A 144179-nucleotide genomic window follows, 5' to 3' on the forward strand; every position below is an offset into this window, starting at 1 on the left:
GGAAAATCCAAGCTAAATCTTACCCGATGATGGAGGGGACAAAAAGCTTTGGAACGCTCAACTTTTTAGTGAAAAACCCAAACTTGTAGTAAAGTATATGATTTATTAAAAAAACTTGAAATAAGTCGAGTAGATAGAGAAGCAATTATGCATCCACCCCGAGCCCTCCGTTCAAGCAATCAAGCAATCAATACATGATTACATGGGAGCTGATCTTTTGCAGTTGCTTGACCAAACCTTTGGAACATTCTTTCCAATTCCATACGACATGCACCCACTTCTGCAACGTTCAAATCTGTGCTGAAAAAGCACCTCTTTGGCCTCTGTTAATTAGCTTAAAATGTATTTTGTCCTTTATTCCGCTATTTGTTTTGACCATGTTAGCTACCTTTATATTACGATAGTTTAATACTTTGATATTATGATACGTTAAGATAGCCATTTTCGTAGTTATAAGATTTGTATATTCTCTTTGTTGATTTCTTTTTTTTTGGTGATTATATTTCACAAATTGTCATTCATGCTTGTACAGCGTTTTATAATAATAATAGTTTGTTCGTATGTACCCGAGCATCGGATTCAGGCTTACCCACACACATTGTATGCCCATTCTCCACTTCCTGGGGAGCATTCCAGCCAGGCGTCATTTTTACAAGCGCACACTCTTGCTAATCTAACAACATTAGCTTTCGCATCCTACATGGTACCCTTTAGCACCTGGGTGGAGAGTGGCAAATGTAGATTAATGTCTTGCAAAAGGACATAGTGCCGCGGCGGGACTTGAGCCGCGAACCTTGTGATCCACAGTCCGGTGACATATCCACTCGACCACGACACCTCTTTATACATATGTATTATTATTATTATCATATGTGAATATAATTGAACAGGGGTTTGGGAGAGAAATATACCTAAATTGAATTTTATAAACAGGTGTATAAATACCTACAAATTATTTAAGCCTTAAATTACTGTAGACGATAGCAACACATTTCAGGAAGAAAAACAAAATGAATTCGTGATCTAGCAACTTACCATCTTTAGAAATTGGGATAGATCCGGCAAAATTGAAGATAAAAAGCAAAATTTCTCTGGATCTCAGGTAGCCTACCTATACCTCTCTTATGGTTGACTTGCTTTCAAAAAGTGACAAGGGTGCAGTGATGTCAAAGAGTATTATACGGACATATAAAGCACGTGACCATATGCTGGTAATGTTGTTGTTGTTGTTGTTACTTTAGTTTTAAGACCAGTTTTATAGTCCGTAGTGAATATTTGCGCCAAAGAAAGAAATCAAGGCTATAGTATTTGCCAAGACGTTTCCTTATTATTTCTTCTTTCATTATTTTGCTATTTTAGTTTTAGTTAATAGCATAATCGTGATATCCGTTCTAATAATACAATTTGCCCCAGGACCAGTACCAGTGACAAGGAGAAAGTTGATAAAGACCAAAAGTTTGTGGGAAGTGCAAAAATAGTTCGCCCCGTAATCATGATACTTAGAACATCTTTCTAGGATTTTTAGAAACACGTTTGACGTACTTTGTAATGTTGAAGGCGTTACCTCGATGAATAAGATCTAAAATAATTACCTGCATTTTTTAAGTTCAAATTTGCTTTGACAGATCATTGAGAAGAGGAGAAGGGATTTTAGGAAGAGAGAGAGAAAGGGAGGTGGCAGAGGAAAGACGAAGAGTAAATTGGTGGGATATAGATGCACACAAAAAGACAGTAATCAATTAAATACCCTGTGATCAATATCATAATAATAATAATAATACATAACATTTATTAGGCGCTTAATACTGATGTTTCTAAGCGCACAGTGTTCTGATTAAGAGAAGACTATAACCCATAGAATTAAATTAGAAGAAAAAGCAAAAATACAAAAGTAACATAGATAAGGTAAGAAAAACAGTGGCAATCAACTAAATAAAGACAAATATGGTGCGCACCTCCATTGACCGACGCACAACTGCAATTTACAATTTGAAAAGATAGACTGCCAGAGACAGATCACTGTTGCGCATTGCGACATATTGTTACGCCACCTTTGAAGGAAGCAGAGCCTAGCTAGCGCTTTCACTTGTTTTCAAGATTTTCCTTCGGGTTTTTGAAAATAATGCTTCAAAACAAATCGACCTTTATGCATGGTCTGTTTATTTATTTTCATTGCCAACCCTCGAAAACGAATTTATTATGCATTTCACAGAGGAAAGTTTGCATAGAAGAACTATATATATATATATATATATATATACAAATTAGTTATTGGGCTTATTTTGCTTTCTAATTGATCCGTACAATATGGCACAGCTTTAGGGGCGTAAAAGAGCCCCTACCGGGGTTTCCGGGGCAGAGCCCCAGGATGCTCTCGAGTTTATTTGATATTAAGAGAGGTTATTTCTTAAATGAAGTGAAAGGTCTCTTGAAAATAAAATAGCCCTTTCATTTCATTTTAGAAATAAACTCTAATCCATCCCTTGGTATTAAAATTACATTGCTCCTACCTAGTGCTTTTTCCACACTCTCCCTTAGCTATAAAGGGGGCTTTATTTATTTGATCATCAACAGAAGCAAAATGCTAGGCCACGAACTTTTCGAAAAAACAGATTAAGATCCCATGCGACGCTCCGAAATGTGAAGAAGAATGAGACAAATAAAGTTGAGATTCGACCTTTATGTCTAGACGTTGCTTAATGCATTTTGTATTGGTATTATATTCCATCTGAGAGTGATTATAGACGTTAGTTATATGGATAACAATGATAAAGCTGTCCGGGTCTTTGAATATAATGCTTCAAAACAAATCGAACAAGCTGTTTATTTCTTTATCCATGGTCTGTTTCTACTGTTTATCTATTTTCCTTGCCAACCCTCGAAAACGAATTCATTATGCATTTCACAGAGGAAAGTTTGCATATTGATGAAACATATGGGCGCAGGCCAAGATTTATACCGACTCAAGTGTGAATTTGGCGCATCTTCCCTCATCTTCTTCAACCAGGAAATGGACTTCATTGTAGCCTTAGGACAGGATGGTGACATAAAATTGATAAAAGAACATCACAATCAGATTATCCGACCCCGAAAACCACATGAATTTATCAACTTTCATCATACTGGTCTTTTTCCTTTTGGAACTACGCTTGACCTTTAACTCAAAGATGACAGCCATTTTAGATTTGACCAATATGACTAGTATGGCAGCCCCAAGGAGACCTCAAATCGATGAAAGAACATCACGATCAGCTTCTCTGACCCCGAAAACCCAATAAATATATGAACTTTTATCATACTATTTGGTGATGTTCATTATTTATATTTCCGTGTACTACATTTTTATCCTGTTCAGGACCATGATGTAAAACCGATGTTGTATCAATACAATGTATATATGATTGTTGTTATCCTAAATAAATATATTTCAATTAATTTTTTTTTTAGCCCGTTTCCTTTCGTAACTACACTTGGCCTGTAACTCAGATGGCGGCTATTTTGGATTTGACCAATAATACCAGTATGACCCGAGGAGATCTCAAATCGATGAAAGAACATCTTAATCAGATTCTCTGATCCAGAAAACCCCATAAATATATAAACTTTTATCAGACCAGCCCATTTCCTTTCGTAACTACACTTGACCTGTAACTATCAGATGGCGGCCATTTTGGATTTGACCAATATAACCAGTATGGTAGCCCCAAGGAGACCTCAAATCGATGAAAGAACATCATAATCAGATTCTCTGACCCCCAAAACCCCATAAATATATAAACTATTATCATACAAGCGCTTTTCCTTTTGGAACTACGCTTGACCATTAACTCAGATGGCGGCCATTTTGGATTTGCCCAATATGGCATACCCAGAGGGCACCCTTCTTGGCGTCCGGCAGAAATCGTAAAAGTATGGTAATTTTATAATCTACCTCTGGGCCAAATGTGATGCTTTTACAAGAATCTGCACCAAAAAAACCCTTTTTAGCCCTAACAGCTCTCATCAGTGGCGGTTCCAGGATTTTTCAAGGGGGTGGGGTCGAAGGCAACGGGTGAGCGAAGCACACTGCAATCGCCTGTAAACGCTAGCCCTACTGGATTTGGTCAAGAGGCAGACCACAGACACAGAGCATTTTTACTTCTTATTTTACTTCTTAATGGATCCGTACAACATGGCAGAGTTGGGGGGCCTGGCAGAGTCCTCGCTGGGGGTTCCGGAGCAAAGGCCCAGGATGCTCTCGAGTTTGGCAATTCAGAGCATCTAGATCGCCGTCGTGAGCGATAAAACTTATAATCCACCCCTTTAAATTAAATTGCAGTGCCCCTATTATGTGCTCTTTTTAAAGAATACAAAAAAGCCCTCATATTAGGCATTCCATTTCATTCAGAAGTAGATTACGACCTTAATACTGGGAACAACATAATTATGGGATGATGCCCACATAATTGAGTTTGAAACGCACTTCTGGTCAACAATGGTAGATGAATCTGTCTCCATAAAAAAGATTAATCTTTCACTGAATAGGGATAGTTACATTTCTTCGCTCCAGTGATCTCGAGGCAGCAGGCAGCAACAATTTGTGTAAACAATAAAAGGTCCACTTCAACCATTTGAACACAACACAAGGTTCCGAGCATTTACAGATATTAAACACATTTATTGGTATTTTTTTTTTGCAATTTGCTTTTGAATATGAGAGCAGAAATCAGCGCAGCAAGCGTGAAAATATGACTTCAATATTTGTTTCTTTCTTTACACGTTCCAATATACTGTTTAAGAATCATACTTTGCAGTTAGGTGTGATGGTCTGAGTATGGGAGACACTCGTCAGATTCCATGTGCAAAAGGCCACAATTCGCTGACACCAGACTTGGTGGATAAAAATCATTAACGTGTTCACAGGTATAAGATATGCACACAGCGTACCCGCATGCTAATCGAGAAATACCCCCCTCGACTCTCGGAGATCTCCGGTGAGGGCAAAGGGAGAAAATGAATTTACCAATGATCTATAAAATGTGCAATATTTATTTGATCATTAACAGAAACACAATTCTAGGCCACGAACTTTTCGAAGCGTGACCAGATTCAAAGTATGCTTAAATGGGGGCATTGGTGTATGTAGAAAAACAGGATTAAGATCCCACGCAACGCTTCGAAATGTAAAATAAGAATAAGAAAAATAAAGTTGAGATTCGACCTTTACGTCTAGACGGTGCTTAATGCATTTCGTATAGGTATTTACTTCCATCTCAGAGTGATTATAGACGTTATTTTTAAGGATAATACAGTTTAAGCTTAATGCTTCAAAACAAATCGACCAAGCTGTTTATTTCTTTACTCATGGTCTGTTTCTACTGTTTATCTATTTGCATTGCCAACCCTCGAAAACGAATTCAGTTGCATTTCACAGAGGAAAGTTTGCATAGGAGAACTATATAAATATATCTCTCTCTCTATCTCTCTCGCTCTCTCTCTCTCTCTCTCTCTCTCTCGTTTATACGAATTATTTATTGGGCTTATTTTGCTTTCTAATGGATCCGTACAATATGGCACAGCTTGAGGGGTCTGGCAGAGCCCCTGCCGGGGGTTCCGCGGCGGAGCCCCAGGATGCTCTCGGGTTTATTTGACTTACAAGAGAAAGTGTCTCTAAGAGAGAAAGAGAGGTTATTTCTTAAATGAAAATAACGAAAGGACTCTTGAATTCAAATAGCCCTTTCATATCATTTTATAAATAAACTCTTATACACCCCTTGATATTTAAATTGCACTGCTCCTACTGTGTGCTTTTTTCACACTCTCCCTGATCTATAAAAGGTGTTTTCTTTATTTGATCATCAACAGGAATACAATTCTAGGCCACGAACTTTTCGAAGCGTGACCAGATGCAAAGTATGCTTAATGGGGGCATTGGTGTAGAAAAACAGGATTAAGATCACACGCAACGCTTCGAAATGTAAAAAAAGAATGAGAAAAAAAATGATGATTCGACCTTTATGTCTAAACGTTGCTTAATGCATTTCGTATAGGTATTATCTTTCATCTAATGCAGAGTGATTATAAACGTCATTATATGGATAATAAAGATAAAGCTGTCCGGGTCTTTGAATTATAATAATGCTTCAAAACCAACCGGTCAAGCTATTTATTTCTTAATTTAGGATCTGTTTCTACTGTTTATTCTATTTTCATTGTCAACCCTCGAAAACGAATTTATCATGTATTTCACGGAGGATGCTTAAAACTATCTAATACCTGGGGGAAATTATTGTTGAGCAATTAAGATAAACTCCAGTACTGGTAAAAAAAAAAAAATAATTCTCACAGAATCAAACGAAACTTACACCGAATGTTCAAGATTACAAATAAATGACATGTGCCAAGCAATTTTGGAAGAAAATGTATACTGGCTGAGTAATGAGCATAGAAAGACAAGGAAACCAAGGTAGTACTAGCCCCGACACCATGTGTGTTGTCCCATATATAGCTTTCTATGTGAGTGCTTGTTACTTTACGAAGACTCGGTCAAATTTATTATGATTTTGATGACTCCAGAACCTTGCAGTGCACACCAATACTTACATGCTACATGATCAACTGTTTCTGATCCTTTCCATACCTTTTCTTTCACAATGCAATCGCATTACCAGTACTAAAGTTTATCTTTAAGTAAGGCAGCCAAAATTTAGGATTTTCGCTTAATATTGTAAGAGAACTCTTTTTGTTTCTTCTTTTTTGGTCCAATTTTAGAGGGATTTTTTTAGCGGCGACTCAGCCAGCCGGTGAATAAGCGAAAGGGGAGGGGGGGGGGGGGGGGGGGGGGGGGGGGGGGGGGGGGGGGGGGGGGTAGGGGTAAGAGCACTATTTTTTTTCACAATTCGTGAGATTAAAAAAAAACAAACTTTGTTTTGTTGTTGTGGTCAGGGGGTGGGGAGGCCGCCCCCCCCCCCCCCCCCGTGGATCCGCGCCTAGACTTACACCACGAGGAATATACTCCTCGTGATCCGAATCCCCCTCTATGAGAAATTTGATGATTTTATCACGTAAGGGGGACTCGGACTACGAGGAATATATAAACAGTTTTATAGTGTTTAGAGTCATATTATTTGATCATATTGAAGTTAATACCTAGAGGTGTTAAACGAATTTTGCTGTAATAGTTTATCACTCACATCAAAAGAATCTGACTAAAAACACTATAAAACTGTTTATATATTCCTCGTGGTGCGAGTCCCCCTTGCGTGTTAAGATCATCAAATATCCCATAAGATGGGACTTACTCCACGAGGAATATACTCCTGGTTGATTGATTGATTAATTGATTTTTATTCACTATGCTTCCAACATACAACAATATACAAGAATAACAGATCAAAATTAAGTCAGCTTGAACAGGATAGCCCACGAAAGCTCGAGAGCTATTTTCAGTGGGGTCCCCGACAGTCATGTACACAATTAATGAGTTAAAGTAGTAATATTTACAGACAGATATGAAGCAAAAACTTATTAAAGATGCTATGTCCCTTTTGCAGCCAACAACAAAATCTGTAGAACTTTGCAGGAATTATGAATATGTTATGTATGTCCTACATGTGAAATTTATACGTTAGCAGTGTCCTAATATTCAAATTATGCAAGGAAACCCGTTTACTTGCTAGACTTTACTTAGTCCAGAATCTGCACGGTCCTTTATAATTTCCCTACACACTCAATTCAAGCCGTCGAAGATGGCGTTATCAACAAACTCATAATATGCTCACCAGTTTTTCGCCGGGCTTCCTAATTTAATGATCACGCCATCATCGGCTGGTAGCAAGTAAGTAGGGAGAGGTAGCGTTGGTGTGGTGGAGATAAAAAATAAATAGGCCAGATTCTGGACTAGACTTCACTGTCAGACACTATTGAGTGACTGACTTGCATTTTTCATCTTTGGTAATAACATACACAAAATGAGCTGTAAAGGATACATGAGCATTTGTCTGCATCAATAACCCACTTCTTGTAATGGCCAAAATTAAACTAATTGAATCTTTTCGCAGCATAAAACGTACGACCATTCGGTACAATGGTCTGAAAAATCAAACTATTACTATCGATTCGACAACTAATAGTTGTTAATTTCCCACTTAAAGACATTTTCAAACCCCCTTTTTTGTAGGGAAGTTCTTAATTAGTATTGTCTTTCAAATGCCGTTGGAATTTAACCTTTTCATTTTTGGCCTGCAAATGGGACATATTACCTTTAAAGATGATAACATCATGACTGTTTTTATTTCTAGGTTTGCCCTAGCAAGTAGACACGCCATAGCCATGCCGTAGAGCGGTTCTATGGCGAACATACGTCGGGTGTACGGTAGCCTTGCGTTTTATATACTCCAGGGGTAAAGCGGTAGCATCAGTTTGGCCGCACAATCGCCGTATTGTCCCCCTTCGGCCGTCTTGCGGCTACCTTGCGTCTGTCTTAGTATTTTTCAACGAGCTACGGCCGCCGCCTAAGGCGACCGTGCGTCATCACTTCAAAGGCCGTACGGCAGTCGCATATTTTTCTGTCTCAACAATTAAAAATACGCCGTGCGGCTACCCTCACATAATATGTGACCACTACCGTATGTGACCGTGGGAATGATGTGGCGGTCCTATAATTGCTATTGACCGTAGCTATTTCAGACCGCACGGTCGCCGCGGCAAACAGTGAAGGACGAACGCACGCACACATGTTCACGTAGCCCTATGTACATTACGCAGAGCGTACGAGTGAACGGGCGAGTTTATGTTCATGTGACCTATGACACGTTGACGTCATTCGACTCAAGTGGCTATTTACGAACTCGCTTATTGAAGACAAAATATGTATTTATTTCTCTCTCTCTCTCTCTCTCTCTCCTCTCATCTTCTCTCCTTTCCTCTTATATCCACTCTTTCTCCCTATCTCTTCCTTCTCCTCTCATCCTCTCATCCTCTATGTCTCTCTCTCTCTCTCTCTCTCTTTCTCTCCCCCTCTCCCTCCACTCATCTCCCCTTTATCTCTCTCTCTCTCACACACTCTCTCTCTCTCTCTCTCCCTCGCTCCCTTTCTCATCTTACCCCCTCTCTCCTCTTACCCCCTCTCTCTCCTTCTCTCTCTCCTCTCTCCCTTCCTCTTGCAGACTATGGTAACTTTGATTGGTTACTGTTAAATATACTATGTCCTTTTTGCATCCAACATCAAATTATGTAGAACTTTGCAGCAATTATGAATATGTCATGTTTGTCCTATCTGTGAAATATAAACGTTGGCAGTGTCCTAATATTTAAAGTATGCAAGGAAACCCGTTTACTTGCTAGGCTTCACTGTCAGACGCTATTGATTGACTGACTGTCTTTTTTTCTTTTTTTGTAATAGCATACATAAAATGAGCTGTGAATGGTACATGAGCATTTGTCAATAACCTACTTCTTGTAATGGCAAAAATTAAACTGATAGAATCTTTGCGCAGCATAAAACGTACTACCATTTGGTACTATGGTCTGAAAATCTGACTATTACTTACTATGGCTCTGATCTATATAGCTCTTAAGTCGATCTGACAACTAATAGCCATTATTTTCCAACTATACAGACATTTTCAACCCCCCCCCTATTTTTTGTTAGTGAAGTTCTCAATAAATATTTTCTTCCCAAATGCTGTTTTTTAATTTGACGAATTGTTTTTCTTAATCTCTCCATCAAGCTTGGTGCACCCGGTAACCAGGGCAACAAGCCTATAGCCTACATCCAAGGTGGTATCCATGCCCGGGAGTGGGTCAGCCAAGCTACCATGATGGGACTCGTCAAACAGGTAATTTACAGATTAAAACCTACAATACGAAACTATATTATCCTATTTTAACATTTAATGTGAGGCGCGATGGCTCAGTGGTAGAGCAGTGGTCTCGTAACTGGGACAGGTCCCGGGTTCGAAACTAAGTCCATGGGCTAGTGCCCTCTGGTAAGGCATTAATCCTCGTTACCAGGTCCCTCGGAGAGGACTTCGAGCCGTCGGTCCCCTGGTTGCTTACAAACAACCATACACATGCATTCTTAGCAATCAGGTAAATCAAACCAACCAACCAAAAATATATATATATATATATATATTAAAATAGATTGTGGGATCCTAACCAATCTGCATATAGATCCCATCATAGTACTGAAAGCGCACTTATCAAAGTAAAAAATGATATTCTGTCTGCTATGGATAAAGGTCGAGTGGTTTTATTGTTGTCATTATATCTGTCAGCAGCCTTCGATACTATTGACCGTCATATTTTAATATGTCGGTTATCAACAAGGCTAGGAATTGAGGGTGCAGCTCTGAGATGGTTTAGGTCATATTGTGAAGACTGGTCCACGTGTGTTGAAATTAGAGGGAAACAGTCACTAGTTGCTTCTAACAAAGTAGGTCTCCCTCAAGGATCCGTATTTGGACCCATAGGATAAACAATATATACTTTGTCTGTCCCAGACATCGCTAGACATTATAAGGTTTCATATCACACTTATGCTGATGATACACAGTTGTATGTTACATTTGACCCTAAGCAACCTAATGGCTTAGATACTGCATTGAAAACTCTTTCAGATTGTGTCACAGATATAAGTATGTGGATGGGAAGGAGTAAGCTTAAACTAAATGAGGAAAAGACAGAGTTTTTGGTAATCGGCTCCAAACACAACTTGGGAAACGTTAATGATGTTAATCTTACATTTGGAAACACCCAGATTGCATCATCTACATCGGTCAAGAACCTTGATGTAATTGTTGATTACAACATGTCCATGTCTAACCAAATAGACCAGCTTTGTAAATCTGTACGATTTCAGTTGAAGAGTATATCACAGATTAGGAAGTATGTATCTGAAGATGCATGTCATCATGTGATCCGCAGCCATGTATTTTAGTGACTGTCCTGAGTTGTATCGACCTGTGCGTACAAACCTTCGCTCCAATGCAGACCCATTTCGATTGACTTTCCACGTGGCTCGTAGTAAGGCAGGAGATCGCACATTCACTGTTGCAGCAGCTAAGGAGTGGAATAAACTTCCCTCCAGTATAAAAGCTGCTCCATCAGTGGATGTTTTTAAGAAACTCCTTAAAACCTTCTTATTTCCTACTTGATTCGCTATTATTTTTTGTTTTATCAATGTTATGTTAAGATGTGTGGTTATATTGTTATATTGCATATTATTGTACGCGCTGTAATATAGTGTACTATGAATAGCGTAGCTAAATGCCTAATAATAATAATAATAATAATAATAATAATAACAATAATAATAATATGAATTATTGATGACCGAGATTCAAAATGTTTTTTTTTCTATTTGCCCCCCCCCCCCCCCCACCCCACAAGGTCTTCAACATGACGCCAATGGTCATATGAGCATAAAATGTCAATGATGTGAAAAATAAAAAGGCGACTTCTCTTGGTCTCTTGCATTAAGTCATATAATATAACGTTTATTTTAAATCTTAAACAATTGGATTTAAAAGAGGACCTAGAAAAATGAATTTAATTCAACTTACTTGCCGTTGACATAATAATTACGTTACATAGTAAAAAACATAATAATGATTTTTTACAACATTTTTCGATGTCTTATTACAGTGTATTTAATACAAGAGCTGATAAGCTGTAAACTATTGAAATAACACCAATCATTTTCTTTTTCTTTTTGTCTTTTTAGTTTGACTTTCCTTGCTCATTGATCTCTCACAGCTTATCGATGGGTACAACACAAATGATAAAGTAAAAGCAATGTTGGATACCTTTGACTGGTATATTGTACCTGTATTAAACCCCGACGGATACTCATACACATGGACAAACGTAAGTCTAATAATCTTATTCATTTTTTTTTAAATCCATAATCGTAATCCTTATCATGAAATTTCTATTCCGACAATCTTCTTGTTCTTCTCTCTTATTTCACCTTTCTTCTTCTTCTTTTTTTTTTCTTCTTCTTCTTCTTCTTCTTCTCTTTTATTTCTTTATTTGTCCTGCTTATATAAAACCTATATTTTTTTAAGGGTTTTCAGTTTATTTTTTTACCTGTTGACTTTATAGTCTATTTCTCCTATTTTCGATGTCTATTCCTCGTATTCTAACTTGATTCAATTATAACCCTCGTATTGTAAGTCTATATTATCAGTTTGTGCATCTTATTCTGATTTTACTGATTATTTAGTCTCGCTGATGTCTCATAGGCCTATGATTTTAATATTTTTCACCGTTCTTAACATGTGACTTATTTCTGTTTAAAGTCATTTCTAGTCCCTGAATATCCCAGCAATTAAATTTCGCCCTCATAATGATATTATCGTCCCGTTCGTTTTACCTAATGACAAGTTCAATTGAAGCACTAATAAACTTTTGCAGACATATAATGCAGAATATGACCATTAATGCATTTATGTGAAGTATTTGCATTGAACTCGAGATCCAAATTAGCTCTTTGCCTACATCCATAACATTTGGCGGACATACGTGTATGTAATTTCATTCATATCGCTACAGGGTCTTTGCCCTTAAAATCAGATACGGCACCTTATAAGCAGAAATATTCGTCTCTCTTTTTCTCTTTTTTCTCTCTCTCTCTATTTCTCTCTCTTTCTTCCACTCCCTCCCTCTCTCTCTCTCTCTCTCTCTCTCTCTTGTTTCTAATTTTCTTTGTTCATACTCTTTCTCTCTCTTTCTATCTCTCATTATTTCTCTCTCTCTCTCTCCCTCTCTTTCTCTAACTCTCTCGATCACTCTTTCGAATTTTCAATTTCTCTCCTCCTCTCCGCCTCTTTCTTCTTCTTTTATTCAACTCTCCTCATACTTTATATCACCTTTTTCTCTCCCATCCTCTCTCTATTTCTTCTTAAACGTTTTTCTTTTTCTTTTTACTTTCACTGTTCAAAACTGCAGGACCGTATGTGGCGTAAAAACAGACGCACGGCTGACGGAAACGTTTGCACAGGAATCGACCTCAACAGAAATTATGCCTATGAATGGGGAGGTAAGTTCAAGAGATGTTTCATGGGAAATGTTGCGAACGAGGCGTTTTTCGATTGCACTATTACCTGTGCTAATCGAGCCTCTGAGTGTAACTACTGCGTACACATGCACTTATTTCATAGCAAAGTTTGCACTATTTATTTAGCATTCAATTTCTGAACGATATCACTCTGATCAAAAGCGCATCGGTGACGGCACCCGTCTTTGACGCATTCCTACGTCAGCGATCAAGCCTCGTGTGCAATGAGCCTTTTATTGCATGATGCCCATGAAGGATATTCTGGCATATGAAAACATATGACAGGCCGAGGCGCAGCCCCAGGCCACCGACGCAACCCCTTGACGCAGGGGTGAAATTTAATACAGCTACCGAAGGTTTTGGGGCTTGTCTCGAGAAAAAAAGTACCCCACCAATCATTTATTTGTTTATGAATTTCAAATCATACTTGCAAAAGTGGCGTTTCTACCTCGGCTGCCATTAAGTCAAATAAAATGTCATTAGTATGCATTTAATCATGTTTAATTTATTTGATTGAATTGGATATAGGCCTAGATGAGTCAAACTGAATCAAACTGAATTGTATTAAGGAATTCAAATGGTTAATTTTGGGAATTCAGTTCAACTGAGTTAAAACTGAACTGAATTGAATGAAGTGAGTTTGAAATCTTGTTGTCTATCCCTCAGGTGATGAAGCTAGCCCAGTGAGCTGCAGTGAGACCTACCGGGGTCCTAGACCACTCTCGGAGCCCGAGCACCGGGGTGTAACCAGCTTTCTTCTTGAAAACAACAAACCAATGGTGTTCATCTCTTCTTGGATGTTCACAGCTACGGACAGTACTGGCTCTACCCATGTGGCTACACGGGCTCGAAAACTGTCCCCCTGCCCGATAGACGCGATCTGGTAGATAACAATTTAATTCTTCCTTTGATTTCTTAGTATTTTGTGTTTTGTATTTGTCACCAAAACTTTTCAAAGTTACTTAGAATTTGATGAAAATATTTATATTTATATATACAGTGCGTCCCAGAAAAAACGAAACCGAAAATTATTGATGTTTTATCATAACTTAATCACATTTATAATTATTGATAAATGACACATATTTGGAAAGCTTAGATCCGCCTCTATATTTTGATATAACTCATATAATACATATTTCACGCATGAGTGATTAAAATAAATTTGAAGAGAGGAAACCAAAACGTAATTTGGCGGACGGTATCTGAATTTCAAGGAGAAAATCACATTTTTAAAAGGTTGAGTGTCTGCCCTTTCATATAACACCTCAATCAGGACAAAATTAGCAAGGAATGACAAAGTTCTGTTTATTTAAAGTAGTGCTTGCATATCCATAATTTTATCAAACGAATTCGTTTTCACTGGGTGCCTACCGTAGCAACAAACAGAGTTGACAAACGACTTAACTCCATTTCGTTGACAATCAGCCGTAGACAAAATTCACATATTCACATAATATGACTATATACAGTTGAAAAAATAATTATATTTGCTTCTGCACTAACTATCTATCACATTTCTTTCCTATATTTTCGCTTTCTTCCATTATGTTTGTTTTTGTTCCCATGCATACTCATTATGTCTGTGTGTCTGTCTCTCTTTCTCTGTGTGTGTATGTCTGTCTGTCTCTCCCTCCCCCTCCCCTCTCTCTTTCTCTCTCTGCCTTTTGACCGCATCGTATTTCAAGTTCGAACAGCGGACTACCTACATGTAATTATATATCTACAAGCGATAGTTGCCACTCTTTAGCCCAAATTTTAATTTCTTCATATTCCTCGCAGCAACTTTATGTGTTTTGCACTCAGCACTTACATTTATTGTAGATGTATTTTTCTCTTCACTGACATGTACCGTAATTAGAGTTTTCGGGTCATAGAATGCATAAGGATAAGTAAGAACGTTAAGCAGTGGTTGAGGAAACCACGAAATCCAATATGGCGTCCAAAATGGCCATAAGTCACTTATTATCCATCCGAAAGACATAATTGGGTGCAGGGGCGTACGCAGGGGGGGGGGGTGTTTTGGGGGTTCAAACCCCCCCTTTGGTATTTTTATGTATGTAAACCCCCTAAAAATACTAAACCCCCCCCCCCTTTGTTTTTTTTTTTTTTTTTTTTTTTTTTTTTTTATTATTAAAAAAAAAAAAAAAAAAAAAAAAAAATTATAGCCACGGCTAACCTAAATAAGGTGACCTTACCCCCCCTCAACGAAGAAAAATGTCAAATTTTGAAATTTTTAGACCAAAAAGAAAGAAAAAAGTGTCCGCTAACCCCCCCCCCCCCCCCCCCCCCCCCCCCCCCCCACTGAGCGACTTTTCGGCCGGCTGAGTCGTTGCGATTTTTTTTGGCCTCTCAAAAAAAAAAAAAAGTGTCCGCCTACCCCCCCCCCCCCCCCCCCCCCCCCCCCCCCCCCCCCCCCCACTGAGCGACTTTTCGGCCGGCGCGATTTTCAAATTTTCGGGAGTAAAATATTTTAGAACCCCCCCCTTGAAAAAATCCTGCGTACGCCCCTGATTGGGTGTCTATGCTATCGTTTTCGGGGTCATAGAATGCATTAGGATAAGTTAGAACGTTAAGCAGTGGTTCAGGAAACCATCCAATATGGCGTCCAAAGGGCCACAAAACCACTAAGAGTTCTCAATAGAGTGCACACTTTATCAACAGGAAATGAACTCTCTCACCCTTATTGTGTCAACAACCCAACCCCCAGATAAAAGTTAAATTCAACTATTGACATTGTCAGCACTAAAGGAGGGGGGGGGGGGACAAAGACAAAGTAACAACTTAATAATAATATCTAGACACACATTCATAATACCCTCCCACCATACGACTAAAATTTTTCAAATCCTTGTGTGTTCATGTCATCTTATAGCGAATACACATGCAGATCTTCACGTACCTTCATTTTGATGAGGAATGTACTTGAGTAAGAATAAATCAAGTGACTCGTTCTATTGTGGCATACATCAAGTTCGCAAGTCCACACACACTGTTACATGGTAGTTCGTAACATCTGCAGGTACAGCGAGGTGTGCTACAAGCAGTACAGCAGTTGCAATGAATCAACTTAAGAAGAATACTAGGTACATCCTCCGTATTCAACATCACTGGAACCAGGTGATTGTCCTCTAATTTCTAGCCCCAGTCTGTGACGTCCATGTCTTTTAGTTCACTCCCCATCCATGCTATGACTTGGTAGTATGTTCTGAGGGAGTGGAAATTGGTGGAGGCTGGCGTAGGAGGGAGTCGCATTAGCAATTTTCTTGACGAACAAGTTGTATCGTAATGATGCAAGTGAGTCATTACAGCAGCAACCAAACATGACAGACATTGCTTTGATACCAAGTTCCTATATTAGTTCCTTTGGCTGACTTGGGAAAAGAAAAGTACTAGCACTTGATTCTTAAGTGGGGCTGCATTTCACAAGCTTCTGGAAGACTGCTCTCTTTCTGATTCTAAATTTCCTGGAAGTCGAATCGCAACCAGTGTAGGCATGTCGAAAAAATTAGTTGTGAGTATAGATCTTTACCCAGGTCCACTTTCAACTGCTTAATGTTAGGGACTTTGATATTTGCACGAAGACAATGTAGATTGCTACGGTCGACGTCCTTTGATGCACTGCCTTGAATGGACGTCACACATATCAGTCCACGCAAATCTAAAAGTCCCTAATATACACCTTCGGAGCCTTGGCTACATTGTCAGACCGGAAGTATAGTTCCCTGCTATCTACATCAGCGTAATGCAAGAGTAACACCAATATGTCAGTGCCTTCTGCCCTTCTCACATCAGAGTAGTAGACTGACGACGAGAATAATTCACTGCAGCTTTAGCAATATGTACATCTGCATCCCCGGATACATTGATGACGGTGCAATAACTCTTCCTCAGTTCCTCACAAATGAGACTTTTGAGGCCCTGCTTATTGCAGTCTGTTGATAAAAAACTTAAACCTTCTTGCCTGAGAATACTGTGTCTGCATTGAATCTGACAACAGGATGGGTATTCTGCCCACATCGCTGTGGTGTGTATTATCATTAATTGACGGCTCTCCACCATAACCCGTCAAAAACTAAATTTGCAGAACCAAATAGTGTTTTTTTTTTTTGGGGGGGGGGGGGAGTGTGAAATCAGCATATGATCGTTTTATTCTGCCATAGCTGTCTCCTGTCTTCCATGGTATCCGATGCACTAAGGAACCACCACCAAGGACATACTGTTCTGTGTTCTTATACGGCTTCACTCGACACTGATCAGTTAAAACATGAGCTAGCTGAGGCTTCTCAGCCTCCCGAAAGACATTCCTAGCCTCGATAAGTGCAGGTAGGAATGGACTGAGCTCAAAGCTCATCACCTCTGCTATTTCAACTTCCCTTGTTTTTTTTTGTAAATACCTGGAACCGTTGAAACAGCAAAGCAAAGCAGCATTTATGGTTTGTTCAGGTACAGCTTTTACTTTCGAAATCTCTCCCAGAGTCGTAGTTTTGTCTTTCCTTTTGAACGAGACTATGAAAACAGCATATTGGAAGGCCGCTGAGCTATAAGCATTGATGTACCCCAGAATAGCCCACTGAAAGGAATTGACTTGCAATTAGGTTACTTCCAGACCTTCATGAATTTGCTGGAAGCAATCGGTACCTTGATGAAAGGAACTGGACTTCGCAAATTCCTTAGAACAGATTGCAGGGGAACTATACTTCCACTCTTACAATGTAGCTAAGGCTCCGAAGGTGTAGAACTGTAAGCATTTAAAAGTGGACCTGGGTACGGGATCTGTGCTCACAACTACTTTTAATGGATGCTTACACCGATTGCGATTCGACTTTCCGGATATTCGGAATAGGAAAGAAAGCAGTCTTCCAGAAGCTTGAGAAACGCAACCTCACTTTGGAATCCTGTGCTATTACTTTCCTTCTACAAAGTCAGTCAAAGGAACTAATAGAGGAACATGGTATCAAAGCAATGTCCGTCATGTTTGGTGGCCGCTGCAACTCCCTCCTACGCCAGCCTCCACCAAATTCACTCCCTCAGAACATACTACCAAGCCCGGATTGGGGGGGGGGGGGGGAGGGGGGATTGGGTTAGATTTGGTTTGACCGGGGGTGTGCCGCTCAAGTCTCGAAACCCCTGCCTAATTTTAGGGGTGCTTTTTCTCGAAGTAAAGCCCATTTTTCACAATGCAAACACCGACAATTTTTGAAATTTTGAAAACACAGGGATATTTTTGTTTAAAATGGGACCAATATTTAGGGATTTTGGGTGAAAAAGTGACCAATTACAGCGGCACACGCCCGTATGTCTTAATTTGTGAGTACTCCCCCCCCCCCCCCCCCCCCCGGGCTACCAAGTCATGGCATGGATGGATAGTGAGAAGACATGGACGTCACAGACTGAGGCTGGAAATTGAGGACAATCATCAGGTTCCACTGATGTCAAATGCGGAGGCTGCATCTAGCAATCTCCTTAAGTTGATTCATTGCGACTCCTGTAGTGCTTGTAGCACACCTCGCTATACATGCAGAAGTTACGGACTACATGTAACAGCTGCGCACCTTGCCAACTTGATGTATGCCACAATCCATATAACGAGTCAGTTGATAGTGAAGCAGAAGATGATTTTTCCTTACTCAGAACATTTCTCATCAAAATGAAGGAACGTGAAGATCTGCATGTGTATTCGCTATATTAAGATGACATGAACAACACGAAGTTTAAACTTGTTTAATTGTATGGTAGGTATTATGAATGTGTGTCTAGATATTGTTACTTTGTCACCCCCCTCCCTCCCTCAGTGTTGACAATGACCTGTCAATAGTTGCATCGACCCTTTTTCTGGGGGGGGGGGGGGGGGTAGGGGGGGGGTCGGTGACACCATAAGGGTGAGAGAGAAACATTATAAGTTAATTTCCTGTTCATAAAGTGCGCTCTCTATTGAGAAACCTTGGTGGTTTTGTGGCCATTTGGACGCCATATTGGATTTTGTGGTTTCCTGAACCACTGCTTAACGTTCTAACTTATCCTCATGGATTATATGACCCCGAAAACCATAGCATAGACACCCCAATTATGTCTTTCGGATGGATAATAGCTATGTTTATGTTACGGCGGCCATTTTGGACGCCATCTTGGATTTTGGGGTTTCCTAGAACGTCACAAACGATTCTTACTTGTCTCAATGGATCCCCTGACCCCCGAAACCATGGGATAGACCCCAAAATTATGTCTCTGGGATGAATAATAAGTGATATATGGCCATTTTTAGGTATCGGCGGCCAACTTGGACGCCATCTTGAAAATAACAGCTTTCTGAAGCTTCGATTTTGATGCACTTTTAGTATGTTATTCCTGAGGTCGAATACTACAAGAAACCGTTGAAAAACCTTTTGTTGCAATTTTTGGGGGTTGGGGTGTTTTTTACCGTATATTGACCTGACTAATGGCCGGCCCCTCTTCAATAACGGCCCCCAAGCCTTCTGGAATGACCCCCAACATGTCCTGATTACCATTCTGCCACGCTTTGGAGGGTTCGGCCTGCCGCGGCCTTTTCAAAGGTGTCTTTACACAACGGCTTAACATGAACAAGCATGCTTATTATTTGTTTTAATTAGCTGAATTCAGACTCAGTTTTGCACAGCCTAATAATTATAAGACGGTTGGCATTTTACACGCGTGCATACCCCCCCCCCCACCCCCACCCCCCAGTTTCTTCCTTATGCGTCGATATACTGTCACCTAATATATTAGCCAGCGTTACATCGTATTGTTTATACGACAATAAGTAGTGAACACTAATTGTTCTCCGGTATGCGTGACGGAATTATTCAATTCCGTCACGTCGAAAGTGCTTCATGTAAATATGAAAAGAGGGGATGCGAAATAAGGGTGCGGTGTGTAGTGGAAGTCATTAGGGACTTTTAGATTCTGCACGACGAGAACGCGGACTGCCCTTTTAAGGCAATGTGACGTCACTGCCAGTGCCTTAAAGGGACGTCACATTGCCTTAAAAGGGCAGTTCACGTTCTCGTCGTGCAGAATATAAAAGTCCCTATTGTAACTTTCCAAGGATCGGACACTAGCTATGGAGTTTTTTTTAAAGAGTGAACTTAAAAATGATAATTGGTAGGAGACGTTGTTGCATCAAAATATAAGTTGCGGTGGCCATTGGGTCTTTTTAGAGTTTAGTGCTGATTCAGTTTTATCTCTGTTTTCTTAACCCGGGCATAATAAGGGTAAGGGTATAAAACACTGATTAATTATGATTTCACATGATTAATGTTAAGAGGTATAAAAACATGATGTGTGTGTATTTTTTAGACATAATTTGTTAGAAGTTGTTTTCATACTTTAACAAATGAAAGTGTTGATAATTTACGTGAAATAAATGCCGTATCTACATGATAATAGCTCGGCAGGCTATATCCAAAGATATTGTATATTTTGTTATTTTGTCAGAGTGACATATGGATGTGATGGTTGCTATGGGTGATACTATGTGGTAAACGATCTTTGGATGAACGTGCCATTTCCTTGTAACTTTTTCCCTTTCTAACCCGGCTTCTCTCATCTTTTTCGTTCTGTTTTCCTTTTCTCTCTCTCCCTCTTTCTTTTCTCTCTCTCTCTCTTTTCTCCCTCTTTCTTTTCTCTACTTTCGTTTTCCATTTTCTTTTCTTTTCTCTGCTCCTTTCTTTTCTCTTCTCTCTTTTTTCTCTTCTTTTCTTCCTCTTTTTTTGCGCCGCCAATAGGGGGGGGGGGGGGGTCTAGGGAAATTCCATTTTTAGATTTGTGCGAAAGCAGAGTGGGTGAGCAAAAGTTGGATAGTTTGATTTCCTTTAAATGCTATTTTATCATACAAATTCACTACCTTATAATAGACAATAAAACAAATGCATATTAGACCTCACTGCTTCTCGATAATTATTAATACTATAATGGTATTCAGGCACACAAATATGAAGATATTTTCATTTGAAGTTCAAGTTCATTTTATTCAAAACCACACAAAACATGATATAATATTTTACATAAAAAGAGACTGTAATAATACATTAATCAACATATTTTAACTTGATTACATCATAAAATGAATGGTTTTGGCATCCCGATGCCGAATAATTAATGAAATTTTGTTTATTCATTTTTTGAAACGCTACAAATCTACGAGGTCATTTCTTCCTATACCACACAAAACCACACAAAACCTTCAAAACTTCACAAAACATGATATAATCTTTTACATAAAAAGAGACTGTAATAATACATTAATCAACATATTTTAACTTGATTACATCATAAAATGAATGGTTTTGGCATCCCGATGCCGAATAATTAATGACATTTTGTTTATTCATTTTTTTGAAACGCTACAAATCTACGGGGTCATTTCTTCCTATACTCCTATGATGATGAGCAGGCGGTGGAGTGGCGGATGATTAATATAGGCGGTATTCGATTCTCGATTCTCATCTTTTTCAACCGAGGCGCAAATTAACGATCTTTCTGGACGAATATGGTCCATTATTTTAACAAGGTAACAGAAAGGTAAGATTTCTTACCAAACCATTCCAAACTTTCTCCTAATGCTATTTATTGTTTATATCGGCGAGGGGGTGGGGGAATTTAACAATCGTGAAGCAACACATTCGACTGAATTTGAAATCAACAGAGCTTTATAATATGTTCGCATCCTGTATTCTTTTTGTTTTTATATATTTTTCGTCCCTCTCTTCTGCGTTTTTGCGCCACTCAGCCCCCCCCCCCCACAAGATAGTCACTGAATATTGCTAGCAGCAAACAAATTGAGCAGTATGGTAACTACATTCAAAAGCAGAAGGAGGCAAAAGCCCGGAAGAATATGCTTATGTCGTCGTTATGTTGTGAACATAAACATACGGACAAGTTACTGTAAAGGGGAAAAGATGATTGAAGGATAAGTTCATTGAATAGATACAATATAGATACAAGATATTTTTGCTTATTCTTTGCCAAATATTTACATAGTAATTTGATTTCCACTGTCGTTACAATAATATTCAAGAAAATACATAATTACAAGAATTTTGTTTCTTATTTCATCTATTTCTATAAACGTGATTATCACGTTTATAGAAATAGATGAAATAAGAAACAAAAAAACATGCACAAGGGCATGAAGCGACCATAGTGATCATTTGTACGCTGTACTTCAAATCACGGTTTTAAGAATTAAGCATTGGTTATTGGTATTTCAAATCATAATAGTTTCAGAATTAATTTCCGACGCAGATGTTAAACGTTTAACTTGTGAGTTGAGTTTATGAAATGAGTCGGGAACAAATTAATATCTGAATCGTGAAAGGCGGGTAGAGGTGGGGCAAAGTCTGATACCAGAACGATTCTATACAATAAAATGTTTATAATGTACTAATGTGCAAAGCCTTTTACATTTAGAGGTGTATACGATGACGTCCATTCTGACGAAAAATACGTGTACTAGAATATTAATCAGACTAAGTGTATATAGCATACACCTTATATACAAAGCGACCGACAAAACTGGCCAGATGAATATACGATCGTACAAAGTAAGTTACAAATCCATGTTTATACAAATAGGGTTTCTTTCTCAAGAAGTTAACTACTCTCATATGTCACCAGCAATTATGCATTTTGTGTTCAGGACGCATTTGTTCGTGCCAATAAATTTCGCTAAGCTATCGACCTGTGTTGCATACATTGTATACGTCCATCATTACATGATTGAGTATGTGGGTGAGTACACGTGCGTGTGTATGTGTATGTGTTTGCGTGTCTCTCATTGAAATGAGCGGGCGACAACTGTGATCGATTATGCTGCGGGTAAGATCAATAACGATGTGATTCAGTGTTTTGTGTACTTTTTATATCTGATCTTCAGCGTCTTTCTTCCCCCTGGGCAGAACTTTTTGGTCAGATTTGGACTCGAATAATGCTCCTCCATGAATTTTAGAGCCGGTGAACAATCCTCGGATAGCTTCACGGAACCCGGGATGCCGAACCGTGTAGACAATCGGATTCAAACAGGAGTTGTAAAACGCAAGCAGCGTGAGAATACGATTTGTGTTGCTGAAGGCAAAACTTCGGCTTATGAACCCGAAATTGAAAAGAAAGTAAGCAATGGTGTTCGGCCCCCAGCATATGATGAAAATCAAGACAACCACGAATAGCATCTTTATGACTCGATTCTTCGCAGTCAGCAGGTTGTGTGATGGGTTGGATCGGTTTTTCTGTACATTGCCTTCCATGAACTTTGTTGATTTTCGGTGGAGAATGACAGCGGTAACAGCCTGAGCAAGAATCATTACAATAGCAGGGATGATGAAGTACGTGAGGAAAACCTTGATGCCCAGGAATTGTCCGACTGCTGGCGAGAACGACAAAGCGCAGGCATGAATTACGCCATCTACGGTACAGGTCAAGATCAAGTTTAGAGTTAAGAGTATCACCCATAACCAGACAACAACAACGGCTATAGATGTTTTGCCTCTAGTAAAGTAGCGATTGAAGTAGATAGGGTACATGACGGCTATGAGACGCTCTACAGAGATTAAAGCTAGTGTGTAGATCGACACTCCGACCGCCCACCACATGAAAAAGCCGTCGTAAATGAGTCGGCAATAAATCTCCCCAAGGAACGAAGATGGTACACTGACTGCCACCGGCAAGGGTAGGATGAAAATAGAGGTCAAGAAATCTGCCATCGCTAGAGCTGCGATGAGGGTGTCTGTGGAACGGTTCATGGCCCTGCGTTGCCAAATTACCAGCATGACGAGCATTTGGCCCACGACACCAAGTACAGAAGACGTTATCTGTAGAAATTGCCACCACGCCCACTTTATGGGGCGCCACCTCCATTGAATCGAACCCTTTGTTGCATCATTCAGGCTCTCTGTGAAGGATTCGTCATAACCAGATACATTGTTGAATTCAGTTTCCATCTCTAAAGAGTCTCCCCACTCGATTGTATTTGACATGTTGCCATCGGAGCTCTTACCAGGATGAGAGGTAGACTTGAAAGGAGATGTTTCGGATAGGTTAGTCGTGTCAGTGAAGTCTTCCTGTAACAAAGATGAATACCATGTGGACGTCTCAGATGTTGTTTGTTCTGTCCTGCCCCCCTCTAGCCTGGTGCTTAAGCTCACCAACAGGGCAGTTACTCCAATCAGTATACGCATCATATCTACAAAATAAAAAACATTGTGGTCACATGAAACGTTTAGATTTTCACATCGATTTTGTGGAAAGCGACATGCACGCTTACTTTACTTTTAATAATATACTTCTTGGAAGAAAAACATATTGAGGCAGGGAATTCATTCGAAAGGACTGGTCTGTTGGAATAAATAATGACTTATCCACAGCTAGTGAGTTTGTGTATGTTGACCAAGAGCAGGTGGTTGCCGTATGATGCCTGGATTACATTTGCTCCGGGCGCCGTACGATAATTAGTCTACGATTGTTCGTAGACATCGTAGGAGGCTACGGGCTACGATGTTTGTGTTTACATTACCTACGAGCATCGTGCCATTTATTGTATTGGCCCTCAGGGGCAGGCCGGGGCAAATCCGTACAGAGGCTGCTCGTAGATTGTACTGAAATCGTGCAATTTGCATGCAGTAGCCGTGCAGTCTCCGCAGCCTCCGCACGGAAATCATACGAAGCCCGTGCAGCTTCCGTGCAAATGTTGCGCGGAGAAGGCGCGCTGACCGTACAGCAACCTTTCGATAGCTGTGCAATTGCCATGCGAATGCCACATAAGTCTACAATCTCCGTACGATTTTCTTTGCCCCCATGTTCACCGAAAAATCGTACGTTTGCTGCACAATCAGTGCAAGTCCTCCTGACGATGCCCGTGCGGGGATTGTGCAATGCCACCTACGACATGTATACGGGCTACGGGCTTTTTTTTCAAATTTGTTTAGCTTCTCGCGAAACAAAATCGTAAAGGCTGCGGAGCCCGTGAATCCGTACGAAAATCTCACGGCCGCCTCCTGCCACCGCACAGAGGCCGCACGGAAAAGGGGATACGAGCAGGATACTGGCTCCGTAGACTAATCGCAGGCCAAATGTAATCCAGGCATAACCCGTAGTCATTAATGCATAGGTCATATTTGCTCTACGGCTAGGATACGGCGGCCGTACGCCCCCGAAATCGAGAGATACTTGCAGCGACCGAAGGGAATCTGCGGTGGCCTCAGGGTCACCCTAGGGCGAATGCCTTTTCCCTTTTTCACTTCTAGGTTCGCCGTAGCAATTACACACGCAGTAGCCATCCGTAGAGAGGTTAATAAAATAATAATATAATATTTAATTTGTATATAGCGCTTAATACAAATGTCTCTAAGCGCTTTACAAATATACTATTACCCCGGTCATTGGATTCAGTGCTTGCCCGCACACATTATGTGCACAATCTCCACTCCCTGGGGAGCATTCCAGCCGGGCGTTACTTGACGCTCATAAGCTGTTTGATCAACATCGGCCGCATCCTACCGGGTACCCATTTGACACCTTGGTGGAGAGTAGCAAGTGCAGGATAATATCTTGCCAAAGGATATTAGTGCCGTGTCGGGATTCGAACCCTCGACCTTCGCATCTCCAGTCAAGCGCCTTAAACCACTCGACCACGAGACGACACTCCCACTCCCACGGCGACCCTACGTCGGGCGTACGGTGGCCTTGCGTTTGCAATGCGGCTGTCCTAGGGTCTTATGAGTTAAAATTGACTTTTGCAGAACCCAAGCAAAATTGTGGCTGCCGTGGGAATTAAGGCGACCGTGAATCATCATTTTAAAGGCCGCACGGCAAATTCAAAATACGCCCTGCGGCTACCCTAACACACGTGACCGCTAGCTTATGTTACCGTGCTAATGCTGCGGCGGCCCTATAATTGATATTGGCGGTAGATAGTCCATAACGCAAGGCCGCTGCGGCAAATGTGACCTAGGCATTACCTATCCGCGCTTATGAAGGAAATCAGACGCCAATGATTCAACGCGATGTTTGCGTTTTTCTTTTTTTAGACGTCCCCCCTTTTTTCCCCTTCTTTTTTCCGAACTAATTTTCGCAAGGCGGGTCAATGATTATAGTCAGTGGCATTGATACAGGTTGGGGCGCATGCCTCCAGTTGAATTTTAAAGAGGGACAGCGAGGAGAGAGAGGAAGGAATTTTTTTACAAAGAACGTGAAATAATATGAGACAAATTGCTCAAAAATAGTCTTCAAAGAATAAACCATAGGCTTTAGAGGCCAATTTCGCATTTGTTTATTATAGTTCATTTGATGAAACGTTTAATGAGTTTAGCAAAAGCCCCATTTCTGATTGAGACTGCCAGTCAAAATATAACTTCAGTTATTCAAGTTTTGTTTCGGACAAGAGATTTAGCACTTCAATTATAATTCATTCCGTCTAGCGTGTGCTAAGATTCATTCAAATTCGTGGCCAATTGCCTCAAACTGATCTCCCGCCTTCGCACTCACGAATCGACATTCAACTTCGAAAGATATTCATTCAGTTAAGATGGATGTTGTTTATTTTGTTCCCTACCTCTTTTCGATTTTAACTCCCTCAAAAATAAATGAATTTGATTAAATTATTCCGTTCCATTGTCGATATTGGACGCATTTAAGAAGGTCTAAACGGGGACCATGTCAATATATTACTTGTTTCCAAAAGTATTCACTACTCAATGCTTCGTTAGAGCAGACGCCTTAAAAAATGCCCCCCCCCCCCCCCATACAAACAAACAAAACGTTTTTGTTGATGGAATGTACTCATGGTGAAACGACAGTGGAGGATGGAATCATGATCATCATTAGTTTACAGGATGCATGGCACATTTTTACAACCTCGTTTACTGATTTATTATCTAAATGTAGTCAATCCATTGTTAGTTGGATAATCATTTCTAAGTCACTCAATAAAATAAAAGGGTATTTTTTCTCCTTATAAACTTATTTAAATATAAATGCAAAATGCTTTATTCATCAGCATAAGGCATACATTTAGATTGCTCTTTGCGACCGATCCCAAAATCGTGAAATGTACGGTCGGCTTCATAAAATTATTAAACAAAATGAAGACAAAAATGTATTTAGGCATTAAAAACTAAGAAATATCAGCCCGAAGAGGGAGTAAAAAGATAACTAAATTAGATTTCCGACCGACCGACCCATGTTTTGCCACCTACAGGGCAATACATCTTTTGTGTGTTCAGTTAGGCCTAAGTGTTATGCATGATCCCCATCCACACGAAATCCACTTGCTCAAGACCTCTATCTGAATTCCTATATTAATATTCATTTAGTTTTAAAATCTAAGCCAACTTGAACAAAATCCATGCAATAGTCAATACATATATTAAAGGTAAAGGCCAGTTTAGGAAACGCCTCCACTTCAAAGAATGACACGGAAGCTCTTATTACCAATCATGTGAGAATATGTTTTGAATAATACGTGACGATACAAATTTTGCCGGGAAATCGCCTACTAATTGATATATTTCATAAATTGTTATATCTATCTGGATGGGATAGATACATGGTAGTCCCATATACATCTTTCTGTGTACAGTGGTTGAATCTTTATCAAGACTGGGCCAAATTTCATATCAATTTGATGATTCTAGGACCTTGCGGTACACACCAATTATGCTACAAGATCAACCTTTTTTGATCGATTCCACAACGTTTTTTTACAATGCAATCGCGAGACCAGAACTGGTATATACCTTTAAACACTTATTTTCAAACGAAACTTTGATTTATATTTAAGGGAGGTACTAACAAATGTTGACCTATTTTAATGAAAGAAAATATAAATTCGTTCCTCCAAATGGAAATTTGAAATTAGAAACGGCAAATGATAAATTAATTTTGTCGTGATTAATTGAATGAGTGCTCGACGAAAAGCGCGAATAAACCATGAATTCGAATAAACACAATTTTAAATTGGTTCCTCCAAAATGAAATTGGCAATTAGGGACGTCACATGATAACTTAATCGACGAAAAGTGCCCACAAATCATGAATTTTAATGAGAAATTTTAATAGCAGGGCTTAAATGCGCTACATAGAACGCACGTACAAGGAGTTGGATTGTGGAAGTTGCGAAATTGGCAACACCAACCAGTATTGTGTGATTTAGTAACGCCGCAAATCTTAAATAAATCTGTTGTAAGAGTTGTATCGAAATTTGATTATTAGACAAAAATGCTTTAGGATGATCCATTCCGTGAACTTAGTGTAGTGTACAGCAGAGAGGAATATCAAAATATGGGGACAGAGACAGAGTCCGTTTCATTTAAAATTATTTTCCACGTTAAAAGGATTGGTCAATTACCTCACTCATCCATGCAACTGGTGTGCCGCGAGAGAATAATATATTTTGGAATAACGTCAACTTCAGGTATGAAAAACCTCAAGATGTCATAATATATCATTGTTGATATTTTGATGAGGAAATAACATTTCAGAGATAATAATAATAATAATAATAATAATAATAATAATAATAATAATACATAAGATTTATAAGGCGCCAAATCCACTTGACAGTCAAATGCTCAAGGCGCAGCTTGTGCAATAGATGAAATACATACATGATACATTAATACAAAGTGCAATAGGAAAGGTACATACATGAAAGGTTATGGTAATCAATTATAAGCTAAATTAAACATATATTTCTTAAGATTGCTTTTTAACACTTCAGCAGAACTGCTATTTTTAATCCATTGAGGGAGAGTATTCCATAACGAAGGCCCAGCATGAGCGAAGGTTCGCTCCCCCCACTTTGTTTTAACCCTAGGAGTAACAAGTAAGCCAGAGTTTTGAGAACGTAGCTGTCTAGAAGGAAAGTAATGCTTAATCAAGCCGATGTTGTACTGCGGAGCAGAGCCATGCATACAGCGAAATAATAGCAAACTAATCTTGAAAACAACACGATTTTCTACGGGCAACCAATGGAGTGATTTGAGGACTGGTGTGATGTGCCTGTACTTGTTGGACAGGGTCACGACACGAGCAGCAGCATTCTGTAATCTTTGTAATTTTGCGAGTAGGTTGTCAGGTGAACTAAACAAAAGGCCATTACCAAAATCTAAGCGAGAAGAAATTAAAGTCAAGTGTCTTTCTCTTGTTCACTTGGCTCGAGTTCTTCCAGGGAGTACTTTCAGGCAATGAGACCCATACCATGATATGACGATATTCCAAAAACGTCACTGCCCGTATATCGTTGTGATTCGACCTACATCGCCCCCGAATACAACTTTATTTCAGTTTATGTTGTTATATCGACAAACAAAATCATATCTTGTTTGCTTCACTTTTCGCGAAATTGATAAATCAGGAGGATTTCTGGCAATCGTATATAGTGTAAATTACTTATTAAATAAAAATGTTACCATTATCAATTCGTCTTTTTTTCCTCACACGCTTCGCTATATATATATATTTGGGATCCGAATAATATAACCTTTTTTAGCCAAGAAGCCCGCACGTGAAGACGTGCCCGTAGGTAATTATGTATGTGGGATGGAAAAACAAATCCTCTTTAATGAAACTGAGATTGGGGTGACGCAAACTTTTTTAAAACCTGAAAGGGTGCCGTTACTAAAAAGAAAGAAATAAAGCTTGACAAATTATGATCCAGTATACTAAAGACGGCTGCCCCCTCCTACTCCAAATGACTGAGCCCATCCTACCAAATTGATTAGAATCCTCGGTAATGCAAGATGTCAACAATCAGAAATACACTTGTCATTCAAGTGTAGCTCTTGTTAATTTAAGTAATGATAATTGGTTAAGTTATGTTGGTAATATTTTGTTTTCTTGGTAATTTGAGTAATGTTAATTCCATTAGTAATATTGATTTTTGTTTGAAGTAATTTTGATTTGTGTACATGTACAGTGCTTTGAAACTTTTGTCACAAGCGCTATATAAATTTGTCATATTATTATTATTATTAAACTATTTTCAACACTTTTCAATTTATTTCCGTCAGATTAAATTTTAGTTCGTTTCATCTAAAGATCCTTTTTCAGAATGTCATGATCGACTTCGTAATTTGTTCAATCAATTTTTATGAAAAATTAATTCGATTTTAGGGAATAGTAGATTGTTTTTCTGTTGTTAAGCATGTCCAATGCCTCAATATAAATTATAATAATTATACAAATTAGAATAAGTTATTTCATTGATATTTTATTTCACTGTTCTGACTGATGACGATAATTCATGAATTGTGATGAGAGATAAGAAATGAAACTTAAGCAATCCAATAATGTGGGACAAAACAAAATTGAGTTTGACAAAACTGGATGCGGAAAAGAGCCTTTAGTTGGTTTGTTTGTTTTATCTGCTTTTTGAGGAAAACTCTGAGTAAGCACCAAAAGAAAGACGGCTTTATTCTTCGACGATCTTGTTAATGAGTATTACTCTCTTACTAAATAGCAATATTGCATCGAATTCTTTTTAACCAGGGACCCCCCCCCCCCTCCCAGTTACGAGAAAACTGCTTTACCACTGAGCAATCGCACCTCTAATTTTTAAAATTGGAACAAATTATGAAAATGAATGAAAAGAACGAATTTGACCAGGACATTTACCAGTGTTAAAATGAACGTAAAATTTGTCGAACTCTATAAACGCTACAAGGTTTAATATATCGCAATTGTAATTGAAAAGTTTGTTTGATTAAAAATCATGCATATAAAATAGCAGGCAAAGATTGAGTCCAATTAAAATGAAATGAAACATAACAAATACATTAAAATACAAAACGTTTTGATACGAAATTGTTAAGATAACATAAAGCAATATGCAAGATCATATTCAAAGTAGGAAAAACATAGCACATACAAAAAGAAGAATGGAATAGAAACAGACAATGAAATGAAAAGAACATATGAGATCGATCTTGATATAGAAAATGAGGGAGGAAAGACATGCTTGGTAATCATTACAACCTAGAATAACAACATTATTTCAACCAATGATGAGCGATATAAATTGGAACACAATAATGATCGTGTAAGATAGTTAATACAATCATTAACATATCAATAAGTATTGCAATTTATGAGTTCCATATTGATCTAGTGTTTGATTTAAATACATGTAATATCAAAACGTATATCATAACTTACTTAAGACGGTGAGAAAGCTTCGTTTCAGGAACAAATGTTTATTGTGAGCACCTTGCTTGCTTACTTCACTGCGAAAACGAAAGAGTGTCAAGCAACTGTCTTTAGCCGACTGCCAGAAGCGAGTGTGAGTTTTGCGAGTATGCAGACACTTTATAGTAACTGCTCCGATATCTTTATTGTATATCATGCCTCAGCCCCCCCCCCCTACCACCTCTATTCGTTGAAATCTTCTCACGTATTTATTTTTCTAAACCACCCTCTCACTACCCCACCGTTTCTCTGTCCAACATCCAATATTCATTACATTACCCGTTCTTAAGAAGAAAAAAATTACGACCCCTATTTCTCTTTTAAAGATTATAACTTTATCAAAGTATTTTCCGCTCAACCTATACATTCCCTAATTGCGAGACTAATTATCGGGGGATATAGTAAATTATATACTGATCATGAAAGGTTATGTTATAGACAGCCATAATTCGAATGTCATTTTATTTTTGCTTGAGATTCTGGTATTGTTTGGTAATGGATCGATAATGCTTCCTCTTTTTATTGTCACTTAGTTTTCGAAAAGAAAACGTATTCAAAATGAATGCAGAAATACTGTCGTTCACGCGTCCCTCACATGCAAGGTGTTCGTTAAAAAAATTAAATTTACAGCTGTTATACTGTATAAATTAAAATAGTATCGCCATCGTTATCATCATCATCACCATGATGATGACATCATTTGTATTACCACCACTATAATATAGCTTTTCTTGTTATTATTATAATCATTATTATTTGTATCATCGTTTATGATTGCTTTTATTGTTTTTATCTATTTCGTTATCATTATTATCATGATTATTATTATTTGTTATCATTATCATCGTTATTATTATCATTATCATTATTATCCTACTTGTTACTGTTGTTGTTGTAGTTTTCATTATTCCATCATCATCATCATTATAACTATCAATTTGATTCTTAATTGCAGCGTACTCGAAAATCGTGGGACAATAGTGACACAGATAGGGATAATGATGATGATGGTGATGATGACGTCTGGTGAAAGCGTCGGTATCCGGCTTTGTTGGCCGCTAATGGCGCTTGCTTGTATCAAATCTTGCCCACTTCAATCAATATCCGTGATATGATAGCAACTATTATTCCTGCCAAACCCTTTCAAACACGAGGATACCGTCCACTTCCTGAAATCCGTGTCTGCATGTGTGGTTTTCAGAGAGAAAGAGAGGGAAAATCAATAAATTTCCTATTAGCAGGGGGCGGGCATCACTAATGAAGCGAAAATTTAATGATTTTGTGGAAAGACGATTGCTGGACAATAACTGAATTATAAGACTCGGCCAAATCGAAATTACCTTATATTATTTTTAGTTTTCCTTTCGAATATCTACATTTTCCGTTCAAAATAGTGAATCTAGCTTCCTGTGCTCAGGTAACTATTGATTCAATTTTGTTATAATCCCAAAGAAGCTAGAAAGCTGATATCTTCTGATGTTATTTTATATAATTGTTTTTTGTTCAGATTGCTATTGATTTTCTTTAACTTCATAAGGCAGTCGTTTAGCAGGAATATGATAAAAGAAAATATTAAATTCAAGGATAGTTCACGGTATTTTATTCAAAAAATGAAGATAAAAAGTGCGTTGACGTCGACAAATAAGTGATTCAATGTTTGTAAAGAAAACAATTTGTTTATGTATTGATGTCTCTGGTTTGTATTCAATCTCTCTCACTCGCTTCTTTCTCTTTCTATTTTCTCTCTCTTTTCTATCACACTCTCTCTTTCTCTCTTTCGCTCACACATAAAACATAAACCGACAAGGAAAAGTAAGCCAAGTGACAATTATAGTGATACTACTTCTACAACAACCACTACTAGTAATTGTAATGATAATTGATGGTACTAGTTATAGTACTTTATATATGCAAAATGGCATTTCATCGTTACTTTGGTAAAGCCATCGTTACAAGTATCATTAATAATAATAATAATAATAATAACAAATAATAAATATACTTTCAGTCAACTCCAAATGTTATTATTTTATTAAACCGAAACGGAAATTCTTGTTTCCCAATTGATCGTGAGCCCGGCAGCCATTGAGCAGCGCCAGATCGACGTTGCTCTATTCCTTATTGTTGAACGCCAAACAAGGTAGCAGTAACTCCCATCTTTTAACGGTATTTTGGCATGACGCGGCCGAGGTTCGAACCCACGACCTCCCGGTTGTGAGGCGGACGCTCTACTGACTGAGCCAACACTCCGGTGGGACAGGTGGGACTTTAACACTACCCTGAAACTATTTATTAGTTGTGAACATTCGTGGAAATCCGAGTTCATAATCATCGCCTTGGAGTCGAGCTGATGTCGGTCAGGGCCCCATTTCACAAAACTTGTCATCAGTGACAAATGAAAGTTGTTGTTATAAGCTACTGAAATCCTTGCCTCTGATTGGTTATCAGCAGATTTGTCACTGATTACTGTCAATTGTCATTGAAATTTTTTTTTGTGAAAAGGGTCCCTGGTGTCGGTCACAGCCGAACCGAACCGACCGACTCTTGGCCATCGAAGGCCATGTAATATTTCGATCAGTCATGTGTCGGGTTGCTGTTAGTGTCCCACGGATAATTACCCCAGTGTTGTAACCATTCTTACACCACGTGCACATTTGATTTTCACATGCATCGGTCACACAGCCAAACTGACTTCAAACAGACACACATGACATGGGACTGGTCCACAGAAGTTTCTAGTCGATTGTAATACCTATGTTATCAATATCGTTGTTCACCGTCAATTTGGACTTTCCAAGATAAACATGACCTTTTTCTGTGTTGCTGCAAAGGTGAAATTGCACTTCAAAATGGTGTATTTCATTATTTTGTTAAAGCCCCAGTGTCCTACTTGTAGCTACTTGCTCCCTCCATATAGAAAACTTCCCCAATCGGTGCATGTTGGTCCCCCATGATCCTCTTTTTCTTATATTAGTTGAGAGCTGAGTTAATGAGATAGCCACCTGTCAATGAACTCGCTGTGTGGTCTAATCCCTTCTGGCCCAGTAGTATTGACGGTCTTTAAAACATCATATGATAGTTTACAAAGCTTTCAAAGTTGAAAAAGCAGTTTACCTATTTGTGTTTGTGTAGTGCGGATACATCACGCGATTGCCGGTCTGAGCCTAATTTTAATCTCGAACAATATGACACAGACAGGAAGTTTTGGCATGTGACAGATATGATGTCAAGAGTAGGTTTTCATTTTCACAATGGTGTATTTCGTTATGTAGTCGAAATGTCATACGATAGTTGTAACATCTTTCAAATGTTGGCATTGAGTATAGGTAGAAGGCGGAACAAAAGAACGTCAGGTTCAGAGCCATGACCTCAATGTGACACAAAACGAGACATGCATACAAAATCGGCATGTGACATATTATGCGAAAGTAAAAGACAGGTTTCAGGCTTTAAAATGGTGTATTTCAGTTTATAGTTAGAATGTCATACGATAGCTTTAAAATCCTTTAAGGTTGAAAACGCAATTTGGCCATTATTGTATGTAACTATTATGCGGGTATATAGCCTTCCGATATGCCTGCTAGAGCCCTAATTACCTTCTCTAACAGTACGACAGAGACGTTAAGTCTCGATATGTGGAATAATATCTGAGAGTAAAGGACATGTTTCCAGCTTTAACATTGAATATATCTTTATATTGGGTTTAAACGTCAAATGATAATTTAAAGGCCTTTTAAATTGAAAACGGAGTTGCACATTTGTTTGTGTATTGTGCGGCTAAACCATGTAAACGCCGGTTTGTACCCAAACTTTAGTGTAAAACAATAAGACACAGACAAGACATTTGGCATCAGACATATATTAGTGTAAAGAGGAGGTTTTCATCTTCAAAATGATGTAGATAATTAGTTAGTAAACATGTCATACGACAGTTTACAAAACCTTCAAAGTTGAAAAAAGCAGTTTACCCATTTGTGTTTGTTCAGTGTAGAAAAACCCCGTAATTGCCGTTTAGAAACCTAATTCTTATCTTGAAAAATAAGGCACAGACACAAAGTTTTGGCATGTGACATGTATGAGTGTAAAGAACAGGTTTCCAGCTTGAAAATTGTGTAGGTCATTATGTAGTCAAAATGTTATACGATAGTTGTGAAACCCTTCAAATTCGAAAACGCATTTTAGCCATGGCTGTAGGTAGAGGGCGGAACAAAAGGACGTCCGGTTAGAGCCATAACTGCAATGTGTCACAAAACCAGCCATACATAATAATAATAATAATAATATGGATATTTATATAGCGCCGGTATCCGCTAGGCTCTGACGCCCATGGCGCTGTACAAACATGTATTACTATCACAAAAATATAACATTCTTAACTAAAATAAAGTAAACTAAAACAACACAAATTATTACGCTACATTGACATGATTAAATAGCACTGTTTAGAAAGAGATGGGTTTTTAGAGCAACTTTGAAGGCATGAAGGGTAGTTAAATTACGAATACTAAGTGGCAGCTTATTCCAAAGGGACGGACCAGAATGAGAAAAAGCTCTATCCCCCCAGGAACTGCGCGTCTTAGGGACAACTAATAAGGAGGATTGAGATGAACGAAGACATCTTGTAGGCTTATACTTAACAATCAACTTGATATTGTAGGAAGGAGCAGAGTCATACAATGAATGGAAAACTAACAACAACAACTTAAAAATGATTCGGTCACATACCGGGAGCCAGTGAAGAGTTTTGAGAATGGGGGTGATGTGGGTTCTACGAGAAGAAAGTGTGACAATACGTGCAGCAAAATTGGCATGTGACATAATATGTGAGAGTAAAAGACAGGTTTCAATCTTCAAAATGGTGTATTTCATTATTTTGTTAGAACATGATATGATAGTTTACAAAGCCTTCAAAGTTTAAAAAACAGTTTGAATATTTATGTTTGATCAGTGAAGATAAACCCCGTAATCGCCGTTTGGAGCCCCAATTTTTATCCTGAACAGGAAGACACAGACAAGAAGTTTCGGCATGTGACATAATTATAATTATGAGTTAACAGAGCAGTTTTTAACTTCAGCCTTAACTTAAATCTGTAACAAAAACATCCCTACCTGAAAATATCTACATGTGACATAATAATGAAAGTATTACAAAAAGGACAACATTCAGGCTTTAAAATGGAGTATTTGATACTTTTAATAGGGAAAATGGCATACTAGAGCTTTAAAAGCATTCAAGGTTGAAAACGCATTTTGGCCATTTCTTTATGTTATATGATTGTATAGCCTTCAGATATGCCTGCTAGAACCCCAATTACCTTTTGTAACAATACAACAGTGACATAACATCTCGGTATGTGAAATAATAATAATACTTTATGTCTCTGTCTTATTGTTACAGAAGGCAATTAAGGCTCTGGCAGGCATATCGGAATGCTATGCATGCATAATACATACACTAATGGCCAACATGCGTTTTCAACCTTGAAGGAATTTCAAGATATCGAATGGCATTTTAATTAAACAATGATTATACTTCATTTTAAAGCTGGGATATTGTCCCTAACTCTTATAAGTTATGTTACATGCCGAATTGTTATGTATGGTTCGTTTTGTTTCATATGAAAGATAAGGCTCTAACCGGTAATTACTTGTATTGTATTGTATTATTTATTCGGCACTTTCAAGAAATATAACAATTTAACAATATAAACATGGTAAATACAAAATTGGAATGACAAAAAATGTGCAAATACACATTTTTGTAGCAATATTCTGAGTGCAAAAGATGGCGGCCAGGGAAGAAGAGAGCAAACTTAATTACTGTAACCGTGAAGGTCCCTCCGCCCAACCAACTGATGCACTCAGAAGACTGGTAAAAATATAGCATAAGGACAAATAAGAGAGTAACAAATCAAGGATGAACAATAAGAATATAAAGAAAGGCGAGGCACGAGCATATGTAACACCAACATAGAAATTATATATAACATATTACAAATTTACAATTTCAATAACATATTACAAATTTACAATTTCAATAACATAATAGCATTGACTCTCCATAGAAATATAATGTAACTAGCATGTTCAATATTTATGCTGGATTTTTCTTTACCTGATTAAATGCTATCAAAGTATTACATGTATATTAAGTAACTTTAAAATAAAATGAAACTATTATCCGGACTTATGACACATATCTGATTGATCACAAATTATATAAATGAAATTGAAATTGAGATTATTGAATTGGAAATTAGGTCCAATTGAGTGCAGAAGACTGTTAAAAAACACAGCATACTGACAAATAAAGAGAGTAACAAATCAAGGATAAACAATAACATAAACAAAGAAATGAGAGGAAAGAGCAAATGTAAGCCAATATAAAAAAAATAAGTTCACATTATATATTGCATTACAAGGTTCACAAGTTTAATGATATACCCGGTAATAATACCATGGTTTTAATTTACCTAATTAAATGTTATCAAAATATTGCATTAAACAAATTTGAAATAAGATGGAATCATGTTTCGGACTTATATCGCGTATTAAATTGTACACATAATTTATAAATAAAACTTAAATTGAAATTATTGAATTGAGAATGCCTGTATCGGATTTATACACTGATGTCGAGGGATGAGAGGTGAGTTTTGAGGCTTTGTTTCCAATTGACGAAGTTTACTAAGATAAGGTCATTACGTAGACTAATAGGCAAACTGTCCCATAGAATCGGGAAAAGAAATAGTGCCGTATTGATTAGTCGCTGAGTGCGAGCACGAAGATGTTTAAAACGAAGATCCTCCAGACGCCTTGCAACCACGTGTATGCTAGCTTAAACATCTTCGCAAGGTTTATCCGCGCAATACCAAGATAAATGTGCAACTGCGTTTCTTTTGTAAAGGCCTATATATCATAATATGGCATTTTAACTAAATATAAAGAAATTCTCAATGCTAAAGCTGAAAACATGTCCTTTACTCATATATATTATTTCAGATCCCGAGAATTTATGTCTCTGTCTTATTGTTACATAAGGTAATTAGGGCTCTAGCAGGTATATCGGAAGGCCATATACCCGCATAATACATACAATAATGACCAAAATGCGTGTTCAACTTTGAAGGCTTTTAAGGCTATCGTATGACATTTTGATTGATAATGATATACACCATTTTAGAGCCTAAAACCTATATTTTACTCTCACATGTTATGTCACAATCCAAATTATTATTGTGTGTATTTTATTTTTTCACATTGAAGTTAGGGCTCTTCCCGGAAGGTATTTTTTTTCCAGCTCTCTACCTATACAACAATGTCCAAAATGCGTTTTCGAATTTAAGGTCTTTCACAACTATCGTATGATATTTTAACTAATAACGGTCTACATCATTTTCAAGATGGAATTGATGTTAGGCCAATATTGGGCTGGCAGACATTTCAACATAATTTCCCAACACCCGGTCAATATTGGGCTGGCGGACATTTTAACTTTGGATCAATGTCGAAACTTCATGTTGATCAGATGTCTCGAGGTACATTGGCCCAACGTTGCCGCAGCGTCCGCGAATTCGCTCGTATTTACACAAGTCGTATGCAAGCTATGTACGGTAAAAACGGACATTAAGCAGAAAACATTGGTACATGAAAATTACGATTGCATCAATGTTTCTCTATGGATTTTTTTCATTTATGTACCAATATAAAGAAGATAGACCAAATAATCCATCTTTACAAAACATCAAGATATTTTTTTAACGTTAACATGCTCTAAAAAGAGCATTTAAAACAGTCTAAAAAACATAGCAACTTAACGATATGCAGCATTAAAAAAATATATGAAAACGCTACTGCATCAAAAAGTAATTTGGTTCATTGTGATGATAAATATACAAACTTTCAAACCATCACTGTTTCCTTTATTTCACTTCTTTATACCAGTCAGGAACACGGTAAATACAACACCATGTTCATTCCAACATATTCAACAGCGGTGACACAGACGATATGCGTGGGTCATCAGAGTATGACGTCATGTGCCAACCGGGGGATACTTCGTTAAATCTAGCTTTGCGTCGATTATCGATGTTCTGTGTCCGTGCGCTGTACATGAACACGCACGGAGGACAGACGGTGATTAGGGATATCCACGTATTAGACTCTGGTGCGTAACCCCCGGACGTAGAGGTGTTGTATTGCCCCATATACTCATTATTGTGTATCATACTTATGCGCTACTTAATAATAGAAGTCTACAGAGCTGCAGAGTACAAGTTGGATGCGGATACGTACTCAAGTACAATCAAGTACACTATAGAATACCACCTCTAGAATGAATAGGGGACAGTGGGAAGGGTTTAAGTGTCTTTATGTGCCATTTTTGGCCAGGCTTTGATATCATTTTAACAAAGAAGATACATTTTCTTTCTCAAATGTATATTTGTGAAAATACAAACTTTCGGGGGGGGGGGGGAGCGATTGGCATTGGTATTGTCATTGAAAAATGAAAATATGATTGTTCCCATCCCTGCTTTTAAATGTCATGGCTGTATTGCAGGCGGTTGGTTGTAAAAGTTCTGAAATGTATTTTTATTTAAATTGTAAACCATGGACTAATCAATGAGAGAGCCTTCACATCAATTTATTTTGGTAATCCCCAGGCATTCTTTGATAGTAATATTTTATTTGATGTTTCTTTTGTCAATTTATGTAACTCCAGTTCATGTGTATTTTTAAAAATAAAATAATTACAAAATTATTTCCCTTATTCTCTTTTCTGTTTGTTTTTGTTTTAGAGTGACCCGCAAAATATATATCTGATCATTTTATTTTCTGTTTTTGTTTGTATAGTAATGACTATCGAATAACATTTTTAATGTGTGGTGGGTTGAAAGGGCGCAAATAAAATTAATACTATTTTAATTTTCACCTTCAACATCATTATCACAATCATCAAAGTCATCATCGCCATCACGATCATTATCATCATCACCACTATTAACATCACCATCACCACTATTAACATCACCATCATAATCACTGTCATGATCATCGCCATCACCATTGCCATCATCATAATCACCATCAGCATTATCACCATAGCCATCATGATCATCCCCATCACCATCATCATAATCACCGTCAGCATTATCACCATAGCCATCATGATCATCCCCATCACCATCATCATAATCACCGTCAGCATTATCACAATAGCCATCACCATCATTGCCATCACCATCATTGCCATCACCATCATCATTATCACCATAGCCATCGTGATCATTGCCATCACCATTGCCATCATCATAATCACCAAAGCCATCATGATTATCACCATCAGTATGATCACCATAGCCATCACAATCATCATAATCATCATCCTAATCACTGTCAGCATTATTACCATAGCCATCACCATCATCATCATAATCACCGTCAGCATCATCACCATTGCCATCATCATAATCACCGTCAGTATTATCACCATAGCCATCACCATCATCATAATCACCGTCATCACCATAGCCATCATGATCATTGCCATCGTCATTATTATCACCATAGCCGGTTAAACACAAAATATATTATTAAGACTACTACTAATGATAAATAATTATAAATGAAATTGGACTAGGAATAATATTTCCATTTTATAATATTCATATTTTATTTATAAACTGACTTTGACATGTATGTTGAGAACTTGAGACCAGTGAAAAAAAATACACGGGCTCAGGACGAAATAGCCCCCGAAATGCCCAAAAGAGCCCCCGAAGATCAGAAAAGAGCCCCCATAAATTTGCATAGAGTTCAATGCAAAACAAATTTTAGAGTGTTATTTTTACGCAGGCAAGCTTGAAAAGTAGCCCCCGAAAAATAAATACTAATTTTTACCCTGCTTGAGACCATTACTTGCATAACATGTGTCACTGAGAATAAAAGTATTATCCGAGTAAAACATCTTTAAATTGTATAACGGTGACAGTTCAATCAGTTTTTTATTACAATAAATGCTTTGTTCATGTAAAGCTCTGGAATCCCACCTTTGAAGTATCACTATCAGAGATACAAAAATGTAATCACTTGAAATGGATTTTTCTTTTACTGAAAGAATAAGCTGAACAAAATCCTTCTCGTCCTTCTCCCAAACTCCGCTTTCAAGATTGTTTGTTCCTACATGTATGTGAAGTCTAGCAAACGCTGATTCAGGAATGCAATGGAGACTGATGTGTGAAGTCTGTGTCTTAGATAATTTGTTGTCAATGTTCCGCAAGTTCGATGGTTGAGTGCATCCGTCAGAAAAACAACAACATCTACATCTAAGGTGGTACTGGACATGACCAATTGTTATACACGTCCAGACTTCCGTGGCATCGCAAACTGTCAACAAACATCACAACTGAGGGTGCAGAGTTCAAAAATAAAAATAAAAAGGTGCTCATAAAAATACAGTGGGTTGCAGACATCATCTAATTTTTAGATGAAGTAGAGCCACATTGACGCTCTAGCCCGCCTGTGTACAGCTGCACTGAGTGGTCATTCTGCATGTAGCTCCAAACTTTGGTATGGAAAGACTTGGCTGATGTTGACTTTGATGATGATGGCTGCCGGCTGGTAGTTGATTCCATTACGAGGATAGAAGCTGTTCTTGTATTCTTCGGTCCTGGCAAATGACAAATGATAAGAAGGAATATAAAATTGCTTAGTTCAAGTATGGGGATTTTAAAAGATCTGATCAAAGTAGCTAGCAATTTATGGTAGACAAAACCTGCTTGCATTAAAAAATTGTTTTTCATGAAAACAAATTACAGGTGTCAAATTCATGAAGTTTTCCCTTCATTTTTCCACATGTGCACAAGTTGTAAAATGTAAGTGTTTAACTTTGGCTTTTTGTTTCACTGAATTCTGCTTTGTTCATAATCATAATACAACTCGCACAAGGGAAATGCTGCTTATTTCTATGGCTGGTTGTAAAGTTTGAGTTGATCAGAACCAAAACAAAAGGCACAACCAAACTAGTTTGAGAATCCCTAAATTAATTAATATAATTATCTGAGTCTGACCAGACGCCAGAGTCACTGTTTAACTCTCACAGTTGACTGTTAAATTCGTGTAAAAATAAAATGGATTAAGCATAAATATTATCAAGAGAGCTTGCTAATTTAATGGAATAGTACACGTAAGTCGAGGGCCCCAGATCAGATATGGCTTTGTTTTATGCCGGATCGGTACAGAAAAGGCTATGTATGGGACCGGTATGCGGTCACGGTGATGACTACGAAAGTGCGGCCATGTTGGCGAAACGTGCACTTTTCGCGCCATATCGGCAAAAATGAGTGATTTTAGCGTAGCCGTCACACAACTTCCGGTTGAAAATCGAAAAATGTGTAACTTTCATGGCCATAAAAGCTGATAAAATACATCGTGCATCAATCGAACTCTGCGCTTTTTCACTTCTGCCAACATTTTTCTTGTGAAAAATCAAAAAATTGGGGAAAAACATTGCTTATACCAGTCAGGAACACGCTAAATGCAAGGTAATGTCAGAATACCTCCTACGAAAGAAGGAAAATATGGACACATTTCAATGAATATTTACGATCACTTAGATGCGGTAAAATTAGGAAAATTTCGTATCAAAATACGTAGAAAAGTATGGAGATACACTTACCCCTACTTGCTACGCAGCACAGTAAAAGCCATAGCAGCTGTGATAAAGTTTGTTGACCTGTGCAAAAGTCTCGCGAAATCTCGCAAATCGCGGGACACGAAATACGACGGTTTATCGCACTTCCGGGTGCTGTGTAAATTTGGGCATTCTGCCTAATTATCGCGGGCGTTGCGGACTGACTGTTGGCCCGATGTCGCATTGCCCGCTGGGAGGTTTCAGACAAGAATGTTATTTTTGAGTCAATCGTGGTAATACCTCTTAGCATTTGCTCCGCCTGGTTCAATGCCTTTCTCGCTTGTTCAAACTTCTTCCTGTTTCAGGGGTCTTATATTTCCTGTGTTTTTTCACAAAAGACGTGTTTGTTCCATTGCCAAACCAGGCCTTGTCACATGTTTGCTTGATAATTGTTTTACTTGGAATACACTTTTACAAATTAACATTGATGACCGGCGTGACCATGGAACATAATGTGTCATGGTCACTCCCTTTAACAATTTCACACCACTTGACTAATGATATACGTCCTCTCAAATCCCAGAATAGGGGCTTTAAGATTCGCATGAAGACAATGGGGATTGCTACTATCGACGTCCTTATAATGCACTGCCTTGAAAGAACGTCACACGTATCAGTCCACGCAAATCTAAAAGTCCCTATTGTAACCCTTTGTAGGACCAGACTTTTCTTTTGTATGGCTTGTCACGAAACACAACAATATGGAGCTGTAATAGCACTTGGTTGTGTTCTGGTATGCTCCTACATAGGCAGCGGATGTGGCCGTAGAGGGCAGGTCTGTAATTGCTACATCTAACACATTTACTCTTCCAGAATTGGATCGTTTACGATGTGTTGCATGCCTAAGTTATCAGAAAGTAATTGAGCTCGAAGACCAGTACTGATAGTGTATGGGCTTCCCAACAAGTCTCGGAGATGGACATTAAATTCACCAACAAGCATCAGAGACTATGCACAGTATTCAGCCATTTTTCGAAAGGTACCTATCTTAAAATGATTAAATATGGGGCACAGTCATGTTGCAATCTAAATAATATATGGCGTCATTATTAGCACCAGTGCTCTGTTGATACCACGAACATGTAGTTTATGTAACTTAAAGCCCCACTGTACTTCTTGTAGCTACTTGCTACTATATAAAACAATTCATAATCGGTGACCGTTGATCCCCCATGATCATCTTTTTTATGTTAATTGAGAGCTAAGTTGATGAGATAGCCGTCTGTCAGTGACCACGCTGTGTGGTATAATCCCTCCTGGCTAAACTAGTACAGATGGGCTTTAATTGGGATGTCTGCTTGGATCATGATGTACAGCGATTCCGTCAGAGCACTGAGTGGCAAATCCTTGATAATAGACATTAATTCAGTGTCGGCGATCGAACCCATGACCTTTGAATTTGAGGTCAAAGGCTTAAACCTCTCGTTTACGACACCTCGTACTACTATTTCTACTACTACTACTACTACTACTACTACTACTACTACTTCTAATTGTACTACTACTGCTACTACTTCTACTACTACTGCAACTAATGAAAAATACATTGGTAATCACTGGTACTGGTATGCAGTGCACTGCACATCAATGCAACACTCTTTACAAAAAGAATAGTGCACAGCCGGACAATTAGAGAACTATACTTTGCAACTTATCCCTTTTACCTTCCCTCTTGCACAATCCATGACTGCAATATATTATCGAATCGGGTATTATTTTAAAGAGAAATAAAGAATATGTTTAATCATTTTAAATATAGCAATTAATATGCCATGTTAAGAGAGAGGTATAATCGATCAAACTCGAGTTTCTAAAGTTTTTAGAAGGGGAGGGTGTATGTTTATTTCACATACTGCTATAGGTCCATGTTGTGCCAATATAGGTTATAGATATGCGGTGGATCTCCTTGCTGAGTACATACTAAATAGCACGGCAACTTTGTGGACAGATTATGTATTCCACATATCGTGCGAATGAGTGTAGCGAATCACCAATGCATGGCATCGATTCAATAGATCTCAATCTGAACAATACGCGTCTGTCGTATTGGGGAACTTATGGGGAAAAGTGCACAAACCTTTTTACATTTATTTTTCATATTAAGCTTCCTCTTTTCAGTTCAGTGCCTCTGATTTTACAACGCACATTTATTGCGGTGTGTTGCGGTGTGTTATGATACCGTGCTTCGCTTTGGGGTGGTAGACTGTTATGCTCTCGGTGCCGTTTTGGAGAACCGTGCATGCTGTGGAATGCAAACTGTATCACATATCACATCGGGAAGCATATAGGGAACTATGCACAAAAAGGCTGCATGATGAAGTCTGACAGCTGAACGCAGATTTTTGCAGAAACAAGGAAATTCCAAAACTCGGGGCACTTATCGCCTCGGAAATAAACTTGATCCTTGATCATCAAGGGGAATGCTTTTTAGCTACACGTATGCAGTGCATGCTTTCGGTTTGGACAATGTTTTACTAGTCTGGACTAGATCGTCTACTAGGGCCGAGTGTGCATCCAACCCTTCCGTAATTCGCCATAGGCAATAGCTGTGACATTCAATGGAATCAAATTGACTTGTTTGCCGAACGGGCTTCATTAACGATTGAGTCCAAACAACGAACAAATCTTACAAATTGATCATATAGTGGTGGAATGGAATAAAAGCGTGTAATTGAACACTTTCGAGAACTACTCTGTCATTCAAAATGTGTCAATGATGAAACATCAGACGAGCAACAGGTGAAACTAGGGTCACACACTGTTCTTATTAACTGGCTAGAAGAAAGGAGGTGAGTAGTCCAGTCCAGTATTATTATAGATATATCTCTAATTTAAGTGTTTATTATAGCCCTTAAAATTCTATATAAAATATGAATATATAAAAAATTGTGAACTTTGGTGGTAGATAACAAACTATTAACAATGTAATATAGCTTCACACAATAACAATACTCGTATTATAGATAACGATGTGTAAACATGTGCATTCATCTCAGTCCCTTACAAAATATGTTTAAGAACAACTTCCCTGATATAATTTAAAGCTTATCTGCCATAGTTTACAGGAGGGATTAGAGCGCCCTGCAAGGTCACTGGACAGGTGGTTATCTCATCAACTCAGCTCTCAGTTAACATAAGAAAAAGAGGATCATGGGGGACCAATGGTCACCGATTATGCATTGTTTGTTATATAGAGGGCGCAAGTAGCTACAAGTAGTGCAGTGGGCCTTTAAGCTCAAATATCCGTCTCTGTCTAATGTTGGTTGTCTTGGCACCGGTTTCTCACGAAGGTCTCGGCTAATCGGGTTGAATTATTGGCTGAACTGGGGTATCTCTCCTATACCTTGGGTATCTGGGCTTGAAGAGTGTGTCACTGGTAGAGGGGCTACCTGACCTGGTATGAGGGCTGTATAAAAACAATGCCAACCGAAGTACAACACAATGCTCCTATTACAATAAAACAATTTTATGGATAAATTCAATCGTTTTTACCATTTCCCTTTTTACTGTCTCACCTTTCAAAATATCATATTTGGTAAAGGGCTGTGTAGTTTCTAGTATGAATTGTAAAGAAAGAAGTACGTCGCAAATCGTGCCTAAGTGCGCATTCCATCACCACACCTGCATTACATTTGTATGCATTATATATTCACGTATCAACAAAGTCAGGACGGATGCATACGCACACTCATTCTTCCCAAAGACAGTTAATGACTATAACAGTCTTTCTCCCTCAATTGTAGCCCAACTTTCCTTAAATACTTTGAAATCTGCGCTTAAAACTAACCTAAAACCAGCACATTAAGTTGGTGGCCGTACACAACGACACACCTCTAGTTTAAACACCTTTACGGCGTCTCTTGGATGAATCATACCAAGTGCCAAGTATTACGAGAGGTTCCTGTTGGTCTTGCACAATAATGCACACAACAATATATCGAAAACTCAATGGAATCCATGGTTATATAATTATGTGAGTTACTTTCTGAACATTTTATACATGGAATTATCGATAAGGAAGTAAGTCTTAAACTAATCTATTGACCCTAGCAAAGTAAACCGTCCTTCGTTTATCAAAATCATAGGTTTAGTGAATGGATGTGGTTCAAGTAAGGGAATGCGGATGTGCAGGATACAATTCAAGTACAGGATGCGGATGTGCAGGATACGGTTCAAAATTAGGCACGTCTGTTGAGGTCTTAAAGTGTAACATGGTCTTAAAGTGTAACACGACTCCCTAGCTCCTGAAAAAATAGTCCCTGTGTTGAACATGCGTACGTGGAGCTCGCAGACGCACTTTGTACTTTGAAACCTAGCTAGCTAGCACATCAAACAGCTGCATTACTATCTTGGCCAGTGTATTAGAAACTCTTTTTAGGCCTACGTTTGTCAAGAGACGAGGACCCTTTTCTCTTTCTATATAATTCCTTTTTGTTTATAATGACTTGTTTTCGTTTTTCACACTCAGGCAAATTTACAGGACCTATTATCTTAGGATCTGTGTTTTTCCTACTTTTTCCTTGCTTGTCAGCACCTCGCATCCTTACTGAAGTCATTCCCTGGGCCCTGCTTATTATTCCTACTTTTATCTATAATCTTTTTTTGACGCAAACCAATTCTCTTCCATCCCCTTCGTCTTCTTATCAATTTTATACCTTATATAGCAAAGATTTCGTTATATCACTGCTTTGCACAGCACTTGAAACACCGTCCTTTGCCATTTGCATTTTGTTTCATTCTTTCTACCTAATATTCTTCTCTTAATCGGTTTGCTGTACGTTTGCATTATCAGGTACTCCCAAATGTATGCATTTTGCTTGAACATCTACTTAATTGTCAGCGCTCACAAGGCATTAACATTTGTTTATCTTGGAGCACTGGCCAGTTCTGTTTAAAATATATTCATATTTCTTTATGTATGTTTTAGTGTATACTGATGTTTTTTTGTATTCAGAACTGGAAATGAATAAAAGAAATAAAATAAAAAGAATAGTTTCCCTTCTTCTGTGGTCTTCCTTTCATTCATATTATTTCTTTTCCTTTCATTTCATTTTTTCTTTAATAAAACATTTCATGTTTCTTTTTTTTCGTAGTTCGTTTTTCCCATATTCTTTATTTCTTCCATTAATTTTTTTTTAATAATTATGTGTCTTCGTTTTTATATAACTCTTTTTACTTTCTTTCTATTCTTCCTTTTCTTTTCTATCTCATTTTCCCTCCTATATTGGCAACGTTTTGTGTATGGGATAAACAAAAAATACCTACTCATGGAACTATGTGCTCTGATCGGTCTTTATTCCCCTCTTTTTTAAGATGTTGAATTATTGCTGCCAACTAGCTAGTTAGCCCAATTTAAGCCTCGGTCACAAATGCCATTACGAACGATTTTCAGACAATGGAAATTCGAGAAGACAATGGAAAAACAGGGAGATTCGTACGAAATTATCGTTCGTACGAACCATTTGTGACCGTAGCATAAGCGAGAGCGAGCATTACACATACAATCATGTACAGCTAGCTAGCTACAGCTGTGCGTACGCGCCGCGCGCACGCAGCGACTATTTTTTCAGGAGCTAGGGAGTCGTGTCAAACTTTAAGACCATGTTACACTTTAAGACCTCAACACACGTCAACCAATAATTAACTCAGAACACGAAACAATCGATTCAAAACAATAGCACCACGCATGTGAATTATTGGATACTTACTCCCCGGGCATCCACCCCCGGAAAACCACCCCCAGTTAACCACCCCCAGTTAACCACCCCCAGTCAACTATCCCTAAGGACAAGTACCTCCTAGGAAAACTACCCACTAGGGAAACCACCCCTAGGACAATTCCCCAGGCAACTACCCCCGCACAAGTACCCCCTACGACAATCATACCCCCAGTAAGCTATCCTTAGGTAGTTGTCTGGGGGTAGTTTTTCGGGGGTAGTTGTCCCGGGGGTAGTCGTCCCGGGGGTAGTCGTCCTAGATGGTAGTTGCCCTAGGGGTATAGTAGTCCTGGGGGTAGTTATCCGGGGGTGGATGTCCAGGGGGTAGGTGTCCGTATACGGTATCCTTAAGACGGTATCCTTAAAACACTAAAACAAATTGGGAGTATAACCTTGGTATTTTTGTGACATTGATAATACTAACAATACCAGTAGTATTAAGAAAACACCTTTTCTTGTAATAAACGACGTTCTCATATACCATATTTCTCTCCTTCTCTCTTCCTCTCTCTATATCAGTTTAATCATCAGTTTCCGATTGATTTAACAATAAATTTACAGTATAACATCGGCCGCAAAGCGACAAATTAGACTTGACAAAATATATATTTTTACACCAATCCTGTTAAATAACATCAAACAAGCAACTGAACATAGACACTTAAAAACTTTTGGTAAAATGAAAAATTTTCTCACAAAATGATTTGCTTTAAGATTTGCTTTTGCTATACATCCATCCATTTCACAATAAGTTGTAACACTGACATAACTTTTTCAAACAGTGGTAGCTAACTTTTGCATTTGGATGAATAGATTTGTTTTCTTACAATAGCTGAGTATTTTTTTCTGAATAGCTCAGCCGAACATACACTACGTGCATGTTCTATAATATTAACATGATTTATTCACATAATTGCGACTTAATAAATATTTTCCTATATGCATTACAGTTGAACTAGGTTAATGATGTATGTTTAGTTTGCAAACGAGTTTTCGTTTTTGCCACGTCTATTATTGCTGTGTTATATCTTTCTAAATGTACTATGGAATTTTAGTTTGACTGTTCTGTATAAACGTTATGTTCATGTTTATTCAGGGCCTCATGGAAAACCACTACTTATTTGTGAATGGGCTACCCTGACACAAGATTAGAAATAAATAAATAAATAAATATAATACAATGAAATCGTTGTATTGACCTCCAATTAAGCCAGGTCACGACAATTCATACAATAAACGTAATGTCATCTGGAATCATACATGAGTTTGTTAAGAAAAACTCATGGGAACTTCCTTTTGAAGTATTCATTTTAATTAAACAAATAACAAACAAAAACACCACCAATATCAACAACAACAAGAAAAGGGACTCGCTCTGTGAGCCCCTGGAACGACACTCAACGAGAATGTGAATGACCGCCCTCCATAAGGGACTTTACACAATCCCATTCATATATTTTTAATCAAAACCAGTTCCCATATCTTTACTTATCACATGCACCATCAATCATCATTATCTATGAATGTAGCGAGAAGCAGTGAAATGGAGAGGCGTACAGAGATATAAAAACGAAGGGGAAAATATCAGCAAACTAGATGCTGTTTATAATTATCTGCAAACATTCCATTTTAATGGAAGTGTTGTTCCTTTTCCCCGTTTGATAGTGCCTATTATTGCAATACAGGCGTGTGCGACTTAGCAGGAAAAAGGAAGATGTGGTTTAACATGAAATATCATTTGTGTGTCCACCCAAATAATACGTGTCAGTGCTCAATATGAATTTGATGTATCTAAACAAAATATGGTGTAATCTTACAGTCAATTTCTTACAACATCTTTCGGAATTTTAGTTGTCTACTTTGCATACTCTTGAAAGCGAGATGGAGATTTTACTCAATGATTGAGTGAAACATAGCATAGGCTAAACAAATAAGGTATATTTAACAATTCTTTCAGCTTAATATTATTTTCTTTGCTAACACATTCATACCTTAAAAATAGTGGAGATCGGTTCACCATAAAACAGCAATAATAAATGAGCAAAAACCTAATTCATTATGTTCATAAGTTATACTGAAATACAGTTTTCTTTTCGGGTTCGCGCAAATTAATAATGACCTGAAAACACGACGCAGTTTATCATTAGTTTGGTTATTTCTAACTATACACACTTCAAAATTCCAATTACAAGTATTAAGAAAAAAAAGGGCATTTCATTCTAGTGTGCCAGAAAACCTTTTGGAGTTCGTTATCTTTGCTTCACATATTGGTCAGGAGTAAACCTCTTTCAAGAACTACTTTCCATTACACTATCATGACCTTAATTTGGTATATTGTTGTGAATATACATGTATCTAAACTGAAACCACAATATGTCCTTAAAAAATAAATGTCCACTATAGGAGGCATTTGTTCATCATTAACTTGTCTTTCATTACACACCATTTAAAACGATCTCTTCTAATCGGATATGTGACATGGGATAAAAGGGTCTATCCCAACTTTCTTTGTCATAAATACATAAACTTCATATTAGCGTTTACTCCCTATAAGGAAATAATTCTCACCTTCTTTAAAACTCAATAGTAAAGTAAAGAGTGACTTGTTTTCTGTATAATTGTACCCTAGTCTTTAATATTTCTTCAGCAACAGATGACTCAGCATTCTTTAATCAAAATATCCTTGTACTATGTTTGAGCTGATCGATGCACTTAATTTGAGTCGGGCAAAATGCTTGTATTCCTTTGGTGTAAAATCCCTTTTGAATGGTAACGTCTGATTCATGCAATGCTTCATCGTTTAAGGTGTTTCAATGCATGCAAGCTTTTACGGGAGCTTGTTTCATATGACAATTTTCCCTAATTTTGTTAACAGCCTACTAACTTCTTGTCTCACGATACCTGCTATATATGTGCTCACGTGTCCACTCCACCATTTCGCATGCACATGGCGCGTAAGGTGCATACATTTATCTCGAAGAGAAATTTAAAACTTAGAAACTCACTAACATCAAAGACTTTAATAGTAATTGCAAGAAGAAGAAAAACAAGATGTTGATAAATGCCAAATATAGTGAAAGTTAGCTATCTAAAAAATAATAGCATTCCAAGTAAACTTTGCCATTTCAAATTACTAAATAACAAGGCTCACCTAAAACTAGGGATGCAAGATAAGCCACGGGTGATTGTTTGTTTTTTCCCCACCCCCCCCCCCACACACACACCACTTTTACATTGTTGAGGGTTTCGTAAATCCCAATAATGGGCTTCAATTCACATAGTATTTACTTAAGTTCCCTGCTTTCATAAACGCCCAGCCTTTTGTTTGTTTTGAGAAAGAGGGACCTAGAGATATAAAAAAAAAAAAAAAGGGGGGGGGGTGGGTGAGATACAGATCAAAACAAATAGCACAACATCATAATTGAGCTCGCTTTGCGGCTTGTATTCATGTAATAATATGGCAATCTCCACATTGGTATATAAGAACGGATATCTAAGGAAAGAAAGAGATAAAGAAAACGAGAACGAGAGAGCAAAAGTGGGAGAGAAGGAGAGAGAGAGAGAGAGAGAGAGAGAGAGAAAGAGGGAAGGGAAGTGTGCGGGTAAAAGATAGACGAAAAAAAAAATGTGCTAAATCATTATCATTTAGTCCTTTATGCGCCTCGTCTGGCGCAAACCTTTTGTGGGAAAAAAAGGGAAATAAAGAGACAAAGAGATAAAGAAAAAATAAAAGAGAGAGAGAGACACACACACCTCCTGCACTAAATCGTTATCAGTGTGTCCCCTGTGGAATTTTACTAGTACCCATTTGTCTACCTGTTATAAATGGAATAACATTCCGACACGGGGTGCATCAAACTGTACAATTCATTATTCTCCTATAAATAGAATCAAAACACGATCATATTTACCGTGGACCTTGAATCATGTAGTCTTAATCATAGGACGAATGAGATAATAATATGACATTCACACCAGAGGAAGTTAATACGATGTTTCGCTAAACCAGGAAGCTGTACAGTATGTCATTAAAACAAAGTAAACTCGAAAACGAACGGATATTGCGAACAAACTATGAGATGTATGAATATTGTTAGCGAACAGAAAGTACAATATGCTTTTAATATGAGGCACTGATGACATTAATCTATATATACTGTCCACAAAGAAACATTAGCAATTCAAAATCTTTTTGTTTCAGTGTGACACAGTGAACATGTTTCAAAACGTTAGTATCATACGCGAACATTGACCTAACCTGACCTGACCTGAACATGACACGAATGAAACATAAACTGTAAAGCTGAATGGGAGGGGGGGGGTATTGTTAAGTGAATCTTTTAATAATGAGGTTATTGCCCTCTTGAATGTACATGTATCTGTAATTAGTTATGATCAGTGATTTTAGCATTTTGCAGGAATGCAACTTTTTTTTAGAGAGAGATAAATAAGCAGACAAAACGGTAATTAATTCACTAAACCATGGCTTGGATTAATCTTGTCAGCTAAAAGCTTGTTTCAAAGCCAAGAAGTATAAAAGAACTACAGGAACAAACAAATATACCATAACAAACAAGCGTAAAATATAAATATTGTTGAAAGTAACAAAGTACCGGTCATATTTCAGGAGTACAAACAAAGAGTAGACAATAATAAAACAAGATCCTAACAAAGAGAGAAATGCAATAATAAAATGCATAAATGAATGTCGAAAATTAATATATGTCAGTTTTTCCTTTATTGTCCAATGTATTTAAAAAAATCATATTGTCAAGAATGATTAATAACCTGATTGCGGTAAACTGACTTATTGTCCTGTTTCTGTAGATATTCTGTTGTAAGGACGATTCGTTATGATATGCATTAAAGAGCTCTAAATATCATTATGCCTTTTCGATCTCAAGTGTGAGAAGTAGTACTATAGTCTCTTTTCGATCCCTTACCTTTGCTTATTGAACCCATATCGATCATTAATACTTTTTACTATATTATTTCTATTATTTGTTTTACAAAGTATTAAAGGCATTTGTTGATGGCCTTGTACTTCACCTTTTGAAATGCGCAAACGTCACAATGACGTCATCTCAATATGATTTCCATTGAGCCTGAGCTCCAAAGTGCTAACGTCATATTCGCTCGTCGTCGCGTCTTCTGGTTCCTAAAATGACAGAGCTAGCACTTAAAGACCGTTAATACTACTGGGCCAGAAGGGATTAGACCACACAGCGAGGTCAATGACATATGGCTATTTCATTAACTCAGCTCTCAACTAACATAAGAAAAAGAGGATCATGGGGAACCAACAGGCACCGATTGGGGAAGTTTTCTATATAGAGGGAGCAAGTAGCTACAAGTAGGACAGTGGGGCTTTAAGGTTCACCTCGAAATCACTGAAGCAACGGGCTGGAGCAGGCTAGCTCGGTGTGTTTAGTGTGGTGTGAATATCAAACAATGTATGACGTCACGTCTATATCGTGAAAGCTTTGAAATATCGCCCCTTACTCGTGTTGCTTTTGTTTGAGAAGATTTTCGTGGTACCGATATCTCTTGGCAAGTCATTAATCTACATTTGCCAAAATCCACCCTGGTGAAATAAATTGGTACCCGGTCGGAAAAAATCCTTGATTGCTTGAACGTCTCTTTATTGTAGCTCAGCTAAAGTCGGGGCAATATTACGAATTAACAGGGCCCTCGGGGAGAACAGTATTATTACCGACGATGCTACTCTATTACTACTACTATTAATTCCTTTCTATCTCTTTGAAATATCTCTTTCTGTGTACTCAGACTCCTTTGTATTTGCACATTGCTTAAATTCAAAAAAGGGTTTGCTTTATGCTTCCTGGTGTGTATTCAAACGGTGTGAATACCATACGCATGTTTTCGGTTTTGTTTATATAGCGCTAGAACGAGACCACAAAGGTCAAGGTTTTATATATCTGATTTGGCTTTTTTTTTTTTACCACTAAATACGTACATGGTTCTCCAAAGGGAAATCCCCATCTTTTGGTTATCCTAGATTTGTGAAATTGAATAGAATCTTTGTCTGGGGTTTCGAGTTTGACAAAAAAAGAGGCATATGTATTGTAAAGACATTTATTAGGGTAAATTATTTTAACATGGATTGAATAGAACTTTGTATGATAAAGGAGGGTATGTGTGTGTGCGGTGTTTGGATAAGCGTGGGCGTTTGTGTACATTTTCGTATCTAGTCTAAACAATATTCATTGAGTTATTATTCCATGATTCTAATGCCTGAACGAATCCCGTACCGCGCGTCAAATCTGCCAAGTAAATAACACGTACTCAACGCTAAATCGGAGACAATACTTTCATATACAATGGGTATATTTGCGAGCATCGGGCTCTGTGTATGATTCGTGAAAGGGAGGGCAAATAAAGATGACAGAACTATTTGTAAACAAAAGAATTTGGACCAATGTTTGTTCAAACATGTATAACTAGTAGCGGAGCGTGGATCGAGCAATTGGAGGGGGAGGGGGTGTGCTTGTACGTGTCATGATTGTGGGCGGGTCAAAGATGATAACAAAGTGGGTAGTATCATATTTACTACAGGTTTGCTTCCTGCCCCATCCTCACCCCGCCCCTCCTCAAAGCGCTACTAGTCTGGGTGCCTCGATATGAGGAGGGAGGGGCACATGCCTAGATAAGCTACTTTACTGCATCTAGCCATGGTCCCATTTTTCATTAATGACTCATCATATTGTTGACTTTCCGGAAACTAAATAACAAAGTTGTATCTACCCTTCGTTACAAATATGCTACGTTTATGTTTTTGCTGCTGATTTTGTTGTTCTGACTTTCTTGTTATCGTTCTCCTTGTTAGTTTGAACATATTTGTGGCTTACACCTAGTAAATAAGATCGATTGATCGATCTGTAATTGAAAAACAAGTCAGAACAGATCTTGGAACCAGCGGTATTTGAACCTGTCATCTACTGCTTGCCAGGCAGCGACTCTACCACCAGGCCATCACTGGTCCATGGCACAGTCACGATGAACTAGAGGCAAATACCCAAGCTCTCCTGATTCATTCTGACTTATTAATATTCATTAGTCCGCCATAGGACAATAACTTTTTTTTTATAAATGTAATGCTTCCTGGGAGAAATTTCAATAGTTTGAACGTATATGTTCAAACTATTGAAATTTCTCCCAGGAAGCATTACCATTATATAAAAAAAAGTTATCCTTGTTGTTGTTCATGTTGTTCTTATTCTTGTCAATATGGTTATTATTAGTAGTAGTAATATTTTAATTGTTATTATTGTTACTATATTAATCATTATCAATTGTTGATGTCGTTGTTGTTGGTTTAAGTTGCCCTTGACTATGAATCATTGTAATTGGTGTTATTATTGTTACTAATTGTTGTTGTCGTTGTTGTTGGTTTAGGTTACCCTTGACTATGAATCATTGTAATTGGTATTATTATTGTTACTAATTGTTGTTGTCGTTGTTGTTGGTTTAGGTTGCCCTTGACTCTGAATCATTGTAATTGGTATTATTATTGTTACTAATTGTTGTTGTCGTTGGTGTTGGTTTAGGTTGCCCTTGACTCTGAATCATTGTAATTGGTATTATTATTGTTACTAATTGTTGTTGTCGTTGGTGTTGGTTTAGGTTGCCCTTGACTATGTTTATTGTTATGAGAGAACCCACATGAGACTTGAATACAACAATGATCCATTTGGACTTAATTCAGAATTCGTTTAATTTCATTTCTTACACAGGTCGTCCGAATCATCATGGCCGGGCCTGATAGCCTTCGAAATCTGTCTAACCTTGACATCATTAGGCTTACCAAGGACATTGACAGAGACGAGTACTACCGACTCGGTGGGGTTTTAGGATTCGGCGAAGACATCCTGGACCATCTTTGGGATCCGGCGCAGAAGGGCAGTGCCTTGAAGGTGGTGCTCCTATGGAGGGATGGTCTTGAACCGGAAGTCGACCAAAGAGCCATCCTGGGGGAAAAGCTGTCTCAAGCAGGGCTGGACGATAAGTGGGAATATCTATTGAGTGGTAAGATCTACCTTCGACCCGTTGACTACTGAATCCATGTATTACCATAGGCTTAATACAGGAGCCATCTGGTTCCGGGAGGCGTTGGGTTTAAGATTTCGGTTGATTTCATCGCCTCTGTGTACAGTCGCTAGTTTGCAACACGTGCAATTTTGCACAACAACAATAGCCAACAACTGCCGACATAATTGCTTTGTGCAACCGAATTACTTCGCAAATTCAGCAATCTTCCTTGATTATCTCCATGACAACCATTTAGACACTGACACACATGAATCTTGCACTGGAAACAGTTAGATAATATTACAGATTTTGGTATAATTATGTAACTATAAATACATTTAATGGAATTTATATAAATTTAAATTTTAATAATATTTGTGTCTATTCAGATCATCGTAATCAAGATTTAAGAAGTATATGTTTTTATATAAAATACCATTCTTTCGAAATGGGGTCGTAGTCAGGTCTTAAGCAGTGGAATGAAAACGTCCACAATGGCATATTAGTGAAGTAATTGCGACATAGATTAGTCAACAAATAGCTCCACAAAAAAGTATACGTCAATGATACATTAACATTTAATTTGTCATCAAGCATGAGCTAGCTTTATAACAATGTAAGAATAATATGTAAATATATATTTATCAGGCCCATCATGCTTTACAACCCCACCTTCTCTCTCTCTCTCTCTCTCTCTCTCTTTCTTTCTCTATCTCTCTCTCTCTCTTTCTCTCTCTCTTTCTCTTGCCCTTTGTTTATCTGTCTCATCCCTTTTCCCTTTCACCATGCGTCTCTTCCTTCCCTTAATTAATCATTTTGTTTTTCTATATTTCGTTTGTCTATTCCAACGTCTCTTTCTCAACTGTTTAATTCCTTTTCTTTCACCCTCTCTCTTTCTCTCTCTTTGTCTCTCGCTGTCTCTCTTTCTCTCTCTTTGTCTCTCACTGTCTCTTTTTCTCTCTATCTTTCTTTGTGTCTCTCTTTCTGTCTCTATTTCTTTTTCTCTCTGCCTCTCTTTCTACCTCTCTTTATTTATGTCTATCTTTCTCTCTCTCTGTTCTATCCTCTCTCTTTTTCCTCCCTCTCTCTCCCTCCCTCTCTCTCTCTCTCTCTCTCTCTCTCTCTCTATGTCTTACTATCAGTCATTCCCCTCCACTCCGTACATGGCATATATCCACTTGTTAACGTCAGTCCGAGCATTCTAGAGTTGCGTTATCTTTTTACGTTCAGGTCTACCTGCGTCACCTGTTGCCAGCAAGTCAGCTAACTCCACACGTCTAAAAGGGTCCAGTGCCCCTGTGCTACCAATGAAACAATCCAAACAGGGAAACAACGGGCTCCACCCATCCGCAGTTACTGAAAGAAGTGATATGATTGCGGATTCGAGACCGGACGAACACAATGGAAAAGACGATGCCCTCCCCATTCTTCTAGGTATCACCGACGACAGTGATGATTCGGATGGTGAGAACTACATCAATGTGTCAAACGAAACTCTTCGAAAAGGATCAGCTAGTATTGCTTCGGTTTGTTCAAAGCCTAGATTGCCGTTCCATAGCTCTGAAGAAATCAATATCCCAGAGGAACGCCAAAGTTGCTTAATGGAATCCCAACCCGTCGTACCACCTTCCAAAGTTAGCGCTGATAGCACTACATGGGTTAATGATGACCAGTTCCAGAGCCAGCATGACAGTGGGGACAAGGAAGCAGTCAAGCAGTCAGAAACAGAGCAAGACCATGATCTTCAAAAGTCTTCTACGTTTAACGAGAACTTGTCGATAGCTAACTCGAAATCAGATCCCGCAGAGACCTTGAGACCTGTTCACGCAAAACCGAAAATACCTGTCAAACCTTCTCGTGGAGCCATAGACCCAATGGTGTTACGTCAGCCAGTTGTGAATGAAAAGCCTAATCAACCCGATGACCCGCAGAACAATTCGGAAGCTCTACAAAATACCCCCATCAAGGATGACAAAGCCCAACCATCTTCATCGCAGCCCAACACCACGCTGCTAAATGATGAAGACGTCTCAATGAATGTCCCAAGCACAGACAATACTGACGGACATAAGGAAGCAGATATTGCTCCTTTGGTGAGTTCAGATACTATGAAATTACAGGGCAAACTGTCAACATCAGTCAAGGACTCTTATCTACTCCAAACTCCAGTAACTCAAGCAAGTACCATTCAAGACGACCCAAGATCCGAGGTAGGGAACGGACACCAAGAGCCCTCTTACGCATCAACAACAGCTCAATTGAATTCCCAGGGACCTCCTGTCGCTCCATATCAAACAAGATCACCAGTAGGTCCTAGTATATCCTCTTCTCCGCAGGTTCCGTCTATAAAGCATGTTCCTGTCACGCACTCGTCATCGGTAACGGCAAACAGACTGACGCAGCTACCAGGAACTCTGCCTAAATCATTGTCGCAAAAGGGGGCGCACGACGCTCAGTCTGAACCTGACAGACATTTTCAACGGGCTGAGACACTCCTAAACAAGCCAATGGAAACCACTCTAGATCCCAGTATGAACAAACAGAGTAAGATATATGTCTTATATTATAATTTCCATTTATCCGGACTCTTTAAAAAAGATGAATACAATTGATCCGCATTAAATCGAAGTCCCACAATCACTCACAAATTCTCAAAATCCTATCTCATAAATACAGTGTAGACATCAAGATGCGACCAATTTGTATCAATCGTAGCTGTCAATACGAAGGGGGAAAGGTTTTGGTTTTTGTATTCCAGGAAAGAAAGCAGAAATATGGGGTATTTAAAACCGTTTAGCAGAAATTGAAACGATAATACAAATATATCTTTGGGGAATAAGTTTGGTGCTCGTGTGAAGTGAGGGAATACTTCATTTTATTTTTTGCAAGAATGCACGCCAATTCATGTTAAATTTGTTTTTCAAATTAAGATTGAAAATCCTAACCTTTAAAAGACACACTCCCTCAACATTACTGTACCTCTTACTTTTCTTTTATATTTCAAAAATCCTTTCCAACAGTTGCGACATAACATTTGTAGAACAAGTAATTGTTGTTTTGTTATTAACATTTGTCATTTTCTAATACTTTGATTCATAAAATGCTACATTTTATTTGAATATTTTCTATGGATTACCGTTTCAATTCTCACAAACACATTCCAATAATGAAGAATGTTCGAACTAAAGTATGGATGACAAACTTATTAAATTTAAGTTATTGTTATTCTCCAGAAGGCTCGTCGTTCCTAATACAGCAAGGTCTGAATGAAGACGTTCTTCGAGCATTAGCAGGGGATATAACGACTGGCGACCAGCTCAGGAAACTTGGGCTTGAACTTGGCTTCAAGGAAGCTGATATCAACGGATTTGAAGCCATGAACCATCGGACAACCGCCCAATCCATGGAAGGTACTTTTGACATGCTGCTGAAATGGAAGTCAACGGTTTCCGGGGAGGACCAGTCATTGCTGTTGAAGCACGCCCTCAGGCGTTCTAATCTCGTGAAAATGGCAGATTCACATCTAAAGACCACTAAGAGACGAAGAGGTGAGACTACATTCATCATTTAATCGTGCCGTCTTTCAAAATGGCTTTCTTTTGGTCTGCGCCCCCTTTTCTTCTTCAAATTTGTTTCCTGCTAGCTCTCTCCCTCTATCTCTCTTTCTTTCTCTCTCGCTCTTTTATTTAATTGTTGCTAATGTTGTGAACAAGTATTAAACCTATCAGAAAGTCATTTTTATTTGTATTGAAGATTAGTATTAAACTATTAAGAATAACCTACCTTTAAAAAATGACTGGTTAAGTATACTTGATAGGGAAATAAGACAGAGCAGCATATAATATTGTATTGGTAACATTCAACCGTCTATCTCCCCTATATAATTGTTTTTCCCCCTCCCTCGACTCTTTCTTACTTTCTTGATTTCTCTCTTTCTCCTTTGTAATCTTTATTCCTTTTCCCCTCTTTTCCATGCACCAATCCAGATATCAGGAGCGTTAAAATAGCAAAGAATTTCACAGTTTCAGACTGCCGCGAAAAACTTGAATTCCACTACAGGCTGAAAACCACCGATATCCTCAAGAAACTTGAATTTTCGAATTCAGACAACGATCTTCCGGTCATAGTTGTTCATCGCATCGTTAAGCGTGGAAAGAACATGTACGTGGAGAAGATCCCTCTATTAGAAGGGTCTGTCAATGAGATTTTGAGGACGAGAAAAAATGGTGCTTTGCCGACCAGGATCGTAATATTTGGCCGTGCTGGAATAGGCAAGAGCACGTTGGTGGCTCAGATGGCACAAGAATGGGTTGAACGGGTTCCAGGTTCCCCGCTCCAGGATGTCTCTCTTCTGTTTGTTCTCAAGATGAAGTTCCTCGACAATCATGGTTCTTTGGGACAGGCCATCGTCAACCAACTCCTAAATGATGTCCGAGGATTGACCGCTCAAGGAATCGACCAACTCATTGAAGACAACCAATCCGAGTGTATGGTTGTGCTTGATGGGGTGGAGGAGTTCAGAGGGGAGATATCTTCGATGAAGTGTGGTCATGTCATGCGTGTTGTCCAAAACATCCAGCTAATGAAGTGCCGTGTCATTGTAACGAGTCATCCTCGACTGGAAGACTACTTCAACAAAGAGGACTTGCCAAACGACTTCCTCAAGATGGAGCTTCAAGGGCTTTCCAAGGTACAGTCGACATCGTTCATACGTTCTTTCTTCAGAGATAATGTGTTGCACACGGCCAATGAGCTGATGGTGTTCCTAGAAATGAACGATGTAATCAACGACCTTTTGGCCACGCCTCTTTTCTGCCTCCTTGCGTGTCATCTCTGGGAATGTAATCTTCTGCAGCTCGTGACGACCGAGTCGGATTTCTTTGACAGTGTACATCGCTTCTTCCTCAAACATGGAGAAGAAAAGGCATCCACGTCATCAGGGGATACCGACCTTGAAATGATTGTCCAAGGAATAGGAGAGGTCGCCTTCAACGGTCTCCTTGAAAGCTCCAACAAACGTGCCTTTGGACAAAATGACTTCAAGAAGATTTCGGCAACCCTTCAAAAGGCAATTTCGCTCGGCATCATCTGCAAGACAAGCTATAAGAAGCTCGACGACACCGGCTTTGAATTCTATCATCACAATGCCCAGGAGCACTGCGTGGCAAAGTATTTGTCGAAAGAAGTGAAGTCGAAGATAGCCAAAGGAAAACATTCTCGTCTGGACAAAGCATTGAAGCAGATGGCAAAGAAAGACCTTGCAGATTTCGGCCGGGTGCTCCGGTTTACAGCTGGCCTTGGCAGCCCTTCAACCGGCTTACAAATGATAGAGACAATTCATTCTGATAATAAGGTGCCGCTGGGTGACAAGACTAGGATGATCCTGGACTGCTTGGCAGAGATCCCACAGCTGGACAAACAGACGACGTACGCAGTTGAACGGTGCTTTGCAGGAGGGAATGTCCTGATTAACCTACCAACCATACACACCACGATCGGTTTCTACAAACTCCCTCCATTCGTAAAAGAAAAGGTGAGTTCTTTTTCCCCGCATCTACTGTGTATCACGCATGATTTTAATATGGTTCTTCCATTGGATGAATGTTCCCACTGTCTGCAATACTGGCAAGGACTATTTAACGTTGTAACTGATTTTAAAGAAGCAATATGGGTTAGTCAGTATCTTTTCGGGTATAACCTTCCGCATATACTCAAATCCTATGGGGTATGCATCCACATATTCTACAAAACATTTAAGGAAATCATATGAATAACTATTAAAGATGCCTGTATACCATCATGACGTCATTATTGTTGCGACTGACAATAATACAGAGCGAGTAAATGAAACAATTCGGACTTGAAATCGCAGTACAGTTTTTAAAGTACAAGACCGAGTTAATGTTGGCTGTTATATGAGCAATCGAATAGGTACATTTGGGAAATGTGCACGATGCTTTTTTTTAATCAAATGATGAATGTTTACATCCCAACATGATCCATCGTTTGATTACTGTTTTGTCATATTAACATTTGCAACAAACAGGTCCAAAGTGTAACCATCCAGAGTTCCTGCATGCCCCCACACATCGCCAAGAGGTTGTCGATGGGTCTGCAAGGATATCCAGATCTACTGAAGCTCGAGGTGGCCGATGTACAGAATCCAACATATCCTGTCATCCTACTCCTGCTCAATAAGCTGTCTCTTCATCTTGCTCCCGAGGGCGCCCTCTCAATTATACCCGACCTCAATCAGAGCATCTTTAATGGAGTAAGGATTTCGAATATTCGTTTTTCTTTACCATCTCACTCCTCCTCCTCGTCTTTATTCTTCTTTTTTTTCTCTTTATTCTTCTTCCTCTTTGTCTTCTTTCTCTTCCTCTTCGTCATCTTCATCTTCCTCCTCCTCTTCTGTTTCCTCCCTTTTTCATTTCCTTTCCGTTTGGACCGTTTGAGTTTAGTTTAATATACGGACTAGTTCGAGTCAAAGTGTTTCCACACTGCTCAGTTGGAGCATATCCTTTGCCAAACATCAAACATCATGCCGTGTTAATGTGAACATGGAACACCCATTTTGTCATCAACATGGATATCATAACCCCGAATTTAAGGCTACTACGGGCATGACATATGACCAGCAATGAATATACAAAACAAAAAAAACATCAAGTAAAAAAATACAATTCAAGAGCACATTAATTGTTTTAAGAAGTGTTTAAATTGAGATCAATAAATGACAAACATCATAGTTATTAATTATTGGTACTATATACTGCTTCATATATTTAGCTTCGGCTTGTCGATCTATCGGACTGCTACCTGTCACCGGAGGTGACGGCCGTGCTGTGGACTGCGCTGGCCAAATGCCCAAACATCGAGGTGATGACTGTCAAGAACTCCACGATCCTCAGCCGGGACCTACCGCGCCTCGGGTGCATCGCAGTTCTACAGGCGAACTTCCGGTCCCCGGTCCTTCCGGAGGAGGTGGGTTGGTTGAGCAGCATCCTTGGAGACGCGAAGTACTCGACAGAGGTGAGACTGACCATTGGGGACGGAGAAGATGGAACCATACGACGTGCAGGAGTCGGTGTCCAGGAGCACGTCCTGATGGTGGATGACAGAATTGACCTCACTAACGCAACGGGAAATACCATGAAGGTTCTTAACGTGCTACCAGACTCGTACAGAAGGAAGGTAATGCAGACCAGGGGGGTGTTTCACAGAGATTCTAAGTCGAACTTAACTCTAAGTTGGAATTATATATTTTGGAGAGCCATTGTAGCTTTATAATGAAATATATTCAAAAGCAAAAGTCGAAGTATTGTAGACTTTTCATGAATTCCAGATCCATAACATGAAATCTCCCATGATAATAGAAAATAAGAATGATTTGAATCAACATTGTATGCCTTTCAAAATAACTTTTACAAATATTTTCAAGGATGCTAACGGCTTTCCATAAATGTTAAGTCCAACTTAGGATTTTTGTGTAACACTCCCAGTTAGTTATTCGCCGACATCATGAACCCAAACATTTTACGTGCTATCGTGTTTATAGATTTATACTTCATGCTAAAATTTAAAGGAAGTCGGTCGAAAGAATTTAAGATGTATGCGTGTACCATGACAGGATATAGACCACGCTGTATCCATTATGTTATGATATTCATTATTTTGTGGTTCCTCTCTTGCACTCTCGCTCTTCTGTACTTTTTTCCTTCTTTTCATAGCACTTTTTCCTATGTTTCTTTCTTTCCAGACACATTATTTACCCTTGATTTAATGAATTTTGTATCGTTATGTTTAATTACAAAAATGTAAACATGTGTTCACATTCTTTTAACTCTCGCTACCCTTCATCCTTATCCTTCAAAATAGTCGTTGTTGTTGCTGTTGGTAGTGCTGCTGCTTTCTTGTGGTGCCATTTATGTCCTTCTTTGTTTTACGTAATACATGTTAAGACGTACCTTGACACCTTTCTCTTAAACACGTACAGGTCAGGACGCTATGCATCAAGAGAACCCGCTTCACCGATGACCTGATCCGCCCCTTGCTCGACTTCGTCCACTCCTTGATTCGCCTGGAGACTTTCTCCACAGAGGACCGCAACATCCCAGAGGAAATCAAACAGCTTCAGGTCTTCAAGGGAACCTTCCAAAGGTAGGATGAGGGGCATTGATGTTTAATCAACCATGGACCCGTTTCACAAAGCCTTTTTTCAATGACAAATGATACAAATCAGTGACAAGTCTGCTGATAACCAATCAGAAGCAAGGATTTCAGTAGCTTATAACAAAAACTGTCATTTGTCAGTGATGATATTAAAGTTTTGTGAAATGGGGCCCTGTTCGTCTACTATACATTATTAGTCTATCTCCATATGGTCTACACCCAGCCTTTATACTATCAATATGGTTTAATAATAATTCCGTGTACTTGTCATTTGGTCTTCAGTCTTATTACCAGTTAGTCAAATCCCCAGTTTGTCTAACGCCCATTTCGTTTACCATCTATTGGGTATAATAGTCATTTGGTGATCATTATTTTGTATGATTAAAAGAATATTTATACCACATGGATAGTAGAAAAAACGGGCACCAGATAAACTGGGAATTAGACCGAATGAAATAAGACATAATGATAAAAAGGCTTGGTGTAGAACAAATGGGAACATAACAATTGGGTAGTAGACGAACTGGTTTTAGACCAGACGGCTAAAAAAAAACCTACGTGGATACTTCCTATAACAGCACGATAAATAACGAGGGAACCAATAGTGTTATTCCAATACCCCCCCCCCCCTCCCCCACAACTTTTTGTATCCATATATCGAAGTAGACGATATCAAAATCCATTGCGGAGGAACTTTTCTTTAAAATGTTCTTAAAATTTACTCACCACGAGTGTATTAATATATCGTCTGACTATTATTATATTAATGAAATTTGAACAAAATGTTTATATTAATCTGTTCTGTTTTTGTTTAAGGGAGGGGGTTCACGTCTGATGTCGAAAACTTCCTAATCTTATACATATCGTTGTGTTTTGGGGGGTTCATTCGTTTTCGAACCTTAGCCAATCAATCGGATTTCTAGGAATAAATTGAAGTGCACAAAGATGAATAGGAATAAAAACAAAATAAGGATTAATATGGACGGAAAATATTGCATAAGCACCATGGACCAACGATTTGTTTTTGTTTAGACCAACGAACGAACTTCCAACCATGGGGGAAGATGGGGTTCTCAAGGGGAGTGTTTCTTCCCCTCTACGGGAGGAGGAGTTCGAGCGTCTAAGTAGTGCCTTCGGCGGCCCCACCACCATTCAACAGGTGCACATTATCATCGAGCACGACCGAAGATCGGAGACGAACTTTCAGGAGCTGCTGGATATCACTGGGGACAGCATGGAACTCTGCAATGTGTCTTCGACTTCCATTGAGATCATGAAGATGTTCCCGGCGTCTTTTAGACAAAAGGTAGGAATACAGTCCCAACGGTTTACATAAGGAACTGATTTTATGATCATCAACAACAATTTTGTCTTTTGATAATACGGAGTTGAGCATAAACTAGTATGGAACTCTGCAATGTGTATTCGGCAACCATGGAGAACCTGAAGATGGTCCCGGCGTCTTTTAGACAAAAGGTAGAAGAACAGTCCTGTCGGCTTACGTAAGAATTAATATGACCATCAATTTTGATAATACGGAGCCCGGCATTAACAGCTTAAAGCAACATAAACGAAAGCGGAATTTAAGTATCGTGTGAGATAATTTCGATGCTCAGCTCTTCATATGAAAACTGTGTTGTGGCATAGTATGACATTTTAAAATAAAAACAGCATTTGTTTTTGTCTTTAAAGATGCACTCTGCACGCATCAAGAACTGCAATCTGACCGATGATCTTTCACAGCAGCTATCGGAGACACTTCAGTCAATGGATGAACTGGAGATGTTCTTATCTGAGAATAGGTCAGTTTATGCAGATAATAATAACACTAATGATAATAGCAGTAACAATACTTATGGATTCTTCCTTAGTCTGCCCAAATTGATACTCGTACGCTATACATTAACCCAGTTTTATATTGTTGCCCCGAATGCACTTTTATCAATTAATGAATTCCTTCCAGGTACCCATTTACCTCACCTTAATTTGATAATGCAAATGTAGAGTACTGTCTTGGCAAAGGACAAAAGGGCCACGGTGAGACCTGAAACACGGACCATGGAATCCATATTCCGGTGACGTGTTCACCACACCTGCTTACCTCCACAATGAATGACTATTTCCAGAAAATGTTATCTGATTCCAATGACCGGGGTAATAGTATATTTGTAAAGCGCTTTAGACATTTGTATTAGGCGCTATATAAAAGCTAACTATTATTATTATTTTTATATTTATATTTCCTATTTTCATGTGTCAACAATTCGATGTACTTGAATAAACAAATGATAGCAGCCAAAACATTATCATGAATCCTTAAATGATAATGTGTTAACTTCATTGTCAATACATATGTTTAGTTCTTCGCACACATTCGTATGTGTGGAACTTCTGTGAAGTGAAGCTTCTGTGCAGTACTTCGTATTCATGTATAGGAGTTTCCTTAAACATATCTCACGTTAAGCTACCCTCCCCACGATAAAGTGAAGATTATCCACTCTTCAGGTATGTTATGTCAAAAGGTATATTATGTTGTATCTGGTAGGGAGCAACAAGAAACATCCATACATTGTTTTAGTATTTCTGACTCAAAGGGCACATACTGGTATATTTACAAGGTATTGCAATAATGTTTCCATAATGTAACATTCGTTTACACAATCTAAAGAGAAATCTAGCACACTTTTTGTTATTCATGATGAATATTATGAAGCTCATTTACTTAATTACTAGTGCCCTCGGTCAGAAAGCCCTTCATCTAAAGACTGTCACCGTACTCGATCTTGGACGCTTCTCCTCGACCTGCTACGATTGGGAGTGGCTTGACAGCGCGGAGCTGCTCGAAGAACTGCATCTTACCTTTGCATCCTCACTACCACCTACTCCCACCTCGCCCACCACGCCCACATCACCATCCACCCCTAAAGGTGCGACGGCCACACCCTTCCCTGCGATCAGCCCGATCTACGAAGACATTCCGGAGAGGTTGGATCCTTCGGCCGCTGACAAAGTATCAGGGGAGGAGGACTTCCATCTGCAGGTCTCCGTTGGCAGGCTGGTGATGACAAGGATGTCTTCCTGCAGCTTGTCTGTGATGTTGCATCTGCCTAAACATCTGAAAGATGAGGTAATTGTACAACCCTGGGCCCTGTTTCGTAAAACTTGATATCAATAACAAGTTGCAAGCTACTGTTATAAGCTACTGACATCATGGCATCTGATTGGCTAAGAGCAAATTTGTCATAGAAATTTAGCATGTGTTATAAATACAAAGTTTTATGAAACGGCGCCAAGTTTCGTACACGCATTGAAAAGCCCATAGAGTGATATGAAGAATAGACACGTGTTTGGGTATACGTGAGGCTACAAAAGTGTATGTCAAGAAAAAGTGATCTTAAACTTGTAATCATGAGGCCTGTATGTTAAGTAATCTTAGGAGAGGATTGTAATCCCTGCCATTATTTGATATTTACCCATTGTTATTTTTATGTAGGGAAATCAGAAGAAACAAATAATGACAGAGCTTTGAATTGTTCTCATCTTTCCTAAGGCAAAGCGTTTTGAGAGGGTATGCAGTACTGAAAAGCGCTATTCAAGAAAGAAGTATTATTATAATTAAACTAATTCTTCTTTTGAATTTGATTGTATATGTTTGCACACGCAAGAATTACGGACTAGTGTTTATCTCTCTCTCTCTCTCTCTCTCTCTCTTTTGTTTGTACTACGTCACCAGTTGCGTCATGTACGAGTCCGTTCAACCAAGCTGACTGTTGACGTACTAGACCGCCTCGCCGATGTTCGCCTATCTTTCAAGCACCTCGCGCCACTGCCTCTGCAGGCACTGTACCGAAGACCTGTCAAGTACGGGTGCATATTTCAACCAGGCGCGATAAAGCCCGTCGTGGGACAGTGGGACTGAACGAACATAAACCAGGAACATCGCAATGAATTTCCAGGCCAAATTATGTATGGGTGACCCGACACTTTGCACCTGCGACCTTTTTTTCTGGCATTTATTTCGTAAACGATTGATGGTCAGGGTTTGATTTGCATTTCGGTTTTTAACTTTAGGTTATGTAAGCACTAGGGCCAGAAACAGGTGTAATTTGGTCCACAGATAGTTCGTGTTCCCCATTCTGTCAGTAGGAATTTTACCGAGGAGCAATTGTTGTTGAAGCCTGTGTCGAACACCCGAGTCTATACACCGTATATTTTACTTTGTGTGAATATTAAACCACATTTCTATGCATTATTGCCAAAGTAAATTGTACATAATTCAGCCATTTTGGCTGCGAAGTGCAATTATAATAAAAGCTTTTCAATCAATCCAAAAAAGTCTATGTTTCCATAGAAACTTAGAAACCATTTTGGTATGTGTTAGATTGTATTTAGGTTCTGTACGATAGTTACAACTCCCAAATGATTAAATTCAATTCAAAGTAACTCAAATTGCATTTAAAAGTCTAAATTCAATTTGTACCTGATTTGCTTTAACAGTATCATAAGTTTTATAAATATATATTTAAGAAAGAAGTTTATGCATAATTATGTATAATCATATGGCTATATAATGCAGAGGTTTATTTCATATACATTCAAATGAACGAAATTGTATGACACAAGCAATAATGTATGATGTAGACTTATTTGCAGTTTCGCCAGATTTCACGCAACCCTAGCTGGGAATTTCGTTTGTGGACAACTTGGAGGAAAGAAAAAGAAAAAAATGAATGCAGTGTAAACATGTCAGATTACAACCCATAATGCTGCGACATGGGTCCATTGTATACATGTATTGTCAAAACTTGTATTAGTTGTTATATATAATCCTCATCAAAAGGCATCAATAGGAATGCTGTTACTACAAAGATTTGTTTCATTATTCAGTACTCTCGAAAGTCGATTAACTTTAATTGTGTAGACTTAATCTGTATAGTGTATATGATTACATTTATCTAACTCATTCTTAAAGGTGATGGTTTTCAAGTTATTTACTTTCTATGACTTTATACATTTGATTTGCTATTAGGTCTTTGTTGTACATGCTGAGCTTTAAATAGTACATTATCCATGAGTTTAAAGGGATCGTTTAACAATGCTAAATCTGAGATACACGGCCCTATGTGTTACCAGTGTCTGTGATATGGTGAAATATTGAAGCCCTAAACAAATTTCGCTTCAAAATGATCAAGAAGTGCCTCAAAAAGGTAAAAATCTCTCCCCAATAGACTGTAGTGTTATGAAAACCGTCAGGCGAACGGTTTTCAAAATTTGTAATTTCAATCATAAATATCTTGATATTCAGACAGGCGATCGGCTTGTAAAAGTCATGGGGTTCCTGACTGACCTAAAGGTTAATAATTATCACTGCATCATGAGCTAAATCCAGATTTTTGTTTCAGAATCTGAGACAAAATTACCGGATCCCTTTAAGGTTTTACAAATGTTTTGTTTAAGCGAAAAGCCTTGATATTTTCGAAAAAGGGTAGGGTTTGCTCCTGCGAAAAAAGAGGTTTTCTTTGCAATTTACTTCTCTATTCCCTTACTATTATTTTCTCTTGATGTGTATGTATATATTTGTATATATAAACACACGTAACCACAAACTTAACCCTCGCAGTCTTTCCATTAGATTAAAAGGATTAGTCATATCATACTATATTTCGTTTTTCAAAGATGTTTTTGTCATGTTTATTTCGACAGGTTTATTATTAAGAGTTGTTCTTTATTTTGTGTATATATATTTTTCAGCCTTGATTTGTATCTGCATCGCATCCGTATGGTCTAATCAATGTCTTATACCCCCATTCACACCAACGATACCGACAACAGACCGACAACAAACCGACAACATACCGATTCAAAATGTATATTCGTATATTCTCTTAATGACTATTAACAAATACATTTTTGCCATTTATATTTGTTGATTTACACAACTTCCCATTTTACTTCATTTTTACATGTTTCTTCTATCCGTTGTTCTGACTTCATGTTTTGTTTTGTTTTATTAATGTTGTTCCCAAGCAATATCATAATATTAACTATATATATTTCAATATCGACAAATCAATTGTAACTGTATTTTTTGTTTGAAATATGCAATGAGTCTTACTTTGTGTGTGTTTGATTGCATATGCATGTGTAGTATTCTCCGTAGAATTGTCCAAGCCTACCGTACAAAACTCATTTCATCTAAATAGGGGGCACTAATATTAAGCTGTAGGACCCGATAGATTATGGAATGCCTTGTTTTTCAATTTCTGTTTCTAAATGCTCTGTTTGTGCTTCAAAAGTAAAAAAAACTATTATACTACAGATATTTTAAATAAATAAGCGAAACGGGAAATATCGTTTTGTATGCATCTGTGTATTTGTATTGGTATGTGTATCATTATTATTATTACCATCAATATTATTTGTTATTATCATTTTTATTATGATAGTTTTTTTAAATATGTATCATTGATGTTATTATAATTATTATCATTACCAATCATATAATTTATTATTAATATCATCATTATGGTCATTATCAACATTTTCTTTTTGCTCGTTTGTTTAACAAGTTTCACTTGAAAGAAAGAGAGAGAGAGGGAGAGAGAGAAACGAGACGAGATGAATACGAAAAAGATAGAAAGAGGACGAGAAGAGAAATAAATACAAGATAAGAAATGATATTCTCCTCTATAAGAATGTATTAATGATCACATAAAGAGGTCTAAAATCCACGCACCCAAAAGTATATGAGGAGTGTAATACTTCTGAATCATTACTTGATAACAAGTCGAAAACATGTGACGTGGTGACCTTGATCTTAAGCAATCATAACACATTCCTGCTAAGCTACAATCTATAAGCTATAATCCAGACCAATTTACTGGAAAATCCATGAACAATCTGAACGGTCGGAGAAACAAGAAATGTTTGCATTTGGAATAGGCTTTTTCACAAACCCCTCCATCTCTCATGTTTCCATTCACTACAGCCAACCATTTTACAAAGGAATTCAATTTTGAAGATAAATTATAAAATGCATTTTATTTTAATATTTACTTGCATCAAGTGACAGTGCCTTGCAATTATAATGTTACAAGTTCGTTCCGCCCCATCCCTTCCCTACACACACACCCTCAAAAATGAAAACAATAGCAACAAATTGACCATTTTGAGAAACTTAAAATCTAAACGAAATTCGTTTACCACAGTTGTAGTGTTATTCTACTTCAGACATGAACACACACACACATACACAAAAAGCACCTGTATACACATTTATATAACAGATTAGTAGGGTGCCACTATTTCTAAATTTTGAGAAATGTTCATATTCTTCAATGGCAGAGTAGACAATTTGGGGATCAAGATTGATATCGGGTATACGGATAAATAATACAAATACGAATAAGAAGGGGGAGTAGGAGGAGGAGGTGAAGAAGAAGGAGAAGAAAAATAAAAATGATGAAGGAGGTGATATATTACAAAGTACATGTCACTATTTTAACAATATAGAAGTTTAATAAAGCTAGGTCTTAGTTCTTGCTAAACCTTTAGCGTAATACATGTATAACAAATACCAGAAATTATATTACACTCAATTGCTAAAATTTTGATAAACCATGGGCGTCAATCCTTACGTAATATCTATTGTTCAGGGGGGGGGGGATGAATGAATAGATCATCCCCCCTGAACAATAGGTATCAATTACAGATGTGATAAACACGTCATTTAAGTGCAATCCATTTTATATTGAATAATACTAATATTATATTTACATTGCTGCTCTTAACGGTCTAAATGAGCACTAATTTACATACAGCAAAATCCATGCATATTATAACAGAATAAATATGTTCTCAATATTCACTCAAATTGGTAAATTTGTAAAGATGACATTATTTGATCTTTCAAATGGATGGTCAAGAACAAATCTTAAGATTCCCCACCCTCGTTAATTGTATACCTTCGTTTGCAATTACATTGCTACTTCGTTAATTTTATTGGTAGAGTTTATTTGACCCATACCGTTCTACATATAAGTCAAGAAAGATTGACGATATAATTAAGTATGCGAAAAATGGTATTAACTGCAAGAGATTTGGACAACCCTGCTGGAAAGAACACACTCATTCACACTCATTCACAGTGTGAAACACAGTGTGAAAACGTAGCTCACACTGTGAACACAGTGTGAACACACAGTTCACACTGTGAACGGAGTGTTTTCACAGTGTGGACACTGTCACAATGTGGTAAACCACACAGTATTCACATTGTGAAATTCGATTTCACAGTGTGAATGTACCCGCTCACAGTGTGAAAATTATTTCACAGTGTGACCAAACTGTGACAAATATTTCACACAGTGATAAATAGATTTTCACAGTGTGAATACCTTACGACATACATTTCACAGTGTGAACAGTAAATTTAACAGTGTGGCCACTCTGTGAAAAATAGAATTCACAGTGTGGCCGCCCTTTGGAAAATATTTCACAGTGTGAACTATAAAATACACAATGTGGCCACTCTGTGAAAAATATTTCACAGTGTGAAAAATAGAATTCACATTGTGGCCGCCCTGAGGACAATATTTCACAGTGTGAAAAGTAAAATTCACAGTGTGGCCGCCCTGTACAAATTTCACAGTATGGCCACTCTAGCTGTGACAAATATTTCACAGTGTGAGCGATATTATTCATAATGTGGCCGCTCTTTGAAAACTATTTCACAGTGTGAAACAGTAGATTTACATAGTGTGGTCAGTGTTATAAATACAGTACACATAATGAATTCCTCATTCACATTGTGAATCCTGATCATTAACAGTTTTGTTTTGCATATGTATTTGCTCAAAGACCGTACCGTACCACGCGTAGCATACTGTTGTGTACGTATACACTGACCTCTACCCGTATAGCGTACAATGCATACCACGTGCGCGTGCATGCAGCGCTCTTCGTTTTCAAGAATGTGGCAGGAATGTGGTCCTCGATTGTGCTCGTAATTTGTCTTGTTCCCGTATAGTTTTAAATAAGATGACAACAACTGAAGAAAAAAATCGAATACTCGTGTATTGGATCGAGGCCAAACAAGTTTCCGTGATATCAGACGAATATGTACAACTACAAAGACATGTTGACGGATGAGAACATAATTGGAATGGCGGACATGGCCTGCATGGTGAAGTTTCCCAACGGCTAGGATAGCTATCATGCGAGGGTGCTGACGGGCTGCTGCCGAGCTGCTGTGTGGCTGTCATTGAATGGTGAGTATCATTTTTGCTGTACGTACTTCGCTCGGGGGAACGCTAGGAAGACCCTTTTTCAAACATTTTTGACATTATAATTGAGCATGTTAAACACACAAACTGTTATGCTATGGTCACATTACCCAAAAGTAGCCTGCTCGGCGGCCGAGCGGCGAGTTTTTAACCAATTCTGCCCGGCGGGTGCCCGGCCACCGAGCGGCGCCCGCCCAGGCACCGCTCGTTTTTAGGGCATCGCTCGGTCGCCGCTGAAGTTTTAGCGCGGAGTTAAAATTTGGGCGGCGCCTGCTCACTTTTCACTCGCCGCCCAAAATACGCTCGGTGCCGGGGCGGTCGCCGCCCGGACACCGACCTAATTGCTGGGCGATGCCTAAATTCCAGCAGCGACCGAGCAGGCTACTGATCGGTCGGTCGCTGCTCAGATTTGTGACCATAGCTTTAAGTAGTGTATATCGGTCATTTTAGGCCCGGGGGGGGGGGGGGGGGGGGGGGGTACTCAGATTATAGTCGGACGGAGGTGTGCGGCTGAGACCTCCGAACCCATACCCACATCCAAGGGTCCTTTTGCTGTAAATAGGTACCCATGTCTAAGGATTTTTTTGGTGAAAAATGGACCCATGTGTAATAAAACTCTCCAGCAAAGCATATAGAGAGTTAACGCTAATGCGTTTTGACCTTTAGCACTGCTTTACGCGTTAATAGGCAGCATTTAAATACATGAATAGTCAACACACTCATAACACACAGATTCACACAATTATGCCGATGCGGCTGATCGGCAAGTTTGACAGTGGACTCACAATTTGATTTTTTTTTAATTATTCCTTCTACCATCAGAAAGTTGACAAATGTATCTTACTGCTATTTAGGTGTCATCAATCGTCACTAAAGTACCAATTTTGAGAGAAATCGGTTGAGTTTTGTACAGTGGTGTTTGAAATGTTGAGAATTTAATAGCACAGCTTTTAATACACAGCCAGGATAGTAATGCACCTATGTGTGTAATAATACAATGGCCAATCATTTTGCAGTTTCTCGATAAAATTCTTTATTAGTAAACTGTACCATACTACATGTAGTTTACAAGTAGGCTACACATATTAAAGATGAAAACACCATGCAACATAATTATACTGCGCTGGCACCTCTAGCATCTGTTTTAATTGAAGGACTTTTCCTGTTTTAATTAACGTACCCGTACACGAGCTCTCAAGCATCGGCTATATAGCTCCCTGCTTGAGCCCCGCTGCTGCCGGGCTGCTGGGCAGAGGGTACGCAGGGTATAGCTGCCGATCATATCATTTTCAGCGCGCGAAGCACTACAAGTTCCCGGGGGTACGACCCCTATACGGGCGGATACCATATACCTAGCGCGCATTGTGCCATATGAGTACCCGCCATAGGGCGAACGGGGTCCTGATATATGTGGTACCCGGGGTCTAGTTGAGTTTACGAGCTACGTACACACTGGAAATGCAATCACAGAAGGATTCCCCGGCATTGTTTAGGCCCCGGATTTATTTAGAGATGGGAGAGATTTAGGCATTTACAATGTAGGCTCTAGTATTTAGGAGCAAATCCCAAAATCCCAGAGAAAATGAGGGAGAAAAGAGGGGAAAGGAATAAATGAAAAAGAGGACCCACGTCTAAGGATTTTTTTTATGAAAAGGGGACCCATGTCGGCATTTAGGCTCTGGACTAGACCCTATATCACAATACTCTGCCGAGAAAAGTGCAGATATTTCCAATTTGTTTGCATATCTGAACCAAATCAACCCTAGATTCTAAAGAGAATGATCCCATATTCCGAGTCATGTAAAAATTCAGGTAAGAAACAAATTTTGCTACAATTTATTACATGCTTTCTGTCGGCAAAAAATAGTCGGACGAAAATGCATAAAAATAAGATATAGGCCTAGCTCACTAGAAATGACATATGTTCAATAATAATGTCCAAAAAATGTACGAAAATGTGTCTTCGTAGCGTTTCCTTGAGCTAAGAGTAGTATGAATAATGTTTGGTTGTGAACTGTGTCGTACTACAACTTTCACACTCGATCTGCGTAGGGTTGCGAAGTGTGGCATACCGAGTATGTCAAATTTAGGCTGCGTATGTCTGATTAAATTTAAATCTGTAAACATGCTTTTCTTTACAGTAATACTTGACATTTCTTTTCAGTTCCACAGTTCCATACATGAGGTTCGGACATACTTGACCCAAGTGCAGCTGGGAATGCTGGAGCTACACAAGCAATCCTGGTCATGTGCTGTTCTTGCACTAATGGGTATGCTCTTGACCTATGCGGAGATGGCAGACAGCATAGTTTCAGCATTTAGATTAAAGGAGGAGAATAAGGCAAGCAGTTGCTTGACCAAGACAAGGTGGATGCCATCATTGGTGAGGCATTTTACTATAAAATATACTGACAGTGCCCCTTGGCTCATAGTACTAACAATGCTAATGGGAAATTGCTTATGATTAGAAAAAAATAATAAATTGCTGAATGTATGTCGTTTTTAAAGTTTTCTTTTTAAATTCAGTTGATTTCAGACTTTGACTAATTATATGTAGACCAAAATATGAAACTATAACCTTTAATCTGGTATCTAAGCAATATTTTCTCATATTCGATGCTAAACAGCATGTTTATTTGCAAATTTATGATTTACGAACCTATACTTTTACTCAAGCATATCTTTAACAACTGTTTACAATGTACGTTAGTTTACGTGGCATCTTGTTAACAAAAAAACGAATAATTTGTAATGTCTGGGAGGGCAAAGTGTCATTTAGGAAAACATTTACTTTATGATATTTCTTTTCAGGTAATGTAGGGTGGATATGCAGATTTTTACATATTTTGTATTCATCACCTATCATTGTTTTGTTGTGTTGTTGTTTTGTTATCATTGAATTAGAAGTTGTAACATTTCTCTCATTTATTTTTTATTTTTTTCATGATAGAATATGCTATGGGAAGATTGCTAGGAGTGACCTCCGCAGAAATAAGAGGAAGATGGGCCAAAAACTGAAGGACACCAGGGTAGCACGCAGGAGAAAGCCTGTCAAATGGTCATACAGCATCCAAGGGCAACTTCTTGAGACTGGAAACTGCTAAATATCTTGATGTTCACCTCAAGAGCAACCTGAATTGGACAGATCACATAAAGACAACAACAAATAAAGCCAGCTCTGTCGATGCATTTTTGCAGTGGAACATTAGGCCTTGCCTAAGAAAAACGAAAACGTTGTGCTTCTTTGCTCTTGTTCGCCTAATCCTGGAGTATGCGTGCACAGTGTGGGATCCTCACACCCAGGACAACATACACAGGCTGGAAATGGTACAGCTCCGCAACGCCCGGTTTGTCACTGGACATTACCATCATACCAGCAGCATCGCACCAATGCTGCAACATCTCAAATGGCCATCTCTCCGAGAACGCAGGGCATGGTTTAAGATGGTGATGGTGTACGGGACTGTCAACCTGCACTCAGAGTTTCTCAAAATCTACCTTCTATCGGTGTTAACATCCAACCATGGTCATACGCAGCAATTCCAAATACAATTTACAAGGACTTCCTGATTTCATCATGCTTTGGAACTTGCTACCTGCTGGATTTGTCAACTGTACCTCCGCTAAAGCTTTTAAGCAAGATGTACAAAATGTCCATCTCCATTAGAAGGGGAAGAAGAATTTTTAACTGCACATAGAATATTATAGAAAGTTTTAAATTTGCACTGTATATTCGCGACACAAGACCTGACGTACGTGATACACCATACGGTGGACTGAAGTGATATCTCAAGATCTGGGGGATGATAATTCGGGCTTTAACAAATTGCATGATAGTGGAGGTACTATTTTTGACTACACAGTCGGAAGTTCCATCTAGTTATAATATCCTAACATCAGTATAGTATCGCTAGAACAAAACAAAAAAAGTTACTTACGTAGTCTAGGAAGTTATTAGGAAGTACATATATGCCATTCTGCTTTTTTCTGTGATACCGTATATAGAGTGTATGGTTATTTATTTGTAAAAAAAATGAGCAAAAGCTATTTTTTTCTCATCTTCAGGTATTTATTAGTATTAGTTGTAGAGATTTATGTAGCCATAAAAGTAAAACGTGTCTGCCTAAATTAGATATGTTTTCAACTTTTTCAAGATGTATTGACAGAAATATTTTGAAACTTTTTATCATCTTAATAGGTTTATAAGGAACCGGTATGTGCCAAAGATTTTCTGATACGTTGCAATTGCCAAAGTTACATATCATGTGTGGATATTTTATACTTGGAAAATGTGACTAGCCATAAAATGTATGTTCATAAATTTAATATACTTACAAAAATGTTTAAGAGATATTGCCAGAGACGCTCTAAAACTTTTTTTTTTACTGCTGTAACATGCTAATGTGCTTTTATTATGTTTTACGAGTGTCTTTACACCTTTAAAATACATTTTCAGGGAAATATTGATGATATGTGCTAATTTTTCGCCGTCACTCTAATTTATGCCTCAATGTTATACAGTGGAACCTCTATATACGTGTATTAGGAGGTACCTGATACGGCAAGTTTTTTTTCACAATTCCATGTTTTTCTGTAATTAATTGTTTTAAACCCTAGTACAATGAGATATCTGATATAAAGAGGTCAATTCAGTGGACACCAATGTGCTTATTATAATGAGATTTCACTGTAGATAGCAAGTTCTGTTTTCAGAAGGATCTCTACTATCTAATGTCAACTGTTTATTTGTCTTTGTTTTCATTCTGGTTTACATTATGTTGGCATTCACAGAGTAAAATTTGTTTATATGTAAGTATAGTATTACTGCAATCTTTGTATACTTAAAAGGATGTATGTTCATAAGTCCTTTTAGCGAACATAAATATAGGCTTTTGAAATACATTTTAAGTTACCTCATAAAGGCTCTAACATGTATATGTTTAGATTACTGTATTACTTTCAGATGTTTCAGGGATATATTTCTATTAAAGTTGAGTTTATAAGTGAGACATTGATTATAAACCTTTTCTCCTTCGTATTTATACGTACTAAGCTCTACACGACTACATTTTCATAATTTGAAATATTTCACATAGAATTCAAAAACTAAACTTGTATCACAATGTGGTGGGCGTTTCACAGTGTGATAATTTCATACAATATAATGTGTCACAATGTGAAAACACCCCAAATTAACATTGTGGGCGTTTCACAGTGTGTTTGGTGTTTCACAGTGTGGTGGGCATTTCACTGTGTGAGTGTTCACAATGTTAAATTGGGGCGTTTTCACATCGTGAATAACGATAGATTCACAGTGTGGTCACATTGTGAATTTCACAGTGAGAATCACACTCTGAATCATAGTGTGCTCCACAATGTTAAATTGGGGGTGTTTCACATTGTGAATAACGATAGATTCACAGTGTGCTCCACAATGTAAAATTGGGGCGTTTTCACAATGTGAAAACACCCCAATTTAACATTGTGGAGCACAGTGTGAAAACACCCCAATTTAACATTGTGGAGCACAGTGTGATGAAGCGCCCAATTTAACATTGTGGAGCACAGTGTGAAAACGGTCCAATTTAACATTGTGGAGGACAGTGTGAAGTGCCAAATTCAACATTGTGGAGCACAGTGTGATCTGGAGCGCCCAATTTAACATTGTGGAGCACAGTGTGAAAACACCCCAATTTAACATTGTGGAGCACAGCGTGAAGCGCCCAATTTAACTTTGTGGAGCACAGTGTGAAAACGGTCCAATTTAACATTGTGGAGCACAGTGTGAAGTGCCAAATTCAACATTGTGGAGCACAGTGTGATCTGGAGCGCCCAATTTAACATTGTGGAGCACAGTGTGAAAACGGCCCAATTTAACATTGTGGAGCACAGTGTGATGAAGCGCCCAATTTAACATTGTGGAGCACAGTGTGAAAACGGTCCAATTTAACATTGTGGAGCACAGTGTGAAGCGCCCAATTTAACATTGTGGAGCACAGTGTGAAACGGCCCAATTTAACATTGTGGAGCACAGTGTGAAGCGCCCAATTTAACATTGTGGAGCACAGTGTGAAGCGCCCAATTTAACATTGTGGAGCACAGTGTGAAGCGCCCAATTTAACATTGTGGAGCACATTGTGAAGCGCCCAATTTAACATTGTGGAGCACAGTGTGAAGCGCCCAATTTAACAGTGTGGAGCACAGTGTGAAACGGCCCAATTTAACATTGTGGAGCACAGTGTGAAGCGCCCAATTTAACATTGTGGAGCACAGTGTGAAGCGCCCAATTTAACATTGTGGAGCACAGTGTGATTCACAGTGTGAAACACATTGTGATCCACACTGTGAATGAGTGTGAATGAGTGTGTTCTTTCCAGCAGGGAATCTCTTCCCCCTTCTCTTCCTCCACCCGCTATTTCGTCTTCTCCATCTTCTTCTTCTTAATATTCTTGTTATTTTTCTATCCTGCCATTCTTCTTTTTTTCTATCCTATCATTCTTCTTCTTTAATATTGTCTTCTCCTTTTCATCTTTATTGTTTTCTTCATCTTCTTCTTATTTATCCCCTTCTTTTTCACGTTCTTCGCTTCCTCCTCCATACTCCTTGTTTTTTTCTTCAAGTTCATTTCCTTACTCTATATATGTCAAACAACTCCTTAACTCATTGGAAGATGTCGATACCCTATTCAAGAACTTGTAGTGATCGGCCTATCAGGCAGGATTCTTTCGTGCTGACCAGCACCTACCCGGCCTCCATGTGTCGCAGAAGTGCCTCTGTTTAACGTTGTACAGTACATCCCTGGAAGCATGCTTTGTGTTCCTGGAGTCGCACGGGGAACCCGGTAATTGTCTCGAGGGTTGGAAGACTGCATATTCTCCGAAAGTGATTCCGTGGAAGAAACGGACGAGGTTAAGGATCGTCTATTCCTGACCGACAAATCGTCGTAGTTCTGCTTGCGTGGAGGAAAAGGGCGCCACACAGTATCCAGGGAGGAATAATGAAGAGATACATTTTATTTAATCAGGAAGCAAAACAAATAGATAGAAATAGAGAGATATATGTGAATAGGAATAATGCATGTAACGCTGACATGACAAGAGTTTAAAAGTATGGTATGAAAAGCCTTCAATACACAACGCATATATGGATATTTCGGAGGGTGTGGTAGTCTTTGGAAGGTAGTTATGACACAATTCCATGTTTGCTAGTAATAGTGAATGCCCTCTCCACGCAGGTTAATTCACAATGGTTAGGTGAATGGGATTTAGCGAGTTCATTGTCCGCTGCTCACTGTGACTTAACCAACTGTAGTGCATGCCACTAATAGGGACTTTTAGATTTGCGTGGACTGATAAGTGTGACGTCCATTCAAGGCAGTGCATTAAAATGACGTCGACCGTAGCAATCCACATTGTCTTCGTGCAAATCTAAAAGTCCCTAATGTACGAGGTTTAGAACATAATTTGTTTGGTTCATATGTATACGCTAATATTCGTCTCATTTTTAGGTATTGTAAGCCTACACGAAAACGTGTTCTGTTTTTGCTTGAAGATATTTAAAAAATGCCTGGCTACAATCTTATATTTGATTAACGATACTGATCATTCTCTCTTGCGCTAAAATGAACTATCTTGATCCTAATAGGAAATATTGGTTTATATTGTGATGTACGTGGTTATGATAATATATTATGAATCGTCAAGAAGATCAAAGGCACTGCACTCATAATTCTACACACACATGTAGCAACAATGTTTGCTCAAAGTCAGTAAGCTCCTAGCAATATTCAGCCGACACTTCCAATACTATGTTATTTTTCAAATGGCATCAAACGAATAAGAACACTTACTCTTTGTTTTTCAAAGTTTCAAAACCCAACCTTTTCCTTTAATATAATTAGTCGATTTACCTCTCATTGTATAGCTCACAAATGGTCTTCCTGTGCCTAATCTTATTCATCATGTGGATAAATCATAGACTTCAAGATACTTATCTATTCCAGTAGAAGGCTAATCTATGATTGTGTCATCGCGAGCTAAGCAAGTGTGGATAGGGCTCACTTTGAAAAGCCACTGTAGGTCGCACAAAGCTATCCCTTCCGTCTTTTAAAGGGGATGTAGCATGGCGAGATTGTGTGTATTTCCCGTGGCCTGACTCGGGGTCAATCGGGTATAATACGACTACGGACGACGCGACCCAGTATAAGGGACTTTTAGAGTGAGTGGACGAGAACACGACGAACGCCGACTGATCATGCGTGTCAACGTACTCAACTGCCCATGTTGACTACAATTAGAAATCTTAGATTGCACTTGACGATAAACATGCATGCAGGAAGTAGCACTATGAACATGACGGACAAAAGAACATCCCTTCACTGCTATTATGTAAAAAATTGTAGAACAGATGAATATTCATGTGACACCTGTTCTACCCATTTTTACACAATAACAGGGAAGGGATTGATGTTCCTTTGTCTACCTGAGGAACTGTATATTTTATGCGCACGCGGCATACTAGTACCGTACTGGATTTAGGAAAATCAAGGTTGATGCATTCTCGATCGCCGACTGAGACGACGTGACGCATGCGCAGTGCATTGGAATGACGTCACACGTTGCAGTCAAAGCTGTCGACGTGCAAATCTAAAAGTCCCCAATCACATGCGTGCAACGTACCCTAAACAGAAGCGTGAGGAGAACTTTGGTCTGTTGAGCCATGTTTAACAAAAACATATTTGTTCCCCCTCGCGCTACCCTAACATTAAAAAACGAGAATGGAAAATATATCATACCACCATTTCGATGTCTGAACGGAACGGATGGGGCACCGGGGGAGCGGACGGCGTTTGACTTGGTGCCTGCCTTTGAACTGTCGAGTCAGAGGCACGCTGGCGACGGGGAACCTCTGGCTGGCCGCTTCCCCTCCGATACCGTCTATGTACGCCCTGGTTGTAATGCCATTGGTAATCTGTTTGATAATTTCAAAGACAATTCATCATTGTCACATACTTTGACCTAAAAACGTGAATCATCAATCAATGCAATAAATCGTCCCTATTTTCACGAAGTGACGGTAGTGAGGAAAATCGTAACGCAAAGTGAATGCAATTTTTTTTCATTACCGTCACTTCGTGAAAACAGCGACGAAATGTTTTAGTCTGCGTTTGGGATAAACTAATGATTATTGAAAAGATATCGTTTCGGCAACATTTGCAGTATATTACATCCTTTCCGCATCGTGATGCATCTATATGAACTGATACGTCTAATAAATATGGCCGAACGCTCACTATATGATTCTCCTTTCAAACAAACGGCAATTGTTTTAGATACAGAAATCTAAAGTTCACGACTTACATTTCAATGATGAAAGCTTACTAATAATCAAATGTTAGAGCATTCAAGCCTCCCGGTCAGACTAAAAGGCCGAATCGGTCTGGCTTTAATGCGATTCTGCGCAGTATATTATCAAGAAGCTAGTAACTTCTTGATATTATCATAGGTCTATGATATTATACACCTCTTACATATACAAGGTCTTAATTGGTCCAAAGATGGTCACGGATATCGGATGCGAGGATCAGGGTAAGCTTATTTCACTCCCGTCATTTGCTATATTGGCTACCTGATAAAGTATGTAGATTTTCGCGTCACACGGTATCATAGTTGTGGCAATCATTGATTGCCTTTTACCTTAATAATAGTCTGATGTTCAGACCCTTTTACCGTATAGTTGTATGTTTTGTGCTGCACAAAGATTCAATTAGTTTAATTGTGGCCATTACAAGTAGTGCGTTATTGATGTAGACAAATGCTCATGTACCTGTTACTGCTCATTTTCATGAATTATACCAAAGGAACAATAATGTCAGTCAGTCACTGAAAGGTGTCTGACAGAGAAGTCTAGCAGGTGTACGGGTTTCCTTGCATGCTTTAAATACTAGGAAACTGCTATAAATGTTAACATTTCACAGATAGGACATACATGATATATTCATAATTTCTGCAAAGTTCTAAACGATTTGATGTTGGCTGCAAAGGGGAGATATTATCTTTAGATATGGTCATATTGTATAACATTCTAGCGGGATAGTGTTCAGCAAAACATAAAGTATGAATGACAAATGTGGATTGGGAAAAAGTGAACAGAAAAAAGAAAAATAGTGGTTTGTTAATTATTTGTTGTGTGTTTAAGTAAATGTAAGCTCACGCGTACGTAAATCATACCATTTCATCCATAGACGAATAGTTCATGAATATTCCTTTTTTTAATGAACTCTTTAGTCGTGTTGATATCATACAAGCTTAAAACTTAAAGAAGAAATAACTCACTTTGACATTGGTTGCATCTGATGTAGAAACAAAAACCACATATCACCAAGGCAACCGCAATCAATGCAATGACTGATGCTATTACAGGCGTCGATATTCTGTCTGTAATATAATTAAAAACAAAACAAGATAAACCTGAATAAAAACATGACAACCCCTGTATTGTAGTTTTACACCCGAGATTTGAACGCTTACTAGATTTCATTGTCATTGGTCAACAAAAATACACAAACGAAACGAAAAATCGACTGGGAAATTCATAGTGGTTGGCGATATTATCTTAGAGACTTGTAAACTAAAACAGTGTTAGAAATTAAGGGTCAATTTTAGTTAATGCTAAAGAAATGAAACCTAAACGTGCACCGCAACAAAGCGCCATGTTTATGACGAGAAGGCGAGTTGTTAAAACTCCCCAAGGCGCCATCTTTATTAAAGACGTTTAAGCTTCCATACTAAGGTTGTCAAGAGCTTACCCCAAACGGTTTCGACGATGGTGACTGGTGAGGCGGTGCTACAGACTTGTCCCTTACATACCACAATCCAGAGCTGGTCGTGAACATAATCTGTAGACAACTTGGTCGGATAGTCTGGGGCCAGGCATGTCAAATTCTGATGGATAAACTCGTTGCTTCGAATTTCCAAGCGGATGCATAAGTCAGACGGTAGGAACCCGTGAGGCGAATGTTGATGGATCGTTAATGTTGTATTCCTCGTGTTAAATGACGCAGTAACACCTGCAAGATATATTAATGATGTTGGTGGTAATGATACTAACTATAATAATAATTATTATTCCCCCAATAATTTAGTTTTTGTTTGTTCATGGATTTGCCAAGAGCTCGTATCAACCAAATGCCATGATTTGTAACTGTTGTTGAAATTGTACATGTTTGGTATGTATTGCTGTATATTTTCAAAATGGTGTCTGAGAAGACTTGATTTCCCTTGTGTGATACTTTTCCGTTCCGCCCGTCTGGCGTTGCAAACATGTTTCAACTGGTTATGTATGGTTTGTCTAGATTTGAACTCTCAAGCCTTTGATTGAGACTCAAGTATATGACCCACTAAACTACGATGTCTTTACTTACCGTGAACGATTCTCACCTGGCCAGTCGCATTGGCCCGAATTCACAAAGCAAGGTTTGAGCTCAGACCAAGGTTTGAGCTCAAACCTCCTTTTGTTTCGCCAAACCTCCTTTTGTTATTTACAAACCTGGTTTGTAAATAACAAAAGGAGGTTTGGCGAAACAAAAGGAGGTTTGACCTCAAACCTTGGTCTGAGCTCAAACCTTGCTTTGTGAATTCGGGCCATTATGTTGGAGTAAAAAGGCTAATGATAAGAAGATTCTGAGCCTGGAGCCCCCTTATGGAGCAAATGATCACATTGCAGCAATGCGGAATGTTGATCACGCAGACAAGCGATGAACACAATCATTAACATATTCAAATTGTAACATTTAGCAAATGTAAACTCACCAAGTGCTTCCGGTGATTGCGCTGAAAAAAGACCGAAAAATGTATGTCAGTTAATGAAAAGTAAATCGGACATGCCCGTTATATAAAGTGGGTGGGTAGTCAGTTTCCTTGTTTAGAAGGTCATAATTCGCTGACACCAGATTTGGTGGAAATACCGTTAATTGGTGTACAAGTCTGCACACAGCAATATTCCCTCGTCACTCGTAGAGTCTTCGGGTGATGCAAATGTCAGTTGAGGAATTGGCCCTATGCGAAAAAGACAGAGCAGTACATAGTGAAGGCTAAACCTTGTAATTGACGACAACAGTGTACCATATTTATCACTGTAACTATGTATTTTAATCTTATTAATTGTCTCTCACTGAAGATGATGTATTTTGAGAGAGGTGACATCAGTAAACTTACGTGCAGTTGAAGTTAACATATGGGAGGCACGACTTTTGCCGAACTGGTTTCGGGCAGAAACGTGAATTAGGTACCACGTGTTCGAATACAGATCGGCAATCTCCAACACGGTTTCCTTGACATTGAAGAAGGTGGTGCAAATAGTGGGAGTGGCATTCCGGCAACACGTCACAAGGAATACAGTGTCGAGGGCTTCCGAATGTGTATCGCTTCTGTGTAATCCGTCTTCATTGTATAACCAGGCAATGGTGAGTGACATTTCGGAGTAATCTTTAACTTCTAAACTAGAAGGTGCGTCGGGCGGACCTAGGATACAGGTCAAAGAGGCACTTAGCATTTGTTAAGCGAAAAGAAAAATAATATACTAAGGGGCTTGTCAGGCCTTATTGCAAATGACAGTGAGACTCACTTAGAATCATCGGGTCATTTCGTCGCGTTAACCGATTTTTTATTTGTATTTTTGGTGAAAATTGTTCTTTTTTTAAAACGTAGTGTCGGGGGTAACGTTTGTGAAATAAAACCCTCTCTTCCTCAAATGGTTTGGTTAAATTACCCGACAATTTGTGATTATGTTTCACGAAAGGTCGCGTAACGCGACCGCCAGACCAGACGCAATGATCCGATGATTCGAAGTAAGCCCGACAGCAATAACTATAACGATAAATCCTTAAACAATTGTTCCCATCGTATTTCCAAGCCTGCACGATAATCGAAATCGTTGTTGAGCTAGGGATTACTTTTATCGTACCAAAATCTTAATAAATGGCAATTAACCTTTATTTCAAAATATCTAGTAGACTGACATCTTCATAGCTGTCAACCATTCCTATTTGGAAGGAATGATTCCATTTCGGGCTTTCAAGCTAGTACTCTCTCTGTTGTAATATCCTGGGTAAAACATATACAAAATAGACTGGATTCATAATTTTTCCTTGAGAGATTAATTGAATGATATGCATAATTGATATGTTCACTGCACAAAAGCGGATATAATGAGCAGAGCATATCGATCACACTTGTAACGGATTGTACAAATTATAAATAGTTATGATATCAAAAAAATGAATAAACGAGCGATCCACTTGTACCTTCGGGATCACGAACGAACTGGACAGGTGATGGATCGCTGCAAACACCATGCCCGCATGACACGAGCCGTATCTGATCATCCAACAGGTGATTCTTCGTTGTAAGGCTGCTGGTCGGTGACAGGCAAGAGTTATTTATGTGGTTCACACCGGCTATCGAAATTTGAATGTGAAAGCAAACGTCGGGTGGAATCGGTTGATTATCGGCTTCGGTTCTTCTTATTGTAAGCCGCTTTGTCAATGCGTGATACCTTGCTTCCACTCCTGTATAAACACACATGATGTTGTCGATATGTTTGTCGTTCTGTAGATATGTAATCTCAGTTTTACATAGGGGGCACCACATCTCTTTCAAGTGCCACGTATTCTGTATACTAACATGACATCTGTGAATATATTATTAATTTGCCAGTAGTTTTAAAGTAACGGGAAACAAATGTTCTCCTTGAAGAAATTCGCACTGATAATATTAAAGTTATCCATAATTTATTGTACTTGTGATTTCTCTTTGTTTGTTTATTTATGTTTTAATTTGTTGGGGTTGGTCAACAAATGGATGGAAATCTCATACATGCTATGTGAATGCCATATATTTGTGCAAACAATTTGGCAGCCTAGAATTTCATTTTTTAGCGGATAGAGTGTTTATATTCCCACTCATAAACACGTGACCAAAATAAGGTAAAATACAAGTGAAACTTACCCAAAAGACTTGGAGGTAAGGCTGTTGGAAAGACAATAAAATGTATATCGATTTGGTATCCAATAACTTTGAATAATCTTTGGCTTATAAGGGACATGACAGGTGGATGGGATGCATTAGGAATGAAAACAAAACTGAACTATTGTGAAGTAACACGACGACTGGTTTCCTACTTGTGTACACAACTTAAACACACATAGGTGTTGGCTCCAATGGGCAATTGTTAGACACCGTTCATTTTTTGTTTTACCCCAAAGCAGATGTTGTCAATCCCAATGATTAGCTTTTGGTGTTATAACAACCAGGCCTTATGTAATGCCTTGCACTTTGTTTTACACGATTACTATCCGAGGGACTATGGGTGTTTTGCAAAAAGGCTGCGGGTTCACTCTGTGCAAACGTGTGCACACAATATTGGTTTTCACCAAGTTTGGTGACGACGAAATATGGTTTTGCGCACATGAAAACTGACGACCCACCCCTTTTAACTTTGGTTAGGATCTGTATTGTTTCGAACACGAGGTATAACAGTTGACCATTATTTCGTGTCTAAAATGGTTAATGACTTAAAACCGAACCTAAATATTAACAAACATACCATTTGTATCAAAGTAATTAAACACAAGATGGTAAAACGTACGTGGTGTTGACGTCACAATTTCTCCGCACTTTCTGCTCTGTCCAAACGCATTTTCCGCACATACAGCTACCCAGTACCAAGTGTAGATTGACAAACCAGGCATCAGTAACGTCTGGCTTTGGAGATCGTCCACTACAGTACATGTACTTCGAGAGTTGTTCCTGCAGTATTTCACGTTAAAGGTAACAGAGGTTTTGTCCTCCAGTCCATGTGCCCATGATAGTTTGAGCGAAGTTGCCGAAATGACGACCACCTTTAGATGTGTTGGGGAACCAGGGAATTCTAATTCGAATAAATTAGGATGAGAAAATACGGATTTACATGTGCTTTATCAATGAAATTTGGTTTAGTGTAACAACATCATACTATTATTGTTTTTGTTGGTTTTATGTTTCCTTTTATACTGAAGCCAAGGAAATTAAAAAGTAGAATTAAGTTGAATACAATCGGTCCGAATGAGTTGTGACACATTCTGCACTAATTGCACGATCCTCGAAAATGCAAGTAGAAAAAAAAATGAAAGGACTGTCTCCTTTTTAGTGCTGAGGGTGTGCTATTTTGATAATGATAATACTAATAGGCATTTATATAGCGCCATCTGTCTTGAATTCTATTCCGAGGCGCATTTATTATTACCCCGGCTTTAGCCTAGGTGCCATTACAGTGCTTTAGCATTTCAAGGAATTAATTCCTGCAAGGTACCCATCCGATTAGGCGCGCGACACGTCCAGGCAGTAAGCGACATGTGAGTAACGTCAAACTGCTTGAGCGAAACGACACTTACTCTGTCCAGACAACAAGACAACATGGCTGTCGTTTCCATAGTCGTTGGCAGCGAAACAAGAATAGTTCCCGAACACAGTATCCTGTCCCACTTCTACATGAGCAGAGAACTCGATCACCTTACGAAACGGAGGGGGAGAGGAGATGACCGTTTCGGTTTCTTCGATGACGTGTCCACTAGGGTCCATCCATTCTAGGCGGGTTGGTTCTGGGTTTGCAATGACGTCACAGACAAGATGAGCTGTTTCGCCCTCGTTATAGTTGACATTGGCGTTGCTCCTGGCGATTTCGGGGGCGTCTGTTATGGAAGTACAGTTTTTGTGTGAATAACAATCTCCAAAATGATGCATACTCAAAATATGACTTTGTCAATGGCAGTGCAAATACAAAACTGGTCAGTGTCAAAGCCAAACCTGGGCCCTGTTTCACATTACGTGTTATTGATAACGAGTTACAATTACATGTTTTAAGCCGTATCAGGAAAATTACTCCCAGGGCAGGAAAACTACCCCGAAGGACAATTACACCCGTTAAAAAATACCCCAGAGGAAAATTACCACCCAATTACAATTACCCCGGAAAATTACCCCACGAGGACAACTCTCCAGGTCAGGTTGATGGGTACCTGGCAGGAATTAAATCATTGATAGGTAGAGCACCGTTATAGTAGTCATGTGGAACACCAAGAGTGTCCAGTCTGACAGACATGAGTGCTGTACAAAAAAAATCATGTTTAATGTTATTATTATCAATGGTATTATTATAATTATCAGTAGTATAAGCAATATAAAGCAGTTTATATTGTTAATTTGTTAATTTGTTAATTTGTTTCAAATGAAATCAATAAAATCCCTGTGGAGGGAAAAAAAATAAGGAACAGAAACAAAAAAATAAAAAAACAAACAATATAAAGCAAGTACAGTTTCCGATCATGACAATCAACTGCATTAATTTGTATGTAAAATTCAGACCTACTCGATGATTTTACATGCATTAAATAATAAATTATTAAAGTAACATGTCACCGTATAAATTTGGTGAATACAAACTTACGATTCACAATGATCTCAGTAAGCGCCTTTGCACTAGGAGGAATCCCGTTATCTGCATAACAGCTGTAGATTCCAGAATGGTCGCGATTGAGTTTCCGAAAGAAGAGAGTTGATGACCCCTTCCCTGGGGTAGATTCAAAGGTCTCAATACCTCCCCCAGGAGAAGTGGTGGCGTCATCTTTTGCCCAATAGACACTGGGTGGCGGGTATCCATCGGCGCGACATGGGATAGAAATGTTGATGGCGTGCTCTGTGAGGGCGCCCTTAGTATGGCGATATATCTCAACATTCGTAGGGTTATCTGTTAAAAAAAAACATAATCATACATTGACCTTCAGTGACTGTACCTCATAGCCTTATTCATCTTTATTACTCTTTGGAATTCATCGATTATGGAGGTGATATGCCCTTTATTCATGCATTATTCTTGAATCTTCATTTGTTTTTCATTGTTTCCACAATATGTTATATTGAAGAAAAAGGGGAGGTAGATGGGGCACATTTACTTACACAAAATAGTAGACCGACACAATTCTGAGCAAGTGCTATCGGGACAGGATGACATAGGGTTCTCACAGCATAGAAACTCCAAGCGTGCAGTTGCGTCCGAGTCGGTTTTTTGCTGAGCCATGACGTCTACATGCAAAATGTACCCTTGTGATTCGGAGTGTGGTCTCAGCGAAACACCAAAATGGGATCCGTTGAATGTCGGTGTAATGTCGGCCATACTTTCAGCGAGTAATCGATTCTCTATAGTCAGAGGGCACGTGACGGTGGTCACCTGATTCAACGTAACATTGCCTGGGCAGGTTGGTGGTAGCAAACCCAGGTTGCACTCTGTAATAAAGCATAACTGTTATAACGTACTACTGAACCAAGCTTACCGAGTCCAAATGTACATGGGGGTTTCATAGAGATCCCAAGTTGAACGTATCTCTAATTTGGACTTAACAATTATGGAAAGCCGTTAGCATCTTTGAAAATATTTTGTGTAAGTTCTTTTTAAAGGCATAACATGTTGATTCAAATCAATCATATTTTCTATTGTCAAGGAGATATCGTGTTCTTCATGTGGCATTTATGGAAATTCTAAAATTGAATTTTGGCTTTCGAATATATTTTATTTGAAGAATACAAATGGCTCTCCATAATTTTTAAATCAAACTTAGAGTTAAGTTCGACTTAGGATCTGTGTGAAACACCTTCCCGCGTTACAAACATATTCGAATTTCATGGCAACAAACGTTTTTCTACACAACATGAAGAATTGTCCAACATAGCTTCAAATAATGGTTGCAGAATAGATTTAAAGTATTGCAGTTAACTTGAATGGCACACCTCGTCACTAAGTTCATGAATTTGAATATGTTAGGTAAACTTTAATATTTCAAATTATCAAACGTTTTTTGTATAAACACGAACGGAAGACGGATGAAGCAGAGTGATCGTCCGTTTACTTTACACAATTTCCTAGATTTTTAAGAAATTAATCGGAGGACTTTGTCTGGTGAAATGTGAAAATATTACAAAGACGTTTGAAACAATCAAAAAGTAGACATTTTTTCATATAACTTTGTATCTATAACAAGTTTAAAATCACTGTTTTATATTACTTAAATCATGACATTTTGATTGCCTAAGAGCAATTTGTTATACAATTTCATCATTTGTTTTCGGCCACAAGTTTATGTTATGAAACAGAACCCAGATCTAAAAAAAAAATAATAATTACAATGGGGTATTGAAACAGTAGTCTAGGTTTTATTTTCCTCTTTAATTCTTTCTCTTGTTATTTTCAATTAATAAAGTATGTGAATTTATTTAGAAGAAAACAAAAAAGATAACAATATACACACCTTGAACATCAATGATGAGACCTGTCCTGGTAAGAAGCGGATAACCTTCCTGGGAGGCGCTGCAAACTATCTCTTTCTCATGGTCAGAACGCCGAATCACCAAATCAAGCTGGACGTGACTCATATAAAGGCCCTCTTCTCGCGCAGTGACTTGTTCGTGAAGTACGCCCTCTTTGCCGTTGGTCTGCCAGTGAAGGTTAGACTGAGGTTTTGTTGGGTTCGCCAGAGAGCAACTCAACCGAACTCGTTCTTTGTCTTGTGTCGTCAGGGTTGACCCGTCCTCCAGGCGAAACCGTTGAGATAGGTCGTGGATGAACAAACCCCGAGGTGGAACTGTCAAGTTATAATTCATTCAGGTTACCAGGTGCAATATACCCGTTTTGTAATATAACCCAATATGCCCTTACAAAGCACCTCGATACGAATTACAGTTTTTAGCTGTATCTAAAATAAAGTTACTCAAAAGAAGAAAAAAAAAATCAAGTTGCATGCATTAGTTATTGGGTAGGTAGGACACACAATATGGATTTTCCTACCTAACAACATGTTATATATGCAATTCGGAATCCACTGTTTATAATCGGACTTTATTTCAAAAGCCGTAGCTGGCATTTTTTTGAAAACATGTTGTCGTGCTTGTACTAAATAAGGCATGCAAGAAGAAAATGCACTTTAACCCTTGTAAAATCATCACAATTCGTCTTTTCGCAACGATGTTTGTTTTTTATCAGTAAACCATCCATTAATTACAATTGAATATACCATTTACCAACGCATTATTCATAATATTAACGGCATTGACAGAAGGACATTATCATACATCGCAAAGTCATTCAAGATGGTATATTTATAATTCATGATTGTTAGTTCATGTATTGTGATGCCATAAAATACCATTGAATAAAAAGAAATATATATGATTATTATTTACCCTGCATAACTAAGGTGATATCCTGTGTCAAAACAGAAGATTCGCCCGATAATATACAACGATAAATGCCTTCTTGTGATGGCTCTGCATGTTGAATAGTTAATGTACCTTTGAAAAGAAGAAAAATCAATTCAATTCATTTCAATTTATTAATTTCATGAGATACAAAGATATAACATGTACTAAAATTGTGCCTAGAAAATCGCCTTGAAAGGTCAATGGCTTACAATAAAACACAGCGAAAAGTCCCCCTACAATCACAGTTATGAAAACAACAACGAGGAGGCGCGATAGCTCAGTCGGTGAAGCAGTGGTCTCGTAATCCGGTGACCCGGGTTCGAAACCAAGTCGATGCGCTAGTGCCCTTTGGTAAGGCATTAATCGGAGAGGACCTAAAGCCGTTGGCCGTCTGGTTGCTTACTAACAAGCATTTATGCTTTCTTAGCAGTTAGGTAAAATAACCACCAACTAATACAGAATACGAAAGCGTTTTTTGTTATCAAGCGATTAAAAATTGCCCTTCCCGGGTGGTAAAATGGCATTCTGATTTGTATGATCTGCTTTTTTGCCCATTAGGCCATACCTTTCCGATTGATTTGTTTCTTGAGTTTATTATCACAAGGCTGATCGCTTTGCTCTTTACAATAGACAAATATATAACTGCGCATACTGGTTCAAAATCGTCTGTGTGCAAAATATGACCTTTGTTACCTTCATCATCGAAAATGTTTGCACCATCGATTATGTTATGATAATTATATCAATACTCCTGCCATAATTATTAAATAAAATGCAACAAATCAATATTCAATTTTTGTTTACCCTTCAGGTCATGTTCGGCCATCACAACGTGTGATCCTAATATTGTCAGGGTTTTGCCAGAATCTAGCCAGAATGGATTTTGATGTGGCATTTACAATGCATATATATATATGTTGCTCAACTTGATATGAATATGGATTAATGTAATCAATGTATAATTTTAACGTATAATCTCTTTCTACTTCATGAAAAACAACAAATTATATTACACAGTTCATACTTTTTTTTGTTTGTACTCTTTGTTTCGGGTTTGGTCTTTTTTCTGGGACACGATGTGCATTAATTTCAGTATCGAGGGAAGTAGCAAAAATCGATAAGTTGGTTTCGTAACGAGGTAAGTAATTACACATGAACGCAATACCAAAACGTTGTTTGCTGTACTAGTTTGACTTTAGGCACTCAATGACAGGTGGCTATCTCATCGATTCAGCTATCAATTAACATACGAAAACGAGGATCATGGGGGAACAATGATCACCGATAGGGCATTGTTTTCTGTATAGACCAAGTAGCTACAAGTAGTACAGTGGACCTTAAAGTCACACTATACCAGAAACATTGGTTAAGTTAAGTAACGCACTGTTTGAGAATATACCATATGATGGCGCTGCACAATAAACAGTACACTAGGCAGGAAGTTCATCAGTTAGTTTAGGTTTAAACCAAATACTCACTTTTATGATTTTGTGTATGACTGGGATAATTCTCCAATTACCATGGGATATTTTGTGATCCTGCAGTTTGTCTTCCACATTGTTGACGTTAAACAAAAGTATGATAACCATACCCGTCAACTGTGATACCGAAACAAATCCTGAGACTGATATATGGGTTATAACAACTAAAATTTGGTAATAAATGCCAAATGAAATATTTTGTTTAACTTATCTTTTCTTTGTTTTCAAAAATGTATATAAAATACGAACTTTACGTATCTTGCCCACACAATGGTTGGTTGGTCTTATATTTAATATACTAGTTAAAATGTGTGAGTTGTAATGTTAGCCTATAATGCAAGATCAGTATTGCAGATTTCTTGTTCGGAATTTATACAGATGAACACAAATACTTTTAAGTTCCAATATGAAGAAGGAAAAAAATGGTATTTCAGAGCAAATTTTCGTGAAAAAAAACCTTACCGATGCTATGTCTGGTCTTTGTTTGTTTTTATCTTCGTTTCTCGCAACATCTCCAGCCATAACAGACTATAGCATACCCTTCCTAATTAACCTTAACACATACCTGATATTAGATGCTGCTTGTAAGTGTCGGCTTGCATAGTGATGTAGATATATAGCAGGCTTGCGGGTGCACAATGTGAGAGAGGGGGATTGAGGAGTCCTGAAAAGGACTCTGACTCGGTATCTTTCTTTTTCAGGACTACACACCCCCAAGAAATATTACCGATCCCCTCTCTCTCACACATGGTACACCCGCAAGCCTACTGTATATCTGATATTAGTATACCTATTTCCATAGATAGAAAGCACTATTTCTTTGCTAGCGTTAACCCTAGTATTTGAGCTAGACGTCATACAATTACTGCATGAGGACAAGTGATTATGGTCGTTAGCTTTGTTGTTCTTGTTTGTTCTTTCGTTTTTTCTTTTGTTTATTTTGCTGTGATGACATCGTCCTTATTATTACAACGGAATAAGAAGATGGATATAATTGCTCATCTTTTCTTACAAAATATATTCGTTTTATGTATATGTTCTTAAATCACAAATACCTTCGGAGGGACTTGGTAACATTATTCAGATGAGAGGAAAGGGTGCTAAGGTAATGACTTTAATGCTAGATGTACAATTACAAATTATTTGAAAGATCGAGTGGAAACAGACCAGTATTAAAGATAACAATTGGGAAAAACTGATCTGATCGATTCCTTCATTCCACCAACTATATTATTTACATTTGATTAAATTGTAGGTTAAGCAATGAATTGGCTCTATATACCATTCCACACATTTAAGTGTTGAAAATTTTTTGAAAGGCTGTCTTAGTTGGGGAAGAAAATGTTTGGGAGTTTTGTCTGTTAGAGGGTGTCGCACCGTGACGCCTTCAAATAAACTATGAATATCTTTGTGGTTTGAATTTATGTCAGGATTTCTTTAATTCTAGAGGGTAAGTACAGTAAAAGTAACAAATATACAAACAAATTGTATTTGTTCATCAACATTCAACAATGTTACCGAGTCGCTTTAGGAAGTAATAATAATTTAATAATAAATAATTCAAATTCGGAGGGCAGATAAACCTTACCGAAACCAGTTTCCTTGTCGATGTGTGATTCAAATTGCCCGGAGGAAACGTTAGCACACCGACCTTCGCACACGTGAACCAGGAGAGTTTGGGACTGGAAAGTCCAGGCCAAGGACACGATTGAGCTCTGGTGGAGAGTAATGTTGCAAGTCAGCTCAGTTCGGTTGCCTGCTATTGCAGTGATATTGCGAGACTCTGTCCCAAATACCACTGGGTTATATAGAAAGAAAATGAAAATTAGAAAGTGGAGAAAAGAGACTTCGCGAATTAAACACCAATGTAGATGCATAGAATTATGCGTGCATCTTATACATTATTATTTACAAACATGCCACTGAGGTAATATCAGAGAAATTTGGAGCAGCTGTACTGCCGATGTCGATAGTTTCACATTAACGAGGGGAAGAGGGGAATGGGCAACATGATTTGGAACTTTGTAGTAAATGTTCAGAAAGTTATCTAACAAGGTAAAGGAAAAGTTACACACGTTACTGGAATAACACAACTTATAAAGTACTTACATGAGAATATGAAAACACAGGTCCATGGAACTCGACAACAGTGCGTCATCTTGAAGTCTTCTCTCTTCCCTTCTGATAGATGTTGATATAAACGGAGAATGCATCGGAGAAAGGGGCGTAGCGTGTGCGTTCGAAAGTAAAAGGGGCATCAGTGAAGAGACACATTTCGTATGCATTGACGAAAATAAAAATGAAATGAAAAATAAGTGCAGTAGGGGGCGAATAGTCCCTGTTTGCGTTCCCTTTCGAAACCCCTCTCTCTTTTCTTCATCGCAACTTCTTTCTTTTTTTTTGGGGGGGGGGGGAGGGGGAGACGCCACCTCTTTCCCGACAAACTGCTTGATGAGCTTTAAAAGTGATATCAATACAAATTGAGTTTCATTGCAGGTTTCACTTTCAAAGTCTATTCGTATTGTTTTCATTTTAGCGGGTGATTAATGATCTTTTTGGTTGGCAAGTAGTTTTAATTCTATTGTTTTTCCCGGCCATGTTTATGGGTGACGACAGTAAAGATGTATCGTTGAAATTGGGCCAAAGTTCGAGGTCAATAAGCCGGTAACCCGACACATGCTCCGCCGACGATTGCTCCGCCGACATTTACTCCGCAAAACGCGACAATTGCTCCGCGACATTTGCTCCGCGACATTTGCTCCGACGTCAAATGCTCCGCCGACAGTTGCTCCGCCGGCAGTTGCTCCGCCGACAGTTGCTCCGCCGACAATTGCTCCGCCGACAGATGCTCCGCCGACAATTGCTCCGCCGACAATTGCTCCGCCGACAATTGCTCCGCCGTCAATTGCTCCGCAAAACGCGACAATTGCTCCGCCGACATTTGCTCCGCCGACATTTGCTCCGCCTGAAGCGACACTTGCTCCGCCGACATTTGCTCCGCCGACAATTGCTCCGCCGACAATTGCTCCGCCTGAAGCGACAATTGCTCCGCCGACATTTGCTCCGCCTGAAGCGACAATTGCTCCGCCGACATTTGCTCCGCCGACAATTGCTCCGCCGACAATTGCTCCGCCTGAAGCGACAATTGCTCCGCCGACATTTGCTCCGCCGACATTTGCTCCACCGACATTTGCTCCGCCGACAATTGCTCCGCCGACAATTGCTCCGCCGACATTTGCTCCGCCTGAAGCGACAATTGCTCCGCCGACATTTGCTCCGCCCAAAAAATGTCCCATAAACTACAAATGCTACTAGTACTACGACAAATGCTTCGCCGACAATATTTTCTTTACACCTATTTTTTTCGTTTCTTTTTTTCTTCTTCATTTTCTGAATGCATTTCTTGAAATAATGTAGATGAAATGAAATGAATGAATGTTGATGAAGTGGGAGGAAAAAGGAGTTACCTAAAAGTCATTTCGAATATACTGAAATAACTTTCCATCTATCACTGTACGTCCCATATAATGTATACTAAACACTCATTACATGTCGTGGGAAGTTTTTTAAAAAAAGTAGAGCAGCAAGCCACATTCCCCAATACGCGCATACCTCCTAGTTAATTTCAAGTAGCTCATCAATATGTAATACCTGAAATTACCTCGATCAATGCATCTTACTAGGTAAAGCATTATACAATGTAATAGGTCATCATGGAAGTTTAGAAAATAAGTAAGGGGGATTTACCAAGTGTTGATCTTTTTAAGAGTTTTATAAAGAAACAAAAAGATATTGAATATTTCTCAGCGAAAAAAAGGAACAAGCTTGTTTCGCATTTTAAGAAATGGCGATTTGACTTATGATACTCATGTTGATTTAACTTTTATTCCTGTGCCCCCTCACTCCCCTTTATGCACTGAAGTTCAAACTATGATTTATATGTGTACAGTGTATTTTTTTTTACTATAATGTTTTTTTTTATAACTTTCTTGTCCTTTCATTATTGTTAGTTGTTCTTATACATATTTTTTTTTTTTTTTGTCTAATTATTACCAATGACTTGTTAATATGTAATTTTTATATGATTGAAAATTTAATAAACACACAAATATAAAAAAAAAGTTTAGAAAATAAGGGCACTTATATACGTAAGGAAGAGAACCCATTCAGACGGGAAAATGAGATGGCAGCCTTTCTGCTTATTCACATTTATACAAATCATTTTGTTGCAGTTTGATGTTAGTTAAAGCCAATTGCTCTTCTTCCGGTGGCTTCGTGAGTCCCTTAAATTATTTAGTGAAAACAAAGTACTCGAATGAAACGGAGTGTTTTGCACACTAACATATATATATTAAAGCTACATACACTTAACTAAAGGAAAGAAACCTTTAGAAAATGGACTGGATATTATTGAAAATATTATTCTAAACAAGAATGTACTACATGATTGTATTACTTTACGTTTCAATTTCACGAGAGAAATAGAACTCGAGAGGGGGAGCAGAGAAGAAGTGATGGAAATGAAAGAAGACTAATAGCATGAGAGGAAAGAAAAGAGCAAAGAAGACAAGAAAATGGTGTAAACAGGAAAAGGAGGAGCATGGGAGAGAGAGAAAGAGAGAGAGAGAGAGAGATAGCCTTGAGCTTTGGATCAGCTAATGAGTAATACATGAAACAGATTTTGAGCGGAGTAATTATCTTTCGCCGGAGAACTTGCGTAAGGAGCTATAATTTTATTTTTTATTTTTTTAAATCAAACATTATGGGGAATAGCAAAAAACGGTTGTCTTTTTTGCTCTTTTCTTTCCTCTCATGTTATTAGTCTTCTTTCATTGAGGTAATTTCAGGTCTTACATATTGATGAGCTGTTTGAAATTAACTAGGAGGTATGCGCGTATTGGGGAATGTGGCTTGCTGCTCTACTTTAAAAAAAAAAAAAACTTCCCATGACATGTAATGAGTGTTTAGTGTACATTATGTGGGACGTACAGTGATAGATGGAAAGTTATTTCAGTATATTCGAAATGACTTTTAGGCAACTGCTTTTTCCTCCCACATTATCAACATTCATTCATTTCATTTCATTTACATAATGTCATGAAATGCATTCAAAAAATGAAGAAAAAAAGAAACAAACAAAAACAACCCGTGAAAAAAAAAATATTGTCGGCGAAGCATTTGTCGTAGTACTAGTAGCATTTGTATTTAATGGGACACTTTTTGGGCGGAGCAAATGTCGTCGGAGCAAATGTCACCGGAGCAAGTGTCGCTTCATGCGGAGCAAATGTCGTCGGAGCAATTGTCGGCGGAGCAAATGTCACCGGAGCAATTGTCGCTTCAGGCGGAGCAATTGTCGGCGGAGCAATTGTCGACGGAGCAATTGTCGGCGGAGCAATTGTCGGCGGAGCAAATGTCGTCGGAGCAATTGTCGGCGGACGCATATGTCACCGGAGCAATTGTCGCTTCAGGCGGAGCAATTGTCGGCGGAGCAATTGACGGCGGAGCAAATGTCGGCGGAGCAAATGTCGGCGGAGCAAATGTCGGCGGAGCAAGTGTCGCTTCAGGCGGAGCAAATGTCGGCGGAGCAAATGTCGGCGGAGCAAATGTCGGCGGAGCAATTGTCGCGTTTTGCGGAGCAATTGACGGCGGAGCAATTGTCGGCGGAGCAATTGTCGGAGGAGCAATTGTCGGCGGAGCATCTGTCGGCGGAGCAATTGTCGGCGGAGCAACTGTCGGCGGAGCAACTGTCGGCGGAGCACCTGTCGGCGGAGCATTTGACGTCGGAGCAAATGTCGCGGAGCAAATGTCGCGGAGCAATTGTCGCGTTTTGCGGAGTAAATGTCGGCGGAGCAATCGTCGGCGGAGCATGTGTCATGGACCCAATAAGCCAAACCTATTTTATTATTTATTTAGTAGCAGTAACGGAAGTTGCAGATCACGTAGTAAAAGTGAAATTAGAATGGAAAAAAATATATCTTGAAGAAGAACAACAACAACTGCAACAGTAAACATAACATGACGAAGAAATATAAGAAGAAGATTACAACGAGCTGAATAAAAAAAAGAGTTTTTAAAAGAAGAAAAAAAAAGATGAAGAAAAAAGTTCGAGAACAAAAGTTAAAAGAGGAGGAGGAAGAAGAAGTAGAAATAGATGTAGTAGAAGTAGCACGAAGATTTTTTTTTAACAACCGATGTACTACGCAACGAACAAGATAACACTCGATATCTAACTCTTTGAAGTCGGGGGTTTCAAGTAGCCGTGCGCAGCTCGTTAAAACCCAGAGTAGAAATGAAAGTTTCAAACAAACTCCCTGCTTTAAGGCTATGCATCCTTCGAAAGACTCGTGAACGCATGTATAGTTTCCAGCGTGCCAAAATGACTATAGACACAGCCATCTAATGGACGTATACTTTTAACCATAGACAGGTCTATGTTTTAACTAAACAGAATGCAGGAAACTGTACATGTGTAGAACTTTGTCTAGATTTTTGCCCCGAATGACCTTCACTATACAACACAAATGAAGGCTCGTACGTGTGCGAGCAAACATGTAAAACGAACCTTACCTGCCGGACTTCGTACAGCTATACAACTATACGGCCATTGTTCTAGACGTACAACTTCCAGTGTTCTGATTGGTTAAAACTATACAACCGTTCCATAGCTGGATAGTTACAAAGTTGTCAGAATATTGGCAGCTATGGCCCGTATTAGTCGTATTTTCGTATAATTGTACAGGCTTACATTTTCCTATATTCTGATTGACTAAAATTATACGACCGTTCGATAGCTGTATAGTTGTATAAATGTACACATATTGGAAGGTACGCCTCGTTATAGACAATTAAGTATGCAGGTTAATTCTGGAGAACACATGGCCACTGTTGCCTTTATTTTATTCTTCAGTACAGCTGAAAGAAAAACATACGACAATATCTACCATGCACCATCGGTTTTTAGCATCAAAGTAGGGTCTAGTTATAATAAGTATAAGTTTCACTCATTTTTAAATTAACATCACTCACTATACATCTACCTATAAACTCTACGTGTAAAACCCCAGACAGACGAAACGAAACGAGAGCAAGGTATTTTTGTTCCCTTCGGAATTTACCTAGTGCTCATTAAACAGTTCAAGTGTGGGTCGCCCACTCAGAAATGTTATGCATGAACGATCTAGAACGGGACAACATTGAAAATGAAAATGAATTGTGCCACGAAACGTATCACCTTTACAGGATGTCCCCCAAATGGACTAGACTACTTACAAAATTACTGAGTAAACCTTTATCCAATTTTTCCTTTATTTTTAGCATATGTGTATAAAACAATCTTGATGACATACACTGGATATCTTTGTTTAGTTTATAGAAATGTATTATGCCGGAAATTTGGGCAAGCTCTGATGAATGGAAGAAGGAAGATATCCATAATTTTATACTTTGCGACGGGTGTGTATAATAATTTGGTTAACTTTGACATGGTATTACACGAACTCTTTAGATCGCTGTTTCATTGTCAACAGACAAATTTGTCAAAAACTGAACTACTTTGTGCTTTGCGTCACACAAGTTTCCATGTTATAATAACCCCTCTGAATTGGAAATTTTCGTATCATTATTGAGGTAAAACAATTATCAATCCTATGCTACTAGTGAATTATACCCTATTTTGTTATTGGAAGCATGCTCGTCTGGTGTTTTTTTTTAAATTCAGCCTTTCCCTTATATTTCGTAGTTCATGCGTACATGTGATTTTGTTGGGGGGCAGAATTTTGAAAGATATCGATTTCGCAATAGTAATGGCAATGAGCGGGGGAATACCCAGTCAGTGATAATTTGTATACATTTATTTGTTTGTGCAGGCAACGTTTCCTTTGTGACACAAAACATGAGTCAGTTTCTCTCACAGCATTCCAACGGCCGGGTTGTATTCTAAAACTAATATCCATCGAGTCTACCTGGGTTAAGGTAAGAATTAATTTCCAATAATACTGATTTTGCTTAATTAATAATCACATATAAGAATATTCTTGTTGATTTATATAGAAGAGGTCTGCCCAGGTAAATAGCTTGTATTTAAAAGACAAAAAATACGTGAGAAACTGACAACACGTGAAAGTTTGAACAAAACACAAATTGGCAACACAGTGACCGTATTATGCAAGGTCAGCTCTAGTTTGCTCAATTCATAAACTTTATTTGTCTTAATTATTCATGACGGAATAGATTTGTCACATACAGTGCTTTGTATATATAAACACAATATTTGCAATAATGATATTTAGGGTTCATGTATGAAATTGCCTTGTACTAAAAAGCTCGCAGCATACGTCACATTTGTGTCAATTTGTGTTTCAATGATGACAACTTCAACAAATCAAACTTTCCTACTTTCAATCAGATATTGCATACACTTTCACCGAATTTTTCCCATCAGCATTCTGTTTTTATCAACACCTAATAAATATTAGGGTGAACTTTCCATTAATGAGGCCTTAATTTACTGGTTAATCACATTTTGTACTAACAGATAATGTACAACAAATATAGAGTAAAGAAACAAAATACCTGAAATATGGCTCTTTTGGTACAAAAATCTGTTTATATTGGCTTCTTTTCTGGCTTCATTCATATTTACCACATAAAGAGTATTGCTTTCAATGCAATAAGAAATTTCATCAAAATGAATAAAGTATATTTACAATTCGTATTGTAAACAAATTGAGAGTTATCCAACACTAAATCACAGTCGAATTAATAAATTTACATATCTTTCGTGATTTAAAAACGTAAATACACAAATAAAAAGATAACACAGTTTTATTACAAATGACAATAAATATCTGCAGAGTTCGGAAGAAACTTCCATGTTATGGGTGTGTCTAGTCGCCATGTAAATCCTTTTGTCACCATTAGGATGACATAAAAATACAGTATATATATAATATGTTTAGATACTAAGTATACATTACACTGTTTTTTCCAAAAACAAACAATATCATACATATTCTACAATACAGTCAAACTGTTTTTATTTACCACGTGTAAGATCGGTATTAGCAATTAACTTTAATATGTACAACGGACCCAAATGTTGGAATTCACTTGAACCTATACTCTAGGTAATGCCTCTACACTGTATTCATTTAGATTTCAACTTCACAAAGATTCGTTTAAAACAATATCAAGTGAGTTAATGTTGAAAATAATATTTGTATATTGCTTTGAGTATTATTTTGAGATATGTATACAATATGATGTAGTTTAGAAATTCTGAAATGATTTTCATTGATGTAATAGTTCTTGTCATTCATTGCTATCCTTCTCTCTTAGTGTCATCTCAAATTTTGTTCTCCCTATCTGTCTATTGTTCCAACTATTATCTAAGCTAGATCCTTCTTCTTTTCTTTGTTTCATAAATGCACATCATCCTCATCTTGCCCCCTTCCTCGTTCTTTCCTTCTCTCTTTCTTTCGTCACCATTTCTTGTTTAATATTTGAAAGTAAGTTATTTAAGGGGACCTGTACTATTACAAGCTTCGCTTCTCTTATGGGTCTCCCACACTCTGTATTCAGCTTGCACAAGTATCATTCTGTATTCTCTCACTAACTATTTGTAATCTATTCTTATCTTATTAACACAAATCCAGATCTCTCGATTATATTTAGCTATTCACATCAAACGCTGGATACACGCCAGAAAGGTACTCATACAAAAGAAAGGGGAAAAATAACTATTGTGAAATGAACCGTTGCTAAGTCCACGTTTTGTCATGCACGAAGAAAAAGCAAACAGTAGAACCTTACAATTGTTTGCCTTCCCTTCGGCGCCATAATGATGACACATTTGTAAGGACCCAGTTCAAAGTACAAAACTGTTTTGGGGAAAGTACACCATTGAATTTCGCAATCACAAACCACAAAAGGATTTAATTTCTTGGCCTTTGTAGAGAAGAATTTAAGGCTTGGAGAAAAAAAACTGTTTTCAACAGCCACGACAAAATATGAAAAATCGGAGTGTATTTTTTCCATTTCAAAGTTGAATAATCTTTGATAGTCGATTATCTTTATTCACATATTTCTCATTGCCTTAATCATATTTCAGAATTTAACTCAGCATCGAAAATGTGGCAGCTTAATGGGTTTTTTCTATTTTACATCATCAGTATTCAGAGTTGTAAGTATAAGTGTTGTTATTTTCGCTTCGACTTAAAATACATCATACAGTGATGTTTCTATTTGAAGTACGTCTTATTTCGCTGCCACCGCATTTGGTAGAAAAACAATTAATGTGTACAAGACTCGCAAACAGTGAATTTGGACGTTTAACCCTCAAATTCAGCATACCCCAAGTCTCTCGGAGCGTTTTTGGTGAGAGAAGAACAGGAGGATAGGCTATCCTTCTCAGGAACAGTTATGGCTGTTGAGACCCAATAAAAACATACTAACCCGGGAATTGATAAGAACTATTTTCGGTGAAAAACCCAAATTGATCGGTTTGCTCAAAATATTAAAATTGTATCCCTGATCTCTACAAACAAAGTTGTTATTGACAAACTAAAAACTGGCATGAGACTAGCTTGACGGGATTCCGAGTATTGTAAATCATTCATAAAAGATGATTAATAGAATTGCTCATACCTGTGTCCCCATGAGATAAACATCGAACATTTTAAGTATTTTTGTTGACAGGGCTATTCCGTTAAATACCCTGGCAGGAAAACTCGTGAGAACCCATAAGAATCAACGATAACTCGTGAGAACCCACGATAATACATGATAACTCGTGAGAACCCACGACAATCGACGATAACTCGTGCTTATAAGTGCAGAGGGTGTTAAAAGCTGCTAACAATGTGGAGATATCTAACATTTTGCAAGTTACTCCATCAAGTTATTTCAACATAATTTTGTTCTACTTCAAATTAAAGGTATTCGAAACGTATTCGTATTGTTGTAATCACTTGTGGTAGCAGATTTCGTTGTATACTAGTATAATCATCACCATTAGCATTTGTATGACTAGTAGTCGTAGTAGTATTAGTAGAATTACTAGTATTAGTATTATTGTAGTAGCATTAATAGTATTAATATTAGTAGTATTATTGTAATAGCATTAATAGCAGTAGTATTGTAGTATCAATAATTTTACCATTAATATCATTATTCTAGTATTATCACTATTATTATCATTTGTCCATCTAGTATTTGTGTTAGTAGTTATATGATTAGGAGGAGGGGGTGCTGGGAGTAAAGTAGCAAACACATTAGCAATAGATTTATACCTCGGACCTTAACTCGAGACTACATGGTGTCGGCAAAGTTTCAATATTATCTTGGGCAATAGTTTTAACCATGCCCTTCAAAGCATTCATGTTACATGGCATTGCTTGGTACTTGTCTGTTCACTTTTGGTTTTAATTTAATCTTCTCCATAAAAAGCACACATGTCAAACGCTGCAAGCGACCTCTACGTTCAACCAGGCCAGAACGTCACGATTCCATGCCTGTTAAACATCACCAAGTCGAATATAGGGTCCCTCTATTGGCAGAAAATCAACAACTCAACCCAAGGTTTTGAGACGGTCTATTCCTTCATCAAGTTTGCACACGTCCCAGGATGGCGGAGCGCTCTACGGGGATACATTGTCAATTTTACAGATATGGTGTTATTAAATGTGACATTTTCCCACGATGGCGTTTACAATTGTAAGATCTTGACTCACAGTGCACCTCGAATATTTGACAGGAAAACGTATCTTCATGTAATACGTGAGTAGTTTTTTTGGAAGATTGGAAACATGATTGAAATTTAGTACCAAGATTGTCCTACATTTTCTCTCTCTTTCAATCTATATATCTATCTGTCCTCTCATCATTCTCTATCTTCTGAAACGGAAAGAGACTACTTAGGAATATTGAGCAAACGGATAGTATAATCATAATCCTTCAATACATATTAAACACACTGGCATTGGTATAACCTTGCGTTTTAACGGCTAGAACAATTGTAGGGCATTGTATTGCCAGTATCCATATTTACTATAAATGGATAACGTTGCATAAATACCATATTCCTTTCTTTTAGGAGAACCAGTTTAATTCAAAAGAAAAATGCAACCTACATTATGTTATTAATTGCCCCACTATTCATTCTTAGATTGCCCGTGTTCAGTTGATTAGAAGAAAAACAAGTATAAGTTTTTATGACACCGTTTTTCCGGGTCAAGTAGAATATTCCCCAAAATAAGAGGAAAACAAAAGGCCTGAGTTTATCAAAACACTGACCCTTTTTCACGATTATTGGACATTTTGGCTTGCCATACATACTCCCTTCTCTCTCTCTCTCTCTCTCTCTCTCTCTCTCTATATCTATATCTAGTTTCTCTTGTTAAGCCTGATGCACTCTCTGGCTTGGTACTTAGTACTTGGTTAAGTAATCCCTTTTGCAGCTCACTCAGGAAGCTACACTGGGATGGTAGGTGAGGCGAGTTTCTGCAAAGGGTATCATGAAGTGCCAAAAATGGTCTGTGGACACAGCACTTGTCGATTTACAGTAAAATATGATGTCCAGTGCCCATAACAGCTTTCTATTCCAGTCTTTATGTCCTTCTCTCCCCTCTCCCTATTACATTATTGTTTATTATTGTCTATACACCTTCTCATCTTGCCTTTGTCTTTCCCTTGTTCATCTTATTCCTAGTACCCCTCCTGGATATCGAAGTTCGCATGAGTAAGACAGGCACAGTGATAAACAACGGTGAAGTCATCCAAATTCTTCATGGCGAGGAAACTGACGTAGAGTGCGCTGTTGTAGGTAGTGTGTCACCTCCTGTAGAGCTACGATGGGTCACATCGGAGGATCACATCCAAACCTACGTGTCTACTACGATGCATCACGGTCCTTCTAGTTCAGTCCAACTCAATGGTTCTCATGTCACGCACGAGGGAAATATCACGTGTCGGGCTGTCCAATGGATGGCAGGGCGTCCTTACCTGACAATCGAGTCATCTTTTACTTTGAAGAGATCGAGTAAGTTGATTACAATTATGTAGGATATTCTCCTGATGCTTAAAGGTGCAATGTCCCTTTTGCAGGACAAAACAAATGAAAAGGTTCAATTCCAATGGAATTTGAAAGATTATAATAATTTAGAACTCCCCTTAAAAAGAATGGGGCTGGAAAATGTCTTTAAGTTGGGGAAAAACCGAATATTAATTGTCAAATCTACTTAGGAGCTATGGAGCCAATAAGTAATAGTCTTGATTTTCAGACCATTGTACCGCATGGTCGTACGTTTTATGCTGCGCAAAAATTCAATCAGTTTAATGTTGGTCATTACAAGAAGTGGGTTATTGTAGCAGACAAATCCTTTACAGCTCATTTTATGTATGTTATTACCAGAGAAGAAGAAAAAGCCAGTCAGTCACTCAATTCTGACAATAGTGTCTAACAGTGAAGTCTACCAAGTTAATGGGTTTTCTTGCATAATTTGAATATAAGGACTCTGCTAAGGTTTAAATTTCACAGAAAGGATATACATGACATATTCATAATTCCTGTAGAGTTCTACAGAATTAGAGGTTAGCTGCAAAATGGACATAGTATCTTTAAGGAAGTGTAGTTTGGCAAATACTTATTAACGCCATCTATGTCTTCTTTTTGACAAATGCACGTAAACGATTGGACTTGATTAGTTATCGACTTAATATCGTCATGATCAGCGTTCGCCAGACAGACAGAAAATCTCCCGACAATTCGGTTTCGCGCATGTAACACGCACGTGATTGCTGCGGTCGGGTCGTCCGTAGTCGTAGTACCCGATTGGCCCCGAGTCAGGCCACGGGAAAGACACATATTCTCGTCAGGCTACACTCCATTTAAGTTTTAGTTGGATTACAGGATAAATTTGAGGTCTTGTTATGCGATTACAGTGTGTCTAAATGAATCTCTCTATAAACGATTGGGGAGAAGTGCATATGTAGTATGTATTATATAATGTAAGAAGGGATGTATACTGTACATTTGTGCAATGATGAATTGAATAGAAGTTGACCCAATGTTGTTCTGAGGTCTGATGCACTAAACACGTTGATGGGTTTGGTACAAAGTTTTCAATCCCCTCAAAACAGTGTGGAATTTACAGTTTGACTGATTACTTCTCACTTTGTCATGGGATATTTATCGCTTTATTTAGTATTATTAGAAACTATGTTTAATCTTCCTTAAAATAATAACATTATGTTGTATGATCTCGCAGAAATGGAATGAGCAGTAAATCAGAATACGGAGCAAGGTCAAAATTGAAAAAAGTATCAAAATGCACTAGTCAGTGTTGGTAATAGGGACTTTAAGATTCGCACGAAGACAATAGGTCTATGCTACGATCGACGTCCTTTCAATACACTGCCTTGAATGGACGTCGCACGTATCAGTCCGGGCAAATCTAAAAGTCCCTATTAGTATGCAGTGCACAACAAGGGAGCAAAGAAGGAACAATGCATAGCCGAACAAGAGATTTTCCCAACTTGAATGTTTGACCTTGCCCATTTTGTTGATGTATTGCACATTCCATGACTCAATAAATCATAACTAATGGGGAACCATTGCAAATACGAATATTCACAATTTGTAATAATACTGCAGATGGAGAAGATTATAACATGATGATAGAGATATAATCAATTAAACTTCATTTTCCCTAACTTGTTGAGGAGGGTTTTTTTCTCCATGCTTCACGTAAGAGGGTATGTTATATGTCAATTCTCTTCGAAAGATATTTCTGCAAAAAATGATGGCAAAGCTGACAAATATCTAACCCTTACTCTACAACCTTATTTTCAATACCCACCCTGTATCAGTAAATTGTTGTAATAGGTACCATGTGACATATTGTCTCTTTTCCCCTTAATAACATCGTGTTATTTGTATCTACAAGTGAAAATGATTTGGATTAATTATTTTCTTGTCACCTTAATCGTGTCACTTTATTGTCTTTTTTATAATTTTTTTTAGGGTAGGGGATGGGGGGGGGGGGGGGGGTTCTTTCATTTTGTTGTCATGTTTAACATATGTTCTTACATTAACTTCCATAACAGATTCGCCACAAGCATCATCCAGCAATGTCCACGCACATACAACAACCATAGCTGCAACTATACCATCTTTGGTGACAATCCTTGCCATAGTTGGACTAATTGTGTTCATCATTTGGAGAAAAAAGAGTGAGCCATAATTTTTTGTTTTCTAATAAGGTTTATTTTTATTTAATTCTTAAGATTTCGAAAACAATTACTTGATTATGAAGTGTAATGTTATCTTCTTGTACACATTTCGGAAATGTTGAAGAAATCATTTCACACTTACACTGAATGGTGGATATGATGATGATTAAGATGATACAACCGGTAGATTTCGAATATATAATAATACTTATTAAGCAATGCGCTTAGAAACAAAGTATTACACATTATACACATATGATTTGTATCAGTAGAACGGTTATTAGTAGCGTTGGAGGTATTATATTTCTATTTATTTAGCACACACTGTGTACATGAATCAGTCCAATAACCCCGGGAATGAAGTGATAATACTTGTAACGTTCTTAAAAACGATATTTCGTGTTTGGCTGATTGTCAGATCTAAGCACTGTATGTTGTTATATCTGGTAAAGAAAATAGTTGTGGTTGTATCATGTGCCTATTATCTAAATGCTTCTTAATCATTCACGAAAAAAGTACAAATCTAAAAGCATTTAGATGTGTACTTTGTTCGTGAATGATGAAGGAGCATACTGATAATTGGTGAGCTCACGTCTCAATACAAGCAGTACTGCACCAAAAGGGCTAATTATTTTCCATAGAAACATTGTAAGATTGTGTAAATATTTTGTATTTAGATAATAGGCACATGATACAATTTCATTGTTTTAACTACAATTGGGACATGTGTAAGATTATACGCTTGTTGATTGATATAGCAGGGTTATTGGTATATAAGTTTACTCAGAAGTCAGAAATCGTCTAATATAAGTTTAATATAGAAACCAAGCTCGACTCTTAATCCTTGTCTGAATTCAGCTTCTCCCCCCCCCCCCTCCAGCGAAGCGCAGAAGCAATAGACGTTTCCTTAAATTATTAGGAAAAGAAGACGATTTGTTGTACCGTTCTTGACTCTTAATCCTTGTCTGAAAGAATTTCCCCTCCTCCCGCGCGAAGCTCGAAAGCTTAGATGTTCCTTAAACTATGAGAGTAAGAAAACGACTCGTTGTACCGTTCTCGACTCTTATTAAGCCCTAATTATCTGAATTCAGTTTCCTCCTCTCGCGCGAAGCGCGAAAGCTTTGACGTTTCCTTAGAATATTAGAGAAAACAGACGATTCGTTCTACTGTTCTCGACTCTTAATCCTTGTCTGAATTCAGTTCCCCCCTAGGTTATAGCATACATGTGTATCCAATATTTAAAGTATAATTTCATAAATTAATCACACATGGCTGCTTTCATTTATCGAAAAATTTAACCTTGTTATCACCTTCCTACCTACCACTACAACAACATAGATGTCCACACGATTCAATCGGGAAACATACTCAAAACGGAAATTGTATACATCAATATAATCCAGTGTTAGTATTCCATACGCTGATGTAATACTTATCAAGGCTATTAAAGCTTTAAATATAGTACATCCCCTTTTAGCAGGGCAAATTGTATACAGCATCAATTCCATTTACTAACTTATAATAAATAAATGCACACTAAATTGGTTAAGTTCATATCTTCCTTTCTATTTTACAAAAGACAAACGCACTATAACTGCCTCTTTTAGCCTACCTATAAATGCTCAATGAGCAGTATCAACCCACATTATTTCTTCAAACAGAACAAAAAATCACAAATTCAATATTCTGCGTTCTTTGCTGGAAAAGGACATAAATATAAATATATAGTGACACATATGTAAAATGCTCACGAAATGATTGATTCCAATGCTTTGCTGACAAGATACTGAAATACTATGCTTTCTCATAACACACTTGACCGCTATGTCGTGTGTAGTCTATCCCTACCTATACAACGCCCTATATTGTTAAATGGCCATACGCACGAAAACAGGGATAACGATATGACAAATATTACACAAGTTGTCACTTACAGGTTTCAAAACATTGTGAGAGCTGTAGTGAAGTCTTTTCCCGACTTGCTTGACCTGATTTCCAAGATGGCACCACAATATAAAGATCGATGCTCTGCATCATAGCTTAGCTCCTTTTAGATGCACTCAGTATAAAGGTACTGCCTTGACCAGTGCTGAATTCGTTCTCCACTGCAGCTTACTCTTAAAAAGGGTTTAAATAGCATTTTCTGTGTTTTATTACAGTCCATAAGGGAAGAAATAGTCCAGAAAAAAAAATTGTTAATTATGCTAGTGTATGTTTATGCGTGTGTGTGTTTCTTTCCGTCTTTATTGTTATGTGTACTTTCGTATTTTCCAACTATTATTTTGTTATTATGCAGGTCACAGTGAATCTAGGGACATTACATTCCACGATCCAGGTATGATCTTCTGTTAAGCCATGCTAGATCAAATCGGTTTAAATCAAACCGATGCACCATTGCATATTAAATACTTGATAACAATGACGAGTTGCAGTGACTAATATAATTTATTCTCACGGTAACAATTATGATAGGCACACTTTCGAACGAGAGGTGTCGTGGTTTACTGAATATGTCGCCGAATTGTGGATCATATGGTTCATGGTTCGAGTCCCAACGCGGCACTTGTGTCCTTTGGCAAGACATTAATCTACATTTGCCACTCTCCAACCATGTGTAAAAAGGGTATTCGGTAGGGTGCGAACGTTAATGTGGTTTGAGTAACATGTATACGCTTGTAGAATGGCGCCTGTTGGGAACAACCCCGGCGAACCCAGTGATTCAGTAGTGCGATTATCTGCGATTTGCAACTGAATCTCCTTTTATTTCTCCAAAACCCGGATCGGAAGAGGGTCGTAATTGTGTCTTGCTGATAAAAATTAATATTTGTTGAAGGTATTGTGTGTTTTCTTTCTCTCTTCGTTTAGATGCATTTGATGATATTTTCAACCCTTCACCATTGAACAGGGATTACTCCGATACAGGTAATATTCATTTATAACTGTGTCATTTAATGTATTAACATTATGTTCTGGTCTAGCAAATACGGCACCGGATCGCATGGCTCACGGTTCTAGTGCCGCCGCTGTAGCAAGAGTTAATTTACAATTTGTACCCCGTACTCTGGTGGGAATTCATTCCATGAATGCTTTGAGTGCATATGGGCAACTGAGCTAAGGCCAGGGTAATAATACTACTTTGTGTGCGCCTTCAACATCCTATAGGAGGGTCATGTGCGCAATATAAATGTACCTAAACGATAATTATTAAGGCAAACACCTTCGTCTTATCTCTTACAGCTCTTGCCTCTTGAAATGAAATGAGCAAACACTCCAATAATCTATGGCGTTGTCCGAGCAGGATCTGCATAGGTCCCAGAGGCATTCAATTCACAAGTCTTTCGATTCCGTGCCAGCCTCTGCATTTCCAAATATTTTATTTGTTCTTGTCTTGATTTGTTCAGGTGTTTGTACCAACAAAATATATATACACTGTTGGTCATAAAGGTCGACAAATTATTTTTAAACCCAATTTATGGAATGATCTTGACATTGGTTTATTCCTAATAGATCTAAAAAACAGTGTATACATACTCAGATTGTGTTGAATACTAATTTGCGAGTGTGTTTTTTGCGTGACTGCTAAAGCATGTGTGTTTTCTATTATGCCGATCAACTAGGGGACCAACGTCCATAAGTCATAACTGACAGTAATGAGGCTTAATGCCTCACAAAGGGGCACTAATATAGCTGATCGACACGGGTTTTTTTTATGCTGGGGCCTCAAAGTAACAAGGCCATTGCTTGGTCAATGAATCATGAATGTATGCAGCGGGGGCTAGGATACGTTGCCGCCGCCAGAAAAAAAGGGAACAAAAAGAAAATGCAATCAATTATCAATAATTCAAAATTCCTCTGTAGGGCCATGCATTATAGTTCAACGCATGCCAACAAAAATATCTTTTTAGTATTGGGAGTCGGGGCAAAATGCAATGAATTATTAATAATTGATTACATTTTTTTTTTGATTTGCGGGGGCTGCAACGTACCCTAGCCCCCGCTGCGTACAGTCATGATTCATGGCTAATGAATGGCCTCGTTACTTGGAGCCCCCGGGATCAGAACCGTGTCGATGTGCTATATTAGTGCCCTTAAATGAGGCATTAATCCTCATTACTGTCTGTTATGAATTAATGACGTAGGGTCCCCTATTTGATTAGCACAGTAGCACACACTAACAAACACAAATGATTATTCAATACAATCTGAGAATGTATACTATTATCTAGATCTAACAGAAATTAATTATTGTCAAAATTATTCCATAAATTGGGGTAAAACAAATTAATCCACCACTATGACCAACATTGTATGTATAGAATGTCGTGTGGATTATAGAAGATTATACGTAATTGTTAGTTCAATTCATATTTTACATATTTCTATTGAACGTTTTTGTTAACTGATATCAACCATGCCCTAAACATTTCAATATGTTCTGTTACTTTTGAACTTTTAGAAAGAAAACTATTGGAATTAGCAATGAAAATAAAACTTGAGATACTAATAAATAGAAATACAGACCAGAGTGCAAAAGTCGCTATTCTGTACCCCACCTTTTCGTATTTACAGTGACAGTTCCGTTGGAAACAATTTCCGACGAACCAGAAGGTAAGAAAAACTTTATTTGTCAGTTTAAATCCTAACTTCTATTAATCTATACATATAATGGTGATAAAAGGCCCATAAAAATTATCTAGGAATGCTTTAACATTGTGTTTGTTACACACAAGGTTGAATTGAAATATATTAAAAAGTATGTAAACACCCATTGGCCAAAATAATCTGAAAATAATTATGTTATAGCGTAATGTTTATTGCATAGCGCAATATAACTGCCTAATGGTTATGTAGTGTTTATCAGAACAAATATTACAACAGCGACGGGACCCAGGCGCGGTTCCACAGGGGAGGGGGGGGGGGTGCTACAGGCCCGGGTCCACCCACAACCATGGCCAAAAACACTGAACAAAACCCGAAAATGTATCTATTTTAAACACAAAATGGTAAAGCCCCCCCCCCCTCCCTCGCAAAAAAATTGGAAAAAAAGCAAAACATTTTTTTTCAAGAAATTGTGGCCAATTGGATAGTTTTTTAAGTGCTCATTCCCCCCCCCCCGCGAACACTCCAATAATCAATGGCGTTGTCTGAGCAGGATCTGCATAGGTCCCAGAGGCATTCAATTCACAAGTGTTTCGATTCCGTGCCAGCCTCTGCATTTCCAAATATTGTATTTGTTCTTGTCTTGATGTTCAAGTGTATGTACGAAATATATATATATATATATATATATATATATATATATACACTGTTGGTCATAAAGGTTTTTCAAATTTTGTTTTACCCAATTTATGGAATGATTTTGACAATGTTTTATTCCTAATATATCTAAATAACAGTATATACATTCTCAGATTGTATTGAATAATAATGTGCGAGTGTTTGTTTTGCGTGACTGCTAAAGCATGTTTGTTTGCTACTATGCCAATCAACTAGGGGACCAATGTCCATAAGTCATAACTGACAGTAATGAGGCTTAAGCCTCACAAAGGGGCACTAATATAGCTGATTGACACGGTTTTCATTCTGGGGCCTCACAGTAACAAGGCCATCGCTTAGCCAATGGATCATGACTGTATGCAGCGGGGGCTAGGATACGTTGCCGCAGCCAGAAAAAAAGGGGAACAAAAAGAAAATGCAATCAATTATCAATAATTCGTTTTTTCCCCGGTCCCCCACAGGCAAAATTCCTCTGTAAGGCCATGCATTAGGGTTCAACGCATGCCCACATAAAGGATTTTTGGAATGTTGGGGTCGGGGCAAAATGCAATAAATTATTAATAATTTATTACATTTTTTTGGTTTTGTTTCTATTTGTGAGGCCTGCAACGCACCATAGTCCCAGCTGCGTACAGTCATGATTCATTGGCTAAGCAATGGCCTCTTTCCTTGGAGCCCCCGGGATCAGAACCGTGTCGATGTGCTATATTAGTGCCCTTAAATGAGGCATAAATCCTCATTACTCTCTGTCATGAATTAATGACGTAGGCCCCCTATTTGAGTAGCAGTAGCACACACTAACAAACACGAATTAGTATTCAATACAATCTGAGAATGTATACTATTATCTAGATCTAATAGAAATAAATTATTGTCAAAATCATTCCATAAATTGGGGTAAAAACAAATTAATCCACCTCTTTGACCAACAGTGTATATATATATATATATATATCGAATGACGTGTGGATTATAGTAAGGATATATTGACTGCTTTGAGAGGCATAGTGGTTTCTAAAGGGTCAAGGGAAACTCACAACCTGCTATGACCCCAAGGCGCTTGCGCCGCGGGGTCATAGCAGGTTGTGAGTTTCCCGAGACCCTATAGAAACAACTATGCCTCGAATATTAAAAGCAGTCAATATATATTTTATATACCGAAAAAAGGGAAAATGTTGACTCACCCATTTAGGTTTCCATCTCTTTGAAGTCATGAATATTAACACCAACAATAACTTGTGTACAGTATGATTCGTCGCCTGAATGCAGCGACCAAAATCGAATTGCACTCAAACACCGTTACGGTATTGCGCATCGGTCATCGCACAAAAGAAACTTATACGGTAACACGTAAACCAAAATGGGGATCGCAGCAAAATGACGTCACGTTTCACAGCCATGGAAAAAGTGCTATGAAAAATGGATATAAACCGGTAGAGCCGGGAAAAATGACTATGAATTTCAATTAGCGGGCATGGTTAAGAACATGACTGCATTTTCAACCAATCAGAAGACAGGATTAGTAAAGAATCTTAAAATGAGGTATATAAAAGGTTATACGTAATTGTTAGTTCAATTCATATTTTACAAATTTCTATTGAACGTTTTTGTTAACTGATATCAACCATGCCCTATACATTTTAATATGTTTTGTTACTTTTGAACTTTTAGAAAGAAAATGATTGAAATTAGCAATGAAAATAAAACTTGAGATACTAATAAATAGAAATACAGACCATAGTGCAAAAGTCGCTATTCTGTACATTCACCTTTTTGTATTTACATTGACAGTTTACTATGATACAATTCCCGACGAACCAGAAGGTAAGAAAAACTTTATTTGTCAGTTTAAATCCAAATTTGTATTAATCTATACATATAATAATAATAAAAGGGACATGAAAATTCTCTAGGAATGTTTTAACATTGTATTTGTTACACACAAGGTTGACTAAAATATATTAAAAAGTATGTAAACACCCATTAGCCAAAATAATATGAAAATAATTATGTTATAGCGTAATGTTTATTGCATAGCGCAATATAACTTCCTAATGGTTATGTAGTGTTTAGCGGAACAAACATCACAACAGCGATGGGACCCAGGCGCGGGTCCACCAACAAACCTGGCCAAAAACACTTTAAAAATCCCGAAAAATTATCTTTTTTAAACACATATTGGTAAAGCCCCCCCCCCCCCCCTTTCTCGCAAAAAGAAAATTGGATAAAAGTAAAACAATTTGTTTTTCTTCAAGTGATAGGGGCCAATTGGATAGTTTTTTTTAGAGCTGAAATGGCGCAAGAGGAGGTTTTGCGGTAGTGCTTCTAGTACAGTGTTGTTTTATTGTTTGGAAAGTGAGTTAACCACCCATCAAACAATTATTATTATGTCTTAGAAAGATTTTTGTTGTCAATTCCATTATCTTGCAGATTAATCGCATTAACAAATTGTTATATCTTTTCAAAATTAACAGATCCTTGTTCCTTTTTTTGGTTAACACAAAAATGTTGTTACATCTGTTTGGCATTATTTTGATTTGCAAAGCAGATGAAACTCAATACCCTTTTTACATGTTATCAAAGCTCACCTTTACATTATTTTAGCTAAGTGATAGTATACAAAACCTCTCGCTCATACACATATCAAATAGTCAAGAAAGAATATTTTGTTTATTTTTAAAAAGTATAGTTAATATTTTGTTAATACGAATTATTAACAAGATGATCGGATATTAATGTTTTTATTGGATTTTTTTCTGTGTTTCTTACAGTCCAGAACCCTGTTCAACATGACACATTTTTCAGACACGGTAATAGAGGTACACATACAGCAAAAGTTAGCAAGAGTTGCTTATTTCAACTATGCTTCACTCTGCCTTGTTCGTTTTTAAAGTTGTCAATGTGCTACGCCATTCTCCACCTGTTTCGATCGAAAAATCAAATTTCTCAGAAATGCAAGTTAATGTAAAAGAATATATTTTAAAAAGAAACGTTTAAACACGGTGATTTTAGCCCTAATAAAGCCGGGGTCATTATGCGCCCCCCCCCCCCCCCCCGGCCGTACTTAGACTTCAAATAGCCCGGCCTTTTTAGGGTTAAATGTATTTTCACTGCAACTCATGTGTTGTTAATTTCATTCAATAAACCTAAACTTTCTAATTCGTAATACAAGATTGAGTGAGGAGAGAAAGGGGGGGGGGCGTAATGTCCATGCCTGCGTTGTGAGATAGAGAGGGATATTGTTGTATTATATAGGAGGTGCGATAGCTCAGTTGGCAGAGCAGTGGTCTCATAATCCGGCGACCCGGTTTCGATGCGCTAATGCCCTTTGGTAAGGCACTAATCATCATTACCAGGTCTCTCGGAGAGGACCTAAAGCCGTCAGTCATCTGACTGTTTACGAAAAAGCATGTATGCTTTCTTCTCCTCACGCACAGGTGCTGAAGGTGTTTCTACTGACTTATTGGATGAATATCATCGTGTTGTCGGTGAGATAATCACGTTGAGTATTACTTTAATAGTTCTCTAGACCGATATAACTAGTACATATTAAACCACGAATGGAATAATATAACCATATTTGTAAATAAAATGTAATCGAAATCGTTGTTTTTCCGCATAACATACTATTTACCTATCCTAACCTGTTGACGTGGTTTGTTTTGTGTATTAAAGCCCCACCGTGCTACTTATAGCTACTTGCGCCCTATATGTAGCAAACAATGCCTAATCGGTGACCATTGGTCCCCCATGATCCCCTTTTTCTTATGTCAATTGAGAGCTGATTTGATGGGATAAACGTTAAATACGTTGTATTGATGTTATAGTCACACTTTATGTTTCTATCTCTATGCCTGTCAGAATGAACAAAAATATATATTAGCGGATCAACCATGACTCCAAAATTTAAGGAAAATTCACCCAAAAGTGAAAATTTATGTAAATCCTTTCAGAGTGCATTTCGTTACTGTTTAATCACTCAAATTTCAAAAGATTTTTGTAAATACCTTTAGGTATGGATTTATGTTCTTATAAAGTGAATATCCAATGAAACTAAAAGTACGTTTCAAGGCAATTATTTTATTTTTTCCTGGCTGCGTTTAAAAACGGAAATTTGAGAATTGGAAAATAAGAGGTAAAAAAGACGATTAGTGAGTTTTGCTCACTAATATTTTCTTGAACTAGTTGCGTTAAATGCTATCATTATAGGAGTCTTTAAGGCTCCTATAGTTGGTTCCATTTTTTGTTGCTAAATCAACACATAAATTAGTAATTACTCATATCAAATACTTATGTCTCAAGTTCACGTATGTCATTGCTTAAGCTTTTTAACAAGACCTTATTCCAATCTTATAATTATACGCTTCGTAAAGATAAGGCGGTCGCAGTTGTTCTAATTTATAGACACTCTAATTTTTTTCTCGATGCAATCGTGTGTAAACCTTTTTATTTGTTATATCTTCCTTTATCGCATGACCTGTAGAACCCGGGAATGTCCAAAGGAGAACCGATGAATTACAATGGTTTCGACCTCGCATGGGTGATCAGCAATTATCTCTCCAAGACCAGCAGACCTAGGTTTATCAACATACATTTCATTTCCACTCTATGCAAAGCATACAAAGAAAACAACACGATTGTATTAGTGATTACTATATTTATGTAATTGTATTGATATTACAATAATCAATAGTAGTATTGTTATTAATTATTATTAGTGGTGGTACACAGGCGTACACAGGGGGGGGGGGGGTGGGTTACCCCCCCCCCCCTTTGGATTTTTTTTTCTTCAAATTTACAAATTTCGAGACAAAAAAAAGAAAAAAGTGTCCTCTTACCACCACCCCCCCAGCTTATTCAGTGGCTGGATGAGTCGTTGCGAAATTTTCGGCCCGATTTATAAATGTTAACCCCCCCCCCCCCCACCCCCTTGAAAAAATCCTGCGTACGCGCCTGGTGGTGGTAGTAGAAGAATTAGTAGAAGGCGTTATGCCATTATGAATAATTATAGTAGTAGTAGTAGTAGTAGTAGTAGTAGTAGTAGTAGTAGTAGTAGTATTGTCATTTATTAGTGGTGGTATTATAAGTGTTAGTAGAATTCGTTGTACAATTATGAATAATTATAGTAGTAGTAGTAATACTATTATTGTTGTTATCATTATTAATATTATTATTCCTCTGTGAGTAGCATAATGCTAATGGATCGGAATTCTCCTTTAAAGGGTACTAATGGTATAACTATTTGAAACGAAGCGAACAATTGCACATAAATTGTATGGAAAGACTTGGGTTAATACTTTTTTAGAGGCAGGTTTCGAGATGTATTATTAACAAGCCTGCATATAAAAAAAAACAACGTAATAACGTTTGAACACTTACAATAGAGTTTCTTAAGCCACACAACAAATAGAAGTAAGGAAAAATTAAAAATTAGCAGAAATACTTGTCAAAATTATAAACTGTTATAATAATAGTTAGCCTAGTATAACATGTATGGCGTCGGAAATTTAAAAAAGGTCATTTTGCAGGACAGTAGATCTTTTTTATAACTTGTAAATACATATGGTTGCATGATATTAAGGAGACATTTATAATGAAGTATTCATTTTAAAGCAATGCCGACGACTTCTCAAAATAATAAACTGCCATAATATCCTAGTACAACATAATTATAGAGGTGTTGTGGTCGAGTGGATACGCCGCCGAACTGTCGATCACATGGTCCGCGGTTCGAGTCCCGCCCCCGCACTAATGTCCTTTGGCAAGGCATTGATCTACATTTGCCACACTCCACCCAGGTGAAGTAAATGGGTACCTGGTAGGAATTTATTCCTTGAAATGCTAGAGCGCCGTATGGCAGCCGTGCTAAAGCCAGGTTAATAATCGGGAGCGCCAGGAGGGTCAAATCAAATCATCATTTTGACAGTATATTTTTTAAAAATTGTAAATACAAATTGTTGCATGATGTTTAAGAGAGGTGTATATTCAAGCAGTCTTTGAATGTTCCCTTTTTCAGATTGAAATTAAGAAATGATAACTTTCAGTAGGTTTTCAATATAAGAAAGAACTTAGGTTTGCTATCAATGCCGAAATACTTCTTAAAATTATAAATTGCCATGACATTAATTTATTCTGGTACAACACGCATAGCATCGAGAAAAAATAAATCATTTTGCAGAAGAGTTAATATTGTTTTTAAACTTGTAAATATACATGGTTGCATATTACTAAGGCCAGGTATATACAAATGGTCTTCGAATATTCTGTTTTTCAAACTGAAATTAAGAAATACTAACATTCTATAAGTTTCCAATGTAAGAGAGGACTTAGATTATGTAGCAATGAAAATATGATATCATACCAAACAAATATATTTGTAATATATTACTGTAAATTCATAGAACAGATGAAGGTGTTTTGAAATTCAAAATATTTGATATACCGTGCGTTCAAGAAAAAAGAAAAGAAAAAAAAAGCAGGAAACAAACGCTTATTGTGAGCAAAATATGAGCTGTATGAAAATGATTATTTGCTTTTTATGAATAACAAGTTCGTGGTATATCGGCAACGCTGATATGTTTATCTTCGACAAGATATATATGGAGTCTCCTTCGAAATAGCTAGGAAAGTAGAGCAAACTTAAAATAAATTTATAAAATGAGGCCTAATGGGGGGAAATAATAAGTTACAGACGTCTCTTGGAAACATTTTGCTCAACGTTATATACAGGGCGTATCATAATAAAGGATATTGAAGTTTAATGACGATTTATATGAAAACTACTGATTTCATAATCAAGCATTTTATGTCTGTTGTAAAGGACAGAATGTCCTCTTGTTAATGATACCCCGATCATACTACTACTGTCACAGTTGACTGAATAACAAAGCATTGCTGTCCACCATGTGGAAGGTGCACTGTGCCAAGTTTGATAACATTTCCTTCTTAGACACATAATTCACTCATTGTTCAGCATTTCAATATGTCTTGGCTGACACAAGCACTAATCTTTAGAATTTATCTGTGAATGCTAACTTGTCACAGTGCACCTTTCACATGGTGGACAGCAATGCTTTGTTATTCAGTCAACTGTGACAGTAGTAGTATGATCGGGGTGTCATTAAAAAGAAGACATTCTGTCCTTTACAACAGACACAAAATGCTTGATTATGAAATCAGTAGTTTTCATATAAATCGTCATTAAACTTCAATATCCTTTATTATGATACGCCCTGTATAATATACTAAATATACTTTGTTCAAGATATATTTAAAAACAGCATCTGATGAACTAATACTTGGTCTACTTCTAGTTAGTTCCTTTTTTTCTAGTGCTATTGCTATTATATTTGTCGTTTCATTGAATACTTTTTGTAATATACTTATATACTTTTTTTTTTCATGAAAAAAAAAATTTGAATCATTTAAATCATATATATATATATATATATATATATATATATATATATATATATTTGTGTGTGTGTGTGTGTGTGTGTGTGATAATGTGTGTCTGTAAAAATGATGTACATCTAGGCTAATTCAAATCTGAAATCAATGTTTCTGCAGTAAGCAAGTATAATCGCAAATCCCTCTCTCGTATATTAATCAATACATTAACACGATTTCGTTTGAAATATGCAGCAATGAAACCAATCAAAATATTTGACTCTACCCTGATATGTATAGTGTATATTGTTTTTCAATAAATGTATATATGTGCATTTTCTATACGATTTTGTTTGTTTCCGTGTATTTTTTTATTCGCTTGAAAAATATGGTGATATTGCTTTTGAGCAAAATGTAAATCAATTAAAGAGAAAGGTGAAAAAACTTGACAAATACCGCTGGACCGTGAACCTGTATAATTACGTCGCTTGCCCCAAGAATAATTTTCCTCTTCACAATTGTATTTGATTTTAGAGGGAAATATAACGCATCCTCGATTGTCGCTACAACAAAAGATATTGCGTAAAAGTAGTCGTAGTCATTCAGCCGTCACGTCAGTGTCCATCTATAAATGCCTGTAACGGCTGCATGAAGTCAGGTGCATGAATATTTCATCCTTGCTGTGGTGGGTCCAGTGCTCGAAGCTAAAGCCCCGTATCCCAACTAACCGTTGAAACGTAACTTATAATCTTCCCTTTTCCATTTGCGCAGTTTCTAAATACCTGCAAAATAAACAAAAAGGTGGTAATTTTCTGTTTTCTCTGAAATGTTGTTAGAGGTAAATACTATCAAGACCTTGTCACCGGAAGAACCTTGCAACTGTTCATCATACACATTTAACGCGTAATAGAGATTCCCAAAACCTGATCAAATGTATGAAAATGGCCTGTTTGGTTAACTCATTGAGATTGAACATTTTCCAACTTTTTGATATGTAATTTCCAAATGGACAACATTTTGAGAACGATTTATCCAGGCCTTTATCTGTTGGATTTCGGCACTGCTTCATAAAATTCCTTATCAATAACAAGTTACGGGAATCCATAATAAGTGGTCAGAATTGTTTGAATATGTATTAGGAACAGAAGGTCAATTAGGTTTGAGGTCAATCCAAATTGTATATTAGTGAAAAATATTAAAAATGTGAATTGCTTTTTCAATTTATTTAATCCAACATATATGTTCATCAGTTAATCCTCACTATATCCCATGAATATTCCAATATAACCTTTCTCGAAATTTCACATTTCATTAATAAATAACTCTAATAGAAATTAATTTTGGACATGACCTGAATAAGAAGTGAACGAACCTCCTGCATTTGATCGTCAGTATAGCACAATTGTAACCTCCCCGAAAGCGTATACAAAACAACTATGTCTCTCAAAGCAGACACTATTACTATACTAGTGGCCGCTTCCCTGGTCCGTACATGGAACGATCCGAGTTATATCCCAAGCTCCGTCTTTGGGCAGGTGAAGGTCAGTACCATATATGCCTGGATAACAGAACTGAACGATGCAGTCAGACCCTTGTTCTTTCAAACACATTAACACAAATACACATTGCCCCCCCCCCCCACCCCCATCCATACACATAACGCGCCCACGCACTATATGGGGCAATGTAATTTTGAGGTGTCGTGGGCAAGTGGGTACGTCGCCGGGGCTGTGGATCAAATGGCTCAGGGTTCAAATCCTAGCCGTGACACTAATATCCTTTATCAGGATCGGCAGTTTACCTCTCTGAACTTGAACTAGGACTAAACACTTATCATATGCTAACTCATACTATTTTCAAAAACAAACGCATAAAATAATTCCTTTTATATTCCTATATTTTCAGTAGTATAGTTCAAAGATCATTAATAGGAAACCTTAATCCTTTGGCAAAATGCATCTTTTTTGGTGATCCATGTAGGACAGAATCTGACCATCAATACCGTGAATACTATGGCCTACAAAACAAGTTGATTATTTGATGACATTGTTTCTCTAATAGCTTTGCTTTTTAAGAAGCTAGTCGTTTCGTTTGCCAATCAGGTTTGACTGAATGTTTCCTTGTTTTATAACCCAAAACGAAAAAATTATAAATTTTACGATAGAATTATGCAACATGTAATAGAGTGAAAGCTATGGCCTACAAAAGTTTACTATTGGATATACATTTTTACTTTATAATAGCTATTGCTTTCAAAGAACCTAGCCTTTTTCATATATCAATCAGGTTTATTTGATTCTTAATTTGTTTATAACCAAAATCAAAACTAAAATTAGGAAAATATTTGATATACTACAGAAATATTTAACAGGAAACAAATTGTGATAGTATAGATGACGACGCCCAAATCGCGTCATGTGACCTCACGCTAAGGTTACGGTTCGTTCCGTATGATTGTGCTTTTCAATGTTGATAGTTTACCGAGGGGTTTACTAGAGGGAATGCAACAATTAATATGGAATCCATTCAAGAGATCCGCTATTGTGATTATGTTATCATACGTGATAACCATCCAAGCTTAACGACACCTTGCTGTTATATGAGCAGTTGCTGCTGCTTTCATAACTCCATTTCATGAAGGAGAACCAGGGAGAAATCCTATTCAGTGCTGTCGGTGAATAAAGTATCGATGTTGTAACTAATAAATAATACTGTCAACTGAATTGTTAACATTAATAATGCTGCTTAATTGGACGAAATACATGCAAACGACCCATCAATTTGTTCAGAAAGCAGTTTGATTAAGTGTTCACGGCCGAGGTTACACTTTTAATCAGGCATTCAGCAAGAAACTTCCCGTACAACTTTGATCGATTGTTCGGATTGTGTTAGATGCTCTCTTGAGACATGGGCGTGGCGTATACAATTCTCTTCCTTTGGCTGGTGCTGAATTTTCAAGGAGGGTATTGCTTATCAGAGGTGAGTTTCCATCTTTCATTTCTGATGATGATAATGCTTATGAAATGTGTAAATTTAAAAATGAAAATGTATCTTTACTCGATAGTAAATCAATTCCTCTTGACAAGAGGGATAAATGGAAGAAAGAATAACATAGAGAGAGGAGGCATAAATGAAGAATAGAGATGGGGAGAAGCGCGTGAGAGAGTTGGAGAGGAAGAGAGAGAGAAAGGGGGAAGGGAGAAACAGAGGGAGAGGGAGGGAGGGAGGGAGACACTATGAACATGACTGACAAAGAAAGCGGACAAAATATACAGTTCCTCGGGTAGACAAAGAAACATCCCTTCACTGCTATTATGTAAAAATATGTAGAACAGGTGTCACATGCATATTCACCTGTTTTACTCATTTTTACACAATAGCAGTGAAGGGATGTTTCTTTGTCTACCTGAGGAACTGTATATTTTGTCTTCTTTCATTGTCAGTCATGTTCATAGTGGATGCTGCTTCTGGTACTATTTTTCCTTTTTTTTTAATAAACATTATTCTTTATCCAAAGATTATACAAAATGCTTATGACCAACAAAAACAAAAGGAAAAAAGCATGCAAGTAGGACACGCTGTGTTAGGGATGTGCTTATCGGTGTTAACATTTAGCGCGGGTTATGGAAAAGTTGATCGATATTTGCTGCAATCATATAAACGTTGTTATTATGAAACTGGAAGATGCGAACAATTGTTGTTGTTGATCTTTGTCAAAAGGCAACACAAAGCAATTTTGATTGTACGCTCTTTTAAGGCAGATCGGGTAACACCAAAGTCTTTATTTCAACTTTTTTCTCATTCATTGACGCTGTTTGCCGAAATATTGAAGAGTAATAGATTTGAGGCCAACTGAACGCGTCCTCCTAATTCAGTAATTGCCCATTGTTGTAGTTCCGGGGTGCGACGACATATAAATATACAATGTAATATATTTTCTGAATGAAGGTTGAATGATATAAACTTCTTCTCCTTGTTCTTCTTTTTTGTCTATTTTTTATAATTCTTTTTTCATCCATGTCAGGTCAATTCAAACTTGATAATGAGTTAATTTTCACGGAGAGAAGAAGACTTTTTTTTAATTTGAGATTTTATAGAGATTTTCTTGAAAGATCATGAGTGTTGAACTATGCGTTTGGGCAGAGAATAGCTATGTTTTCCTTCCTGAAACAGAAGAGCTTACAGTCAAAGTGAAAATTATTCCCGTTGCAGATAATTTGTGCCTATTTTGATGCAACAAAGCATCATAAAATAAATTAATAACTATATAAAAAGAGATGTATGCAACTTGTTCAAACAATGATGTAACTGACGAAAGGGCTAAATGATCAGTTTGCATGAACGTTTTGATCACTTTGATCACAGCTGTATGTCTGATAATATTCCAATCAACAAAAACATTGGAGTCGCGTAACTGATTCGGCTATTTGATATTCTCATCTATTTGGTAATTTTACATATTAATGATTTTGACCTTATAACTTAATTCATGGAAGAAACTACATCGAATAGCCAGAAATTGATCTGTTTGGAGTCAGTTTGATGGTGTGATTGAATTATTCCACCACCCCCCCCCCCCCTCCCACACCCTCCATCATCCTGGTCATAATTAATAATTCCCATTTTATAAACTAAACAATTGTCATTTGATTGGTATAATCGTAAAAAGAATTGCACGAATAATTATAGAAAAGATTACTGTTCACATAGCTATTGACCTGATGATCACGTACAGTGGTTTGGAAAGCCATTGGGTGTTGTAAGAGTTCAGATTGATTGGCCTGATATCAATAGGGGCAGTGACCTATAACGTGAGAAGAAAAGAATCCACGTGAAACAAGGTCAACGAAATACGCCCTTGGCCCTACATGGTATTACCTTTAAAGAGCAAGTCCACTACAAAAATAAGTTACTTTCAGTAGAAGGGGTAACATTTTTTAGAGTAGATTCTGCTATTCTGGGCGTGGATTATCACTTCGAATGAAGTTGACTCCTCCCTAAAGTGAACCTCCACTTTCGTACACAGACCTAGTTTTTCAGGAAAAATGTCCAAGGTTTCCTTTGTTACCGACTAGTTCACGTATCTAGGGGGGTGTTTCACAAAGACTAAGATCGACTTTTAGTTGGACTTAACTATGGCAGGCCATTTTTGCCACTAGTTACTCTCACCATTTGTCTCTCAATTATGATCTTTAGACATTTTTTTTTTCTTCTATAATAATGAACTATCAAAAATTGAAAATTCTGTAGATTTGTGACCATGATTGGTACGTCCCTTGAGAAACCAATGCCAGTATGATGAGAGAAAAATAGTGGCATGAATGGCCAGCCATAGTTAAGTCCAACTTAAAGTTGATCTTAGTCTTTATAAAACACTCCCCAGAACTATGTGATACCTCAGTCACACCAACGAGACCAATGACAGACCGAGAAAAGGTTGGTTGGGAGTCGGTGTGTCTTGGGTTTAATGTGATGGCATGCTGAGGTGTGAAGAAAAAGTGCAGCTCGGGGTCATATGACAATCAATTTCAAACAAGTTTAAATCAGGCGGCCACATCCCCACATTATCCTCATCTCTAAAATGACAAGAAGGAAGATTCGATTAGTAACATAGGGACTTTTAGATTTGCGCAAAGACTACGCGGATTGCTACGGTCGACGTCCTTTTAATGCACTGCCTTGAATGGACGTCACACATATCAGTCCACGCAAATCTAAAAGTCCCTAATATACTGGATAGAAATCTCGACTAACAGAATTCTATTCAATTCATTGTCGATTGACTGCGCGCACTGTGGGTTTTCATTGCAACGAGGGATTTTTGTCATGCTGAATAATAGGTGAGGTTTGGCATTAACAAAAATATAATTGTATGGTAGACGGGATAACCACAATAGCCACAATAAATTTTGATAGATTTCAAATAGCGCGACCATGAAAATCTCAGAATATTTAGTTGTGATATATAATTTCCTAACGGGAATAGCTAATCGGTCGATTTTAGTCAAGAAACATTGTTTTATAGCTTTATTAATATCTTGACCTTGAGAGGGAGCTTAACATCATAAAGAGTTTAATATTTACAATTTAAGACTCGATTTCAACCGCGACAACGATCACTGAATATTGTAGGATCGCATATGCTTCAAATGTGTTCATTTGAACCAAATCCATGACCCCATACAAAAACTTTGTATCACATTTAAAGATACTATGTCCCTTTTGCAGCCAACCTCCAAATTCTGTAGAACTTTGCAGGAATTATGAATATGTCATGTATATCCTATCTGTGAAATTTAAACGTTAGCAGTGTCATTGATTCAAATTATGCAAGAAAACCCGTTTACTTGCTAGACTTCACTGTCAGACACTATTGTCAGTATTGAGTGACTGACTGGCTTTTTCTTCTTCTTTGGTAATAACATACATAAAATGAGCTGTAAAGGATTTGTCTACTACAATAACCCACTTCTTGTAATGGCCAAAATTAAATTGATTGAATCTTTGCACAGCATAAAGCGTACGACCATGCGGTACAATGGTCTGAAAGTCAAGACTATTATTTATTGGCTCTATAGCTCCTAAGTCGATTTGACAACTAATAGTCGTTATTTTCCCACGTAAAGACATTTTCAAGCCCCAATCTTTTATGGGGAGTTCTAAATTAGTATTATCTTTCAAATGCCATTGGAATTTAACCTTTTCATCTTTTTGGCCTGCAAAAGGGACATAGCACCTTTAAAGGGACTCCCTTTCATGCGGTGCACTAAGAAACGGGGTACAAAATAGGATATAGCATAGATTTTAGAGTTTCTCACTCCAGTGATGATTTGTATTTGATATCAGAAATAGACTTGCATTTTTAAGTGAAAACTGTCCACCTTCTCCTCTTCTATACCCTAGCCACAACAGACCGACACAAGACAACAGCCAATTTAACCACAAATTTACGTTACTAATATGGCGGATAGGTTCTGCTTACCCCTCAAAATGTGAGAAAAAACAATGCGAATGTCTCCATGCTTTGCATATTTTATTTTTCTTCCATTATTCACACGCAACTTACTGCGCGTGGGTACATAATGAATATTTCAAGTTGGTCACTATACCCCCAAAGTTATTTTGTCGTTTTATCGGTTGGTTTAGGGTCGGTATGGTATTCTGACTGCTTACCGATTACTAAATCCTTTACGATATTATATTTAGCCAGTGATTTAAATTTCTGTCAGTGCAGCAATCGGTTGGGTACTACTGAAGAAGCACAATCATAGCATTTTGATGGAATACAATGTATTCTTTGATAACATTATCACAATAAAGAGTATAACGACTCATTAGGGAAGTTAACTTTTATGTTTGATGGTTGGTTGAGTAGCGCATAGTGATAGGGAATGTAAAGAGACATAGCTTGAATAAAAAATGAAGGAATATAATTTGTTCATGAAGAGGGTAGGGTAAACTAGAGAGAGAGATGGGGTGTGGAGAGGTTACGGGAGTATTTGGGGAGGGAAGAAGAAGAAGAAGAAGAGGGAGGGAGAGGGGGATAGGAGGGAAGGGAAAAGAAAGAAATAGGAGAAGAGGGAAGAGGGAGAGAGAGAGAGGGGGTACGATGGGGGAGGGAGAAGAGAGAAAAGGTGTAGGGGATTGGTAGGTAAGCGCTGGAGAACAGTGACGAAGAGAGAGAGAGAGAGAGAGGGGGGAGGGGAAAGGGGTGTAAGAGAGTGGTAAGAGAGGGGAGTAGAACAGAAAGAGATAGAGAGGAGATGTAGGGGAGGGAAGGAGGGGGCCAGAGATATATTATATAGAGAGAGAAAAACTCTCACGCATTTTTTTGGTATTATTGTTTTCCTTTATTTACATCTTTGTCTCCTAGTTTCATGGCATTTTAACCGAGGAAGAACTTCATTCCTACACAAAGAAATCAGAGGTAAAAGGTGAGTATCCCATTATCACTTTTGAGTTCTGATATGTTTGTCTAGGTTCTAACACACACAAAAACACGCATACAAACACACACTCTCACACGCACACAACGCAACACCAAACACCAAATGCAATACATTCACAACATACCAGGTTTTATCTACCCAATAAACAGAACACCAAAAAGTAACCTCTTTTGGGAGTGTATTTTAAGTGATTTTAAAGTATAGTGCCTTTTGAACTAGATTTAAACGTTATCGACACGTGCCTTCATTTAAACAAAAAAGGTACTCCTGTTCACGTTTTTATCTAACCTAAAAACCGCCAGTTTATCACGCGACTGGAGTAACGTGATTCCACTTACCTCTGTAAATCAAGTGTTTATGACCGAATAACCACTTGACCAAGCAACGAGTTTTTTTGTCAGTTAACCGATGGTGGCGATAAATACGTAATTATTTGGTCTTGTAAGCACCTTTATTGATTGGTTTCACAGGTTATCCAAGGTTGATGGTAATAATCACGTTACTTACACCGGCTAATCGTCTTATTGTTCTGTCCGTGAATCTCTGGTTATATTCAACTAGTAATTCTGAGGTGTCTTACACACCTCTTTAAAAGGTTTCAAAGTTACCATAAATTTCTTGGTTATGATCACGTGGCTCAAGCTGATTACTAATCTAAGCTGTGAAAACGTGATATGTAGGTGTGAAAATTAGTAATTATTAAGTGTTTTAAAACACCTTTTTAAATGGTAGTCAAAGTTGCCATAAGTTCCGCGGTGATGATCTCGTGACTCAAACGGATTATTGATCTAAGCTTGTCATACGTGACTTTTAGGTGTGAAAAATTAGTCATTATTAGGTGTCTTAAAACACCTATTTAAATGGTTTCAAAGTTACCATAACTTTCTTCGTGATGATCACGTAGTTAAAACTGATAACTAATCTAAGCTGTGAATCCGTGATATTTAGGTGTGAAAAATTAGTCATTATTAGGTGTATTAAAACACCTATTTAAATGGAAGTCAAAGTTGCCATAAGTTCCGCGGTGATGATCTCGTGACTCAAACGGATTATTAATCTAAGCTGGGCATACGTGACTTTTAGGTGTGAAAAATTAGTCATGATTAGGTGTCTTAAAACACCTATTTAAATCGTAGTCAAAGTTGCCAGCAGTTCCGCGGTGATGATCGCGTGACTCAAACGGATTATTAATATAAGCTGGGTATTCCGTGTTTTCCAGGTGTGAAAATGAGTTATTCGTGGGTGTCTTGATGGTTTCACAGTTACCATTTAAGTTCCGTGGTGATAATCCCGTGACTGTTGGCATATTTCTATGTTCACCAGTTGATAACTGGAGTGTGCATATTTCCAGTTGCACCAGTTGATGACTGAGCGTTGGCATATTTCGAGTTGACCCAGCTGACACCAATTCATTTGCATATTGAATATGGGGTGCGTGCAGATCTATGTTTTTTAAACATTTTATCTGAATTAACAGCATATTTCTTAATTACTGATGATTTAGTTATATGCAATTCATTTCGAAAATACTACAAATATAAATAACCAGTTATTAGGACATTTCGCTACTTCGTATAAATAGTTAAACATGAATAAGGGAAACATTAACTGTGAACTAAAATAATTTCAATAAAGTACAAGTATACGAATTTTTTTCTCGATTAATTCAATTATGTAAGTCTACTTATTACCAATGCCCTTACATTGGAAATACAGACGTACCAGTATTGAAGTATTGTTGCTGTTCAACTGGTTGGAAGTTTTACCAAATGGTTCTAATGGCTCAGCTAGACCAGTTGAATTATAACTGGCCTTGATCAACTGGATCATTTAGCCCATTTCAATTTCCAGGGTTACCAGTTGGCATTAAATGGTTCATCAACTGGACCAGTTGCAACTAGCTTTCTCTTCTGGGATGTTTGTACCCCCCCCCCCCACCCAACCCCCTCTAATCCCGACGTAAATTTCACGTGAATGAAGAACATGATTCATCTAAAGTCAACCTCGTAATATTCGCGTGAATTTCACGCAGATATTTTGACTAAAACTATCACTAACGCTTCACGTGTTTCTGTGACGCGATAATTTCGTGTATGAAGATGTAATTTCATAACCAAACAAACACGGGAGTATTAGGTTAATAAACCATGGTCTCCAAGGTAGGGATAATCACGTTATTATAATGGTGATATTGCAGTGACAATTGCGTGATTTAGTGTACGTGTGTCTTAAGTTACCTAATGCAAAAAACGTATTAACACATTTACGTAAATGTCCGGTGTTTGAAGAACGTAACTCTCCTCAAGTCGATACCTTGATATTGACGTGATTTTCACGTGATTTTGTTTATTGGGTATGAAGCAAACATATTACATGAATGCTACAGTGGCGGATCCAGGAATTTCTTACCGAGGGGGGGGGGGGGGGCACAAAATCGCACGGGGTGAAATATATGAAAAACGATGGAGTGAGGCGTCAGCGGCGAGGGAGCAGAGCGACCAAGCGGGGTGGGTCTGGGAGGGGGTCAGAACCCCCTCCCTGAGTAGGATGCATTTGCAATTTTAGAACCACATTAGGTGCATTTTCAGGCACTTCCTGGAGTAATATGACGTAAAATTGTTTTTTCCTACCCCCTCAAAGAGTGCGGATGATGGGATCTGGCTTTCTGCTAGGGGGGGGGGGGGTGACCCAATGACGACACGGAGCATCGTCCACGAGCCGCGTAGCGGCGAGGCGTTTTTTTTTGTTGTTGTTGCTATTTTTGTTTTACTGGCATCTACTGACACAATGGAGACCATAAAAAGCAGTGCATGATAATTACGACTTTTTAAATCAAGTAACAGTATAAGGGGGTCGACCCAAAGACGATGCAGAGCATTGTCCACGAGCCGCGTAGCGGCGAGGCGATTTTTTGGGGTGCTTTTTTGAACCCCCGTAAGTGATGTTTTCCTGGCATCTATATACTAACACAATGGAGACCATAAATAGCATTTCATGATAACGTCTTTTGGAATAAAGTAACAGTTTAAGGGGGGTTCGACCCAATGACGATGCAGAGCATCGTCCACGAGCCTCAAAGTCCGAGCCGCGTAGCGGCGAGGCGATTTTTGTTGTTGCTATTTTGAACCCCCGTAAGTGATGTTTTTCTGGCATCTACTGACACAATGGAGACCATAAAAAGCAGTGCATGATAATTACGTCGTTTTAAATCAAGTAACCGTTTAAAGGGGGTCGACCCAAAGACGATGCATAGCATTGTCCACGAGCCGCATAGCGGCGAGGCGATTTTTTGGGGTGCTATTTTGAACCCCCGTAAAGTGATGTTTTCCTGGCATCTATATACTAACACAATGGAGACCATAAAAGCAGTGCATGATAACGTTTTTTTAAATCAAGAAACAGCCTAAGGGGGTTCGACCCATGACGATACGGAGCATCGTCAACAAGCCACGAAGTCCGAGCCGCAGAGCGGCGAGGCGATTTTTGTTGTTGCTATTTTGAACCCCCGTAAGTGATGTTATCCTGGCATCTACTAACACAATGGAGACCATAAAAAGCAGTGGACGATAACGTCTTTTTAAATCTAGTAACAGTTTAAGGGGGGTTTGACCCGATGACGATACGGATACTATGTAGGTCTGGACACATGATGGCGATTTTTTTATTCACATCACATTTTCACTTGGCAGCCCAAGGGGGGGGGGTTAAACCCTCTAACCCCTCCCCCACCCCCACAGATCCGCCACTGGGATCTTTTGCAAACTGGAAGCAATAAGCATTACATGTAGGCGATGGAAAAAAAGTGCTTGCGAAACGGATAGAAACTTAGCGGCCATAGGGATGACAGACAATAATATGACAATGAAACCAGCAACTATGGCAGGATTAATGGCGGGAACAATCTGCATGCTGAAGAAGCACTTAGAATAGGTATATCGGAAAAATAATTCAAGACTAATTTATAGGTTATAAGTTAGAAGTTATAAAGGAGATAAAAATATTTGGTATCGGTCATGTTCGACTTAAAATTGCATCCCCCCCCCCGCTCTTACCCGGTAAAAAAAAAACACCTTCTTATGATATCATACCCCTTTCTTTCTTTTACCTTCTCATTATTCTCCTTTTCCCCCTTTTTTCTCCTCCGTCTGGCGCCTTTCTTCTTTGTCCGCCTTTTACTCACCTCTCTCTTTCCCTTTCCCCTCCTTTTTCTCCTCTCCCCTTTTCTTTCTTTCATCTTTTCTTCTTCTTTCTCTCTTCCCTTTTTTTCTTTTTCCTCTCCTTTTTATTTCCCCCTTCTTTTTCTCCTTTTCTTTTTTTTTGGCCGGGGGGGGGGGGGCACGTGCCCCCTGTGCCCCCCCCCCCTGGATCCGCCACTGTGCTAATAGTAATACACTTTGTATTTTTTTTTTTTATATTCATTTATGTTGTAAGAGCACAACCATACATCGTCATTGGAAGTGCAATTGAGCTTTTTTGTTGTTGAAAACCTCACAATTAAAAGAAATATGGGAAAATAGGCCTAATCAATGACATAATAAATGATAATATAAAATCAGATTTGAAAAATAAAAAAGGGTATTAATCTTGATCTTGGCTTAATCTTAATAACTTGCATACACTTTGAATGAGTCATGGGTTCCTTCAAGTCTTATTCCCCTTCCTCATTATTATTGTAAGTGCGTAATTCGACAAGAACCCAATCCACTCCTTGTCAGAGCCATCAATATGCAGTAAGATGTTTGCCAACACGGGTCTAGTTGCTTACAATATGGGGAATACTGCTAGTTTTGTTGGGCATGAACAAAACGAAAGAATATTGCGACCAAATGTATCAAAGTTGTCCAAAATGTATATATACATGGCTTTGATCCTTGGGTTTAATTAATAGTAATAAAGTAATGACATTGTTATAAGAATTCAAGATCATTTAATCTGTAACATAGAAAATAACTAAAGTATTTCGTGACGAAAAACATTGAATTTGTAAGAAATAACGCATTACGTTGTTAATTCTCTAAATACATGATGAAGCTTTTCTATCTTAACTTTTAACTTCATGCATTCTCAATTTAGAATATGACATCATCTTGCCGCTGGTTCATGATCCCTCGAACGTATCGAAACGGAGCGTAGATTCAGCCAATCACAATGAAGCTTACAAAGTTACTTTCACCGCATTCGATGAGGAGCATCACGTGGTCCTTGAGCAAAATCGCTGGCTCCTGAGACCCGACCTGGAGGTGGAATATCTACAGCCGGATGGATCGATCAGGAATGAACCGGTTCAGACCAGAGACTGCCATTTCTTCGCTACGTCAATCTCTCATACAGGATCAACGGGAGCTTTGAGCACATGCAGTGGATTGGTACATATTTTAATTGTATTGTGTAAAACCCGTTTCAACGTTAAAAGGAAATCGCCCCTTACATATAAATTGGATTATTTTTGAGATTTCACTATTATTTCTTTTTTCCTACATGATTCCAAACTTAAACATTTGAAAGGAAAATACTACGATCTATTTATTGTTAAGAAGTTTGGTCTCTGACATTAAACACTACCTTTGGGTAATTTTACGACGCATTTTTTATAGTATGTTTCCTACACTTACCAAATGTCTAACTTCTATACAGGATAATGCAATATAACTAACCCCAAATCCAAGCATTAACAAAACAAATAGGCCATTTCAAATGCAATGTATCTTTTTTTATCGAGTGCCTCGTTACAAATGATTTCATCTTTTACTAATACTATAATAATACTAATAATTGTTTAAATAGTCAGAATGCATATTGTATACATTACGTGTTGTTAAGTAGGGCAATACACCGCAGTTGTTTGTCCAATGTTGCAACAACAAATGTTTGCAATTTGCATTCTGTTTCTGTAGATACAATTATTCGTAACAAATATATATTTACGTTGGATTTAGGCCAAGTAACCTAAATGGAATTACTTGCTATTATACTGTTAGTACCAAAATGTTTTTATTTAATTGTCAGAGAGGAATACTGTCAGTGGCAGATGATGTGTTATACATAGAACCGCTCAAGGTGCACCATGCGAAGAGGATGAGGAGGAGGAGTAGTGAAGATGCAGTCCAACTACACATCATCTACAAGCGTAGCCCTTCTACAGATGATGTTACCTCATGCCCAGTAGAACCACGTAAGCCTTCCAAACATATAAATAACGCTAGGGGTCCAAAGATATTTTCAATAATCTTGTTCATATTTACGTGTTCATTTGGTTTATCTTACATTAATTGTACAATGTTTTTTTTTCTCCAGTCACAGTTTATTCAAACAGTGCATCAGCGAATGGAACAGTGATTCCTGCCAATGAGACCGTCTACACGGGACCCTATCTCGGCGCCAAGTTCCTGGAGATCTTCTTCGTGGTGGACAGTCTAGTTTACAATGAATACATCCATGATACAGAGATGTATGCCACAACCATACTAAACATTGTAAGCACATGAGGCACCACACCTATTTTGGAGAAACTATTCTCTTTTGTTTTAGAGGAAATGTTCCTTGTTTTATTTTAATAGTTCCTATTTCTTAATTAGAAATAATGGTATTAATGACAAACCTCTGTATAAACCTTACAAATATTCTGCTTTCCCAATTAGGCATTGAAATAGTTATTATGTTTTGTTTAAAGGTATGGCATTGTATGTAATTGCTAGATACATATGCTCATGTTAATGATATGGCCCGCCCCCTCCCCCCCCCCCAAAAAAAGGTACATTGTTACATTTATACTTCAATTTTGTTTAATCTCTTTTGTTTGTTTTTTGTTCAAGATTTTGCAGGGTCTCTCTGAAGACCAATTTTTTTTTTTAATAGATATTCCTTCAAATATTATTTTTTAAACAATAGTTTGGATTAATATCTTTTCATATTTTCCATAGTATCCGCTACCCAGTCTGCGTGTACTGACATAATACGCACAGTGAATAGTTGCAAACTGCACCGCTCTTGTTCGGCTATGCATTCTTCTCTCTTTGAAGACTGCATGGCTACTGTGTATAGTGCACTGTATAACAATACCAGTGCTTATCACTGTATTTTGTAACTTTTTACTTTTGATCCTGCCTCTTATTTTGCTGTACAGTTGATTACATTGCTGCAAAATCATATCAAATATGGTGTCATAGTAACGAGGAATAACACACTTTGTAATGAAAGTAAACAAAGCTAAAACTATCCAATGACAAGAGAGGTATCATCGATCAAACTCGAGTTTCCAAACCTTTTTTGAAGGGTTAAGATCATTTATTCACTTTAGGAACACTCTACATAAACAACATTGTCTGTTTTTTTTTCTTCTCCTACTTCCCCCGCGAAACAAAGATGAGCAGACGGTATGCAGACCCTAGCCTTGACATCAGCATGAGACTATCAGTGGTCCGTCTACTTATCTCAATGACGGAAACGTTAACGGTAAGATATGGTATTTGTAACTGCTGTCATATTGAATTAATTGTTTCCATTGATCTTTTCTTATAATTCACTTACATCAAATGAACTCCTTTACAACCGGCTTGGGCATTGTGACAATCATGAACGCAAATATTCCCCAAAAGGCGGAATTTAATGGATTAAATGATATATTTCGTGATTCTATGGTTTAGCTGGTTACAAATGAAAAGGGGTGTTCTAAGGCATGGTCATGGCATTAATATGACATTGTATTTGCCATCCTGTAGATCTGGTATTGTTATGTTCTATGACTATGGATTATTGGGCAGTCCACTTCCTGGACTGTTTCTATGTCGCGCCCAATCCTGACAAAATAACACACCCTCAACGCTAAGCCGGAGACAGTACTTGCTTTGTATTCTCAACCGGAGTTTTTTCGACGGTTGTACTGTTGTGAGTCGCAAGATGTGTGCGGGATGCGTGTAAATGCCTCGGCCACACCATTGGTATTTGGCTTGCGTATTGCTGCGTTTTTATGGCAAGCCGTTTTAACATTTATTCCTATTTCTATCAAGTATTACCATTGCTTTACAAGAGAAAGTCATTTCTTGATATCAAGAATTACCATTGCTTTACAACAGAAAATATTTCTTTGGTATAAATAATTCATTTCTTGATATCAAGAAAAGAAACGGCTTGCCATAAATACGCAGCAATACGCTAGCCAAATACGCAAAGGTGTGACTGAGGCATAAGCGAAGGCATAAATTAAAACGGACATAATATAAACTAATTATTGGGTAGCAGTAGGCCTACTTCATTCTATAACTTGGCACACATTATATATCATGGTTTCTATCTTTCGTGACAAGATGAAATCAATAATAATAATAATATCAATATAAATATATATACTGTAAGTCAATTTATAATAATTAAAAAACCCAAGCAACTACTAAGAATTATTTCTGTACAATATTTTGGTATCGCTAATGATTTGTTTCTCTCTTTCTCTCTCCTTTCATTCATGTTATATTCGTGTGCGCTTAGAAGCATGCTGGTCTAAAGTGATTTATAAATGTTGCATATAATTATTGTTCTTTATTAAAGTGGCGAAATTATCCACTCGTTCCGATTCACATCGACAAAATAGTCGCTTAATTGTTAGCATAAACAAATTTGTCTGTATGGTCTTTGGCGGATCAAGGATTCTCTGGACGGTAATGGGGAGGAATTACTCTGAAAATTACTCTAATAAGCAGGAGGGGTTGTTACAATTTCCAGGTGTCTCTTAGTTTGGGGTCGACTTTTTCTACCGGTGCAGCACAATTGGGGGGGGGGGGGCATATTGTCTTTCATACTAGAGGACGGGGCTTTGATTGGTGAGGGGAGAGGATTGCCCTACTTGCCCCTCTGGATCCAGCACCAGTTGGTGTATGCATGTTATCCTGTAGTCTCAAAACCAATATGTGTACACCTTCAGTGGCAGACCCAGAATTCTCTGGCGGGGATGGGGGAGGGGGGGGGGGGGGGTGATGGTGGGGTTATAATGCTGAAATTTGGCTTATCATTCTCTTATTCCTCCCTTTTCCTTTTTTTGCGAGGGCGGGGGGGGGGGGGCTAGTCCTGTCGGGTATGCCGGTAACCTTTGACAATGCAATACATTAAGTAATTTTGTATTGATATTGCCTAGGTCACTGGCACCGGTGGATCTCCAGTAACTATGACACCTACTAATAACGGTGATACAACCCTGGACGATTTCTGCAGTTGGCAGGCTGCTCAGAGCGTCAACAATGACACGAAGCCTGACGACTGGGACCTAGCAATACTTTTCACAGGGTCAGTAAATCGTAAATCGAAAGTATTACATCTATCTCGAGATCAACTTACCCAATACCGAATCAAGCAGAACTGTTGATGATATAAATAATTCGCATTACCTTAAACCGTAAGAAGAATACGTTGATAATTTGTTTAGTTGTTACACGGTAAGTCGTTGAACAAGCAATTTCTCAGGGGAGCTATAGGCTATTCGAGGTTAATAAACAATACCAGCAAGGACCAATTTTGATGGTCGTGGTGCGCGAGATGACGGAGGCAGGTCAGTCCTGTGTCATCAATTGTTGTATTAATTTCATTTTGTACCAAAGGTGTGATCAGTAATATGTATAAGTTTGGGTTGGGTGTTTTAAGGTAGGAGTAGGAGTGCTCAATTTCCAAGTGCTTTTCACCCCCTTGCAAGTTTATAATTAGGAATAAACCCCGTTGAGGTAAATTGTTACAGCGTCACAACTAACCCCATTTCATAAATATTACACTCACTCAAACACACGCCATAAACTAAATAAATAGTTTTTGAAGAAAAACTCAAAGACTCAAAGAGTCTTTCCCATGACAATTCACGGTATCCGGGACGGTACCATTACTCATAACTCGATTCCGAATCTTTGTAATGTATTTTTTCATCCATTATTTTCATAAATTATAAACTACTCAAATTTATAAACGTACCTACGCTAACTACTTTTGGTGTTAAACACAAATATTTTGCAATATTATAATTACAAAAAAGTGACAATTCACGGATCTTATCATTGTGTTTCAATTAAAAGCATTGTAATGTAATTTCTTGTAACGGATAGACCTGTCCCCCCCCCCCTCCCAAAGAGCAAAGCTATTGCATATTTAATATCAAGAGATCAATTTACTGCATATTAAACAACGCGGATATGTTGATGATATTTGTCTGTTTTGGAGGCAGAAGAGCGTTAACTCAAATACTTACTTATTATTATGTATTATTGTTAAATAAACCCTCATATATTTACCTAACAAATAACCCTAAATGCATTACTTAACATAGGCTAGTGGTGCATAAAGGCATCGCTGTAATATCTATGAGGGGAAAAACCTGCATTCATCAAACCAAACATTTTTGACCACTTAAGTCTGACTCCCTCGGCACAATTCCAATTCATATCAAGTGTGAACAATTTATTTTAAAAAGCATACAACATTTCTTTCATTTTTGTACTGAAATGCAGTCGGTTTGTATGGTTTCTGTGTAAGTGTATAGCAACACATTTCTTCCGATTAATGTCTGGTCTTTGATATAAATTTATTTTGGTCATGGTTCACACAATAATATTTCTCCTTTTTTTTTGTTTCTCTCTCTCTCTCTCACACCGCTTCGGTCTTAATAGTCACGATATCGCCACCAATGGTGTTGACGCGGGGCTGCTGGGACTAGCACGGCTAGGTGGAGCGTGCGACCTGGACAATAAATGTTCTATCAACGAGAATAACGGACTTGGAGCCGGACTAGTTATGGCTCACGAAACAGGACACTCGTAAGTAAATCAAGACAACACAAATAGAAACAAAACTACAACACAAAATACAGAGAAAAAGAACGAAAGCTAAAGTCTGCCTCTGTACTTCTGTAGTTTCATAATCAAAAAGTGCATGTTTATCATTCGATGAGTGAGCTTTCTTGCCTTTACAAACGAGATAGCAAGGAGGAATATTCAAAAATGGTATTGGTGAACTCAGTCAGACAGCATATATGACTCAAGACCGACTGCAAGCCGACCGATTCTTTGCCATTCGACATGTGGATAAATGTTCAGTCTGTGACTCTGTTTCGTTGGTATGACTAGGATGTTGAGTTTGTCTGCGTGTGGGATGCGTGTGTGGTTGTGCGTGTGTTTTTGATGAGGGCAGTGTTTCATCATTAAACCGTCATAAGTACAATTTCGCCAAAAAACACACATCTGATACGCGTATCAATAGGATGACGGGGAACTTATCACCGTTTTTTTTAGACGATGCCCAAAGCTACACAAAAAGTCCATTTGCTTTTGACTTCTTGTCTTTACGATGGAGTCATCGTGTTTTGTCATTGGCAGTCTGTCTTGAACCTGTTTTAATTGACCACATTCAATGTAATACAATAGATGACTTTGATTAAATTTCTAATCGATTTGATAGACCCATTGAACTACATAAAAATGAAATAGGTCCCGTTATCCAGAAAGTTAGTATTAAACTCTATTTATTTGTTGTAGTCATGAAGTTCTTTGGTATTTTGTTCCATATGTTACCCCTAATTGAAAGATATTTAAATGTACAACCTATTGAATATTTGCATATCACTACTGTGGCATGGATCAGACTAAATATAAAGTACGCTTAAAGTAGAAATTAAGGTCAATTTGTATGTTAATAAATGATCATCAGTATTTAGTAGCTAAAAAGCGAACAAAGAGAAAGAAATGTATGAAACAAATGTAACCTGTAGAAGCACTGTATGCCCATCTTAATCTGTATTATTATATATTATCTAATGAGATTAAACTTTACATTTTTTTATTGATACATCGATCATGTGTAAACAAATGATTGATTAATAGATATTTGTCGTTTGGCATCTTTCTTTTCATTAGACTTGGAGTAGATCACGATGGAACGTACGGCTGTGCTGAACGACGTCACATCATGTCTGCATCTCTCGCCTTAAGCACTGGGGCGTTCGAATGGTCAACCTGCAGTTCAGAACACATGAAAATATTTATCAGGTGAGTTATTACAAAATAATAGCAATTGGGTCTTATTTTTCCAGCTACGCGGCCTCATCAGTATCAACAGTGCTCTTTCCGAAGGAACTACAGATATTAATACCCCATCATTACAAGGAAGGATAACGTGTGCAAAGGATTTAAGCATGAACGAGGATCAAACCCGGGAAATGAGAGTCAAGGGTTCTCACCAATATATCACAGTGCTACCAGATTATGACAGTTATCATAGACTTGTAGCTCCGTATTCGATGGATATTTCGGTTCTAGGACAATTACCCCCTGGGCAATCACCCCCCGGAAAATTACCCCCCGGAAAACTACCCCCAAAGGACAATTACCCCCTGGAATATTACCCCCCGGAGAATCACCCCCCGAGGACAACTACCCCCCAAGGACAATTACCCCCCGGAAAATTACCCCCCGGAGAATTACCCCCCGAGGACAACTACCCCCGAGGACAATTACCCCCTAGGACAATTACCCCCGAGGACAATTACCCCCTAGGACAATTACCCCCCGAGGACAATTACCCCCTAGGCAATTACCCCCCGAGGACAACTACCCCCCGATGATAATTACCCCCGAGGACAATTCCTCCGATGACAATTATGCTCCGAGGACAACTACCCCCGTGGGCAATCAGGAATCAATAGCAAAAGACGATCTGACACATTGAGAGATGGCTACGAGCCCATAAGATCCCCTGCATGAACCCATATTTTTTTCAAATACTTTATCACGTTGTCTTCCTCATTACTACACTTTTCCCTTTTATTATAATTTATGCAACGCCAGTGCGGTTGCTAATTTCCACGAAGGATGTAAGTTTTAGGTAATTGTCCAGCGCTTTTCAAAATGCATAGAAATTCATTTCTCTGGAGCAGCGTTATTTTAACTTTTTGTTAGTCACGGTAGCCTCTTATATAAATAAGAAATGAAAAGTTTCTCCCAAATCCCAAAGTCTTTATAGATTATTAATTTTGCATGACTCTGGCTCTCGCCAAGTACTATGCACATTTAAGAATAAAAAAGAGAAGACATTTTCAAACTGGAAAAAAATTCGTTTGTAATTCACACACTAGAAACTATTTAAAGTACTGTATGCGGGCACCTTGCCGCCAAATGTACATAAATAAAAAGTGATATATTCGGTCATGATCTTGATACACGAATTCGAGGATATTTGGGGCTCTCGTTGCCCTTATTTACCTTGCTGTCAAAATATTGTCAGCGAGCGAGGAAGGAAGACACTTTAGTATCTTCAACGTTTTATTTTCTAATGTAATTACATATTTTAACCGGTTCTGGTATTTGATGTTTTTTACAAAATCAATGTTTTCCAAATCATTCTCTTACGGCACCCCGGTTGAAAAACGCTGTGCTGGCGTTACAAAATCAAACGAG

The 144179-nt window shown here is 38.0% G+C and overlaps 7 protein-coding genes and 2 long non-coding RNA genes across 9 annotated transcripts in view; 3 read left to right on the forward strand and 6 right to left on the reverse strand.

Moving 5' to 3' along the window:
* The window catches only part of spec2d (protein), an 11058-nt gene extending 9866 nt beyond the window's left edge, over nucleotides 1–1192 (reverse strand). The window contains exon 1 of the mRNA NM_214605.2: nucleotides 1036–1192. Within this exon, the coding sequence (NP_999770.2) occupies nucleotides 1036–1038 (3 nt within the window). The 5' untranslated portion in view covers nucleotides 1039–1192. The remainder of the gene's footprint in view (nucleotides 1–1035) is intronic.
* A 2979-nt stretch (nucleotides 1193–4171) lies between these two features.
* LOC576100 (carboxypeptidase A2) lies at nucleotides 4172–13929 on the forward strand. The gene is made up of 5 exons (XM_030993845.1): nucleotides 4172–4210; nucleotides 9711–9818; nucleotides 11740–11850; nucleotides 12934–13024; nucleotides 13709–13929. The coding sequence occupies exons 1-5, from the start codon at nucleotides 4172–4174 to the stop codon at nucleotides 13927–13929; spliced, it is 570 nt and encodes a 189-aa protein (XP_030849705.1).
* An 8991-nt stretch (nucleotides 13930–22920) lies between these two features.
* Nucleotides 22921–23835, reverse strand: LOC105436724 (trace amine-associated receptor 7e-like). Its single transcript, XM_011662574.2, has one exon. The coding sequence runs from the start codon at nucleotides 23833–23835 to the stop codon at nucleotides 22921–22923; it is 915 nt and encodes a 304-aa protein (XP_011660876.1).
* A 17050-nt stretch (nucleotides 23836–40885) lies between these two features.
* On the reverse strand, nucleotides 40886–43204 carry LOC115927389. Its single transcript, XR_004065607.1, has 2 exons — nucleotides 42915–43204; nucleotides 40886–41906 (listed from the first exon to the last, which is right to left on the reverse strand). It is a non-coding gene; the product is annotated as an uncharacterized LOC115927389 (long non-coding RNA).
* Nucleotides 43205–44872: 1668 nt separating this feature from the next.
* Nucleotides 44873–68786, forward strand: LOC100892949. The gene is made up of 12 exons (XM_011662569.2): nucleotides 44873–45718; nucleotides 56401–56692; nucleotides 57926–59239; nucleotides 59932–60243; nucleotides 60682–62228; nucleotides 62742–62966; nucleotides 63485–63889; nucleotides 64692–64855; nucleotides 65900–66173; nucleotides 66560–66669; nucleotides 67601–67994; nucleotides 68601–68786. The coding sequence occupies exons 2-12, from the start codon at nucleotides 56416–56418 to the stop codon at nucleotides 68784–68786; spliced, it is 5208 nt and encodes a 1735-aa protein (XP_011660871.2). The 5' UTR covers nucleotides 44873–45718; nucleotides 56401–56415.
* Nucleotides 68787–76468: 7682 nt separating this feature from the next.
* LOC105445605 lies at nucleotides 76469–78072 on the forward strand. Its single transcript, XR_004065416.1, has 2 exons — nucleotides 76469–76534; nucleotides 77102–78072. It is a non-coding gene; the product is annotated as an uncharacterized LOC105445605 (long non-coding RNA).
* Nucleotides 78073–80697: 2625 nt separating this feature from the next.
* Nucleotides 80698–85920, reverse strand: LOC115927682. The gene is made up of 5 exons (XM_030993846.1): nucleotides 85869–85920; nucleotides 84959–85219; nucleotides 84486–84587; nucleotides 82946–83121; nucleotides 80698–81100 (listed from the first exon to the last, which is right to left on the reverse strand). The coding sequence occupies exons 1-5, from the start codon at nucleotides 85918–85920 to the stop codon at nucleotides 80837–80839; spliced, it is 855 nt and encodes a 284-aa protein (XP_030849706.1). The 3' UTR covers nucleotides 80698–80836.
* Nucleotides 85921–87654: 1734 nt separating this feature from the next.
* On the reverse strand, nucleotides 87655–89931 carry LOC100890743. The gene is made up of 4 exons (XM_030993848.1): nucleotides 89582–89931; nucleotides 88794–89079; nucleotides 88158–88178; nucleotides 87655–87718 (listed from the first exon to the last, which is right to left on the reverse strand). The coding sequence occupies exons 1-4, from the start codon at nucleotides 89928–89930 to the stop codon at nucleotides 87655–87657; spliced, it is 720 nt and encodes a 239-aa protein (XP_030849708.1). The 5' UTR covers nucleotide 89931.
* Nucleotides 89932–90189: 258 nt separating this feature from the next.
* LOC115927683 (protein amalgam-like) lies at nucleotides 90190–92840 on the reverse strand. Its single transcript, XM_030993849.1, has 3 exons — nucleotides 92489–92840; nucleotides 90634–90933; nucleotides 90190–90293 (listed from the first exon to the last, which is right to left on the reverse strand). Exons 1-3 carry the CDS (start codon nucleotides 92838–92840, stop codon nucleotides 90190–90192), a joined length of 756 nt encoding a protein of 251 aa, XP_030849709.1.
* Nucleotides 92841–144179: the final 51339 nt, after the last annotated feature.

This window comes from Strongylocentrotus purpuratus, unplaced genomic scaffold (assembly GCF_000002235.5).
Source record: "Strongylocentrotus purpuratus isolate Spur 01 unplaced genomic scaffold, Spur_5.0 spur5_scaffold_20, whole genome shotgun sequence".
NCBI lineage: Eukaryota > Metazoa > Echinodermata > Echinoidea > Camarodonta > Strongylocentrotidae > Strongylocentrotus > Strongylocentrotus purpuratus.

Excerpts from the sequence above, each read along its gene's own strand:
- LOC115927683 (XM_030993849.1), bottom strand. The coding sequence starts at position 92,840 with ATGAATTATAACTTGACAGTTCCACCTCGGGGTTTGTTCATCCACGAC. Across the intron at positions 90,934-92,488 it reads TCTCATCATTGATGTTCAAG|ATAACCCTACGAATGTTGAG; the intron begins GTGTGTATATTG and ends TTTTTTTAACAG. Across the intron at positions 90,294-90,633 it reads TACTGAGATCATTGTGAATC|CACTCATGTCTGTCAGACTG; the intron begins GTAAGTTTGTAT and ends TTTTTTGTACAG.
- LOC576100 (XM_030993845.1), top strand. The coding sequence starts at position 4,172 with ATGGCAGAGTTGGGGGGCCTGGCAGAGTCCTCGCTGGGG. Across the intron at positions 9,819-11,739 it reads TGATGGGACTCGTCAAACAG|CTTATCGATGGGTACAACAC; the intron begins GTAATTTACAGA and ends GATCTCTCACAG. Across the intron at positions 11,851-12,933 it reads ACTCATACACATGGACAAAC|GACCGTATGTGGCGTAAAAA; the intron begins GTAAGTCTAATA and ends TCAAAACTGCAG.
- LOC105436724 (XM_011662574.2), bottom strand. The coding sequence starts at position 23,835 with ATGCTCGTCATGCTGGTAATTTGGCAACGCAGGGCCATGAACCGTTCC.
- LOC100890743 (XM_030993848.1), bottom strand. The coding sequence starts at position 89,930 with ATGCATCATTTTGGAGATTGTTATTCACACAAAAACTGTACTTCCATA. Across the intron at positions 88,179-88,793 it reads GTGACGTCAACACCACGTAC|CCTTACCTCCAAGTCTTTTG; the intron begins GTTTTACCATCT and ends TCTTTCCAACAG. Across the intron at positions 87,719-88,157 it reads CTTACCTCCAAGTCTTTTGG|GAGTGGAAGCAAGGTATCAC; the intron begins GTAAGTTTCACT and ends GTGTTTATACAG.
- LOC100892949 (XM_011662569.2), top strand. The coding sequence starts at position 56,416 with ATGGCCGGGCCTGATAGCCTTCGAAATCTGTCTAACCTTGACATCATT. Across the intron at positions 62,967-63,484 it reads ATCAGAGCATCTTTAATGGA|CTTCGGCTTGTCGATCTATC; the intron begins GTAAGGATTTCG and ends TCATATATTTAG. Across the intron at positions 67,995-68,600 it reads CTAAACATCTGAAAGATGAG|TTGCGTCATGTACGAGTCCG; the intron begins GTAATTGTACAA and ends CTACGTCACCAG.
- LOC115927682 (XM_030993846.1), bottom strand. The coding sequence starts at position 85,920 with ATGATTGTGTTCATCGCTTGTCTGCGTGATCAACATTCCGCATTGCTG. Across the intron at positions 85,220-85,868 it reads ACATTCCGCATTGCTGCAAT|GTGTTACTGCGTCATTTAAC; the intron begins GTGATCATTTGC and ends TATATCTTGCAG. Across the intron at positions 84,588-84,958 it reads CATCGTCGAAACCGTTTGGG|ACAGAATATCGACGCCTGTA; the intron begins GTAAGCTCTTGA and ends ATTATATTACAG.